The sequence below is a fragment of the Microtus oregoni genome, unplaced genomic scaffold (assembly GCF_018167655.1).
Source record: "Microtus oregoni isolate MIOR12 unplaced genomic scaffold, Mior012 000008F_ref0000371, whole genome shotgun sequence".
Taxonomy (NCBI): Eukaryota; Metazoa; Chordata; class Mammalia; order Rodentia; family Cricetidae; genus Microtus; species Microtus oregoni.
Window position 1 is genome coordinate 32,220,650 of NW_024543067.1, and position 144,179 is coordinate 32,364,828.

Genomic DNA, 144,179 nt, shown 5'->3' on the forward strand with positions numbered 1-144,179 from the left:
GGTTCTTGATCACTAATGGGGGGGGGGAGACGGGTGTGAACTCGACTGTCTTAAATTGGGCAAACCAGATGTGTAGTAGAGCTAAGTAACTGGCCCAGAGAAGAGTTCACTTCTGATCCATGCTCCCCTCCGCACCCAGCAACACAGGATTCAGTGTTTGGGTAAGCAATCTCTGTAGGTGAACATTGGTCTAGGTGCTGGGAGTTCAGGGACAAGGAACCAGCCTGCCTCGTGGGCGTCTCAGGATGGCGGGAGGGACAGGTGTCAGCATGGGAGGCTGGGTGGAGACTTGGGGGAGCTTTCTGCAGCGGATCTTAGAGCTGATGGTTTAACAGAAAGGAGGTAACAGTAAAACAGCCAAGGCTGCAAAGCCATTAAGAAATGATACATGTGGCTACTTCAGATAGGAGGGAGGGGCCCGGGCCAAAACCCCAGAGATGAGCAGGTGAGGTAGGGCTGGCTCCTGAAGGCAGCAGTTTCTCCAGCTCAGTCTCCAGAGACCACCACCTGCCATCCTGACATTGACGGCACCTGGGACCCTGAGCTGAGGACCTGGATAGACTGTCCACACTCCTGGTACAGGGAGCTGCAAGACCAGCAATGGTGCTCTGAGCTATTGAGTATCAGTTATACTCTGGGGCTACAAAAAAATGAATGCAGCACACAGATCCCTGGGGGACAGCTGGGGACCTGGAAGCTTTTATAGTGTGCTTACTACAGCTACGGACTCTGCCAAGATTGTGTGTGCCTGTGGTCTACTAAACCTGCCAAGTGTGTTTACTTCCATCGCAGAAGTGTTCTTCTCCTGAGCAGAGGTGAACAGGCACTCATATCCGCCTGCCCAAATCCAGACAGCTCAACCAGACACCAGAAACCTTGTAAACCCCAGCCAGCCTGTGGGCTTCCTTCACTTACTGCCAGCTGGATTTTACCAAGTACTGTGGAGACTCCTGAATGTCACGCAGCACCAGACAGGGAGGAGCCCCAAGGTGTTTCAAGACCCTCTTCTTGCTCCATCTTCAGTGGAGCGACTCCTAAAAAAGGTAGGTGAGGTCACATCTGTTACTTAGAAAAGTTTTATTTGGGGAAACATCAGAGCACAGAACTAAAGCACCATTTGCTACTGTCTGCAGACACAGCAGCCTTGACTGTGAGCTCTGTACCCCCTTTAGATGAACGTCAGCGTCAGCGTAGTGTGGCCAAGCACCTCCCCGGAAGCACCGCCTTCAGCAGTAGGGCGAGCGTCCCACGTGGTCTTCACAAGGCTGTTTTCTGACGCCATCATCTGGTCTCAGTTTTTGGGCTTTGTGGAACAAAATTGAAGATGAACTTAATGCCTGAAGTTGTTCTTCAAAGGCTCAGTATTTTTACCAAATGACACAGCAAAAAGAACATACATATTTTTTCTTGAAAGGCTTCAGAGAAATTTTAATCATTACAAATTTAACTTAGCCAAGCACAACGGTACACGTTTAATCCCAGCACTAGGGAGGCAGAACTAAGTGGATCTCTAAGTTTGAGGCTAGCCTGGTCTATACAGAGAGTTCCAGGACGGCCAGGGCTATACAGAGAAACAAAACAACAAACAAAACAAAAACATCCACCAAAAATTCTGCAGGCTGGCTACACAAATAAACCCTATCACAACCTCCCTCACCACCCCGAAACTTCTACACAGAATGCCACTGTAGTGAACGCCCATCACACTGCAGTTAGGGCATTTGAGAAAGGCCAGCTTGTTACAAAGTGGAGCTGACTATGTTTTCCTAGGGAACGCCTGTCACACTGCAGAATCCTACTGTTTCCTCCTGTGTTGAGCAAGGAAAAAAAAGTACCTAAGACAGAAGAAACTTTGTACCTTTCAGGAACCTACGAACAATTACTGATTGAAAACTACATGCTCCAGCGACAATGTAACCCAAAGCTAAAGAGATCCAGAAACACAATAGCTCTAATTGAATGCAGGAGGGACATGAACTACAAATTAGCATCTATTATATTCCACATTTGACACAATAGCATTTGTCAATCCCTTCAAAGAGGTGTGGTTCCTTTGAGACATAAGGCGGAAATGCCAATGATCACCCAAGGAGCCGTTCATCTCAGTGCCTGAAGACAAAACATTCATTGGTAATGGCACATTTTCAGCCACAGATCCTTTAAGAGGTTTATTCTGTACCGCTGAGACCAGCATCTTAAAACCCCCACTTCCCTAGCCACTGCAAGACAACTCTGAATTTAAATAAACTCGGAGAGTGATCATGACTCATTTCACATCAGAAGCTAAGAATCACCCATGTTTCCAGGGAAAGGCTGTCTGTCTGCCACACTGCTGCTTCAGGTCAGTGGAAAGAGCCTTTCCACTCTCCTGCAGAGGACCACACGCCCATTAAATCAGAGATGCCAAAAACTATCTTCCCTTGCTTGCTCGTTCAACAAGGGGCCTGGTGAGCTCGGCTGCTGGCTTGAGCTAGTTTTAACAGCCACGAACGCTGGACCTTTGAAGATTTGTCCTGCTCCGACACAGCAGATTAAAGCAAGCAGTGTGCGTGTCCTGAAAGGTGTAGCCATCTGTCTTTCACAGAACAAAGCCACAGGAGCTAGGTCTTGGGTGGGAATGGATACATGATAAAGGTGTTTATACATGCTAAAACACACATGCAATACAGAACCACCAAACAAGGCAGGGTTTCCAGTCCCTAACATCACCACTGTGAAGCAGGGTGATGTTATGTAAGCCGTATGTTGTGGTGTCCCATGTTCCCCGCCTGCACTCCAGAGACACACAACGGGCAAGAACTCCAGAGAAAACGAGATTAATGCTAGATACTCAGTCACTCCAGGCTGGAGGCTGCCCACCTCACTCGGATTCACTTTGAGTCTAGAAAGTGAAGGGGAATAACAAAAAGACATTCTCTCAGAGGTACGCAACCATGACTCAGTTGAGCCAACATCCAGCCCAGTCTCAGGTTGAAGGCAGCAGCTTTCTCAAGGGCAAGGCACGTTCCCTTCAGTAGGACAAGCTACAAGATCTGGGTCTGTTGTAACTTTAAACACCCCACCCAGAGCTGAAGGGCCTCTACGCTGCAGAGCTCTGTGTGCCCCCTTGGTAAAATGGCAAATGTGCCAGAACACTGTTTCCAGAAAGATCTGTGCTGCTCAGGCTGCCACGCTACTGTAAGTCTGGTTTGGAAACCTCCGTAGTCCACTAAGACTTAAAACAAGGCCAGTGGCCCACAGTGGTCATTTAGGAGCTGCTATGTCTGTAATAAAGGGACAAGTGCTGACAAAAGCAGCCCCCTCATCCCTAGAGAAGGGCTCAAAGCCAGCGAGTCAGCGGGCAGAGGGGCTGCTAACTCCAGGCCAAAGTGCACCGCTGGGCATCAGTATACCAGCTCCTTGGAGCTGTAATTCAGCAGCAGCACCACGTGCCCCAGGGCTTCTCCCCATGTCCTGGAAGGAAAGTAGAGAAGCCAGCTGCAGCTCAACTGCTTAAACCAAGTTGCTGTTCTGTCTAAACTTTCGTCTAGAGGCTTTACGGCTGAAGATGGTCACCGGCCTCCTGGAAACCACCAGCTATGGAACTTAGGGCAGGGAATAGGCAAGGGGACCGGACAATATGGCTCCTCTTAACACCACAAAGGGTCTTCTGCTTTCTGGAAGTCCTTCCTGTGGGTATTCTATCATCTCTTATACCTACCCATGTCTTCACTGTGCGTTGCTAGGCTCTGACGCCCTCCATACAGGACTGCCTGCCCGTATATGTCACAGTCAGTACCAAGTCAGATGCCTGGGATGCCGTGGGTTCTACTGTAGCTCAAGAGAGAAGGGAGGGCAAACTAAACAGAGACCAAGGACCCAAGCACACATTTGACCAAAGGACTACATGTGGCTGGGCTCGGAGAGTACCCGATCTCCTAAAATATCATTCTTTATTACCTCAAGTACACGTTATGCTACAAGATGACGCTTTTTGAAAAAAAAAAAATCCATAGCCTAGAAAAAAACACTTCAAAGGTCATTTCAAAGTAAAAAAAAAAAAAAAGAACACCCCCCCCCCCCACACACACACTGTAGAGGACTGTAAAGAAATGTCTCCAACACAGCAGTATAAACATGTACAAATCAGTCCTTAGTTACCATGGCGCCCGTCACACATAACTCAACAGGAAGAAGCACCATGGAACAGCACCATTCAAATACCCAGTGCGCTCTTGAGTTCCCAACTCAGACCCTGCCACGGAAGCATAAGCAAATCTGCTTTTCTGTACATTCCCGAAGGCAGACAGCCACTCATGCAATGTCTGACTTCATCAAAACGCAATTAGATAGGGTAGACAGCTGCCCCTAAGACTGGCCAGAGGTACCCTGGGCGATTCCTGAAGGCTTCCAACAGACAAGGTGTTAGAAATGGGAAGGTCTACAGACAAAGTGAGAACGTACAGCCTGTTCACACGGTCAGAATGAGAACGGCCTTTTCCGAATTCCAAGTCAACACGCCTGTTTATAAAGCCAGGCCCTGTGGCACAGTTGTGAGCCTGGCACTTGGGAGGCCAAGCGAGGAAGACTGTCACAATTCCAAGAGCAGGCTGAGCTACAGAGCGAGACCATGTTGCAAAGAATAAACCTGTTCACAAAGCAGTGCTTACATCCGTCCTGACGTGTGTGTAATGTATTCTGTAATTCTTAACAATGCTAGAATGTTCTTCTCAAATGATCTCAATTATATAAATTAATCTGCAAGTTTAAAAGTTGTGCTCCAATATAAACAACCTGTCTCCAACCGCATCAGCTCCGTGCACAGCTCACACTGGGCAAAGCGCCCCTCCCTGTGCTTCCGTGAAACGCTGTTCTGTCTCAGATCCCTGACGACATCTATCAGTACATCTAAATTCAGATTTCCCACTGGGCTGTCTCTGAAGCCTTCCGAGAGTCACCATAGCATGACCAATACACAATCTGCCTCCTCAGCTGGGTTCAGTCGGCACGGCCTCAGCCTGCTGTGCTTGCAGAGGGCAAACAGCAGCGAGCAGAGGTTACAGGACAACAATCAGCTGAGGCTGGCGAGTGACAGGAGAGTCTGCCAGTACAGGGGCCATGACTCCAGGTCACACCCAACTTAGGGCGCTGCCGTGCACAGGCCAAGGTTGCTGGTCGGACCAGTGAGTGCTTTCCTTCTTCAACGGTCAGTAAGAGCACACAGAGGCCATTATTAAATTATACCCTGCCATGTTTATTATCATCTCATAAAACAAGACATCTCCCAGAGTGCTTGTTCTCCGGAAGCTCCAGGTCTCGCAACATGTCAGTCCAGAACGGCGTTTCTTCAAGGCTCTAGAAGGCTCTAGAAGGCTCTATGCTCTTAGCAGCCCTTTGATGAGGACCTCGGACAGAGCCCATTACTCATTTCCATATTTCGTCTTGTGGGACAGTCCTAATCCTTTCTTCAATGGCACTCGTCTTTCACAGTGACAGATGACACTTTGGCCATTGTGTCTATCGGGGACTGGTAAGACACACACCACATCACTAACAAAGACACTTTACCGCCAACTAGCTACAGGCCCAACAACGGGGCTTTGGCCGCAGAAACCACAAACTTGAAACTCAAGAACAAAACCATCAGCAGGATGCATTCAGAAGTCTCTGTCGAGAGTTCTTCTCTCCATTATTGGTTGTAGTGTCGCTGCTCAGGTCCAAATCTGTCAAAATTAAAACCACTATTTAGAAAGGAGGACTAGCAGGGAGCATGGTGCTGTTTACTCCACTGGGAGGACTTCTCACACAATACACACATTGTTTTACCGTGTCTGCTTCCTAGTCTGAAGTCAGGTTACGTCAAGAAAGTCCCTCTTTTGAGAAAGAAAGTCAAATGGTGGCTTTTGGAGTAACTCTTGGTTTTATGAGGCCTGCTCCAGAGGAGGGAATTCACACTTGTACAGTAAACACAGTACAAAGCCCACAGCTCAGGAGGTCCTAGGTTCTAGAGAGGCCAAATGGATAAGTTATCAAACTCCCTTCTATATACTGACAGTTCTACCCATAGATCAGTGCGGCCTAGGCCGGAGAACCCTTCCTTCTGTGGTGGGCAGCAGCCAGTGCAGAGACTCACAACTGGTTTAAGCTCTGAGAGCAAGTGAAGTGGCTGCTGAGCACTCAGCCCCAAATGAGACATCTATTCTAACCCCCGAACCTCTAAATCCAAGTTCTGGGAATGCCTATGAAGAGGGAAAAAAATTAAGAGCAAGGGACAGGGGGACAAAACGCTGGCTCCTGAACACGACGTGGTTGGCACCCAGCTCACTGCAGCGATGGTGACCTATACAAGACAGCCAACATGAGCAATCAACATCCTTGCAGGCAGCACTAACTGGACTCACTGGGTCATAGAAGAAAAGGAAAGGAAAGAAAAGGATATGAAGGTGGGAAGGGGCTATACTAGGGAATATATTGTGTGAAAGCTGGATATGATATCAAGATGTACTGTAAACACATATGAACTTGTCAAAGAACAAACAATCGATACTAAAAAGAACGAAAGGCAGAAGGACAAAGAGATGGGAGGTACAGACAGGAAGACAAGACAGAGACAACAAGGATGCTAGAAACAGAGGCGGGGCAGGAGACAGAGAACACGACACAGACAGAAGAACCAGAAGGTAGGTGGAGAGGAGATGGAGGAGAAGTACAGATTGACCCTTGTTTGGAAACTCGGGGTAACAGCAATCTGTTCCCACACTCTTCCCCAGGACAACACTGGGGCGATGGTCCAAGTGACAGGCAGGTGAAGACAGCCCCGACTGACACCAAGGCGTGCCTGTCCAGAGAGCCAAGCCTACCTTTGAACTCCGTCATCCGGCTCCCCTGGTCCTGTCCCTTGATCTCTGCGGACATGGGGGTCTTTCCATCAAAGACATCCATCTTGATCATGCCTAGGTTGGTCAGGAGCAGCATGGGATCGATGCCCTGCCCGTTGCTTTTAATGTTCTCCAGCACCTTAAGACACTTGTATGATTTGAGCTCACTTATGTTCTCTTCCAGAAAGAGGTTGTAGAGGCTCAAGTCGTTGTAGCCTTCAGACTTGAAATGCAGAACATCGAAAGTAGGCAGGATCTCGTAGACCTTGAGAACATCTGTCTTCTGCCGGAACGGGACGAACAGTGTGTAGATGACCACGGGGGCCAGCAGGGCGTACACGATGAGGTTGATGAAGCTGAGCAGCTGGAAGATGCCGACGGCGATGAGCTTGCACTGGAGGCGGTCGGGAATGGTGCTGTCATTGCTCAGGATGCCCGATTTGATGTTGCACAGAAACTCGTCTGACAGTGAGGAGAGGCTGAAGTAATAGCTCAAGTAGACACACGCCAGCAGGATGACGGCCAGTGTCACCAGTCGGCAGCTAATGTACTTCACGATCAAATGACTAGAGTTCTTCTTCGTCTTCAAGTACTGCTCCACGATTGGGTACTTGAAGTGACTTTCAGAGATCTCCCACAGACTGGAAAACGAAGCAAACAACAGTAACCGAGACGCTTGCCAGTCTCATATCAAATGTCAAAGGCACGGACACGGTCAACACCGGCACACTGAAAACTTCAAACGCAATGACTATAACTTCACTCAAGCACTAACGAATAAAACCACGCTTAAACCTTCTTTTTCATTTTAATATTCTAGACTTTTCAAGAGTTTATATGAGTACTTTGTCTGCATGTGTGTAGTGCCCTCAGGAACCAGAAGAGGGTGTTAGATGCCTGAGCTGGAGTTATAGGCATTTGTAAGCCAACATGTGGACTCTGGGAACCAAACTCAGGCCCTCTGCAAGAGGAATAAGTGCCCTTAACCGCTGAGTCATCTCTCCAGGCCCCCTTTTAATAGTTTAAAGACAATTTGGTTGATTAAATGTGAGTAATACTTAATAAGTTTTAGGGAAATGCCCGGTACCCAGGGCTCAATGTCTATTAAATAAATTTATCCAATCCAGAATAACAGCCGGCTTATTGTTGTTGTTTTCAAACTACAATCTCTCTCTGTGCAAGCTAATAAAAAAATTTTAAGCCCAACTAGAACACATATGTTTCTACCAGGGAGGGTTAGGGAAACTCGGGGGACCCAAATGCCATTGTTTGGGTCCCCGGCTCTCCCAGAAAAGACTGCATGACAGTGTTTATCTATTACCTAGAAACAAAAGGGTAGAAAGAGGCAAACAAAGTAGTTAATTAATAATGTTGCACAATAAAACAGAGCCTGGAATTGGACAGCTAGTTTCTGTCACCTTGATACAAGCTAGAGCACTTTTCTAAGTGGGACCTCAACTGAGAAAAGACCCATAGCAGGGGGGCCTGTGGACAAGCTTGGGCTTCATTTACTTGACTGTTGAGTGACGTGGGAGGGCCCAGGTCACTGTGGGCAGTGCCGCCCCTGGACTGGCAGTCCTGGACGCTGTAAGGAAGCAGGCTGAGCCATCCATTGAGAGCGAGCCAGTCAGCAGCTCTCCCCCACGGCCTGTGCATCAGCTCCTGCCCTGCTTGAGTTCTTGCCCTCACTCTTTCAATAATGGAATGGAATGGTGGATGGTTAGCTAAAATAATCTCTTTCCCCTTCAAGTTGCTTTTGGTCATGGTGTCTTATCACAGCAACAGAAGCCCTACGACAGGAATACGGCAAGAAGTCTTAAACATAAGACAGCTGTTGCTACTATTGCTATTACTGGCAATGACAGAGCCAGAGGAAGAACGTGACAAGGAGGGTCTCCACCTATTGGGGCCACTTCTCTCATCCCTTCCATATGTTTGATTGCCCCAGAATCCTCTGCGCTTTTCCATTACAGACATCAAAGCAAGCAAGCTCTGTTTGAGACTTTGATCTATCATCCCTCGGAGAACTACTTTCCAAAGGATGAGACCGGCCAGGGAAAGGAACACTGACCTGAGGACAGTGGGGAGGGGTTGTCCCTTGCCAGCTGGTGGCAGACACCCTACCTACCTACCCACTCTTGGCAATCAGCACTCTGGGCTAGCCCGGCAAGAGAAAGGGCAGGGAACTCATTCTAGGATGGCTACAGGCGGCCTTCTGGCGCTGTTACCTTTGCCCCACATTCTCATTCACTCCTGGCAGTCCAGGTCCATCTCTCAGGTCCAAGTCCCGGGCGCTCTTGGCAGCCTTGATGGCACGGTTGTAGACTTTGTCGAGTTCTTCCATGATGAACTTCAGATCTGAGCAGAGGTGTGGGGCTGCCGCGAAGCGCCAGAACAGCGTGGGCAGGTACAGGAGTATGGCGAACAGCAGCAGGATGTAGGGGAAGAACTGGAAAGCAAGAGCCAGCCTTGGTCAGCAGCAAGAAGCTTGGAAGCTGTCCCGACTCTGCCAGGAGCTGATCTTGTCCCCGTTTCGGAGACTCGCGAGCATTCCCTTGTCGCTCATGGACAACAGCTTGCTGCCTGTCCATTACTGTTTGTTTCAGTATTGGACCCAGAGTTGACCCTTTTTCATTCAATAGACATTAATTTGAAGGAACTGATGACCCCACAGAGAAGAATAAAAGGAGGAGGAAGAAGAGGAAGAAGAAGCACTCCCCTGTCCCACAGAATGACCCCTCAACAGAACCACAATTAAGAAACAGGTAGAGGTCACAGTGACCTTTGCTGGGTTTTGTTGTTGTTTTTATTTTTACTTGTTCTGGTTTAAAGTTCTAGTTTTCTGTTTTGCTTTTTACTTCTTTGGAATCTGGGAAAATGCCAAAGAAACATTATGAAAAACTCTGGTTTTTTCTGTCAGTGGTCTGTAAAGCAGCAGGAATAAGCGCCTAAAACCTCCAGGGTGTGGAGGGCGAGACGGTCACTGCTGGGACCGATCTATGGTGAGGCACCAGGGTTGGGGGACACAGAGCAGGGTGTCAGGATGTCAGGAGACTGAAGGATACCCTGGAACCCCGTCTGATTAGAAGCCCGGGAAGGCGGGAGCACTGGGCTCCAGTGAAGCTCAGCCTTGTGGCTTGGGCCATGAGGTCACAGGACCTCTGACCCTCAGTTTCCCCTCTCTGAAGTAGTCACGTGATACAGGTGTCATGAAGAAGAAACTGGATCACTCCCGTAAAGATGCTAAACAAGACTGATGCCTGGCCTATCATAAGCACCAGAGATCACCAGGAAAAGCTAACAACAGGGCTTCCTCCTTTGAGCCCTTCTGATGACCCACAGGCTTGTGAGGCTAGGGGAGAGGAAGCTCAGAGTGGTTTCTGGCCCTAGGTCCCAAAGCTGGCAAGTGACCCAGTTAGAATTTGACCCCCAAGCTACAACTCTGCACCCTCTATACTGTATTAGATTGCACTGTTCCAGCCCCACGGTTCACTGTAGTGACACTAGGCTCGATCTACCTGGACGCACATCCTCTCCTGACCATCTCTAAGAGCACGCAGAACCTGTGTGAGGCCTGGGTTCGGGCAGGAGGCCCAGGCAGGAGGCCTGTGCTTGTGCCTGTGCAGGAGGTCCGGGCAGGAGGCCTGTGTGAGGCCTGCAGCAGAAGGCCTGTGCAGGAGACCTGCGCTTGTGCCCGCAGCAGGAGACTGCGGCTGCAAAGGCAGTGTGCGCGTTCCCAGAGCCCTGCCAGCTTTCCCGGGGGAACGCCTTACATGTCCACAGAACACGTCAGCTGGCACAATACGAGACAGTAAAACTCCAGGCTTTGGTTTGAACCCCACAAGAGTTTCCATGGCTGTCCCCTTTCCTGATCTAGGACTTGGCCCCAGGCACCCATTACCTCTGAAGCTGTGGGTTCATAGTTCTCTTGGTTTTGTCAAAATGCCCTGGTTTTTGCTTGTTTGTCTCATTTGTTTTTGTTTTTAAATGCATGAAACAAGACATACAGGTTCACAGAGGAAATGGGTGTGCGGATCCAGTTACCAAAACATGGAGAAGTCAATTGACGTGTGCTTCTCTATCATTACCACGACACAGGCCCAGTGGACAGCCTGTTAGTACCACAGTTCTGGAGCAGAGACGAGGGAACCGCATTAGTCCAGAGAGACTGTACCTTCATTGGGTGAGGAAGCTCTTGCTGGTTGTATCCTACAGTAATTTTCAACGCTAACTCTAGTAGAAGTTAGCGAGAAATAGGCAATCATCCACTCACAAACATCCCGAAGCTCCCATGAGTCCTTCCTAGAATCCCTGATGTAACAGAAACAGAGAAAGAAACCCAGTGAACCCAAACTCGGCAGCACCCTCCAGGAGGCTGCCCTCTGGGGTTCGCACAGGATGGGGTCCTTCAGCGTTAGCCTCAACTGCACACACCGCAGGCTGGGCACGGCTGATCTAGTTTACAGTTAGCTGTGTTCATTCCATCCTTGTCTATTCTAGTCACGGTCTACTGTACAAATTAGCCTGACAGCCATGCTGATTCCTACACTGGAACAGCTAAGCACTTCCTCTGGGAGCTTTGGGCAGCTCTATTTTAGCTTGGGCTTCTGAAATAGTTTTATAGGTCATGCTCTTTTGGGGGTTATTTGAATAACAGCATTTACCTTGGACTGTTCCCCCAAAGTAACAGTGTACATACAATCTGTGAAACACACCCAAGGAGTGTGGCATGGAGCCTCAAGGGCAAGAGAGCGCAGTGCACTGTAATTGGGAAAATGAGTGTTTAAGGATCTACATGGAGAGCACTTGCTGTTTCCCAAATGCCCGTGCAGTCTGGCTGCCCCTGCAGGAACGTATAGAAATGCCTTGCTCTCCTTGCAGCCTGGCTGCCCCTGCAGGAACGTATAGAAATGCCTTGCTCTCCTTGCAGCCTGGCTGCCCCTGCAGGAACATATAGAAATGCCTTGTTCGTTAGTTTTCCCACACCCATGAAAAACAAAGGGCCATTCTGCATGTCTTTAACATGGCATTCAAATCAACTCAACTGCAATATGAATCCAAACAGTGTTAGTTAAATTATAGACTTTACAATCCTTTTGCCAGAGTAAGAACATGGAGAATCGCCAAGGTGTCTGCATGAGGAGAAAGCTTTGTTGCCAGTGCTGCCTGCTCCACGTTAGGACTGGGGTGCACATCACTCTGCGCTCTGACTGTACCCCTTGGTACAATGTCCTGACTGGTTGGCACTGCGTTCTTCCCAAGACAGTGAGACCCTCTCGGAGAACCAAGAGGCTGCTCCACCTGCTTCTCTCAGCCTGTTGACTTTCAAATTTGTTTTTCCTGGAAGGGGCTGGGGGTCACATGACCTCTGTGTGGAAGGAGCCTGAGGTTACCCAGAACAACTACCTCCATGGTCTGACTTTTCATTTAAGGCAAAGATCCATGCAAAGGGATATGCCGCCTGTCTTACAGGGTTAAATGGACGACGGGATGTGGACTCAGAAACATTCCTAGCACCTGCCCTGTGTCAGGCAGTGACAGGGTGCACACCCCACACCTGCCCTCCAGGTTCAAGTAGCGCCATCTCACCAAAGATCATATAGCCCAACAATCAGAAATCAAAACACAGCGGAGCCGCAAAGTGTAAGTACTTAGCACAGAGAAAACAGAAAAGACCCTAGAGAAAGAGGTCAGAACCGTCACAAGAGAGCAGAGCCTACTGCTTACTGCGCTGTGAAGCACATGAGAGAGAAAGAGCAAACGAAACTAGAAGTCTGAACGCAGTTCTCCTCCTCTGTGGACCTTAGAGCGTCTGCTTCCTTCTGCCTGGAAGCTGAACACAGTTCTCCTCCTCTGCGGACCTTAGAGCATCTGCTTCCTTCTGCCTGGAAGCTTCTGTCTGGGGAGCGCTCACCTCTGCCTGGAAGCTTCAGTCTGGGGAGCGCTCACCTCTGCCTGGAAGCTTCAGTCTGGGGAGCTCTCACCTCTGCCTGGAAGCTTCAGTCTGGGGAGCTCTCACCTCTGTCTGGAAGTTTTTGTTTGGTGAGTTCTCACCCACCCAACATAAATACCATAAATAACAGAGACACGAGCGAGGGAGGACAGAAGGGTTGGAGCTGAATGATTGACAGAGGGTGAATAGGATCTCCTGAAAATCCAAGAACGAGGGCTGGAAAGATGGCTCGGTGGTTAAGAGGACCCCAGGTTGATTCTCAGCATTCACATGGTGTTGCAAAACTGGAGTTACATGTCTGTAACTCCAGTTACAGGGAATCTGACCTTTGCTGGGAACCGGGCAGGTTCATGGTGCACAGGCATACATGAAGACAAAAAGAAAAAAAACCCACATAAAATAAATAAATAGACTAAAACAAAACAAAATCAAGAACCCCTTGAGTGTGAAACTGCTCAGAACTAAGGTTGTGGCAGACTACAGACCACGGCAGATACAGACCAGAGGCGGAGGGTCTAGGGAGTGGAGACCTGTGCCTACCACCCGAGGAACAGGTATGGCAGAGTCCTCTCTCATCTCTATCAGCACTTCCCCTTAGGTCTACAGATCCAGGAGAGACCAAACCCTGCTGTGGAGTTTGCTCTGGTCTGTGGTGCTTGTCACAGAGGTTCTAGGGAACATCAAACGTCCGTAAGCTAGCAACTGAACTATGAAGGCCCCACCCCGACACCGAACACAGCGGGAGACACTGGTAGGGAGCATGATCAAAAATGCCTTGGCAAAACAACAAAGCAATTCAGAGAATGTGCAGAGGTGGCAAGGCAGGTGGCCACTGCAGCAGAAGTGATGGGACCAGAGAGAGCCGAGCAGAGCAAGGACACTTGCGTGACACAAAAGGCAGAAGCCCTGAGGACTATGGTGGCCTCTGGCCCATGAGGGGTGGGGCCCATGCAGGGGTGGGGGCGCTGGCACTGGCAGCCGACGTGTGCACAGGAGAGAAGAGGGAGGGGCGTGGGAGGCAGATCTAAACTGGGAGAAGAAGCCCCTGGGGGAGATCTGCAGTAGCCACGGAGAGCAAGGGAGGCATAGGGCTTGTGACTCAGGACTGGACAGCACACAGCCGGAGCCCAGCATACAACAGCGGAGATGACCCCAGGGAATGGGGAAACCAGAAAGAGGACCCAGCTGTGGTCCTGTAACATCTCAGAGTCAGACAAAGAATGAATAGCAGATGGGACAGGTCAGAAAGTAGGACGTAGGTAAAACAAGATCATCTTGGACTTGGGGATATGAAATACAAGGGTGTGAAGGATGCCGGCACTGGCTGTGGTATGTTCACATAAAAACTCACTTAAAGACAGTTCCAAGTACGGGGAATAAAGAAGGGAGCCATCCACCCTGAACGGTGGTACAGAATGCAGACAGTAAAGACATCAGGGCGAAGACAACCGGGTGGGTGGCATCTGAGGGTGGGTACCACTCAGAGAGTCCTGAAGAGGACAGCGAACTCAATCTACATGGAAGACGGAAAGGACCGAGCCAGGAGAATTGGAGCCACATACATGCAAGGGGTGAAGCCTGCAGGAAACCACATGCTCCCGTGTGCTCGGCCCTGTGTGAGGGCACTTTAGGATTGCAGACCAGACAAAGGGTCCCTGCGCAGTGCTAAGACTTTGGGAACCACACTGTTCCTGTGGCTGCCATTCCCTCGGCTGCAGACTGTGAAAACTGTGTGGGCTAATGCGTAAGGATGCCACCAGTTTAAAACATTATTTGAAGAGAGCCTGGGTTTGGCTTGAGAACATGTGGCGTCCCAGTTTGCCAACCTGACCAGTGCCTTCGCTATTATTCCTGGAGCGGCTAGCATCTCTTTGATCGCTAACTCTGTCAACTTGACATAGCCTAGGACAGTGGTTTTCAACTCGTGGGTCACGACCTTGCTGTGGAATAGCCTTTCTGTACACTGTGAAGATTTGTCACGGGTTGGTTTAATAAAGAAGCTGACTAGTCAGTAGCTGAACAGGATAAGGTGAGGCGGGAAAGTCAACCTGAGAATGGAGAAAGGGTGGAACAGAGGGGCGGACAGCAGACGCAGGGTGAGGTGAGATGAACATGCAACGTAAGAAAAGGTACCACCACGTGGCAAAGCACAGATAAGAAATATGGGCTAATTTAAACATAAGAGTCAGCTAGTAACAAGTCTAGCTACAGGCCGAGCATTCTCAATTAATATTAAGCCTCCATGCTAGTAATTTAGGAGCAAGCTGGTGGGACAGGAAAACTCCGCCTACACGACCCTTTCATGGGGTTGCCTATTGGATGTCCTGCACGCCAGATATTTATGACACAATTCCTAACAGTAGCAAAGTTGGTAATGAAGGAGCATGGAAATAATTTTATGGTTGGGGGTCACCACAGCATGAGAAAATGTCCCCACTGTGACGGACTATATATAACCTGGAAGTGTACACCAACATAAGCCACCTCTCCCCTAAGTTGCTTTCTGCCAAGGTATCATAGCAACAGAAATGAAACTAAAACACAGACTCGCAGGCCCTCGGGGACGACATCTGCCTGGGCACACGCTATTTAAGGAACACCAGTCTTAATTGATGGTGCCCGGTCAGGGCTCCAAGCCAGGCAGGCCAGCAGCACAGCTATATTCCTGGCCTTATCCCCCCACCCCCCCCCTTAGTGTTAAAAGTTCCACCCTAGCATGTGGGTGGGGCTCAGATCCCTTGCTTGCATATCTTCCAGGTAATGCCACAGGCTTCATGTGAATCCTCCCACTAGGTCTCTGACTCCACATTAGAAAGCTATTTTGTCTGCTTTGTTAAGTACTTTTTATTCTTATTGTTTCTTTCTTTTAAGGACTCTGTTTCAAAGCGAAACCTCACTAATCTTTGCCGACAAGCTGGACAGGAATGACTGGAGAGTTCACCAGTCTTAGAGCGCCCCCTGCTGGCCTCCTGTATGCATGCACATGGGCCACCAAAATCCCAGCTCTTAGCGCCACAGCAAGCCATCAGCAGTGAATGAAGTGAAGCCCCCCCCCCCCCCCCCCCCCCCCCCCCCGGTCCACAGTGACAGTCACTTACACATTACACTGAAGAATGTCTTTGGGGGGTGTGAATCTCCTGGTTTAGCTGGCATTGAATTGAGACATGTTTAAATAAACTCCAGGCTGTGGGCAAGCACCTGGAGACCCTAGGCAGGACACACATGCTGCCCCCCCCCCCCCACCTCTCTCCCACAGATTCGTCACCGACTGCCACAGTGAGCCCCCTAGGAAAGGGGTTTTAGAAGATGTTCTGGGCAAAGGGGTTTTATGTCCTGAAAATTTCCCCATGTTTTTGTTTAAAACTACATCAACTCATCCTATTGTACGGTTATTTAATGTGTAAGTTGTACCACTGTAAAGTATGTTTACTTTTTTAAAAAGTTTTCCAGTTTTACATTAGTTACCTACCTAGTTTGCTTGTTTCTTCTCTCTCTCCTTCCCCTCCCTCCCTCTCTCTCATTCTCACTTCACACACACCCCGCCCCCCAGACAGGGTTTCTCTGTGTAACAACCCTGGCTGTCCTGGAACTCGCTCTGTAGACCAGGCTGGTCTTCAGCTCACAGAGATCCGCCTGCTTCTGCCTCCCGAGTACTGGGATTGAGATGTGTGCTACTACTGCCCAGCTTAGGTTAACTATGTTTCTAGATTTTACTTTTAAACATTAAACATTATTTATTTACTTAGACATTATTTTATCTTTAAACGTTCAGTGTGGGGTACAGGAACTGATTACCACATCTGTGCCCAACTCAAGAAGCCACATCCTTATTCCATCTACATGGGCTATTTCCCAGTTAGAGACAATCCTGATTTCTTTTACATATTAGACTTGTTTTATTTTTAGTTATGTGTGTGAAGTGTGTATATCATGTATGTGCGGGTGCTTATAAAGGCCAAAAGATGGGATCAGATCCCCTGGAATAGAGCTACAGGCAGTCATGAGCTAGCTGGTGTGGGAACTGGGAACCAAGCTAAGGGCCTCCGAAAAGCGGTACAGGCTCTAAACCACAGTCCCATCTCTTCAGCCCCAAACCATGTTTTGTAAAGTCTGCTCTTTTCCTGGAGCATTGCAATCAAGTTCTACACCCTGACAGTCTAAGTCTTCTCTGACAGTTCTGTAAGCTAAGATGCTCCCGCCAAGGGCCCTGGGGCTGTCCTTCCTTGCCCCTCCCAGTACCCCTTGGTTACAGAACACCTTCCCCACAAGTATTCCTACATGATCTCGCATCTATGCGTGCCTATGGCCAAGTTCATTCCTTGTATGAGGACACCTGCCATAGTGGAGGCGGAGCCTACCCAACCCCAGGATGGCATCTCCTAAGTCACTGACTATATCAATAGTAGATCTGTTTCGATAAAGTCATATCTAAGGTGCACAGGGTTAGGAAAACAACATAATCTTGTAGGGGACACAATTCAACCTTGTAGGTCACCTTGGTCTCAGTCCCCAGTACACCCCTGGCAGCATGTGGCACAGGCTGCTGTGCTGACAAGCTGACACTTAGAGCACCAGCTCTTTACGCCTGCAGTATGCCTTTCTGTCTGTCTCTCCACGACACTGTCTTCTGTGGGCTCCTCTTCAGCTAGATGGCCCCCTTACTCATCAGCGTGGCACAGCCTACAGTTACCCAATGGGGGAGCCCCAAATGAGGAATGAGGAAGTGCTTAGATTAGCTCGGCCTGTGGGCACATTTTGAGGGAACTGTTGTGATTACTAGGTGATGTAGGAAGAGCCAGCCTACTGTGGGCAACACCACTGCCTGGGCAGGGGGGCATAGGTGTATAGGAAAGCTAGGCAAGAGCCTGCATAGGAGTCAGAGAGCTAGCCAGCAGTGTCCTTTCACAGTTCCTGTCTTAAGCTCCTGCCCTCAGAACCTTCAATGGCCGATTATAACCTCGAAGTGGAAGCCAAACCAATGCTTGCCCCCCATGTTGCTTTGGTCAGTGTTTATCCCAACTGAAACAGACCCCATTGCGTCTACACCCACCCTAGAGTAATCTCCTGGCTTCCATACCAAATTCCCGATAGATGCCCATGCACTGAGAACCGTCTTTCCTATCCACTAGGGGCCCAGCGGCCACAGAGCAGCTCTAGTTAATAGCCGAGCAGCCATCCCCTTCTCTTCCTCCGAGTTCCCGCATCCCGAGCCAATCCTGGGCCACACCCAGGCTCTCATCCTCCCCTGCTAAGTCTCCATGTTCCAATAGCACATCTTTCTGGCCCTAGCTCCTCAGATACGTGGAATGTCGTCTTCCTGTGTCCCCAGGCATGCTATCCCGGGAGGAGTGTGTGGGGCTGATTAACTGCTAACTAGTTACGAGCTCACTGCCTGTTGCCCTGGTGTGACTTCACCGTCCAGTTGTCCACAGTGAGTCTGCTGGCCCCGGCACAGGCTCTCAATATCCCCTTTCAGGATCTCACGGTGTCACCTTGTAGCTGGCTACATGGCAGCAAGCCCTGCTTGCTTTTGCACTTCCCCACCTCAGAAACACCCACTTGCCTCGCCTGCTCTGAGCCTGGCTCTCCCCATCCTGCCTCTCTTCCTTCCCAATCTAAACTCTCCTTTTGTGTCTGGCTAGTGGCCCTCCCTGTCTCCCCTCCTGCTGACCAGAAGTTCCTCTGTGCCTGGCTAGGTTTTCTCAGCCTCTCCTCCAACCACTGCCTAGGACCCACTGGCCCATGAAGGCTCCCTACCTGGGACGGCTGCCTTCGTGGCCCGCCATGGTCTCGTGCCTGCTGCCCACTGCCGCCACTCAGGGACCTACTCTTAGAAACCAAGCACCGCTCAGGAACATACAGTGGCCCCGCTGATGCAACACCTGTTTGGGACTCCGTCTCTGCAACCTCGCCTCCATCCTGGTCTACATCAGGACAGGCATGTCCGGGGGATGCTTCACTGCTACGCTCCCAGGCCAGTGGTCCTCAACCTTCCTAATGCTGCAACACTTTAATACAGCTCCTCGTGTTGTGGTGACACCAACCATAAAACTACTTCATTGCTACTTCATAACTGTAATTTTGCTACTGTTATGAATCATGATGTAAATATCGGATATGCAGGCTATTCTGGGGTGGCGACCCACTGGTTGAGATCCGCTGCCCCGGTCAGTGCCTCAGTGGTTGGTGGTTCAGCATCTCTGGTCTCTTCTCCAGCCTCTCATCCCCTCCTTCTCTGGACTCTCATCACAAGTGCAGTCTTTCTGGACACGAAGCTTTCGCCCTGTTCCCGCCCAATTTGTTACCTCTGCCCACAGGAAGAGCATATCCTCTAAGGAAAAGGCCACTTGCTCTTCTAAAGCATCACCCTCATTTCTTACACACACACACACACACACACACACACACGTACGCACGCACGCACGCACACACACACGCACACACACCCAGGAGCTCCAAGGATTAACAGCACACAGGCCTGGCTGCACCCCAGCAGCAGGGGGATTCAGGAGCTCATAGCTCAGTCTGCAAGCTTGTCCCTGGTTCAGGGAAAAACCACTCTTTCCCCTTTCTGTCTTGGTTTCTAATTATTCTCTTGCGTGTTCATTTCAGCACCAGTGAACTCTGAGAATCTGACATGCCATCTGTGGCCCACTGCTACTGTGAGAACCATCTGGACTTTTCTTGCTCTAACAAGCCCACAGTGGCTGTCATCCCATTATGCAATCCCAGCCACAGTCTGAGTTCAGCCAACGCCAACCCAGAGACTGTACGGCTTGTGCTTCCACAATGACATTTTAACATGGACTTAAACTACAGAAGCATGGGCTGAAATTTACAAAGGTTCTTTATTTTTAAATGATTTATTCCTTTTACTTTACTTTTTTATTTTCTGTGCATTAGCATTTTGCCTACAATGACGTCAGTGTGAGGATGTCAGATCTCCTGGAACTGGAGTTATAGACAGGTGTGAGCTGCCTTGTGGGTGCTGAGAACTGGATCTGGGTCCTCTGGAAGAACAGCCAGTGCTCTTAATCACTGAGCCATCTCTCCAGTCCCCCAAACAAAGGTTCTTATCCCCTGCAAGTGTGTCTGCTTATGCTGAAGGTCCTGACACCGTGGTAGAGTGACATACTGACCAGTAAATCATGCAACGTGGACAAGGGCCCACCCAGCACCCGGGCTGCAAATCAAAGGGAAAAGCCCAACCCAGCCACCGTGTGGTGTCCTCTGTGCCAAATGTGCAATGAACAGGTGTGGGGGAGGCAGGTCAGAGCCAGCGCGAGTCACTGTGTGCAGAAAGAGGTCTATTTAGAAGACCACGGACTGGGTGTTCAGGGAGTCAAGGCAGCGGAGGATCTACGGTCAGTTCTAGCAGTGTAGAAGCTACCACGTGCATTCTGCAGGAAATGTGAGCATCAGAGGACACAAATGTTCTACTTATTGTTATGAAGGGCAAAAGAACCAGCAGATGAAGGGCAGGCTGAAGCAGAGCCCTGCTGTTGTGTGTACAGCGAAGACCCAAGGTGTCACCATCATCACTCAGAGAAGACCCAGAGTGTCACAGAGAAGACCCAAGACATCACATTCTCTCTCACAGAGAAGACCTGAGATGTTACATCCTTACTCACAGAGAAGACCTAAGGTGTGACATCACCACTGCCAGAGAAGACTGACGGTGTCAAGCTGCCATGTAAGAGTGTTAAGAGTGTTCTTCTGCACACAGCTAGGCTCAGCTGTAGCTTCTTACTGTCCAGTTCCTGCACACTCCCACCCTACAGTGCCCTACCCCCTTGTAATGGTCTGTTCTGTCCCTTTAAGAGACGAGCCCCCCCCCCCCCCACTGTCTACCACCCAGGCAGGCAGATCTTCCTTCCACTTCCAGTCTGAGCCCTTCCTTTCTGTCTCTCTCCCAAAGAGGTAGCTGCTGCTGTGGCACCTCTCCTCTCCCCTCCCCCCCACCATTTCTCTCTCTCTCTCTCTCTGCTCTTCCCCTTCTCCCCTTCCCCTTCCATAACCCACTAAATAAATACCCAACCTCACCCTGCATGGCGTGCCTATCCATCTGCCTCTCACCTGCTGCGGCTGTGGCTCCTCATGGGACTGGCTGCTCCATCTCTGTCTCACCATGCGGCTCCTCATGGGACTGGCTGCTCCATCTCTGTCTCTCACTCACCCTGCGGCTCCCTGCCTGGGACTTGCTGCTCTCGGCCTCTCACCCCACCACACAGGTGGTGCCTAACAGGTCTCTGTATCCCACCCTCCATGGCTGCAGCTCCAAGGACTCTCACCCTCCATGCGGCTCCCTGCCTAGGACCCACTGGCCCATGAAGGCTCCCTGCCTGGGACGGCTGCCTTCGTGGCCCGCCATGGTCTCGTGCCTGCTGCCCACTGCCGCCACTCAGGGACCTACAGCATTTTATTTTTACCATAACACATGCCCCACCAGAAACCCATCAAGAGTTGTGTACCCGGGATTCATGACCAGGCTTCTAGGTGCTTCAGCAACACAGTGGCCAGAAGCAACTCAACTATGTGTTAGGCTTTACTTTTGTTACAAACAAGGCTCTGGCCAATGTTCAAACCCCAGCTCTGCTTATCTGGGTGTTCAAAAGGTAGTGAGGGCCCACCATGGGCCAGACTTTCTGCAGGGGAATTAAGGACACAAAAGAAACAAAGATGTATAAGATGCCTGAAAACCTGAAATTTGGAGAGCGCCTATCTGATGCCGTCACTGCTGTGGCTTCTCCAGTGTGCATGGCCTTGGGGGGCACAGCCCTTCCAGGCCTCCATGTCTGTATCCGGAAAGCAAGCACAGCAGGTGTGACCATATCTCCTTACCTTGTGCAGCCAAAGTGGGAGGTTTCCAGACTCGCTCTGCAGGGAACTCTTCTGCTGTACAGCCGCCCAACAGTAGGAATCCACAAAGGAAGCCTGTCGCCAGGAGAAAGAGCTTGGGGAGAAGCAGCTTATCTGGGTACCTGGGAAGCAAAGGAGAGAGTTCCAGATGAATGAAGCTCTGGACCTGCACCTCCCTGATCCCCACTGATGCCCAAGTCAATGCTTCCTGCACTGTGAGTCATAACATCACATACCAACGGAATGTGACCATCAAAAACTTTTGACAGTGAAAGGTTTCTGAACATGACCAAAAACTCAAAGTCAAAAGGGTAACAAATGCAGGGGTTTCTGGAAGTGCTCATCCATGCAGTGCCACGCAGCTTCACAGCAGCCTGGATTCTAAACACACAGCAAACACTTAGCACTATGCTACACCCTGAATGCGGCCTGAAGCACCTCAGCTCACAGCCAAGCCTACTGTATGCTATTGTAATAGTTTTTTGTTTGTTTGTTTTTTGTCTACTTGACAAGGTAGAGTCATGTAGGAAGAGGAAAGCCGGCCGAGGAATGACGTCTATCAGACTGGCTGTGGCCATGTCTGGGGGCCTTTCCTTAATGATGTGGGAAGACTCAGCCCATTGTGGGAGGTGCCAACCGTGGGCAGGCAGGTGGGCCTGGATCATATGTAAAAGGTAACTGAACAAGTCAGGAGGAGAAAGCCAGTGGGCAGCACCCTCCAAGGCCTCTGCTTCAGTTCTTGCTCCCAGGTTCCTGCCCTGACTTCCCTCAGTGATGGAATATGATACGGAAGTGTAATTCAAACGAACCCTTTGTTATGGTTTAAGTAAAACGCTGCAGGTCCCCAAGTGTTTATTGGGTTACAGATGTGTCACGGGCATCCTTGTGTCCCTTGCATCCCCCTCTTCTCTCTAGTCTACCCCTCATGAGGCAAGCTCTCCCTCACATCCCACACAGGGCGCGGGATGCTAAGTGCCTGGGCTCTGAGGCTGTATTTAAACCTCACCCGGCCACTTAATTGGTGACTCAGGGCAGGTGAATCACTCAGCCTTTTAAGCCTGGGTCTCTAATGCACACGACATTAACATCAACACTTCACAGTGCTGTTGTGGAGAGGGAAAGGGGCAGCAAAGTGGTTCCTGTAGTGCCTGGTTCTCATTGCTTGCTCCTCCGTCAAGAAGCAACAGGCTGACCTTTCCTGCACTGCTTTAAATCACTGTGCCTTCTACTGCATGGGAAGGGGCGGAGACAGTGAGCTGGACCTCCCTATGAACGCCATAGGCCTCCAAGGGTCACCACCCCCTGGAGAAGGGATGAACCAAACACTTGTATTAAGAAAAGGAAGTGAAGTCCGCAGGGTCAGGAGGGTTGACTTTGGAGGTGGTGAGGGGATGCACGGAAAAGCTCTGAGCACCCCTTCTTCTTCAGCAGGTGACTTGACACCCAAACATCAAGAAAGCGAGAGGCACAGGCCCACACTGATTCAGTGAATCTGAGCAGCCTGACTCTGGGTTCAGAGCCAGGGATAGAAAATGGCACCAGAGCCAGTGTTAGAGATACTTTGTCCCCGAACCTGGAGCCTGAAACCAGGACCAAAAGAACACACTAAGCCCCTAAATTCAGACTATACCAAAGATATTATTCACCCTGGTCCCAAAATTGAGTCAAAAAAGTAAAGAACCAAAGAAAGACTCCAGAATCAGAACCACCTCTGCCCCAACACAAAACCAGCCAATCCCTGAACAGGGAAAACAGACCAATCACTGAGTCCCTAGAGGCAGTTACTGGCAGTTGGAAATTCCCCTCGGGCCTGGAAACCCCCTTTCATCATAGAGGGCAGCCAATCCCAAGCCTGGAAGTCTGGAATTCCCCTCACCCCACTAGGTGGCAGCCAATCACAAGTTTAGAGACTTAGAATTCCTCAAATCTCTTCTATATAAATCCCCTCTTTCCGTTGCTAGGGTCTTTCCTGCACTGTTCCAGTTGTCATTGCTGCTGCTGTCACTTCAGACAGACGGAGGGGCCCCTGCAATAAAAACTCTTGGCTTTTGCATCGGATACGTGGTGATGTTCTGGCGATCCAGACTTCGGGTGTAACAAAAGCACTTCACGGCAAGTCTTGAGAGAGATCGTTTTGAAGTCACCAGCCACTGCAACGTGTCTTATCATAGAGATAGTTCTTGCCACCAAGCGAGGGTGTCAAGCATGAGTCAGAACAGGCAAGACATGTGCAGGTCCCCCTTATCCCACTAAACTCAAATCTTGCATTTTATAATGATGTGGGAGTGATTTCTTTCTAATCTGTTGTTTTCATTGGTTAATTAATAAAGAAACTGCCTAGGCCCATTTGATAGGCCAACCCTCAGGTGGGTGGAGTAAATAGAACAGAATGCTGGGAGAAAGAAGCTGAGTCAAGGAGTCGCCATGATTCTCCTACCGGACACAGACACAGGTTAAGATCTTCCCTGGTAAGACACCTCATTTTGTTACGGGGATATTAGAAATGGGTTAGATCGATATGTAAGAGCTAGCCAATAAGAGGCTGGAACTAATGGGCCAGACAGTGTTTAAAAGAATACAGTTTCCATGTAATTATTTCGGGGCATAAGCTAGCCATGTGGGCGGCCGGGTGCCAGGAACGTAGCCCGCCGCTCATATTACAACATTATAAAACAAGAGTGTCAGGGTGCATGGATCTTCTCACACTGTTGCTGTGTCAGTTGAGCTGATGCCTCTTGCATCACTACCTACCAAGGCATAAGTGTGCAGTATGAGGGACAAGCGGGGAGGGTAGCTCCAGGTTCTCCTAGATTTGCCAATAAGCTAGTTGCTAGGGAACATCTGTCCAGCTACTCATGAAAATGGACAGCGCTGTCGGTAGTTCATGGAAGCCTGCCTGGCTTCGAACATGATACCATCCCCAGAAGAAAATGCTTCAAGCTCTAGTTTGGGGTTTAGGGGCTTTCCGCATGGAGGACAAACAGAAGCGACCCTCATCAAGAGTAGAGACAGCAGGCAATGGCACTCGCTGGACAACTCCAGCTCCTTCCATTGTCACCGACTCTATGCCTCAGTCATATGGGGAGAAACAGCCAATCCTCCGTCACCCTGGAGGGAATTAGAGCTCAGAGTGGTCCAGCCATCATCCACCCATCTCTGCTCAGGCCTCTGAACAGGTTACTCCAGCAAGCCCCCTCTAGAGGAGTCCCCACCAGGGTCTGTTAGGATAGGCTGGCCTCGGCAGGTGGTTCCTCCAAGTGGTCGGAAGAGGAAAGCCTTCTGGCAAGGGTTGGGAGCATTCCAGGAAATCCAAGAGTACAGGCTAGAGTCTCTAGGGCAAGGCAGTGTGATGCCCACCACTCTGTAAATGCACGTGTCCTGATCTGCACAGACAATGTCCCCACAGGCGCAGGAGTCACACACTTGGCCCACAGTTGGTGGCACTCTTTTGGGGAGTTCTGGAAACTTGGCACTGTGCTGTGGGGTTTTGTGGAGAGACAGGTCACTGGAGTGTGCCTCTGTAGGGTGTAGCTGGTTCTCTGCAGCTTCCAGTCTCATTCTGCTTCATGCCCCATGCTCCCACAGCCAGGGGTTCTAGCCAAGCACCCCCAGACGGCACCTCCGAGAATATGAGCCCAAATACACCACCTGTTCTGAGGGAATTGGGCGGTTAGTTCTTTTGTTTGAGAAAGAATTTCTGCAGCACACACAGGGAAAGTCAGGAGTTTCCGGTCTATGTCAAAAAGAACAAGAAACACTCCTTCTGGTTGGCTGAAATGCAGAGACAGATGTGGGCTTCACACCCCTGTAGCTGGCAAAATATGGCAAGATCGTGGAGAGGAAATGTGTGCTTCCTGGGGCTTCATGAAGGACGTCTCATCCGCTAAGCAGAGAGCTTGAGCCACGGAGGTCTCCCATCACCTCGAGCCCAGAGTGTGCTCACACCTTCTGCCTGAGCCCAGTGGCCCAGTGCTGTCTAGACCCTCATCTACTGCAGCTGCAGCACTAGCCTATGAAAAAACAAAGAGCAATGCGGTCCAAGAAGCAGACCCAGGGCAGGGGTGCAGCCAAGGTTTCTCAGGGACACTAACGCCAGTTGGGATTGTCTGCATACTCTAGCTTCCGGGGCAGGGTGGGGGCAGGGCAGGGCTCTGGTCTACTTCTGCTACTGTTCCCCTCTTTCTTTACCTTGTACACAGTACTGACACAGAACATGGCAGGAGAGCAAGGGCAAGATGGAAGGGGGGGCTGCAGTGTGCCCCATCCCTTCTAACAAACGCCCACAGTTCCTCCTGTCCCCCCCTACTCCACTCCCTGCCAAGGGAAGTGAGTTTGTTGTGCTGCAGACTGGAAAGCTATAGGGAAGGGAGCATCGGGAACAGGCTCACAAGGAGCTGATGAATCTCATCAAAGCAGAGAACTTAACAAAAATAAAAACATCAGTAGAGAAATCTAGTCAGCTAACTAGATCTTCAGAGAACTTTCAAAAATGCATGGGATTCTAGGAAGTGACTCACTGAAGAAACCACGGGGGGCAGCAGAGGCTCAGGGAAGTGGTCCCTGCAGTCAGCTTTCACCCGGTCACCTATGAAGCTAGTGAGGCACAAAACCCCCTGACTACAGAGAGACAGCAACTCGGGCCTCCAGAGAAAGAGGAAAAGGAAGGAAGGCACAGGCTACTGGATAAAAGTGGGTCTGAGACAGGGGACTGGGAGAGTCTGTTGATGGGAAAGACGTGCGCTGGGTGGCTGGGTAGGGCGGCTCTTACAGGAGACATGAAGGGAAAACTATATCATTGTGATTATATTGCTGACAGCTAACTTCTGCACCACTTAAAAGTGAACAAAATATTGTCATTCCAAAAAACAAAAATAATTATAATTCATCTACTGTAAACTATACACCAACACATACATACACACACACACACACACATACACACACACACACACACACACACACACACACACACACACCCCTATCTCATATAAGGAATCCAAGCAGATCGTAAAACAACCTTCACAGCTCTGAACTTCAAAGTCCTGGCTACCTTTTAAGGATGCCAGAAAAAACCTGAAAACCATTCTTGTAAACTCCCAAGTGCAGTGAGAGAAATCATAAAGACAACCATGAATGCAGAGCAGAAAGCAGAGCTGAATCGTCAGCTCTTAGAGCGACAGGCCTCAGGACAGGACTGGCCTCCACCTGCTGCAAGCCACTGCAGACACTCCCCCTGCGTCTCTCCCAATGACACTGGGAGCTCCTGGCCACCAGAAAGCTCTGCAAAGCTCCAAGAATCTCACAGTAACTTTTCCTTCCAAGCAGGAGCCCATTTCTCTCCTCGCACCTCTCCGGCCAGCTTCTATCCAAACATCTTCAGCTTCAAACACAATTCTAGAATGGTAGAATTAGATTCTGGAAGACGCAATCTGCCCAGGACTGACTTCCCTTTCTCCGCACGAACTGACATCAAAGCATCCACATTATTTCATACTGGTGAAAATATAAGCACTTTAACAGCCTAGACTCAAAATTGGAATGGAAGTGATTTTCACTGCCATTGGGCCGGCTAACTCATGAGGACACCTCTGCACAGTGGGACCTGTGAGACCAGCTCTTGGCTAAGACAGGCGCAGGCATCACCTACAGGAGCCCCTAAACATCCCAGAGCTTGACCAGTCACTGAACCACATTAGATGCTGCTCCTTTCGAGTCCCACAAACTGGATGAGGCACCGCCAGGAGAGCGGAGAAAACATCCATGCCTACTGGTGTCAGGAACCAGGACAGGCAGCCCACGCTGGAGAGAGAAATGCCAAGTTGGCAAGTGTCATCAAGGAATATCACGTGACAACATAGTCTGAAACACAACCACACGGCCAGGAGTCCACCCAGGGAAACACAGCCACACGGCAGGAGTCCACCCAGGGAAACACAACCACACGGCCAGGAGTCCACCCAGGGAAACACAACCACACGGCAGGAGTCCACCCAGGGAAACACAACCACAGGGCCAGGAGTCCACCCAGGGAAACACAGCCACACGGCAGGAGTCCACCCAGGGAAACACAACCACACGGCAGGAGTCCACCCAGGGAAACACAACCACACGGCAGGAGTCCACCCAGGGAAACACAACCACAGGGCCAGGAGTCCACCCAGGGAAACACAACCACACGGCCAGGAGTCCACCCAGGGAAACACAGCCACAGGGCCAGGAGTCCACCCAGGGAAACACAGCCACATGGTCAGGAGTCCACCCAGGGACACACAGCCACAGGGCCAGGAGTCCACCCAGGGAAACACAGCCACACGGCAGGAGTCCACCCAGGGAAACACAGCCACACGGCAGGAGTCCACCCAGGGACACACATAAGGAGGAACTCTGTGGTGTCTGAGGTTTCTCTCCTGTGCCGGAAGTCACTCCCTGAGCACACCCACCAGGGTGTGTATCACATCACATAAAGAAAACTTGTCTAAACCTAACATAAACCTGACAACCGTCCCATGAATAAAAGTTCGTGACTGGGACAGGAGTAAAAGAAAGGTACAAAAGAGCCTAACGGCATATGAAAGATGGAAAAACCTGAATTATTTAAATATGGTTGTCATCTGCGATGAGCTACTTCAGACACTGAAAATTATTCAAAAATTTGAATCTCAGGTATACAGGGCCCCCTCTCCCCAGACAGGGTTTCTCTGTAGTTTTTGAGCCTGTGCTGGAACTAGCTCTTGTAGACCAGGTTTGCCTTGAACTCAAAGAGATCCATCTGCCTCTGCCTCCCGAGTGCTGGGATTAAAGGCGTGCAACACAACGCCCAGCCAGATGGCACGCAGGACTTTAAGGTAGAAAGGATATGTTGCTGTATTGACATCATCACTTTTTAATTCAACACTTCGTTTTGAATTTTTTTCAGAACTACAGAAAATTTACAAGAACAAGACGGTGACATCCCCACCCCGTGCTTAGACTTAAGCATCACAGAACTCAGACCTCACGCCCTCTCTCGCATCTGTGTAACACACACATCCTTCCGTGGCTGCAGACCACAGTCCCTTCTGTCAGGACTGTATACCTTCTAAGAACAAGGGCTTAGATTAGCCAGTGGGCATGTCTGTGTGGGGCTGTCTCATTAAATGACGAAGGATGATCCCGTCCACTGTGGGCAGTACCATTCCCTGGGCGTGTGATCCTGGGCTTTTTAAGGGTCCGGGAGCAAGCCAATGAACACCGTTCCTCCAAGTTTTCCTCCTTCACGATGTAACTTGAACTCCTGTCCTGATTCTCCTCAGTGACAGCTATGACCTGTGAGCTGAAAGACACCCATCCTCCCCTAAGTTGCTTAGGATCAGTGCTTTGTTTTGTTTTCACAGCAACAGAACAAAACTAAGACAGGTTAGAACTAGAAGTGTTTCAGAACACATGCATAGAGTTTACCAGCTGAGCTCCAAAAATCAGAATTCAGAAATGTTCCACAATCTAAACTTTTTGAGCATGATGTTGAAGTTCATAAAGTTTCAGATTTCAGAGCATTTTTCACTGCAGATTTTCAAATTAAAGATGGTCAACCCATTTTCATATTTACCAAATTACTGTGTACAGCAGCAACAACTTGCTTTTTCTCCAATCAGGACTCGATTCTGTACCACACACTGCATGTAGTTGTCATGGCCACCTGATCCTGGGATGGTCCATGGCCTGTATGTCATCCATTCTCCTAACATGTGTTAAACACAGGCTTCCATCCGATGCCACGCCCACCTTGATTCGAGCTTGTCTGTTTTTCCATGTTTGGACTTCTACAACTAAGGTAGAACACAGGGAAGGACCTAGCTTTTTCCTTAGGTTCCATCCCAGTTTGAGAGGCACAAGATGACAGCTTCCTGTTAAGTGGTGATGTCCCCTGTGTTATCATGCTGGCTGCTCCCCTGTGAAATGCTAAGGGATCTGAGGGAAACCATGGAGATTGGAAACAGCGCATCATATACAAACCGTACACCTCTTCAACTTGCTTCCTCCATTAATCTGATTTGGAAGCACAGACATTCACACTCTGTGGGGATCACATACAAACCAGTGTGACTCCCATATGGCACTGGGATTACCTCCCCCTCCCCAAGTCCAACTGGGATGATTTGAGTCTGAAATGGTCCCACAGATTTATTTTGAATGCTTACTCCCCAACTTGGGGTGGAAGCAGAATCTTTATGGGGTTGGGAAGGGAAGCAACTATAAGAAATATAAGTCTTGAGAGTCAGGGTTCTGGAGGTTACAGCCCAGACTTCTAGTCTAGACCAGGCCACTCTGTTTTCTGGTCTACCACAGCCTAAGCAGTCACAACCACAGGTTGCCCCCACAAAAGACTAAACCACTCTGCCACACCTCCTCTGCTCAGATGTTCTGATCCCTCAGAAACCATGAGTCAAAGCAAACATCTCAGCCTTTAAGCCATTTCTGTCAAGCAGTTTGGTCACAGCAATGTAAAAGTAGCTGATCCAAACCACAGTCAATAAAAGAAACTTATGAATTACTGCCATTATTTCCGTCTTACAGAGGCGGCTCAGGGGATTTAAATGGGCCAATTGATACTGGGTTAGGTGACAATTCAAGCCTAAGTGTGTAGTTATACATACCCTTTCCTGACACCACGGCGTCCTAAGAGTAAGTAACCTGGAGAGATGGCTCAGTGGTTAAGAGCATTGCCTGCTCTTCCAAAGGTCCTGAGTTCAATTCCCAGCAAACACATGGTGGCTCACAACCATCTGTAATGAGGTCTGGTGCCCTCTTCTGGCCTGCAGACATACACGCAGACAGAATATGTATACATAATAAATAAATTTTAAAAAACAAAAAAAAAAAAGAGTAAGTAACCAATTACTGGGGAGGAGAAAAAAAACAGACAGACCTGAGACTAGGTCATGTCTGGATAATTAGACCCACAAAATGCAGGGCTGGTCAATATAAAGGAACACAAGAAGGCCAGAATCAAGCCACAAGAAAGCCAAGCCTGAGCTAAGATCCAGGTTCATAAGAAGGTATCATTTAAACTACTAAGTTAGGTTGGGCAATGGCTCAGTGGGTTAAGAATGCTTGCTGAGCAAGCATAAGGACCTGCATTCAATGCCCAGCACCCACATAAAGCAGGGCACAGGACACAGGGCACATGTGGGCCTTTAACCCCAGGACTGTCAGGGCCAAAGAAGGAAACCACTAGGGCTTGTCTGGCTCCAGGGAAGAAGGAAGAAAGTAAGAGGGCTTGCCCCATCTCAAGAGAAGGAAGCTACAGCATGATCCCTCATATGCTGTTCTTACTGTGTGTACCCACACACGTGTGCATCCAACACACACACACTACAGAGCCATCATGACTTGTAGCTAATAGTGAGCACACACAGACCTTCCCCAAGCACCTAGCCTCTCTGTGTCGAGCCAGAAAGGTGGTAACCGTCTGCATGGAGCCTACCTGGTAGAAACAGAGACGGCCTAAATAAACAGATTCATTAAAAATATCACAACAGAAATGAGACGTAAGAGGTTCAGTAAGCAAACCCAGGCTTACCAAGCTTCCCGTAGTGGCCCTGGGTTTTGCATCTTTAGAGGGTAGTGGGAAAAGCTGGCACAGACCCATAGTAGGCACTAGAAGTGGGCACTGTGAAAGGGAGATGAAGGAGTTGACTTGAGAATAATGCTAAAGAAACGGATGATGGGAGGGCAGGGACAGGTTGTCAGGATGGCAGTCGGGAACACAAACCTTATCTACAGAAAGCAGCCTGGAAGTCCATTAAATGTTAGCACACAGGGGCAGACAGGCAACGTATTCACTGAAGGGAGATTCCAGAATCCCTTTTCATCACTGTTGTTTTATACAAACAAACAAACAAACCCACTACATTCATAGGTACTGGGTTTGCTTTTTCTTCCCATCGAGTTATACAACTTAACTCTTTTCATTTATTTATTTATTTATTTATTTATTTATTTATTTATTTATTTTTGGTTTTTCGAGACAGGGTTTCTCTGTGGCTTTGGAGCCTGTCCTGAAACTAGCTCTGTAGACCAGGCTGGTCTCGAACTCACAGAGATCCGCCTGCCTCTGCCTCCCGAGTGCTGGGATTAAAGGTGTGCACCACCATCGCCCGGCTCTCTTTTCATTTATTAAGCTTCACAGATTGTTGAGAGGCTTAAAAGGAGATGGCCATCATAGAGTTAGCCTCATAGTAGGCTCAGCCAATGGAGGGCTTACCTTACAAGCACAAGAACCTGAGTTTGGTCCCCCAAAACTCATAGAGAAAAATCCAGAGATAGCCGTCTGTGCTTGTACCCCCAGTGCCGGGGAAGCATGGACAGGAGGATCCCTGGGGCTCACCTGACAACCAGCTTAGGCTACTTATGGAGTTCTAGACCAGTGTAAGGTATCTCCCCCCTCCCCAGCAGCTGAGGTTTTTATTTCTGTCAAGCAGCATGGAACAGGATGCAGGTTTCTTGAGTCACAAGCTGTCATATTTTCTTCAGTGCACACATGATTCATTTCTCATTTATTTACTAATTTTATTTTTTTAAATTCTGCAGCAAATCCACCACCATGAAGGTGGACTTAAAAATGTCCCAGCCTGAGCAAGATTGAGCTTAACCAAGCCCCTCTTCATCATCCCTCCCTCCAAGACGCTGTCTGAAAGTTGGCTTTATAGTTCCTGACACAAAGAAGCCCTTCTAGGGAAAAGGCCTTGAATATCTCCACTCTGTGCTCAAAGTAAGATTTTGACCATGACAAAATGAAAAGAAGCTACGATAACTGTCACCATTATGAGGGCACTGTCACGAGACTTGCAAACCCAAGGACATTCTACACAGATCACATGGGTTTCACAAGGCAGAGCCTGGGGTTCACGCCTTCTTAGGGCTGCATTCCTCCTGAGAGACACCACAGCACGGTAGCTTAGTGTGCAGCACAGGTGGTTCATATGCAAAAGTGAGAATAGGAGAGAGAGAGAGAGAGAGAGAGAGAGAGAGAGAGAGGGAGGGAGGGGGAGAGGGAGAGGGAGAGGAGAGAGGGAGAGGAGAGAGGGAGAGGGAGAGGAGAGAGGGAGAGAAAGAGGAGAGAGAGGGGGGAGGGAGAGGGAGAGGAGAGAGGGAGAGAGGGAGAGAGAGAGGAGAGAGAGGGGGGGAGGGAGAGAGAGGGAGGGAGAGGGAGAGAGAGAGGGAGAGAGGGAGAGAGAGAGGAGAGAGAGGGGGGAGGGAGAGAGAGGGAGGGAGAGGGAAAGAGAGAGAGGGAGGGAGAGGGAGAGAGAGAGAGGGAGGGAGAGGGAGAGGGAGAGAGGAGAGAGGGGCGGGAGAGGGAGAGGGAGAGAGGAGAGAGGAGAGAGAGAGGAGAGAGAGAGAGAGGGAGGGAGGGAGAGAGAGGGAGGGAGACACACACACACACACACACACACACACACACAGAGAGAGAGAGAGAGAGAGAGAGAGAGAGGCAGAGAGAGAGAGAAACAATGAATAGCTGAGCACCCCAGAGCCCACATAACCATGGTTCCCGCTGGGGAGGACCAGGAGTGCCTCTCCTTGCTAACATTAATACAGTGCCCTCACAGACTGAGACTAATTTTGGGAGAGGCACCTTTGGTCAGATATCAGCCACCCCGTGGGATCTTGCAGTTGGGGATTAATACCTTAAGTGTGTTTGTTCCTTTGGTTCTTAAGAGGGGATTGACTATCTGCTCCCTTGGTCGTGCCAGTGTGTGCACTGGGAACAAAGAGTTTTCAGGAGACAGATGAAGCCTTAGTAGGGGAAGAATGTGGGGAGCAATAGTTCTTGAGCTGTCTTCCCTCAAGGCCACTGGAGGAAGGAAGACAGGCCCTTCCCAGTCCTTCGTTGCCAGCCTCATCTCAGCAGAGCCAGGGAGCCCACTCAGCAGCCTGAGCTTGAGTGGTAACCTGGAAGTGTCAGCTTGTGTCTGCTCAGATCTACCAAGTACTTCCCACTGTGCACGCCTCATGTCCCTCCCTCGGAGCCACCAAGTCAGGGCCAGGCTTCTGCCTTTGGGTCTTGGTTCTACCTTCTGGCTTGCAAATGAGCAGGCTGCAGTCAGAGAGGGAGGTTAGCCTCCCAGCCAGAGCACAGCCCAGGAGCAGCTGCTCTGGATTCCACAGGGGAGCTGCCAGCCCTGTGAGCTTTCAAGAACCCAGGGTTAGATCAAGTGCAAAGTAAACTTAGAAGCAAATGTTCAAAGCCATTTTCTAACTTCCTACTGAGCATGCAGTAGGTTTACACACAGCTGACTAAGTGTAAACAGGAAAGAGGGCTCAGAAGTGAAACAAACTCTCTCTCTCTCTTTAAAAGGGCTTTTAGCTTGAAAAAAAAAAGTTCACTAAGCAGTGGTGGCTCACGCCTTTAATCCCAACATCTGGGAGGCACAGGCAGGTAGATCTCTGAGTTAGAAGCCAGTCTGTCTACAGAATGAGTTCTAGGCCAGCCAGGGCTCCACAGAGAAGCCATGTCTCAAAAACAAGACAAAACAAAAAGTTCAGACAGGTATAGTGTCCTACCCCTGTAATTTCAGCACTTGAGAGGCAGAGGCAGGAGGACAGTGAATTCAAGACCGTCCTAGGCTATGTAAAACTATGTCTAAAAAAGGCAGGAAGAGAGGGAGGCAGGGAGGAAGCTGAGCAGAGACAGACAGCAGACAGACAGTGGAGGGGTGGGTCAGGGGAATGACTGGCTTCCAAAGGAAGAAAGAACTTTACAACGCAATGACAAGCAGAGGCCAAACAGCAATGGTGCCAGCCAGGTGAGAAGGGCCAGTCCCCTGACACTGCCCAGAGTGACAGCCACACCTTAGTGTAATGCTGTAATAGGGATTACAAACCTGGAAATGCCACTTCAACTGTACAAACAACAAACTAAAACGGAAAACAGTGGGCCAGCGGGATAGTTCAGAGGGTAAAAGTCACCAAATCAAACAACCTGAACTGGATCCCAGACCCCAGAAAAGGGAGAACTGAATCCCTAAAGTGTCCACAAATATGAACAACGGACATGCACACACACGCACACAAAGACACACACACAACGTGTGCGTGTGCCCCTCTTAAAAATGTAATCTTTTAAGTCTGAAAGGTACAAAACCAGACAGCCGTCAACCTGCTGACAGGGGACATGGGACTCTGAAGGGTTCTAGAAGTGCCCTTTGAAACCGAGTGGTTCCAGAGCGACTGCCCTGAGAGGCCTGGCAACCTTGGAAGGGACCAGGGGCCCCTCGACAGAAGGAGCCCTGACATGCATTAGCAGTGACGCCACACCGTCGCCTGCCTTTCCAGTCTATTTCTTGTGAGTTAAAGGGGTTCCCCAGAGGCTGTGACATGCGCATCAGAGGGACGAACGACTGCAGATAGAAGCATCTGGTCTTCTGCTAGGAGCTAATACCAATGGGAACCAGTGTCATTCAAGCTTTTGAAGCTGTTTTTAATAAAAATGTATGATATCACATATACTAACAGTGAAAGGTGTTGGCATTATTTAAGAAAAAATACTTTCGGGGCTGGAGAGATGGCTCACAGGTTAAGAGCATTGCCTGCTCTTCCAAAGGTTCTGAGTTCAATTCCCCGCGACCACATGGTGGCTCACAACCATCTGTAATGGGGTCTGGTGCCCTCTTCTGGCCTGCAGGCATACACACAGACAGAATATTGTATACATAATAAATAAATAAAATATTTAAAAAAATACTTTCTAAATTTCAAAATTTCTTGTAAAGTGGCAAAATCTGTAAGTCATAAACAAAAGTTTCTTTAGAGGCCTAACATTGAAGTGTGCACCAGATCAGAGACTCTGAGAACTCCAAAGTCATGCCTGCACAAGGGTGTGCATGAAGGTTGCACCGCTCCAGAGCCACACCTGCACAAGGGCACACATGAAGGTTGCACCGCTCCAGAGCCACACCTGCACCAGGGCACACATGAAGGTTGCACCGCTCCAGAGCCACACCTGCACAAGGGCACACATGAAGGTTGCACCGCTCCAGAGCCACACCTGCACAAGGGCACACATGAAGGTTGCACCGCTCCAGAGCCACACCTGCACAAGGGCACACATGAAGGTTGCCCGTGAGTAGATGCATCACGACACAACAGCTAAGTAAAGTGAGGAACAGTCCCACTAAAAAGTCCTCTCCGCTTAAATAGAATGAGGTGGGCCCAGAAGGTGGCCTGGTGCTAAAGGCACTCACTGCCCAAACCTGAGGACCTGGACTGGACATGGCAAAACTGGGGGTGAGACAGGAAAGCTGCCTGGCTTCCAGGCCAGCAGACTAGAGCCTCGACAGGAAGAGCAATAGCTCACCAGGTGAAAGGCTCGCATGCCTGCCTGCACACGCATACACACACACACATACAGACTCTTTCTCTCCCAGTCACACACACAGACACACAGACACATGTGTAGTATGAGTATGAAAACATCTCCAGGGCATTAATGTGGATAAATGAACAACCTGCAGCACAGTGCCCATGCACATTGTTTAAATCGGTAACAGTTTTGCTTTGCGTGTGTGTTTACATGTGCGTGTGCTGCTGTGTGCATGCAGAGGCCGGAGGACAACTCGAGGGGCTCAGTTCTCCCTTCCACCACGAAGGTCAAGGGGACTGAATTCAGGCTTTAGGTTGGCAGCTTCTTTACCCACTGAGCTGTCTCTCTGATCTGTTTAAATTTTATAATATAATATTGGTTTTTGTTTTGTTTTGTTTTCTGAGACAGGGTTTCTCTGTAGCTTTGGAGCTTGTTGTGGAACTAGCACTTGTAGAGTGTAGGGATAAGTGTCGCCCCTTAGGGGGCGTGTTCGCCTTGGGCCCCACGTTGGGCACCATTCTGTTGTAATAGGAGCGCCGGGGCTGCGTCCTTAGCACCCCGGCCGCCTGCTAGATTATGCCCCGAAATAACAACACACAAATTGTATTCTTTTAAACACTGCTTGGCCCATTATATCTATCCTCTTCTCGGCTAACTCTCGCACCTGGACTAGCCCATTTCTAATAATCTGTGTAGCATCAGTCTTACCGGGAAAGATTCTAGCCTACGTCCATCCTGGGTCGGAGTTTCATCGCGTGTACCTCAGAGAGCAGAGCTATTGCATCTGCCCGGGAGAGGGGAGCATGGCATCTCTGAGCTCACTTCTTCTTCCTCCCAGCATTCTGTTCTGTTTACTACTCCCACCTATGTTTTGACCTATGAGGCCAAGCAGTTTCTTTATCACTTAACCAATGACCTTCCTCCATCAGTACAGCAGGCTGTCCTTGAACTCACAGAGATCCGCCTGCCTCTGCTTCCTAAGTGCTGAGATTAAAGATATGTGCCACTATCACCTGGCAAATTTTATCATATTGTTAAAATGCTACCACAATGATATTTTTCCAACAAAAAGAAGTTTAACATATTTCACCCATATGAGAAGTTACCTCTGGCCAAGAGACTAGTATTTGAGTATATACACACGTGAAAAGGGTAAGGGTTTAGCTTTTCCCACTATGTCTGGATCTTTAACAAATACACCCTAACACATACAGACACACAGTGTTTGGCATATTACAGTTAACCGATATGGAGCGATTTCCTCTGGATTGGAAATCAGGGAGGCAAGTGGGACTCACAAACGTTCCGAGGCCCTGGCCTGGGAGTTATAAGCAGTGGACATTTGCCCTGGGAGCTACAACCTTTCCCAAACAGTTCCACCACATGGACAGGGAGCTATTCTCACGCACACCACTACGGGCCAGGAAAGAAGCGTCTGTCCCTTACACAGGGGTCAGCCCTCCCAAATTTGTCACCATCTCCCAGGACAAGCCGCACAACAGCTGGAAAGTTTCCCTAGGACTGCACAACAGTCAGTGGGACCTGCCTGCTGGGGCTGACAGCAAGGGCACAGTGGGGCAGTCACACAGCACCGCAACTGCCCACCACCAGCTCGGCACCAGGCCGCAGACTAACCGCATTCTTTCGACCAGAATCTTCACCATCTGCTAACACGAAATTGTACTTTTCTTAAAAGAACTGCTTTAGTCAGGGTTGTCTAGGAGAACAGAGCCTCTAGGAGGTGAATATATATCCGAATTTAAAATTGTAATGATGGCCAAATTACATCTGAGACGCTGAGAACATGGTGGTTGGTCCTTGAGGCTGGGAGCCTCAATAGTCAGAACAGTTCTAGAACAGGGCCGACCAGCTCCAGCCCAAGAGGGAAGGCCACAAGACAAGGGCAGGAAATAGCTTCCTCTGAAGACCTCAGCAGAGATGGGGAGAAGAAGGCACCCGAGAGGCCCCCCTCTCGCAGTAACAGAGCAAACTGTGAGGGACTCAGTGAGCCAGGTCACCTCACCCATCCACACAAATGAGAGACTCAAAGGACATCCTGAGAACCAGGAGGGACAGAAGGAAGTAAGCGTCACATCTGAACTGTGAAAGCAGCCTCCTCCGGCCAGCACAGCTAAGGGGTGTACAGTAATAAACCTGTTGATCTGTCCAAGATAATAAGGTTATTTGATAAGGTCAAAGATAAGGGCAGAAGCAGCTTTTATATCTGCCCTTAGCAGATTCTGGGGAATAAGCCTGCTAGTCTCCCAGAGGTCTGTGATCCTGACCTTTAGAGACTTCAGTCCTGCACTGCAAACAAATGGGCGCTCAAGGGCTATGACCTACAAAAGCACAGTAGAGAAGTGGGCTGAGAAGTCCTGAGCGCAAGCTAGCAAGTCACACTCCTCCATGGCCTCTGCTTCGGCTTCTACCTCCAGGTTCCTGCCTTCATTTCCTCTGATGACAGACTGATGTGGAAGTATAGGCAAAATAATCATCTGTCCCCAAGTTGCTCATGGTCATGCTTATCACAGCAACAGAAACCTGAAGGTGGCGCACGCCTTTAATCCCAGCACTCGGGAGGCAGAGGCAGGAGGATCTCTGTGGGTTCGAGGCCAGCCTGGTCTACAAGGGCTAGTTCCAGGACAGACTCCAAAGCTACAGAGAAACCCTGTCTCAAAAAACCAAATAAATAAGAAAGAAAGAGAGAGAGAGAGAGAGAGAGAGAGAAGGAGGAGGAGGAGAAAGAGGAGGAGGAGGAGGGGAAAGGAAAGGAAAGGAAAGGAAAGGAAAGGAAAGGGAGAAACCTGAACTAAGACTGACTGCTAAAAATGCAATCACAGCAGCTGGTAGTAGTCACTAACAGCTATGACCAAAGGATGCATAGTAAATGGGTAAGGGGTATACAGATCAGTGGTAAGGGCTTGCCTAGCATGCATGAGGCCTTGGGTTCAATGGAGGAAAATAACAAACAAAACCAATGAACAGGCCACTTTAATGACCCACGATGACTTCTTCCTGTGACCCATTGCCTTTCAGACACTTCGCATACTATGCAGAATGAATGCCAACAGGTGGCACGCATGCCAGGTACAGCAACCACCGAGCTTCGGTTTTCCCATTCATGCTCCTCAGATTCTGATTCTGATGCGAAATGCATTTAATTGACAAACCAGCATAACCCAGTAAGAGAACAGTCAGGTATTACTGTATAGGAATAACCGCCCCCCCCAAAAAAAAAAACAAAGCAGTGAAAAGAGTCCTAAAACAGATCCACCTACCCAAAGATAACTATAGGAAAATCACTGCCCATCAGTGGCCTAGTGTCTTAGTCAAAGTTATTACTGCTGTGATGAGACACCATGACCAAAGCACCTTGAGGAGGAAAGGATCTGTTTGGCTTACTCTCCATCATCACTGTTCATCACTGAAGGTCTGGGCAGGAATTCAAGCAGGGAAGGATACTGATGCATAGGCCACAGGAGCTGATGCATAGGCCACAGAGGGGTATGCTTGCTAGCTAGTTCCCAAGGCTTGCTAAGCTTGCTTTCTGAGAGCACCAAGGACCACCAACTCAGGGATGGCACCATCCACCATGGGCTGGGCTTTCCCACCTCAATCATTAACTTAAAAAATGCCCTACAAGCTTGTCCGCAGCCTGATTTTTACGGAAGCAGTTTCTCAATTGAGGCTCCCTCCTCTCCAATGACTCTAGCTTGTATCAAGTTAGCATAAAACTAGCCAGCACTCCTAGGCTTCCCAGCAAGTGGCAGTGAGAAGATATCAATACAAGTTTTGATATCGTATTGAAAGAACAAAACAGATCGAGTGGTAAATGTGAAATAAAATCACTGAAGATGGTCAGGAAAAAAAATAAATGGATAGTATTCTAGTAATAATGAAGTTGAAAAAAATAAAATCGGTTTTTAAAATTATTTGTACAATCATTTCTTTATCTGTGAGTGTGTACGTGTGTATGTATGCATGTGTGTGTGTGTGTGTGTGTGTGTGTGTGTGTGTCAGAGGCGGCGTGTGCTTCTGTACACATATGGAGGTCAGAGTACCTTGGTAGTCGACTTTGCAGGAGTCAAGCCTGGACAGGTCAAGGCATGCGTTCTTATGCTTGGCTGAAATACAAACTTAGGATCGCAAAGTCATTCTGGGAGATGAGTTCATCTTTCTGGAAACCGATATTGTTCTCATCTTTCGCTCAGTGAGGGGAAAAGGGAAGCATTTGCCAAGATTATTACAAGCAAATGTGTCAGAGCTGAATCTTAGTGGCTGACACAGGGGACTGTTCAGCTGATGTGTGGTTGGACTACAATATGCGACGAGGTTCATTCCGCCATGAGAAGCCAGCGAGGGTGAGATGGCTCTCTGAGCCCCAGGCCCCACATGAAGGAAGGAGAGAAACCCCTTTTGCAAGTTGTCCTCTTAGCAACACTCATGCACGTGGTGCGGCACGTATGTACCCACACAGACACAGTAAGTACATGGACGCACACAGAACAACAACAAGGTGACACTTTTGTTATGACATAAAAAGTACCCCATATGTACTAAGTAGAGGAAATAGGTTCCTGTGGCATGGGCCTGCCTAACAAGTACGATGCATACACGAGGCTGCGAAGGGAGAAGAGGGCCTATGAGGTTCCCACTTATCCTCTATAAACACAGATAAAGTCAGACACCTGTGCCAGAGGGCTTTCCTGACCTCCATACCCTCTTCCAGGTGCTTTGATGCTGAGTGTGAGCTGAGGATGTGTGAGCCCAGGATGTGAGAGCCGAGGACGTGAGAGCTGAGGGTATGCGACCAAGGGCATGTGAGCTGAGGATGTACGCTGAGGATGTGCAAAGGGAGGTCGTGTGATGTGTGAGCCAAGGACGTGTGAAACAGGGACGCGTAAGCCGAGGGTGTGCGACCTGAGAATGTTCAAGCTGAGCTGAGGGTGTGTGAGCCAAGGATGCATGAGCTGAGGATGTGCTGTTATTGGTTGGGAAGCTAAGGATCACTCTCCGCTCACACAGACAGCAGCTCTTTGCAGCTGATGGGACAGCTAAGGAACAGGATTATCTTGCCTCACAGACCCCTCCCCGTTGGGGAGGTCTGGCAGCAGTCAACTCCACAGCTGTGAGAGCTACTTGCTGTCATCTCAGCGGGCTGAAAATCGGAGCAGACAGGCAAAGCGGCCAGCAACCTCAAAGCCTTCTCTGAGACCATCCAGCACACACAAGACTGAAGGGAGGTGAGAGAGGGCACTTGGCGCCAACTCTCCATTCTCCACCCCCAGTTCACAATTCCATTCCAACTGTCTTCCACGGAGTGAAGCTTTAGAAGCAATCACAGCAGCTGCCCAACTGAGCTCTGAGTTCTTACATTCCGGGAAACTACAATCTTCAAAATGTGATCCAGGACTTGGAAGTTAAGAGCATTTCTGAGCAGCTCCTTCCAGAGGGTGTGTTTGTAATAGTCCTCACTGTAAGGTCAGTTAGGACCAGTGAGCAGTCCCAGCCCCAAGTGTCTGCAAAAGCCACCAAAGCTACCTCAATCATGACACACTCTACAGTCCTCAGGAATGGATCAATCAGACTAAGGACAGGCTATGTGACAGACACATAGACAGGCTATGTGACAGACACAAGTATTCCAGACAAGAGAGTGGGAGGGGTAAGGGCCAGGAAAGGGTTACTCAGCCGTGCTTGGAGCTGCCAAGTCCTGCCCCACACTCCCGGGGCTGTCCTTCCCAACAGTGTGGTGGGCAAACTGCCTGCTTCATTTAAACAGCTCCACCATCCTTGGTTGTTGCGATTAAGGTTTCCATTGCTGTGATAAACACTTTGACCAACAGCAACTTGGGGATACAGGGTTATTTCAGTTTACAATCTGATGTCAGCCTCTATCACTGAGGGAAGTCAGGACAGGAAATCAGGGCAGGAACCTGGAGGCCACGGAGAAGTGCTGCTTCCTGGCTTGCTCCTCGTGGCTTGATCAGCCTCCTTTTTTATACATCCCAGGACCACACACCCAGTGGCAGCGCTCTGTCCAGTGACCTGGGACCTCCCACATCAATTATCAATCTGGTGCGGGCCTTTTCTCAACCGAGGTTCCCTCTTCCATGACTCCATCTTGTGTCAAGTTTTCATAAAACTAGCCAGCACACTGGGGTTATTACAATTATTACAATATTCATTCTCATCCTTCTCTTGGTTTTTTTTTTCATTTGATGGCACACCGTTAAACTGCACAAAATTAATCCTTGATTGTGAATACTGATCTCCTAGGACTGTCTGTGGGGGTTCATTACACACCTGTCTTCCCCTCCAAAGGCTTGAGCCCTCAGAAGACATGGCCATCTGCCTGAGTGCTCGCCTAAGAGCCAGCCTGGTGCTCAGGAGTTCCCTCTGCCTTATCCTGAAATCACACGGGTGGAGGAATGTCACCTGGTAGCAGATTGGTGTCCAGTGGGATGGTAAACTACTGCTGGTAGAGAGGGTCATGCCTTGAATCCTTTCCAATCCCCCACAGGGCACAGCGGAGCACATACACAGCCTCAGCAGAGTCTTGCTGGCTGGACCCACTCCTATGTCCCCCAAGATGCCTCTCACACAGTACATCCATCTGGACCTGTATAACAGACCCCAGCTCCAGGTGCCTCAAGAGTCCTTCTAGAAGGGGGACTTCACAGAGAGTGACCAGCTCCTCCCTGTTGGCCTCTGCCCACACCAGGTGTCCAGGACTTGCATCTTTATCACAGGGACATTTATTCCCGGGATTCTGGTGCCTGGCACTTGGTTCAGTCCATAGCTGGAAGCCACAGAGACTATCATCAGCCTCCAAGCGACTCTGTGGTTTCCCTTTCGGCAGGATCATCCCTGCCCGAGAACCAGGAAAACCCACAGCTCACTCTGCACCCTTGCTTCAGCGACTTTCCACCACAGTGTCAAGGAGCTGCACCAGCCATACCCTTCCTTTTCCGCCCAAGCCCTGCCTCGACTCCAGCTTCCACCGGCACCTCAGCTCACTCAGGTGTACAGACGGCCTCGCTCTCTTCTCTCCACAGCCCATTAAGATCTAGGAACCCAGCTGTTTCCTATTGCTCCCTCATCTCTCAGAAGGGCTCCCCTTTCCTTCCTCCACGCAGCCCCCATCCATGCACAAGACTCAACTGATGCCATAGCTCAGGGCAGTCACATGTCCAGATCCTCACTCCCTTCCTACATCCAGAACCAATGTACTCTCACTATCACTTACTGAGTGCTGTTTTCGACCAGTTTGCCAATCAATGGCCTCCCAATCCCAGGTGAGTGAGCAGGTGCCTCTCTGTAGTAACCTGACCAATGCCCACATTACCCTAAGCTCCTAGAGCCTCCCCTCCCCCAGCAAGCCCCCCCCCCCCTTGGCTGTCACAGCCCCCTGACAAGCATCTCATTTGGGTCACTCCACACTCAACCCACCCTGGCACAGACACTCTGCAAGGTCATGCCCCACCTGCAAGTGCCGTTGCCCCCAGTCTCCGCACACACACTACTTACCTGCAATTCACACACTGAATGTCAGGGTAGCTGGTAAGTAAGACCACTCACTCTGGCTCATGATCCCGCCCCAAACACTAGACTTTGGATTTTGCATAACTATTAAGATGAAATGATAGTTTATATGAAGAAGATTAAGTCATTTCTTCAACTTTCATTCACAGCAAGGCCTAGGTGAAGGACCTCTTCCACCTCCAACGGTATTACTCCCCATCACACACCACCCTAAGACAGGCCCCAAGGATCACTGAAAAGCACAGTGAAACACTGTACACGGACCGCTTGTCTTTACATCCTTCCCGGAGCCACTCGGGAACTTCCTTGGTGTGAAATTTTAGGTGACTGCACAATTTCTGGGGAGAGGAGTAGGAAAAGACACTCTTGGAACGTCTAGCTGCAACAGGCTGGATGTGAACTCCAAGCCACAACCATGGGGCAGGAGACAAAGGAACTGCAGAGAGGATGCTAGCAGGGTCAACAGAGGTACCCAGATTGCACATAGGCAAAATAAGTCTTTAGTCTCAAATCCGGTATGAGCAGGATGGCTACATTAGGAGGGGCGTGAGGGGCGTGAGGGGCGTGAGGAAATGCCGGCTGTGTGCAATGAGATCTCCCCTTAGCGGGCCCTGCCAACCCCAGACAATGCCAGCCTAGCCCAGGCCGCCCCTGCGCCCCGGCCTCACCGATGGAGATCTCCTGAGCGAAGGCCAGCGAGATGAGCAGCAGAGGCAGACCCACGGCGATGCATGTGACCATCTTATCCACCGCTAGCTCCAGCCGCAGCCCCTTGAATTTGGGCTCGGTGGGCTCCTTCAACAAGAAGTCCGAGAACACGTACTCCGTGGCCAGGTGAGCGATGGCCATGGTTACGGCGCGCCGGGTGCCGCAGGACTGACAGCCGAGAACAGGCGCGGGTGCTGCCGGCAGCCGTGGAGAGGCGCAGAGTCCTCGCGGTCACCAGCCCGGCTCGCGGCTTCCGCTTTCCCTTCCCGGGCTCCCGGGCGGGCCCAGCATCGCACCGCCTAGGCAACCTCGGGGCTACCGCCTCGTAGGGACCGCACGGGAGCAGCAGCTGCGTGGGACCGCCCCTAAGCTGCGCAGGGCGCACGAGCTCCTGAGCCGTGGTTGCAGTGATCGCACTCGGTGCTCAGCCCTCGCCGCACTAGGCGCGCGCGACACCAGGACTTCGGCCTCTCTGCGCGCGCAAGGGCAACAAGGAGCTGGGAACAAAGCACTTGGCCCCAGTGGCCACAGCAGCTCGCAGCTGTACTGCACGCCCGGCTCTGGGAGCCGAGCTCTTCCGGAACCTGCGCGAGGAAACCGGGTTCCCAGGCAAGCAGTTTCCGGAAGCGCGCTTACGCGGGAGGGGTGGGCGCGGCCACACCAGGACCCTGGAGTTCGGACTGGCGAAGGATCGCCCCACCCTGTTGCCCTCAGGACAGACACGCCCCTCCCATCCCTCTGCTCCCAACTCTTTAACACATAAAAATTTTTAAAATGTGTTTTTTTTTTCTTTTCTGTCTTTTTTTTTCAGTCCTTTCTGTTGGCAGCCCCTTCCCCTGAGCACGAGCTAACCCCTTTCTACGCCTTGCCCACCCTTGTGTGGGCGTGTGATGCTGAAGATGAACCCAAGCCTAGCTCACTGCCCAGACCAGCGCTGTACCACAGCACCACACTCCAAGGTGCAATCCCGCTTCTGTAAGAGCTTCAAGGAACAGCCTTTAATAATCAGGCGATGTTGAGCGAAAGTATGCTGCAGAGACGGTCCTGGACCTTTCCAGAGTTCAGTGAGGGGGAGAGAGAGAGAATGGGGCCTGCAGTGTGTGACTGGTCTCAGGCCCAGCCCTCTCTGCTCAGTCATGGTGGTGCAAAGCAGTGGCCAAGGCCACAAAGGAGTGGTCACAAAAGGTGGGTGTGTGGTGTTGAGTACCTACAGAGAGCTGCTTCTGAAAGGAGATAATGAGACAGTCAGGAAATGCTCCAACCATTCGCTGCCTTGAAAGGTGAAGGGGCAGGCCTGGACAGCTTCTCTGGGTGTGTACATCAGCAGGATCTCAGGGGTAAATCTAAGGCCCACACACACGCACCTCCCCACCAGACTAGTCCTAAAGCCTTCAGAGACTTCACTCTTTACCTCGACCTCAGCTGCTGCTGACTTCCACATTCCCCAGGCCATTGCTGTTGGTGCTCGTCCCAAGACAGAAGCCTGGTGCTTCAATTTTAGCTTTCCCAACTCTCTTGACAACTGCCCCAAGTAAGTCTGAATTTCTGTGCTTCTCTTTGGCAGATCTGACAGCTCCCCACCTGCACAACCAGTAACAGAGCCCCAATTTACCCCACCGCCATCTAACTGCTTGCAGGAAGATGCTCTCCGAGCCAGTTGTCCAGTGTGGGGAAATAAAAGTGACATACTCATGCTTTAATTAATTTCATCCAAACAGTCAAAAACCAAATGACTGTCGCCTAGAATGTTTTTAAGTGGCCCAGTTCCCACTCCTCTGTCCATTCCTCCCAAGGGTGTGGTATGGGACAGTGATGGGCTAGGCTAGCGGGGCATAGGAGGGTGAGTCTGGGGCAGGCAGAGCGGGAATGAGTGTTTTCAAGGAACCAATAAGTCATAAATGTTCTTCTCCCTGTCAGGGTCAACGCATCCAAGAGGGGAAATGACCCCTTTTTGGGACCATCTCATGGCCCGCCCCCTAGTTGGAAATACTCCTGGTGCTTCCCTCCCAACTCTCTGGCAGCCAGTTCGCCCTGGGCAGGTGATAGTGGTTACTTGGATACCTGCTCTGTAATCACACATGAAACTTCGGAGTTTCTAGGTTGAGTCTTGGTAATTTTATAAACGACCTTCCTTGCTGGCAGGTTTTGTGCATTGGTTAGGACATCAATCAAAGACTGATGAACTTAAAACAGAGACAAGAGAAGCTACTGGGAACTGGGAAGAAGAGAATGTGATACTCGTATGGGGTCAAAGGTGAAAAGACAAGCACAGAGTCTGAACTTTTTTCAGTAGGCAGTAGATAGTGTTTGGAGGGAAGTAAACAGACAGTTCTACCTTAAACACTCCCAGCAAGATCCCAGCAAAATTCTTCACAGACCTCGATAGAACGGTACTCAACTTCATATGGAAAAACAAAACACCCAGGATAGCCAAAGCAATCCTGTACAATAAAAGAACTTCTGGAGGCATCACAATCCCTGACTTCAAACTCTACTACAGAGCTACAGTGCTGAAAACAGCCTGGTATGGATAAGAACAGACAGGAGGACCAAATGGAACTGAATAGAAGACTTGGATATCAATCCACACACCGTGATTTTTGACAAAGAAGCAAAATAAATAAAATGGAAAAAAGAAAGCATATTTAACAAATGGTACTGGCATAACTGGATATCAACATGTAGAAGAATGAAAATAGATCATATCTATCACCACGCACAAAACTCAAGTCCAAAGGGTTCAAAGCCCTCAACATAAAGACAACCACACTGAACCTCGTAGAAGAGAAAGTGGGAAGTACACTTGAACACATTGTCACAGGAGACTACTTCCTAAATGTAACCTCAGTAGCACAGACACTAAGAGAATTAATAAATGGGACTTCCTGAAACTGAGAAGCTTCTGTAAAACAAAGGACACAGTCAACAAGACAAAACAGCAGCCTACACAATGGGGAAAGTTATCTTCACTAACCCCACATCAGACAGAGGTCTGATCTTTAAATATGCAAAGAACTCAAGAAATTGGTCATCGAACAAATAATCCAATAAAAAAAAAATGGAGTACAGACCTAAACAGAATTCTCAACAGAGGAATCAAAAATGGCTGAAAGACACTTAAGTAAATGCTCAACACCCTTAGTCATCAGAAAAACGCAAATCAAAACAACTCTGAGATTCCATCTTACACCTGTAAGAATGGCCAAGATCAAAAACACTGATAGCAACTTATGCTGGAGGGGTTAAGGAGTAAAGGGAACACTTCTGGATTGCTGGTGGGAGCACAAGCTGATACAGTGTGGCAATTTCTTAGAAAATTAGGAAACAACCTTCCTCAAGACACAGCAATACCACTTTTGGGTACATATCCAAAGGATGCTCAATCGTGCCACAGGACATGTGCTCAACTATGTCCATAGCAGCTTTGTTTGCCATAGCCAGAACCTCGAAACAACCCAAATGCCCTTGATAAAGAAATGGATAAGAAAAATGTGGTACATTTACACAATGGAGTATTACACAGCAGAAAAAATAATGACATCTTGAAATTTGCAGGCAAATGGATGGATCTAGAAAACATCATATTGAGTGAGATAACCCAGACCCAGAAAGACAAATATCATATGTACCCACTCATAAGTGGCTTTTAGACATAAAGCAAAGAAAAAACAACCAATAATTCACAATCCCAGAGGACCTAGACAACAAAAAGGACCCTATGAGAGACATCCATGGATCTAATGTACATGGGAAGTAGAAAAAGACAAGATCTCCTGAGTAAATTGGGAGCATGGGGACCTTGGGAGGGGGAGGGGAGAGGAAGGGAGAGGAACAAACAAAACGTAGAGCTCAATAAAATCAATAAAAAAAAAGCGCTCACCCTTCTGAACTGTGCTGAATAGGTTGGAATGGGGGCTGCAGGGAAGACGCTTTCAATGTGTCCACGAGAAGTAAAGAAAGCCTCCGGTCGAAGGAAGAAACAAGCGGTACACAAAGGCACGATAGTTGAAGGAGTCATTTTTCTTACTCCAAAAAGTCAGATGAAAAAATATCTGGCCTAGGCCAGCATTCCTGGGCGAAAACCAGAAGGCAAAAGCCATGAGCCTAGTGCTTGGTTTGTCTCTTGCTTGCTGTGTGGCCAGGATATTTCATTAGAGGTCCTCAACTTGTCACCCAAATAAGGACAGTCCCATAGGTTCACCTCAGAGATTGTCCTTAGAATCAATGGGATACCAGAGGAGTGTAGTGACACAAACTTGCAGTCCTGGCACTTGAAGGGCAGGAGGACCAGAGTTCAAGGTCACCTGTGTCCACACAGTGAATTCTGGACAGCCTGGACTTCATGAGACCACCTGAGTGAGGGTGCCATTATTTAAAACCTCTCCTCAATTGCATGCTCTTAGCATAGCAACCTCAGGGCTTTAACTAGTCAAGTGGAAGCGTAGGCAGCATGGGTTTCCTCTTTCTCTTTTTTCTTTCTTTTCTTTTTTTTTTTGAGACAGGGTTTCTCTGTAGCTTTTTGGCTCCTGTCCTGGAACTAGCTCTTCTAAACCAGGCTGGCCTCGAACTCACAGAGATCTGTCCAGAGATCTGCCTGCCTCTGCCCCCCCCCAGTGCTGGGATTAAAGGCGTGTGCCACCACTGCTCGGCGGGTTTCCTCTTTTTTTCAAACTAGACTTTAGATTTTCATTTAAATTGTGTCTGTGTGTGGAAAGCAGAGTCTAGTCAGAGATGTTCTTCTCTCATTCCACGTCCTATTTTTTTAAGACATGTTCTCTCACTGATGCTGGAGCTCATCAGGTCAGCAAGACTAGCTGGCCAAGGAGTGCAGGGTCCTCCTGTCTGCCTCCCCAGCACGGCCGCTACAGGCACGCACCACCATGCCTGGCTCCTCTCATTGCTGCTGGGGATATAAACACGGGTCCTCATATTAGTGGGGCAATCACTTTGCCAGTTGAGCCATCTTCCCAACCCCAGATTTCAGTTTGGTTTTAGTTTATTTTCAGATTTTCAAAAGAGTGGTAAAAAGATTGGGAGTTCTTATATACCCACTCCTGTGCTCAGAGTCTCCTTGTGTTGTCAGCTTGCAATGGAATTCATTATTGGCTCCAATAATGAATCACCATAGAAAGATTGTGTGTGTGTGTGTGTGTGTGTGTGTGTGTTGGGGAGGGAGGGAGGGAGAGAGAGAGAGAGAGAGAGAGAGAGAGAGAGCTTCTCATGTCCTTTGTGTTGTGATGACGTTACCTTCTGATAACTATAAGTGGCACTTGGGAATAAATGGCATCAAGTCTGCCCTGCCCCATCCCTCCCTGGCAGCAGAGTGACCCAAGGTGGGGTGTGACCTTCCAGGCAGCCTCCCAAAATTCTGGTTTGCTTGCTTGACATCCTTGGCATCTGATTACAAGGTCTTTAGCAATGAAAACAGTTCAAGTCAAAATAGTCAAGCTCCCCAGGCTGTCTGAGCTGTGCACATATTCACGTACTCCTTGGAGAAATACTTGCTGAGCAACTGCTGTGAACTGCATGGCTGCCTGCTCTGCAGATGCAGTAACTAACTGCTGTGAACTGCATGGCTGCCTGCTCTGCAGATGCAGTAACTGCTGTGGACTGCATGGCTGCCTGCTCTGCAGATGCCGTAACTGCTGTGGACTGCATGGCTGCCTGTTCTGCAGATGCAGTAACTAACTGCTGTGGACTGCATGGCTGCCTGCTCTGCAGATGCAGTAACTGCTGTGGACTGCATGGCTGCCTGCTCTGCAGATGCAGCAACAAGCAGAACAGATTGATAGTTCTCACTTCCAGGGCCCTTCCATAACCACCAAAGATACAGACAAAACTGACACTAACAGACAAAATAATTATGTCTCACTATTAATGCTACAAAGCAGAACACCGGAGATGGGACACAGCAGAAGTTGGGACCACACTGGGGAAGGCAGTCTGGGGAGCTCGTGTCTAAAGTTACAAAAAAAAAAACAAACAAACAAACAAACAAACAAAAACCTAAGAAAGAGGAATAAGATCCTAGAGGAAGCAAAGAAAATAAAAGTCACGGAGAGGAGTGTGTGCAAAGACCCCGAGGCAAGAAATCCTAGGAGCAGCGCTGATAAAAAGCTGAGCAGAAGAGAACACAGGAAGCTGGAGAGGTGGGCGTGGGTCCCACCGTGCTGGGTCTCACAGACCTGGATAAAGAGTCTGGAACAATTAAAAGTGTGATGGGAAGATGTTAGCATACTCACCAGGGAGTGACCTGATGAGATTTGGAATGGCATAGCAGCAACAGACAACTCTGTGGAAGACAGCGCATGGAAGACATGGGAATAGCGTTGTACAGGGAGCTGTTGTAATGACCCGTGGACCTGCAATCCTCTGACCACGGCATGCATGTCATGGTGCATCCAGCCTGCGCCATCACACACAGACACACACACACACACACACACACACACACACTAATGAGGACAGTAATGTTGTCATTTAATTAATAGACAAAGGAGCACAATGGGCCCAGTGTCCAGTTCCAGGGGATTCCAACCTTTTGAGGTCAGGAGAGGAGCTAGCCAAAGAGTGAGAAGAAATAGAAATGGCAGACAAAGGAAGCCTGGGGAGTTGCATCGCAGAGCCAGGAAACTAGAAGGTCATCCTTCGTGGCTGGAGGTAAGATGAAAGTGGAGAAGCCTCTGAAAAGGGTCTTGCAGATGTCCTCTTAATGCCACCTGGTTGGGGTGCAGGGCTGGCCTTCCTACCGGTTGGATGATTTCAAGCCCTTGGTGTAGCCTAAAGAGTACTGGAGGCGGATGTGGGCGGTTCTCTCCACTCTGCGCTAAGGAGAGACACTGACTTATGAGTTAAGGAAGATTGCCCCTTGCTCTCCATTTTTAATGGTGGACATGGCTGGCAGCTTAGCTCATAGAACGATGTAGATAGAAAAAACTGATACTAGGGGAATAAAAGCCTTCGAGAAAGCAAAAAGAGGGAAGGTCAGGACCGAGTGGAGAGACCCTGGCTCTGTCAGGAGCAAGGACACCTCCACGGTGAGAGAAACGGTGATTATCTCAGGAGAGCAAGTTTGAGAGTCAGAAATGACCACATGGAAGGAGTCATATTGGATAATATATGATTTTGTTCTCTTTAATGGGTACAACTGACATAGTTATAGAGGATAAATATGTAATATAGTTCTGTTCTTCTTTTATAATTTATTTTATTTTATGTGCATTGATGTTTTGCCTGCATGTCTGTCTGTGCAAGGGCATCAGGTCTCGGAGTTACAGACAGTTGCGAGGTGGGTGTTGGGAACTCAACCCGGGTCCTCTGGAAGAGTGGCCCATGCTCTTAACCGCTGAGCCGTCTCTCCAGCTCCTATAGTTCTGTTCCGACCACCTTTCAAGTGACAGCTAATTCTGAGTGGGGAAAAAAAATGCAAATTTGCCATTTTAGAATATATGAAACTTTATTAAAAAGAGAAATAGTGCGACAAAACTACTTTGTGGTTTGTTTTCATTAAAAAAAATAAATGAAAAAGGAAAAAGGACTTTGACAATTAAACAAGTTTTTGACTTACTAAAGGAAAGCCGTAGGAGCTCACCGTACTTCTCATGTAATCGTTCAGCCTACCATGCATAAACTCCAATAAGCCACAAAATCACGCTGTCAGTGGTTAGCAGGTCAGGTTCAAAGTCGTGTGGACGCCCTGTTTGACAGGGCGTTCAAGCAGACTACAACAGAATTAGCAGTAGCATCCGGCTTATATAAGACTTTCTATCAATTTCCCCTCACCAAGAAGATTAAAATAAAGCACGAGAGATCCCTTCACCAGAGTGTTTATTAGGCCCTACTAGTTCACCTGGACACTCAAGTGACCTCCTGCTAAGGCAGGTCTAACATCATATGTCTGGCCACGGCATCCCAGGGCAGCTTGTCCTGAGCCAAGGTAGTTTCCCAGTCTAGTAATAAACAATGTTGCTTTCATCAGTCTTACATGTAACCTCTAGGGCCCCTTGGAGAGGATGCACTGTGTCCTTTCATCAATCTTACATGTAACCTCTAGGGTCCCTTGGAGAGGATGCACTGTGTCCTTTCATCAATCTTACATGTAACCTCTAGGGTCCCTTGGAGAGGATGCACTGTGTCCTTTCATCAATCTTACATGTAACCTCTAGGGTCCCTTGGAGAGGATGCACTGTGTCCTTTTCTCCATAGTCTTGTTCGTTGTTTCCTGATTGTGTGAGTCTTGGCAGCTATAATACTTATTTCAAAAACTGATCTCATGGTTTAAAAACTGCCAGGACACCCCTTTCTAGCTGCCCTCCATCCTCTCAAGGCTATGTCTTTAACAAGCATGGAATACAGGATTTTAAGAGATTTTCCCAGCCAGTCAGTCGCATTGATGTATGCCTCCTGCCGTCCCTCACATGATGAAACTGTAACTTTCACAGAAAATGGAGATGTGGAAAAATGCCCCCCAAATGAATGAAAAGTCAGACTGAGGGTTCAGGCCCTGACAGGGAGTTCTGGCTTACCGTGAAGAAGACAAACCTTCTCCATCACTGATTCTAGCCCTCCCTCATCCTGAAATAAGAACCCTCTAGTTGAGTTTTGAAAATAGACGAAGCCATGGAGACATGTGGTAAAAATGTAGCATGAAGTGAATTGTAAACGTTCAAGTATTCCTACAGGTTGGATTAAAAACAGCAGCAATGAAATAAATAACCATATAACTTTGGCTTGTATCACAGACAATGCACAGGCTCTCTGTATCAAAGGGGGAAAGGCCTGGAGAGCTACTGGAAGCCTCAGAGAGACTCATGTGGTCCAAGCTCATACTGACTTGCACATTCCCACCAACTCTTCAGAAAGTTGTTCACCCTGGAACAGCTGAGGGGATGATTTCACACGTCAGTGTGATTCCAGACAGACAGATGTCTGAGGCTCTCTCGTACCCCCTAGGAGCTTCCCATCTAGAAACCTTGGTGACTGGCTGAGGAAGCACCATTTGATTTAAAGCCATGAAAGTATTTCTCAGAGGGTACCCCCCCCCCCCCCGAGTGAGTTGTGCACAAAACAGACTGGTGGCTGGCACTTCTCAAGCCAGTGCATTCTCTTTTTTCATGTATTTTCTACCTGAGAATCATTCACAGCCGTTAAAATAAATAAATAAATAAAAGCACATTGCTTTAGATGGCATTCCAGAGGCTCAGAAGCCTGATCTAGGATACAGTGTCAAAGTTCCTTGGTGAACAATGCATCGGTCCAGTGTCCCTGTTGGCCACTGTGCGGCCAGTCACAGAGCCCGACCACTCTCTGCCGAGAAGGCCGGAGCATTCACAGAGCATCTGTGGGGAGTGCACAGGACTGGACTTCCCTGTAAGCTGTCTGCCTTCTCACAGAGCGGAGTCTGAGGGAGAGAATCACAGTAGCGACCAGAAGGAGGAGTCCCAGGATGAAAAGGATGATTAGGGCTGCCTTGGCTCCTCTTGGATGCAGATTCTTGCCGAAGAAATAGAGGTTTTCCTTGCCAGGTTGTTCTGTGAGAGAAGGAAGTGAGGCATCAGGTACTTGCCTCTCCCAAGGAGTCAAACACTGGGATACTCACATAGGGTTTGGAGAAGGTGTCCTTACCTTTGGAGGGCACTGTGATTGCATGGGATCCTGCTCCAGAAGGGGACTTGGTAGAATATGGAGTCCTGTTGTCTGGACAAAATAAATGCACACATGCATACATACATACATGCATACACACATACATATATGTGCGTGTGTGTGTATAAATGTTTATAAATAGAGATCCTTTTCATGGTATATGAAAGCCATGTCTTTGGACAAGTAAGGGCTTTGCCCCCCACCCCATTTCTGTCGTCTTTCTTGAATACCTACTGGACTGTTTAACACCAGTATCAAGTGCCGCCTTCTCTACTTTCTGAGTCTGCTCATCCACTGAGATCCCTCTTTAGATTATAGCATCTTATGCCTTGGCTCATGCCCCAGACTATCAAACATGCCCTCCTCCTCTGCTTCCTCCTCCTCCTGCCTCTGGACCCTGTACTCTGCACTCTGTTTCTGCATATCTTTCTCCATGTGATTACACATTCACCTATTTGTCTCTCTTACTTGACTCTGAGCCCCTTGGGGTCTGTACCTGTGTTTTTCCTCATGCCTCCTGTTTTCCAGATCTATGGGAGGATTGGTGCCATGAACTGGCATCACTGACAGACAGTACCTATGTTCCTGAGGACAGTGTAGGTGGTCTCCATGCCAGCATGAATGTGGTCAGATACATGGCAATGCAGCAGCCATGTCCCTGGGTGATCAGCAAACAGCTCAATGGTTTGAAATGTCCCAGGAAAGAGATCATACACATCTTCTCGGTAGAAATTATCTATCTGAAAACATCAAAAGACATGTCCTGTGGCTTCTTTTGTTCAGCATGGTAAGAAGAAAAAGAAGAGTGAAGAAACTCAGTAAGTAGAAGGAAGGAATTAAAAAATAGCAAAAGTCAAGAAAAGCAGGATCAGAGCACAATAGAGATGAAGAAAGGTAAAACTGTTTTTTTTTCTTAACAGATCAATTTGGTAAACTTGCAGCGATGACCATCCACAATGGCCCCAACACCTCAGTGTAAAACAAGGCCAGTGCAGAGCAAACTGACCCAGAAAAAAATGACACAGGCACAGCATTCAAAGCACAGGTGTAACCAGGGGCATAAGCACTCTAGTGTGTTTCCCTGGGGGAGGAAAAACTGTACCACCTCATCTAGAACAGTTGGACAGATTCTTATAAAATTAAACACACACTTATGGCGCCCAACACTGGGCCTAAATTTCAGATAGGGCCTGAGAAAACTGAAAAACACAAAAACAAATATGGCTCCTTTGAGAGGCGTTGCTGTGCAGAAGAGCACTTGAGCAGCTAGGGCACTAAATAGAAACAGCAAGCTAAGTAAAAACATGTGCCATAGTGTGATCAAAAACTTCCTAGAGCAGCTCCCAATTAAACAAGGCTCCCAGTTAAACCAAACCCATGGGCTTAAGGTTCAGCTCTCAAGGACCCAAGGAGTGGGCAAAGCCAACCACTAGAGTCACAGGGAGAAGGCTCTAGATGCTTCTTAGTAGTTTAAGGCTTGGCTCATGAGATCAGAGAATGTTACAAATATACAGTAAAACAGGTCCAGACCATCAGAACCTTCAAACGGGTTACACTGTTCATGGATGCTTAAGAAAGAAAAGAAAATGGGTACAGACAATCTTAGGAAGAAATAGTTTTAAAATAATTACTTAAAGTCTTTAAGTAAAGAATAAAGTAATATATAAAAAAGAATAAGCTATATAAAGATAGAAAATATACAGGGCCTTTGGATCTTGTATGGTGTTTTGTTGACCTTGATATTTTTGAATGCTGATCAGTGAATGACAACTTTTGAGAGACACTTGATTGTAAAATGAACTGTTGAATTAAAGCAGCTTAGATACTTCATGGATATCTTAACTTTAAAATGGAATTAAGAAAATATTTTGCAATGGGGCAGAGTTTGTGCTCTTGTTTCCATAAGAAATAAAAGGCTATGGATTTTTTTAGATTAATAGAGACCATATTTGATTGGAGGAGACCCCCTGAAAATATTGCTACAGACACTAAGAAATAAACCTAGAAAATCTACAATATAAGTGATGTATATGCTGATCTCTTGACATAGGAACAACTCTAAGACAGGCTAAGACATGGTAAGTCTTGTTGGGTACAGAATCCTCATGACTTATTATTACATATGACATAGATAGAGGTTTGGTTATATACCAAACAAACTTATAAAGTTAACATAAAACAAAAAATACCTTTGACTGTCTTTTGTACAATGCACAGTCCATATTTGTGTTAATGAAGACATTTATGTTCCCTTTGAAAGTTTGTGTGTTTTCAGAGTAAGAGGAACATGAAACTGGGTGGCTCAGGTGATCCAGCCTCTCAGAGTGTCTCTTTTGATGATTCCTCAAGGCTGCTAGCTGAGATGGTCCAGTCTCACAGACTATTCTAGTAAGGACTTCACATAAGACTTGTACTTTCCCCTTACACAAAGATTAGACAACAAATGCTATAGCTAGTTTTCTTAGGAGTTGACCATTCCCTCAATTTTCTCAGACAACATTCTCAGACAACAGGAAGCAGTCTAGAGAATGCAACACCCATATTCCCAAGAGGAGGAGTGGGTGGTATCTGGTCACTTGGTGGTTTATGGATATTTGTCATCCTTCAGTGGAGATATAGGAATATAAGATAAAAACAACTATTTATCTCAAATATTTTACATTGTTATGGATATATATATGTACAAATTTAAGGTTATTTTTGTTATACCATATGTTTCTACTCTTATTTAAGGTATTGTACCTATGCAACTCATTTAAAAATGTAATACAACGCTCTAGTTTTTAAAAGCCATTATTACAAACTGTTTAGGACAATTAAAAATGCAGGAGAGTAGTCATCTATAACATCAAACCTGTAGTCATGTTAGTCATGTTTTTGAGGTTAAATAGATATATTTTAGATAAATAGCTAAGCTTCAAATGCTTCAGAGACTTATATAATATGGCATTTAAGATGTTTAATAATCTAAGGCTTTTCGTGATAGTGAGATACATCTGCTCCTGGCAGCAACAATCTACTTCATAAAAGAATGATGAGTGTCAAAGAATCTCCAGTCAGCCAGCTGTGTCCATCATTTCTATAGTTTAAGAAATTGCTTGCTCTACATTTCTTGTATACTCAGGTAATATTATATCTTTCTGTGACTCTGATGGAGTTGAAGACTAGATAGTTATAGTTTGTCTTGTTACCAAATTCAGAAAAGAAACTTACCTAAGAGATGTAAAGCTTATTAGATTGAGAAGCATAAAAGCTTAAATTGTTTATCTAAGAAAATGTTTTAAGGTCTAAAAAGATAATATTGGGTTGGCAATACAAGTTAGGATAGGAAGTAAATTTGGTACATAACTCTGGACTCACCAAGATCGGATAGATAATGGAGTACTTTCTCAGAATTTGTTAAATGCAAATGAGCTGGATATTGTAAATGCAATTCTTATTTGATAATTGTTCTTATTGTATGTAGTTTTACTGTGTTAAAGCTAAATGATTCTTTTTGTTAGACAAAAGGGGGAAATGTTGCAGAATATTTATTTAATTATGTAAAGATGTGTTGCATTTGTTTATGTTGCAGAATAGCTATTTAATTATACAAAAATGTGTTGGATTTAACTATGAAGAGATGTGTTGCTGTTTTACCTTGACTGCCTAAGGTACCTGATTGGTCTAATAAAAAGCCAAATAGCCAATGGTGAGGGAGGAGGTATAGGCGGAACTTCTGGGCAGGGAGACTAAGTAGGAGGAGGAATTTAAGCTCCAGGAAGAAAGAAAAGGAGATACCAGGGCCCAGCCAGACATGGAGAAATCAACAAAATAGGACATACAGAATAAAACAAAAGTAAAAAGCCACAAGGCAGAACGCAGATAAAGAGAAACATGTTAAATTAAGTTAAACATGTGGGACAAACCTAAACTAGGCTGAGCATTCATAATTACTAAGTTTCCATGTCTTTATTTGGGAGCTGGTTGGTGGCTCAAAGAAAATTCCAACTCCACCTTTACTACATGGTTTAGCAACTCAGCACATTTTGTCTAGGAAATAAAGACTTGGATTCATGCATAAATGTGTGCATCTATTTACAGTGACTTTGACTCTCCTTGGAGACCCTCTCACAGTTCTCATCGGGGAAATTAATACATGGCACTGTGTCCTCATGATGGACTGCAACTCTGTGAAACAAAGTTGTCACATGTACGAGATGCATGAGACCCAGCACCTGTGCTAACAAAACAGGCAGATGTGAGATAATGCAAGTTGCTTGGCTTCTACACAAGAGATATATGTAGCATTATTAATAAAAACCCAGAGAGAAATATTGGGGTTCAACCTGAAGGTCAGAAAAACAAAACAGCCAGCCATTGGATCTTACCTCTACTTCAGGCTAATATGGTGATCCTGCCTCCAGGAATCTCAGAATGAGACTGAGAGCTGTTTCCTCCCATTTTATATTCCTCTTAGGGCTGGGATTAAAGGCCTATACCACTACCGCCCAGTTTCTATGGCAAACTAGGGTGGCTACTGGGATTAGAGGTACGTGTCACCACTGTCTGGTCTGTAAGGCTGATCAGTGCAGCTATTTTATTCTCTGAACTTCAGATAAGCTTTCTTTCCTAAAATACAAATGAAATATTACTACAGATATAGTCTGTGAAATTTATTTTAATTTCATTTTAGATTTTAACATCTGTGTTGTGTGTGCACGTGTGTTTGTGTATGTATGTGCGTGTATGTTCGTAAGAATGTCGTAGTACATGTGTGGAGGTCAGAAGACTGCCCTAGGGGCTTGCACTGTGGATCCTGTTGATCCTCGCACTGTGGATCCTGTCGATCCTCGCACTGTGGATCCTGAGGGCCAAACTCAGGTCATCAGCCTAGCAGGACAAGCACCTTTGCCTGATGGGCCATCTGGAAGGCCCAGGAAGAGGAATCTTTTGTTGCAGTTTGGGAGGCTCGGAGCCCAGGATAAAGAGATCTGACCTGGTACATGCTTCTTTGCTGCACTGTCCCGTGGCTAAAGGCACAAGGACACAATGCAGAGAGCAGCAACTCAAGTTTGCAGCCTCGGCAACATGACCGGCATCTCTCTATTCATGAGAATTCCAGCCTGAAACGGATCCCAGCCATCAGGCCCCAGCTGCCCACACAGATGGGACTTGGGATCAAGTCTCCAACATGTGATTTGGGGGGAAGCACATTCAGATCATAGCAGAGACAGAAATAGAATGGTGTTAGCCAAATGTTCACCCTGGGTGCTGAAGCAACCTACAGGGGTAGTAGGGTGGGGAAGGGTGGGTGTGATGGGGATTCTCTGCTTTAATTGCTGGCTAGATCACTGTGCTAACAACAACAACAACAACAAAAAGAATCTTACAGTAAGTGGAATTTTATGCAATATGAATCAAATCTTCGTTTAAAACATACATAATGTATAGATGAGCTTTTTATAATGTTATGATTTTTTACTTAACATTTAAAATGTGTATTGAATAATGAACTTTCTGAAAACTCTTCAACCTGTGACACTCTAATCACTGTTGGCAACACCTGACTGCTCTGAAACAGACATTTCAGTAGATTATTGCTGACTCCTGTGCACTAGCGTGGGCTGGTTCTGCTGCCTCGTGTATCAGATTTGACTATATTGCCTCTTGTCAGAAGCACCAGAACCTGAGATGTTTATAGACTTTATCCCTAAACATTGATTCATCAGGTCTGGGGTGAGGCGTGTTCTTTAAACAGCTCCAAAGGTGATTCTACCGTGCGGTCAGCATTGCTCACATGGCAGAAGGTCGCACGCGGTGAATCCCAGCTCTCGGACAAAAGTCAAGATGAAGCTGCTCAAGCTGGAGCTCGAAAGGTCTCCTTTACTAGACAGGGCTGTTTTATTAACTGGTCAAGGAGAACAAGAAGTAGAGATGGCAGGGAAGGGAAAGAAATAAGGAGGGGAGGGGTAGGGAAGAGGAGAGGAGGAGAAGGCATGGGAGAGGAGGGAAGGGAAAAGAAGAGAAGGGAAGGAACAGGAAGGGAAGGGAAGGGAAGGGAAGGGAAGGGAAGGGAAGGGAAGGGAAGGGAAGGGAAGGGAAGGGAAGGGAAGGAGCAAGGAAGCCCCAAACACATGGGAGTTCATAGACAGTGTTAAGAGCATACTCCACATTGCTCACAATTATGGCCAGACTACTGACGGCAAAACTCTCTCTGAAACTCAGAGAGGCTGGTGGTTTACAAGTAATGATATAGACATAAACATTAAGAAACACAGGGAGAAGGGAAGCCACTCTGTTCTAGTGTCTAATGAGTCCCTCTTGACCTATTGACAGCTAACCCCCTTCCTCTCAGAAATGCCCTAACTGTTCCCTCAGTCTCCCCCAACACTTTCCCAATACTTACCTTGAACAGAAAGCTCTCTGCATGGTAATGGATGGTGTGTATGTCCACTTCGCTTCCTATTCCCAGCAAATACCAGTTAGTCATTGTGTCTTCTGTCATTATGAGACCAGGAAGGTTTCCAAATATCTTGCCATTAATGGCTAAAAAGATGAAAATAAGATAGCCTCAGGTCAGTGGTAGACAGGTACCCTTCACCCCGATGGTAGAAATGGTTCAAGGTCTAGGCTATTCGTATTTTTATCTGCCAGACAGATGGGAGCAGACCTCCCTCACGTGTCAATGACCCCACCATTCTAGATCCAGAATTCAGATAACCACGCAATCTTCTCATGTAGGGATATGGGAAAGTTTCATCCCAGTTTTTCTTTCAGAATTGCATCGCAAGTAACATGGTGCTTGTCACTTATACCACAGGCCTCTTCGGGAAGCCAACTGCAAGAGTGCTAGGAGAAGCCAGATTCAGATTTCTCCCATACTATACACGAGTGAACCAAGCCACAAAGAAACTAGCACATACATGTATGTGCAAAACTTATGTGTATAAATATATATGTTATATATATTTATATAAATAAATATATATAAATAAATCACACCACACACACACATGCACGTGCTGAATCCATTTGAATCTATGTCTACTGTGCTCTTAATGATTCACTTTCTGAGAACAAGAATAAGCCCAACCGAGTCTCTTAAAAGGGCACGAGGCAGGCTGCACAGGCCTCACTGTGAGCTAAGCAGGCTGAGCTTGCAGTGCTGCCTCTGCCCACTGCTTCCTACCAGCCTTCCAGTCTGTGGACCATAACACAGCCAAGTCAGGGAGCTCTACTTGCTGCAAGCTGAGAACATGCTGAGGGGCTGCAGAGATGGGTGAGAAAGAGTGTCTGGATGGGCGATCCTGCCACGGAGTTCTACTCCACAAAAACCTGGCGCAAGGTCCATCTTTAAATGCAGATCTTGGTGAGAGAGTGAGTGTGTCCTTGCACACACGTCACTCCTGCCCAAACTATCAAAAAGCGAGCTTCTTTAAGTGGCACCCAATTCAGTAACACACTCACATGAAATAAAATTTGTGAGTGACATTTCATGTACCAAAGAATTAACCCAAATCCTTAATTTTGACCACACGGAAGCTGCGATGGATTCACATATAAACTTGTCAATAAGTGGTAACTGGATCTTTAAAAAAGTGACTTCTTCACAGCCTCAAGTCTCAGAGGCAGTTAAGACCAAAGAAAAGGCGCAGAGCCTCAGTGGTGAGGCTGGTTCACTCCTGAAAGGGCTTCAGAGGGCTCTCTGCAGGTGTCCCTGGAGGAGAGGAGGTTCAGAGGTGGGGCCCGGGTCTCAACAATGGCCTGTCTCAGCAGCAGTCTCTCTTTAAATGCTCGCGTAGCGTACCGTGCATTTTGTTGCTCTCTTCAAAATCATCAGTGCGCCTGAAATCCCGTGGATCTTTGTTGAGATACTTCTTAATATTGTCATCCAGATACCACGATTCATTCTCATCAAACACCAGGAACAAGAGAGCAAACTCATAGTCCACGTCACTTCTTCTTCCCTTCTCATTCAGTACCCCTTCTCGGCATGTGATGAGAGGCCCCATCAAGCCACTGTATGTGTCCTGGAAGGATAAAATGACCAACATTGATGAGCAATTAAATGTGACATCCTTGCCACCCGCCACCCTTGTAGTGTGGACACCACCTGCTCGCTCGCCCTGGCTCATTCATCACCGGTTGGAATTTGAATAACACAAGTACTCCATATATTTGAGATGCATAATTGAATCATCAAATAAGTTTCCCATGCTGCTCATGTATAAATACACTTTTCCAAATGACCTGTGTGCTGATCTCCTGAACTCCAAGAATTAATTCCTAATATCTAAGGTGCTGCTGAGAGAGCAGAAGGTGAAGAGAATGCCCCACTTTAACAACGATTACATTTTGCATAGGATATGACTCTGGTTTGGGCTTTGGTTTATGTCATTTGATTAAACGCTACTGCAGTTTTACATACAACAGGTTCATAACTCAAAGTCGGCATTGAATCTTTGCTTTTTATTTCTCAGACTATTTATGATCCAGAGATTCTGCAGTTTTAGTTAATCATGGAGTGTCTTCTATCCCTGAACCCCAACCTTTCTTCTAACATGAGCAGCCTGAGAAACGGCTCAGCCAGGAAAGACCTGCCACCAAGCCTAGTGACCCAAGCCTTATCCCTGGGACCCACAAAGTAGAAGTAGAGAACCTGACCTTTACGTATGTGCTGTGCCATGTGCATGTGTTTATGCCCACATGCATAAATGTAATTAAAAGGAAAAGATTTCACACCTCCCAAAATAAAAAACAAAATCTATTGTGGGACACTTGTTTCCCTCCAAACTAGCATATTCTCACATGATTCAGATTATCTTGGAGGTTCTATATTTGGAAATTAAATAGTATTTCATTTGTATATTCCTATACCAGCAATTGGAAAACTTGAAATAGTTATTAAGCATTATATACTAGTTTGGTTTTTTTTTTTTATGCTTTGTGGGTCATACTGCCTCTATTACACCCATGGGTGGTACTGATGTGTAGATGCAGCTGGATTTGGCTAGTGGACTATTGTTTGAGACCCTGTTCTATGTCATGCCCCTTTTACATGTGCCCACAGAATGGGAGTGGCTTCAACCTTGCAACCAGCCTGGTTCCTCTTTCCACCTTACCTTCACAAAGTTTGCTGTGGAATAGTATACCCATGGGATACAATTAGGATCAGAGGGTCCAGGACCTGATCTCTTGGGGACATTCCATCTGTAAGTTTTTATTTCCCCTGACATTAAATAGAAAATCGAAATTGGTTATTAGATTTACCTGAAGAATTACACACAGATCTTTATACGCTCTAGTCAGTGAAGATAATTTCTCGCTTGCCAGACATGTTCTTACTAAAGTCATTCACACCTGATTCCTACGGTCTTGAACTGGTATGGGCATCTCTGTGATTTCCCTTAGGTTTGCTATTTCTATTGTTGACTAACATCCAGGATGTAAAGATGTATTTCGCACTCCACTATTCATCCTGCTTGACTTTGGCACACTTTGTCCTCCAGGGTCCCATCTTTGCCACTGATACTGTGATGATTAACCCTGATTGCCAGCTTGAGAGGCTCTCCAGTCACCTAGGAGACAGTGTAGGCGCACCTACGGCACCTGATCTAGTTAGACCCTGTGCTCTACGATCTAGATAACAAGTTACCCAGATCAGGGTAACCGTTGAGCTTATCTGGGAGGAAAAATCTTGATTTGGTTAACTGAGGTGGCCCTGTCTCATGGGATGGGATCCTAGACAGAATAGAAAGGGGGCAAGCTGAGAACCAGCATCCATCTCTCTGTTTCCCAACCACTGATGAGAGATGACCCACCACCTCACGTCCCTGCTACCCTGACTCGACAGAAACTGTGACCCGGAACTCTTTCTTTCTTAAGTTTCTTCACCAGAGTCTTTGGAGAGTGGCAGAGTCTTGCCATATAACCCGGGATGTCTTCAAACTCACCATCCTCTTGCGTTGGCTTCTCAACTGCTTAGCATGTACTGCACATCTGACTGGAATTTTCTGTTTAACTGATATTTGACAAACTACTTAATTTCACTGATTTAAAGTTTCCTTATCAGCATACTAGGTTAGTCTCCATATTTTGAGATTTTTTTAAAGGATTAATTGAAATTATGTAATTAAATACATGGAGGCGGTGTTTCATACTCTGGGTGGTTAATAAATGTTAATTTTTTTGTTTGTGTTTTTGTTGCCTGAAACAAAGCCTCCCTGTGTGGCACCGAGGAAAGACAAAGCAGCAGGAAACAGGGGACAGAGAAGGGAACAAAGTCCCTCAGTCCCACGGTTTCATGTATGAAACAACAAACTTGTATGATCAACAAAACCCATTATGTAGGCCCGCTTGGCGGAATCCATACTCCGTTTTCTGAGAGATAGCTCAAACAAGAGGGTGACCAGCTAAAGAGCCAGGCTTAAGGATGTCTTAAACTCCATGACCTTTGAATATCCTTATCAGTACCCCTCATAAACCACACACCACCTTTCGGTTTCATCTACAAACGGAGAGGAAGTTCTCTACAGTGAGAGAACTGAGTAAGCAGGATCACTGTAAACTGAATCTTTAAACTTTGCTTAATCTTTGAACCTGGTTGTAAATTACAATGTTTGGACAACATGATATCAGAGGCTACAAAACCATGTGCTCAGCGAGGGCTAAGATACTTCAGTGTGAGCCTATCTCCTGAGAAGCCCAGCCTAACCCCTCGGCAATGTATAGATACTTCAGTGTGAGCCTACCTCCTGAGAAGCCTACCCCAACCCCTTGGGTGTGTGTGGCCCTCTTCTTAATAAACTCTAATTTTGCTTCCTGTTGATGCCTGCTACACCCACACAGAGGCTTCTGGAAAGGACTCCTCCTTGAGCTGCGTAGGCAACAGTGTCTCGTCAGGGGTAAGAGGTCAACAGGCCTCATCTCCCACTGTTGCTGACAGACTAAACTAGCCCTAGCCTTGAGAACTCTCACCTGACCCTCCTGAGTACTCATAGGCACACACCACCACACCTAGCTGACTTTTTTATGCTCTAAAAACAAGTGTACACACCCACTATGAGTAGGTACCATATCTATACATCACTGGGGCTGACCCAGGATCATACCCTGAGTCAATATATTCATATTAACTAGCATGGTAGCCACATTGCAGAAGATTCAACTGGAACCGTGTTCTAAGTCATGAGCTCCTTGGACTATCTACACCCCGATCCCATCTGATCAGAACGACGAACCGTTGCCTTAGTGTATGTATACAAAGCAAAACAGAAGTGATGCATTCATGGAACTCCCTTTTCTTCTGCTGTAACAGTGGGCAGGGATACAGCTTCAGGTGTGATGTCTACGATCTCTTTGAAGTCCTTTGCCTTGTGAAAGACTAGACAAAGAGCTGAATTTAGCGTCAGAAAGGCAAGTGGCTGCAGGTGCTCTTTAACCTGGACTAATCTGTTGTTTGCCCAGTGGCAAAGGAAAGGATTTCGGTAAATGTTTGATGCATGAATGGTTGTGGTAGTCTGAATGAGGTTAAACCTTGTTCCCTTTTGGTAAGACTGTCTGGGGAGTCATGGACCCTTCAGGAGGTAGGTCTTGCTGAGAAATACATCTCTGGGGGTGGGCTTTGAGAGGTCATAGTCTCGCCCCACTTTTAGCTTTCTCTGTTGCTTATGTTTGAAGTATGAATTCTCAACTTCCCATTCCAGATGCCTCCTCCAACATTACGGAGCTTTTCCCTCTGGAACTGCGAGCCCAAATAAGTCCTTCCTTTTCTAGTGCTAAATCGCAGCAACAAACAGCAACAAACATAATGGCTCCATTTCAAAAGAACAAAATTGAGAGGGGCTGCTTACTTTTCAGTTTAAAAACATATTTGTTATCGCTGTATGTGTGTATATGTACGTGATGATGTGCGTGAGAGTACAGGTGGTGTGTGTCATGGCACACATTGGTCAGAAGACAACTTTCAGGACTCAGCTCTTGCCTTCCCCTTTATTGAGGCTGGGGCTCTTGCTGTCTCTGCTGTGGGATATACTTGAGGCTGCCTGGCCTACAGCTTCTCACTGATTCTCTTGCATCTGCCTCTCATCTCACTGTAGGAGTGCGGGGATAGCAGGCGCACACGGAGTGAGGGGATAACAGACATACACTGAGAGCGGGGATAGCAGACGCACACTGAGAGCGGGGATAACAGACGCACACTGAGTGTGGGGATAGCAGACCCACACGGAGTGCGGGGATAGCAGACACACACTGAGAGCGGGGATAACAGACACAAACACCGCATCTAACTTTTCACATGAGTTTCAGGGACTAAGCTCAGGTCAGACTCAACAGACACCTCACCAAGGAAGGCATGCAAAGGGCAAGCGTGTAATGAAAAGATGATCAAAATCATATGCCATTGGGGCACTGCCAGCTAAGGCAGTGAGTCCATACCACCATGTGCCTGTTGGAATGACCAAAGGTTAAAACAGAAAATTCTGGTAAGGATATGGGACAAGAAGGCCCTCTCATTCAAGGTAGGAACAGTGTACAGTCACTTCTGAAGACATTTTGACAGTTTCTTTAAAACTACCATATTCTCACCACACAACTCAGTGGGCGTATTCCTTAGCATGTACTCAAAGGAGCTGAATATTTATAACCATACACTAACCTTCATGTGAATATTTCAAAAAATTCTCCACCATTTAGAACTTTTCATAATCTATGTTCCTACTGAAATGGCTCATTGTGTCTCCCTTCTCTCCCCTCAGCTCATCTTGGTCACGTCAGAGAACTGTGTGGTGAAGGGGTCAGGTCCTGGAGTCAAACAGAGTTGCCACGGTCATTCATCCAGGGCCTGGTCTAGTGATTTGCTATTCTGTGCCTTCATCATTGGTTGAATGGCCATAGCCATGCATATTTCATGAGTTGTAAAGGTAAAACGCTCCATTTTAACATACTCGGATGGGGTACATCTTCAAATTTGGAACATGTTATAGTTTAATTAAAAGTGCATTTTCTTTCCCTGTTTTAATAACAGATAAGACAACAATGGACACTATGACTAATGACTTCTGAACTGACAAAATGGTGTCTGCATTGTGGGATCACTGTTAGGATGGATTATGGGTGTTTTGTTGTTACTTTTCTGTTTCAAATGTTGAAAATGATCTCTGACCCAAGGTACCGCTCAGTGGGTTCACCATTGGTGTTCCCATTGTATGAAGAGCACATACCCTAGGGACTAGGCTGTGACTGAGACACACCTAGGACGTCATTCAAGACCCTCGGAGACCAGAAGAGGAGATCTCGGTGACCTACCTCATCAGGATGCAGCAGACCTTGCGTGTGACTTACCCGGCTGTGTAACAGGCACTTCGAGACGCTTCCCACTATCCGAGTCCTCCACACCCTGGGCTGTGATGGAGTAAGGCCGACTAGCTTTGTTCTTGAAGATGATGAGGATGGAGTCCCCCACCTCAGCATGGATCATGGGGCCTAAAGCAAAACACAGCCAGGACATCACAAATATTATGTCATGCTTAGCAGTGGGGCCAACCTGAGTCCAAATTCTCCCTCCTTCCCTTAACAGAAGACCTCGGGTGAATCATGTAATCAGAATCTCAGTTTTCTCATCTGCAGAATGGCTTCACGAGGACTACTCCCACAGGACTATTAAATGGCATTGTATAGGTTTTGTAGAGTTTATTTCTCTCAACGAAGCCAAGTACTCAGGAAATGCTTAGCTTCTTGCTGCTCAGGAGCAGCAGTGTTTCATTGTAAGCTGTGATCCTTTGGATGGGAAGTGTCCTCCGTAGTCTTGGTCTCCAGTTGGTGGCACTGTTTGGGAGGTTTAGGTGGTTTAAACTTGCTGGAGTATGTCAGTAGGGGTGAACTTTGAGATTAAAATCTCCACATCTCCAGTCTGCTCGCTCTAAAAGTTTGCCCTGTGTCTGCCCTGAAAGATGCGAGCTCTCGGCTTCCTGCTCTTGTTGCCTCCTGCTGTCTCACCTCCCTGCCATGCCAGACCCCTACCCTCTGGAAGCAGAAGCACAGAAAAGCCCATCCTTCTCCTGGCTGTCTTGGTCATGGTGTTTCCACAGGAACAGAAGACTGACGAATGCTAATGCAGTGTGAAACCTTGAGGGATCAAAATCGTTGATGGCTTAGTAAATGGGGTTGATATTAATAATGAGCTACCATGAAACAATGGGTAATAAAGGGACTTAGGGTAGCAAAGCCATGTTGCATGTCTGGTGCTGACTCTCGACACGTGGGTCACTAATGCACACCTGGTGCTAACTCTCAACACATGGATATCGTGATGGTTAGTTTAAATGTCAACTTGACCCAGCCTAGAATCAACTGAGAAGGGTCTTGGTGAGGGGTTTTCTAGATCTTACTTGTGCTCTTGTCTGTGGAGATGGTCTTGACTGCCTTGGCTGACTGAAGAAGACACAGCCTGAAAGTGCACAGCTCTGCTCCTTGGTCTGGGGCCCTGGACTGTATGCAAGTAGAAAGCTCCCTGAGCACTCGGCATGCATTCCTTCCTCTCTGCTCTTGAATGTGGAGTGTCTCAGGCTCTCCATCAGATAGACTGTAGCCTGGAGATGTGGGCTAACACAAACCCTCGTCTATCTAGGTGGCTTCTGTCAGGTTTTGGTTTCTTTGTTTGTTCTATCACAGCAACAGAAATGAAATTAGGCCAGATGCCCTGAGCACACAATGCTCTCCGGCCTCTCTTGTGGGCTTCTGTGTCCACGCAGAAGGAACTGCCCCTGCAGGAGAGATTGTGCCTGACAAGTGGTATCTTCCTCATGCCAAGTGCCTCTTGCTTTGCAGTGCTAGGGAAACACCCCAACAAGATGCAGTGAGGGGCTCACAGTCATCTTCAGACTCCCACTGCAGAAGCATCTGCCACCTGAGCCCAAAGGTTACAGCTTGGGCATTTGGTGTGTTCTACGTTCATCCAGACATATGCCCTTGGAGGGTTAACAGTGTGGCAACACCCATTCATTTGTCACTGAAGCAAGCTACGCCTTTGATCCTGAGGAACACGGATAAAGTCATTAATACATCTAAAGTTTGTTGAACTACGGTTCTCTCCAGAAGCAAAAAGGAACTGCTATTGTTTAAGCAGTAAGCAAGGATATGGATCAGACAGTTTGCACACATTAAAGTCATCACTCACTACTGGTTACCAGTCCACTGCACAAGCCTTACTGGCTAAAAAAGTGTCTTCCAGCTGGCAGTGCAATGTGAGGGGACAGAGCAGTGGTGGACAGAGGTGGACCTGCCTTGTCCCCGCTGAGTTACTGGGAGTCCAGGCCATTCTAAGCTGCAAACAGTGAAGGAGCCTCGCTCTCCACTGGACAATGGCTGTGAACTTGCCCCTGATGTATGTACCTCATTTCCCATACCAACCAAGCCAGGCTCTTGAGGAGCTCGCCCAGCCCCCTCTGCTAGCCCAACCCTTTTCTTTGAAGCTCTGAGAGCACTCGCAGCTCCAATGAGTGACTCATGGATTACTCATGTGGAAATGGCAAACAAGCTGGTGAGACAGCCAAACACGGAGGTGTGGGGGAGGGGATCACGTTATCAATGCCAGGCTGTTATCACAGCCGTCATTGTGATGTTGGAAACACCGTGTAACCCACACTCACGAAGCTACCTGTGGTGTAAAAACCAGAGAAGTCTTTCCCAAGTCCTCTAATTTAGTCTTCTGCCTTCAAAAGATTCTTTTCAAATGGGGTGGGTCTAATGTCTCCCAGGTGAGGGGAAATGGGGAAGGAAGCTGGAAGGGCATTATTGATGGCCAGTCACACAGCTGGGGCATCGGCCAGCCCAGAGTCCGTGCTTACACATGGTCCGTTCTGCGGTCCATAGGTCAGATTGAGACCTGTCACTCGTGGCACCCAACACACACTTTGTTGTCAAGGTTCTCTGGGGTTGTGAATTGTAAGCTGCTTTTTCTTTGCTTTATTTCTAAAAGCCATTTATAAGTGAGTACATATGATATTTGTCTCTCTGGGTCTGGGTTACCTCACTCAATATGATGTTTTCTAGATCCATCCATTTGCCTGCAAATTTCAAGATGTCATTTTTTCTGTTGTGTAGTACTCCATTGTATAAATGTACCACATTTTCCTTACTTATTCCTTCTTTGGTCAAGGAGCATTTAGGTTGTTTCCAGGTTCTGGCTATGACAAACAATGCTGCTATGAACATAGTTGAGCACATGTCCTTGTGACATGATTGAGCATCCTTTGGGTATATACCTAAAAGTGGTATTGCTGTGTCTTGAGGTAGGTTGTTTCCTAATTTTCTGAGAAATCACCACACTGATATCCAAAGGGGTTATATCAGTTTGCATTCCCACCAGCAATGCGGGAGTGTTCCCTTTTCCCACAACCTCTCCAGCATAAGTTGTCATCAGTGTTTTTGATCTTGGCCGTTCTTACAGGTGTAAGATGGAATCTCAGAGTTGTTTTGATTTGCATTTCTCTGATGGCTAAGGATGTTGAGAAATTCCTTAAGTGTCTTTCAGCCATTTTAGATTCCTCTGTTGAGAGTTCTCTGTTTAGGTCTGTACTCCATTTTTCTATTGGATTATTTGTTGTTTTGATGACCAATTTCTTGAGTTCTTTGTATATTTTGGAGATCAGACCTCTGTCCGATGTGGGGCTAGTGAAGATCTTTTCCCATTCTGTAGGCTGTTGTTTTGTCTTGTTGACTGTGTCCTTTGCTTTACAGAAGCTTTTCAGATTCAGGAGGTCCCATTAATTAATTGTTTCTCTCAGTGTCTGTGTTACTGGGGTTCTATTTCGGAAGTGGTCTCCTGTGCCAATGTGTACAAGTGTACTTCCCACTTTCTCTTCTAGGCTCATGCTCAGTTTCATAGAGTCAGTTTTCTATGTCACTGTGCACACTGATCCAGGACCTTGAGGAGGTCCCGCAGACACTCTGCCTAAAGTCCTGAGTCATTAAACTATTTAGATGAAAATTTCTCAGCCCAGCAGAGAGGTGGGAAAGGGGCTCAAGAGCATGAGACACCTGGTAGATTGCCCTGACGACAGGGATCCCAAGGTGTGTATGAAAGGTGGGGCTGGAATGGGGGAGGGGAGGTAGAGAGACATGCCCACCCTCGGGGCTGACAGAGCCTGGCTGAAATTGCCTTACCCAGGAGTTGTAGATGGTCCTCTCTCGGTGGCCTGGCTTTAATCTCCACAAATTCTCCATTTGTGTATTCCCTGTAAACCACCTTCTTGTACTGAGAGCCAATCCAGTTTTCAGTGTGGTTCATAAATATGTCCCCATGTCTGCAAAGAAATCAAGGTCATCAGAAGGCAGGAGTACCTCTGCTATCTGCAGGGCTCTGGGGTGGTGCTCCCCAACTCCAGCTGGTCTCCCTGGAGAGCTGGCCTTTGCAACGCCACTGAGAGCAGGGCTAGCAATGGCACCTTAGAGCTCTTCATGTCCTCAACCTAGCATGGACCCATGGCCACCCTTGGAAACCATCGTTGTCACCCACAGCATTGTTCTACACTAGGCTAACCTTAGAGAATCCTAACATGCAACAGAGGCTGTGCTTCTCTGGCTGCTACTGGTGAGCGCACACACACACACACACACACACACACACACACACACAATAAATACACACATGCACCCTCCTCACAGAAAACACACTCACACAATAAATACACACACACACCCTCCTCACAGAAAACACACACACAATAAATACACACACGCACCCTCCTCACAGAAAACACACTCACACATACACACACCGTCCTCACAGAAAACACACTCACACAATAAATACACACACACACTCACACATACACACACACACCGTCCTCACAGAAAACACACTCACACACATCCTCCTCACAGAAAACACACACACACACACACACACACACATCCTCCTCACAGAAGACACACTCACACATACACACACACACACACACACACATGTGCACACGTGTGCCCTCCTCAACTCTAAAACCCTCCAGGTCCCATGACTGCCATTCTTCCACTCTGAACCCCCCAAGCCTGCAGGGTGGGTACTGTGAATGTACAAGTGCATGGTTCTTGTTATTTTCGTGTTCTAGTCACCCATCGAACCATGGGCTTGTGTGTCCCTGTTTGAGGACACGTTATCAGATGTCAGGGTGTGCTAATACTGACCTCAGCTCACAGCGCTGCACTCAGCCTGAAGGAAGCCGCTCCGATTCTTTTATCCTCTCCACAAACAAATCCCAGCCCTGCTGTGCTTGGGGACCTGAGACAGGGCTTCCACACCCCTGCTCTTCCCAACAGTGGACCCCATAAAGCACACAAACATGCACATGTGGAACGAAACGGGCCAAGAGCATTTGTGCACAGCGGTAGGGCTGAAACAGGACTCCGAGATCCGCTTCAGGATGTGGATGTGTGCACTGAGCCTCTGATGTTTTCACAGCTCTTCAGATAGCTTCACATTTTCACGGGAACCTCAAGGGTTTATGACTGATTTGAGAATACTCTGGGGTCGCCCTCCCTTCCAACGTGTCCCCTGGGCCTTCCTGGAGAAGTGGCCTTTGACACCACTCTGGGAGCAGGGCATGCCAAACACACTTTAACAAGTAGGCACACTTGTAAATGTGAAGCTTGTGACTATTAAGGACAAGCTCAATGTGTCTGTCACTGAGATAAATCACAAAAGATGGAGAAGAAAACTCAGACACAGCTGAGTGTCATGGCACAAGTATAATCCCATCTGCTTGGGGGCAGGGCTGAGGCAGAAGGATGGCTAGTTCAAAACCAGACTGGGCTACACAGTGGGATATTGTCCCCAAGAAAACAAAAATCACTCTCTCTTTCAAACAGGGTGAGTGTAATGTCCTTCCACGTCTCCCAAATCAGCTACCTGTGTTCTAAGGCAAGAACAGTGCTGCATGGCTCTCCTTCCACCTACACAGCCTCCCTTCTACTCTCCTCTCTGCACACAGATTGCTCCCCAGCCCCAAGGCTGACCCTCTCTCTTCCTCATGGTAAACCTCTCAGTGACCCTCTCTGCAAACCCTCTCAGCTTGGCTCAGGCCCTGCACTATCTGTTTTCCCTAAGTTCTGAACCTGACTGGTTGTCCCTTCCCACCTCCAGACACTCTGTCATCCTAAGCATTGGCTCTCTTGATCGCGGTGATCCCTTGTGTATGCTGGCTGCTCTTTCAAGAACTAGTCCCCTCTTCTTGCACTGCCTTATTCCACATCTCATTTCAAAGACTGCTTCCTCCGGGAGCCTCCCCCATCATCCCTGCCTCCAGATGGGACTGTGTGTTCCACTGTGAGTTCTCACTAAAGCTCCCGTCTGTTAGAGAGTGTCCCTCCATGCTTGTTCCAGCCTTATCCTTGAGGACGGCGTATTCAGTGTGGGAAAGCCCCAGTCTTTGCTCCACACGGTTTCACCAGCATTTGCACAGCGGATATTCAATAGATACATACAATAGCACCTCTGCCCTGGCTATACTTATTGCAAGAGGAGAGAGTCTACTTTACAGTCAGCGGGGCTTAGCTGAGCTTGTGACCTGCACAGACCCTGCTTGCTATTCCCCAGCTCTCCTCTGCTGCAAAAGGCAGCAGAAATTGCTGTATGAGAGCTTTGTCAAAGCTGATGCTGGGGAGGTGCTGCCCGAATGAGTCAAGTGTGCTGCGAGGCCATCATGACGAATCGCCTATAAAAGTTTTAGCAGATGTCTGGTGTATAATTATTGTTCAGTAGATGTTCATTATGGTGACTCCTGGGATTGCTAAATTATACACACACTGGTTTTCAAGCTCAAGGGTGCTAGCACCATAACTTCACTTTCTTTAACAATTTAATCTACTTTCCCCCCCAGATTTCCTCTTTTTGCACAAATCTGATGTGAAGTTGTGCTGATGGGTGTATGTATCACCATTCTGGAATTTTTATGCCTTCCCAACACACTCTAAAGAAATCCCCAATGGGTCATGGGAAAGGGTATAAAAGGAGGGGAAAAAAGGGAGGGGAGCGAAGAAAAATGTCTAGCTAAAAGAAAAAAGAAAAGAAAAGAAAGAAACCCCTAATGAAAAAATTGAGGTACTGAGAGGGTCTGTGCTGATCAGGACAGCAGCAATAAATGTCTCTGAGATGATTTATGCCAGGAATGGGGTAAAAAATAACAGCCTTGGGGCAAAATCAGATGTGTAAGCCAGAGGTGTGCCCAGATACACCTGCGAGCTTCTGCAGAAGCTGAGACAGGGGGGTCCAGAAATTGAATTCCAACCTGGGTAACTCAGTGAGCTCTGGTCTCTAAAAAGCAGCTGCTGATCTCAGCGGTAGAGTGCTTATGTAGCATGCAGGAGCCTCAGTTTGATCCCCAGGACTAAAACAACCATAGGCAGAAAAGCTGGGATGGAGAGAACCTGGTCTCTTGGTTCCTATCACTGGAGACACTGTGGATGTACACCTCAGGGTGTGCACAGGCCATCGTGTGTGGGGTCAGAGGAGGACGACTTTTGGGAGCTGGTTGTCCCCCCCCCCCCACTGTGGGATGTGGAGACTGAACACAGGTCATCAGGCTTGGGCAGCAAGCTCCTTACCTAATGAGCCATTTTGCTGTCCCTGGGCTTCATATAAATGGATAAAACCACAGAATTTGGTATACTTTGAATGTGTGGCAGTGTCCATATTGGCTTATGGTCAATAACCAGAGAAGTGGGAAATTAATTCATATTATCCATCTTTCCCACCAGCAGTCTCTTGTTTTTCTGTGCCTTCAGCCCAGAGTCCCAGAGCCACAGAGCACGAAGCTAGACTTCCCTGCTCATTCAGATCAACTGGCGCGTCAAACATAAGTTAACGTGAAGACTGTGGTGACTAACAGCAGCCTCTTAGTGAAATGATTGCTTTAGAAACAGCCAAATTAGCTAGCTTTCATTTTCCACAGAAAATGTTCCACCAGTGTTTAACCTGGACCGGCAACACAAGCAGTCCCAAAGAAACATGTCTAGATTAGCAAATTATTTGTGAATAATTGAGTAGATTTTAAATGCTCCTGCCCTCAGGGAAAACCCTCTCCATAGTCACTTTGATTTTTTTTTTTCCCGTTACAGCTGCTCTTCCCCAAAACAACGGCTGGCAAGAAAGAAAAGAAACTTAAGTGTTGAGCTTCAGGAAAGCGATGCTAGAGGTGTTGGTGTACTGCAGATGTGAAGGGTTTGTAGGAGGTGGCAGGTAATGAGAGCCTGGGATAGATGCTAAGAGCAGGATAGACCGTGTGTTATGTTGGAGAGAAGCGATTTTCCCTGGGACATCTGCATTCAGTTCCTGCTCTGCCAAAGGTTACCTGAATGCCCGCTCTTCCCGCCGAGGCTCCCTCATCTCTGTGCCAGGGCAGCAGGAAGTGGCGGAGCAGACGTGGTAAGGTTGGGGAAGTCAGCACTCTGTGCTGGATGCCTTCCTGGTGCCCAGAGAACCCCGTGTGCACCGAGGAACTTGGTCCCGAGTTCCAGAGTAAGGACAGTAGAGAATCAAGACCTTAGTGTGGCCTGAGCACCGCCCATGCTTCAACAGTGATCCCGGCTGTGATCACTCCAACAAAGGGTCAGTCTTTCCGATTTCCTGGGTAGCTTGGAAATCTGCTCTTCCTGCCCTGACTCAGGAATCTCTCTCAAGGCAATATAGGTTTAGATCATCCTTGGATGTCCCCATCTGAATCCGTGTTTGCCAGAAGCATTTCTGCTGCTCCCCTCCCCTGTACTACTGGGTCAACAGCGGCCTTTCTTCTCGCCTGGATTCCACACACCTTGTCTCCCTCATCTGGTTAATTTTTCTTCCCTGTCCACTATTGCTGCGGCTCCCACTTTTCCTCTGAGCACACCCATCTGCATGCTCATTCAAAAGCCTATCCATCCACCCGTGCATCTATCCATCCATCCGTTCATCCATCCTCCTCAGTCATGAAGCAGACCAATCTAGGGGACTAGGAGAGGCACAGGAACCCACTATGGTGTCCTTAGGGTAACCTCTGATCTACTTTCAGGTGAGGAGACAAAAGACTCGCTAATTTTCTGCACTCATAAGGAATAGTCTCTGCCTGCAGAACTGTGCCCAGAAAGCCCGGCCGCTTGGTTTCCACGGCCCACAGAGCATGCGCATTCCCACCGAAGAGCCGTGTTTTCGCCCATGGTACCTTTCCCCTCCTGCGTCCAAGTGCTGCTTTTCGAACTCCCAGTTTTTGTTAGGGGCATAATCCCATTCTACCTCTTCAGCGGCGATGAAAAAAGTTCTTAGCATCCCGTAGGGTGGCTCAGAAGGGTCCCTGTTGCCACAGCTGCTGACCTCATAGATCTGACCCATGCCTCTCACGAAATGGTGCATGGTGGAACAGAACACTTTGAAAATACCTGGAGGAGAAAAGGCTTGGCATGGTGCCCACGACTTGATAGTTCTGGTGGTGGTGATCTTACCAAATTTATGCATCTTATCCCAACATCAGTAACCAGGAATGCGGACATTTAGAATACCAACCTCACGGTATTTTTTACGGTATACCTAATGAGGAATAAATTACTTTGACTATAATATTTTTGAGGGAAAATATTACTTAAAATTTATTTGTAGTATGGAAAAATCAGAATATTGTGGCCAAGAAAGGACTTCTCTGGACCATTCCTGTTGTACACACCTGCTTCCAGTCGCTTCTGGAAAACTACTGATTCTTACGACTCTCAGCCCAGCCCAGTTTATAGAGAACTCATTACTTATGAAATTAAAGACCTAGACAACGTTCAAATTAGGCCACGGTTAGGATTCTGCCCTGAAGGATTTCGTGAATTATAGAGCAAGTAAGCATGAAAGTCAAATGGATTACTCCATTACAGCCTTGAGCCAGGGAGGGCTCATGTATCTCATGAGGGGTGGAACAGAGGAAGGAAGGAAAAGATCACCTGTAGTTCTCAATAGAATACCAGCTATGATGTCAGGCTGAGATCTATGTAATTTAAAAACTGAAGTTCTAGACATGTTGGCATCTGAGATGTGTATGTATGTGTGTATTTAGAATATACATATATTCAAATTAAACTCACCGTACAATTATGTAAAATGAAATCATTGATGATATTAACTATCAATAAAATTGTTGGATCAATCTTCCCTTTCTCTAACAGTGTTCTTGGAGGCAACTGATTAGCTGTCTATCAATCACCTACAGCAAACAGAGAGAGCTCTGTTCTTGCTTCACAGGTAGTGTTGTCTAAATTATGACTGTCATTTCTGGATGAGCAGAGTTGGTTAGTTCAATGGGTCCAATTCATCCACTTCGAACAGAATCCCAATAAAGCATAGTTAATACAAAAGGTATTATTAGTATTATAGACACTAGGAGCATCTTTTTAAAACCATAGAGATGACACCCAGGAAAGACCTCTCTCTACACCATAAAGAAGATACCTGGGAAAGACCTCTCTCTACAACCATAGAGAAGACACCCAGGAAAGACCTCTTTCTACATGGACTTTTATCCCAACAGAACACAATCAAGAGTTCATTGTGGCTTCTCAACAATGGAGTCATTAAATCCTCCAGGAGCGAAGGAAAATAGTGTGAGCTGCTATCTAAGGTCTGCTCTACTCACACCTCTCTGTCTCTGACTGTGTGTGTGTGTGTGTGTGTGTATATATATATATAAGAGTGTATGTGCAGGCTGTAGTTTGAAAGAAAATGGCCCTATAGGAAGTGGCACTATTAGGAGGTGTGACCTTGTTAAAGGAAGTGTATCACTGTGGGGATGGGCCTTGAGGTCTCTTTTGCTCAAGCTACACCCAGTGTGGCACACAGTTTCTTCTGCTGTCTGCAGATCAAGATGCAGAACTACCAGCTCCCTCTTTACCTTATGTCTGCCATGTTTCCTGCCAAGACGATAACAGACTAAACCTCTGAAACTGTAAGCCACCCCAACTAAGTATTTTCCTTTATAAAAGTTGCCTCGGTCCTGGTGTCTCTTCATAGCAATAGGAACCCTAACTAAGACAGAGGCCAAAGGACCACCTGAACTGTCTTTTTTTGGGGAGCCATCTACCTCAGTTTTGAAGCAAAGTCTTTCATTGGCTGAAACGCAACCATTAGATGGGGCTGGCCAACCAGCGAGCCTCAGGAATGGCCCTGTTCCCACTACTGAAGCACTAGGTGTCGGTACATATGGTTTACCTGCATGGTCCGGCTGCATGAACGCCGTGGTGGCCATGTGGGGAAACAGAGCCAGGGAGTCACGATGAGTCCCTCGTAGGTGGATGGTGTTGCCTTGAAAATAAACTCCGTGCATGTCTGTGTCGGTGCCCATCCCAATCAAGTGCCAAGAAACTCTGTCCTTCTTGCACATGCTTAGTCCCGGCTGGCTGCCGTACATGTAGCCATTGATAGCTAAATGGAAGGAGGAAGACTGTGAGCGCCTATTGTGGACTATTAGGTTAACATGTCTTACATTCATTTGTGCTGTGGAATATTGTTTAATGATGCAAAGATATGTTGCATTCTTTTATGTTGCTTTTGTTTAACTCTATAAAGCTGTGTTACTTTGCCTGCCTAAGCACCTGATTGGTCTAATAGAGAGCTGAACAGCCAATAGCTAGACAGGAGAGGGGTAGGTGGGGCTACCAGGCAGAGAGAATAAATAGGAGGAGAAATCTAGACTTGAAAGAGAAGAAGGAGGAAGGAGAAAAGGAGAAGGAGGGGAGGATGCCAGGGGCCTCACAGCCACTTAGCCACAGAGTAAGAAGGGAAAAAAGATATATAGAACAAAGAAAGGTACAAATCTCGGAGGTTAAGTGTAGTTAAAGAGAAAATGGATAATTTTAAACTAGAAAAGCTAGCTAGAAACAAGGTCAGGCATTCATAAGTAAGAATAAGTCTTCATGTATTTATTTGGGAGCTGGGTGTCAGGCCCCCAACGAGTAAAACCAACACGAGGGCCCATTGTAATTTTGTAGCCATATTGAAAACAATATCTCCCAAAGCAATTATCAGTGGGTTTGAGGGAGAATTACAAGCATATGAACAGTACTTGCTACTAGAGGATGAATATTAATAGAAAAAAAACCCACATGGTGTGTAGAATTAACAATAAATCTGAAAATATACTAAATTTATAAAATTTAGCAATACATATTCTAAGACAGTAATCACTAAGGTAGAAGGTTGTTTTCTGCGGGTCTGTTTGTTCGTATGACAAAACTGCCTGATAGCATGTTGGAAAGCCTTTCAGTTAACATTCTATTTGTGTATGTTGGAAGAGCATCATCCCTATAAGGATGTCATTTGAGGGGACTGAAGAGATGGCTCAGTGGTTAAGAGTACCAGTTGCTCCTCCAGAGGACCCAGGTTCAATTCTCAGCACCCACAGGGTGATACAAACATCTATAATTCTAGTCCCAGGGAATCTGACTCCCTCTTCTGCCTTCCATAGGCCACATGGTGCATAAGCAAACATGAAGGCAAAACATCCATTTGCATAATAAAATCATTTCAAAAAAATATCAGTTGACTTCCCCATCTTCTCATATTCCTCTAGAAGGAAATCTTGATATAAAAATTATTTTCTTTGAGGTTCTTATCCTGTTATCTTTTCCAAGTGACTTCGTCCATTATTGGCATATTGGATTCAATTAATTTGAGACAGACTCTCATTTGTTGATGACTTTACATCTGCTTCTAGAATAAGTTATCAGATGTTTGTTTACAGAGTTCCTAGATCCTGAGGAACTAGAAGTGTTTCAGTAAATTGGCATTGCATTTGCAGATATGACCAGTGGGCAAACTGGGGGTGTTAGGAAGAGCTGTGTTTCTGGAAGGTTAGGACTTGAGTGAGGAACTTGTGTCTTATGGTCACTTGTCCACCCTGATGAGAGAGTGAGAGGTCTAACGGGGATGGTCTTCTCATATAATCTTGTGCATAAAATGTGTCTGTTGTTTGAACCAGCGAAGCTTACCAAGTGCGCTTAAATTTAGAATTACTAGTAAAAGAAGCCCCAGGGCTTCTAAAAGGAACATATTTTTAAAGAGACATTCATAATGCTTTCACCAGTAAACTATCTAAACCTTGTCTACAAAATTTGAAAGAGTATTACCATAAAGTTGGGTACTAAGCAATCTAGCACTTAAATGAGTTGGAAGAGAATCTTTTCTGACTCTAGACATGGATTTAATGCTTCTGTTTCTAGACCTTTCATTCATTCATCAAATACCATTTGAATACAGCTTATAAAATACACACAGCTCATGGCAGGGCACCATAAGAAGCCTTTAATCCTTAGGGGTTTTTTTTTGGGGGGGGGGTCCTTTCCAGGCCATACAAACACGATTGGAACTAGAACCCAGCATATAACTGATACGAAATTTGAGCCTAGAAACCTTGATTTCTTTGAAGTGTGCTTTTTGATAATGTGAACATGAGTGTCACATGGTCAAATTACACTGAGGCTGGATTTGATGTGGCCCATCAGCTGTGTTATATGCCGATCATCTCTTTTATTATCAACTGAAAAATATAATGACGCATGCCTGCAATCCCAGCACTTATAAGGTGGAGGCAGAGGGATCAGGTGTTCAGCGTTTGAGGCCAGGCTAGGATACAAGAGCCCCTGTCTCACAAACTAGCAGACAAACAAACAAACAAACATCAGAAACAAATTCCATGTCCAGTTATAGAAAAACTATGCTGGAAGCTGACGCTGAAGGTCACTGCTCCCTGAATTCCACAGGTCTAAGAGGTGTCTCTGTTGGATCTGAGCACCGGGCATTATGGGAGCCTGTGACTTGATTGCTGTGGGTTATTGTAACCTTGGACTTAGGGAACTCCTGAGATGTGCAGGGATCTGAGAGCCTATTCGTGCATTCTTCTCTATTGTTCTAAAAGGTAATGGAAACGTTACGCTAGGAGCTGCCCTGGGAGGCCTCACAACTGCACATACACTGAAATGTCAGTGTGCTGGTGAGCTGCTTGCTCTTATGGTTCTGCTGTCTGGCTGAGGCCGACAGAATCCTCTGTTAGTCACGGACAATCGCTGAAGGCTTGCCATCGTGATATAAAAAGAATCAAGTCATTTCTCCTGAACTGAGATGAGGTGTTTGAGGAATTTAATCCTGCAACAGTCGCTCATCGTAATTGACTACAAACCCTCAGTGCGCTCATTCTCCTGGTCTCCTGTTAAGGGCGGCATGAGGCCTTAGAAGTGTCAGACTCCCAGCAGCTCTGGGAGCTCACGAAGCTGAAGGCGTGAAATGATTTACCTCGTGACCCTGAGCAATACCAAAGACACCAAAGTTAGGCAGTGCGGTGGACTCAGTACACTTCCCAGCATGCCTCAGCCTTTCGTACCGTGCATCCTGTTGGACTTCACAAACTCCTTGTCTTCTTTGTTGACACTGAAGGGGCGCCAAGTAAACTTCTGGATGTTCTCATCGAGATACCTGCTGAGATTCTCATCAAAGACCGTGAACAGCAGGTAAAATTCCTTGTCTATTCCTTTCTAGAGAAAATGAAGAAACCAAGACATACGATGTACAGCTTGAATAGTCCTAGAATTCACACAAAGTGGGTATCCACATTAGCCATAGACCCGCCCGTCATTTCGTAAGTCAGGGCTCTGAGTGCGGTCTGTCTGTTGCTGTCCTCATGTCTAACATGTGCTGTCCAGACCATTCTCTCTCCTGCTGCTTGCCTCACAGCAATCCTTAGCAATGGTATCCGGTTGCCTCTCTCTCCATGACGTTATGTAAGCTCAATGACCCCCTTCCTACCCGCCTGCTCTTCCTGTAGTCTACAATTTCTATCATTGTGTGCTGAGGAGGAGAGAGAGTGCGTGAGGGGGAGAAAGAGTAAGAGGGAAGAAGTGGGGGAGGGAAATAGGAAAAGAGATGGGGGAGGAAGGAACTGACAGAAGGTAGAATTGGGAGTTTAATTGACTGGCTGTGTGGAGGGCAGTGACGGTCAGGATCAACCTTATGTCACCTGACCATAGTCTGTGACCCACCTTCAACTCTGGGAGAGTTCGTGACTGACAACTGGCTGGAAGGAAGCCCTCCTCTCTAAGCCCCTGGAAGGAAACCCTCCTCTCTAAGCCCCTTTCTCTCTCTGCCTGCCTAGAAGAATCGTGACCAGGTTTTAGTCTACAGAGAGACTGACATACTTTCTAAGGTACCTTTTACACTACAAATGACTGGGTAGTGGTGGCACATGCCTTTAATCCCAGGATTTGAGAGGCAGAGGCAAGTGAATCTCTGTGAGTTCAAGGCCAGCCTGGTCTATAGAGCTAGTATTAGGACAGCTAGGGCTATTACACAAAGAAACGCTGTCTCAAAAGGCAAACAAACAAGCGAAGTCATTTGTAGTGTAAAAGGTACCTTAGAAAGTATGTCAGTTTCTCTGTAGACTAGAACCTGGCCACGATTCCTCTACCACTACCCAGTGTTACAAATGATTTTATCTTGGGCCAAATGGTTTTATTTATTAACTAAACATGGGTTTTTTACTATTTTTTCTTGCTGTCTGTTTTTAATCAATCTTGACTTAGCAACATTCTTTGAAGACTATGAGGAACTGTCAAAGTTTTCATTGAGTAGATACAACAGAAAGAAAAAGAAGGAAAGAAAATCAGAACTACTTTACAAGTGGTTTCCGTCTCTTAATCTCTTTGACTCAGGACTTTCCAACGGTGATAAGCATGTTAGCCTCCTTGGGATAGGGACGGTAAGATGCTTCCAAGTCCCCAATTCTAATGACCTTCAGATTTACTAGCTGTAGTTCCTTGAGTATCGCTCAGTGTCTCTTTGGCCTCCACTTCTTCACCTTTGAAATGCAAACCACCACACACCACTGCCTTCCGTGGCTGTTGAGGCACAGGGCACACACCCACTGTGTTTCACAGCACAGCTTTCTAAAGCTGCTTCCTCAGAGAGATAACTGACAATCCAAGACAGACCAAGAGTTTTCTGTCCTGGATAAACAGTCCTTGAGCCCCTGTAAGAGGCCTGTACAATGCCAGATATTGTAAGATAACAGCACTTATGTGAATTAGCCTGCTGTTTCTTATTGGGATGTAACTGATGAAATGCGTGGTTGAGTGAGCAGATTTTCCACTTTTCATAGGTGACTTTAAATTGTGTAACTGCAACTTGGAACCCTAAGTTTGGTCCTGTCCTTCCATACATCCACCCAAACCCTGGAGTAGGGCCATACAAGAAGCTATCTATGTGCCTTCTCTTCCTTTCGGCCTCCATGATTGATTTCTAGTGACTTACAGCAACCCTCAGCTTTGACACAGTCATTATTGATTTCTTTTTTTTTTTTTGTTTTTGTTTTTCGAGACAGGGTTTCTCTGTGGTTTTGGAGCCTGTCCTGGAACTAGCTCTGTAGACCAGGCTGGTCTCGAACTCACAGAGATCCGTCTGCCTCTGCCTCCCGAGTGCTGGGATTAAAGGCGTGCGCCACCACCGCCCGGCAAGTCATTATTGATTTCTAGTGACTTATCGCAACCTTTGGCTTTGACACAGTCTAGAATCACCTGGAGATTCTGATTGGACTCTGATTGGTGTGGAGTGGTTGGATAAAGGACGCCAGAAATGCTCATGGATGTGGCCAAGTCAGAGACCTCTCTCAGCAAGAGGGATCCCAATCACACACCCTTACAGATGTTGAAGATTCAAGAATTAAGGCAACAGACAGCTAAGAATGCCAACCAAATATCAACCACACCACAAACAGAAATGCTAAGATCTTGAGTCATGGTCTCTATTTTTCAAAAATTAAGCAAACCTTCATAACCACAGAAGTCAATTTCAGAAGTCAATGCTTCGTCACCGGCCGTTGCTGCTTAACCTCCAGCTACACTGCCAATCCTTTCTATCCACCGCCCTGGGAAGAGTATGGTGACACTGGTGGCCTACCTGTGTCCCATCAGCATTGAGGGCACCTTTTTTACAGACCAGCAAAGGTCCCACGAGCCCAGCACTAGTGTCCTTGATTGGCTGGACTGCTGAGAAGTAAAGATAGGTCAGGCAGGGGGGATCTTCATCTGTCGGGCTGACACTCTCCGGCACTGTCCACCTGTAGGTGAAGGTTTCGCCTGGCTTGACATGAGCCCCTGGTTTCAGAAAGCCTGAGGATACAAATGAAACAATTTGACAAGCCAAGAACATTAAACTTGCCAGGCTGGGTCTCAGTTTTGCGTGACTCTCTCTGATGACATATTTTAAAAAAGGAAGGTTATTTTTTTTTCTTACAAATTCTACACTGAGAATCCCTGAACCTCAGACACTATTTTATAAGATAAATACTGAAATCAAAGTGTTGCTTTCTTTGCAGGCTGTGTTCTGCTTTGTTCTCACACCATGCTTAGCCAGCCAGTTTTAAACGAATGATAGTGTTCCATTCACACAAATGAACACAAGTCTGTAAGATAGCACCAAATATCTTCTATGTGAAACATATCATACTCAGTCCTACAGAAGACACCTGTGACATTCAGCAAGAAACCTATCTTTGGGGGCTGGAGAGAAGGCTCAGCAGTTAAGAGCACATACTGCTCTTGTAGAGGACCTGAGATCAGTGCCCAGCACCCATATCAGGAGGCTCACAACAGCCTGTAACTCCAGTTCCAGGAGATCTAATACCTTCTGATATCAGCAAAGACCTGCACACACACACACACGCACGCACGCACGCACGCACGCACAGATACATACACACAAGAATTTAAAAATAAATCATCAAAACAGAACACCTGGAATGCAAATGTAGCAAATAAATCAAGCAGCAAAAGCCAGAGCTCCTGAGCAAGTGTCCAGGGTTCAGGGCTGCTAAACAGGCAGCCTGGGCTGAAACTAAGATTGCAAATCTCTGCACTTAGCTCTGTCTTGGTGCTGTCAAGGGCACACTGGTCTCTCTGACGTGGACAAGGCTACACGTTAGCTCAGAAGTTCTGCGGCAGGAGGTAGGGTGGATCTGAGAGAGCACCTTCCTCCTCCGTTCTGTTTCAACCATTACCATCACCATAAAGTCTGCTCTCCACTGGCATGGCTTCATTCTAGATCTCAAACACTTATCCCAGGCGGCCATGATGCCTAGTGCAGAGATGGGAGGTGTACCAAAAACCCTGGCATATCAGCAACACAAGACTAGTTCCCAGGTCCAAATCAGGAGCAGAAGGAGACGGAGCACGAGCAAGGAACTCAGGACCACGAGGGGTGCACCCACACACTAAGACAATGGGGATGTTCTTTTGGGATCTCACCAAGGCCAGCTGGCCTAGGTCTGAAAAAGCATGGGATAAATCCGGACTAGCTGAACATAGCGGACAATGAGGAATACTAAGAATTCAAGAACAATTGCAGTGGGGTTTTGATCCTACTGCACGTACTGGCTTTGTGGGAGCCTAGGCAGTTTGGATGCTCACCTTACGATACCTGGATAGAGGTGGGCAGTCCTTGGGCTTCCCACAGGTCAGGGAACCCTGATTGCTCTTCGAGCAGATGAGGGAGGGGGACTTGATCGGGGGAGGGGGAGGGAAATGGGAAGCGGTTGCGGGGACGAGGCAGAAATCCTTAATAAATAAATAAATTTCAATAAAAAAAAAAGACTAGTTCCCGCTGCCTCTCCTGTGTGCAGAGAGCCTGTGCTCCTGCCCTTTGAGGGATGGAGGCTGTAGATGTTGGCTCACAATACTGATTTCTTATAAATATCTGCTCGTGGATTCGACAGAGACCATGTGTGGAATGACCAACAAAACGGTGAGGCCAGATTCTTCCCCTCAGCTCTCACAGCAGAATTTTCTGAAATGTGTAGTAGATGCACTCTCCATGTGGGGAACTGGAGGAGACTGTGGCTCAGTCTCTGTCACTGAGGGAAAGGGAAGAAATAAACATTTTCTAGGAGGTGACTGGGCTGAACTGAGCCCCAAATGCTCTCGGTCCTCTCAAAGCCTTGTGAGGTTGATGTTAGGATGTGCAATTGATCAGCAAGAGGAACAACATCCATTCTTGGAATTGGGAAAAGAAGTGACTAGGAACATGAACCAAACCTGTTTCCTTTTTTGTGTAGATGGTAGGCGTACTCGTTCATGTGGGGGGATGTAATGTGGGTACATTCATTGGGAGGTCAGAGGTCAACTTTGCACACCTTCCTCAATCACTCTTCATCTTACTCTTTGAGATAGGTCTCTCACTGAACACATAGCTCACTGACTTCTACACTGGTCATCCACAAGTTTCAGGGAGCTTTACACACACACACACACACACACACACGTGCGCATGCACACACGAAACACATGCACACATGAAACACGCGCGCACACACACACACACACACACCAATGCTGGGGTTGCAGAATGTTCCATACTGCTCCCAGCTTTGGCATGGGTGCTTGGGATCCAAACTCAGGCCTTCATGCTTGCACGGTAAGCGCTCTGCCTGCTGAGTCACCCCCAGAACCTCTGTCTCCTTCCTAACCCTTCCCTCACTCATCCTGTGTCCTGGGTAGGTGGGTGGAGACTTACCATCTATATTCGGGGCTGCGTCCGACCCCTTGTCATAGAACACACCGTGGGGTAAAATGCTGTAGACCTTGTCAGCTTTGTTGGCAAAGGTCACTAGCAGGGTGTCCCCTACCTCTGCCTTGATGACTGGACCTGGGAAGCCAGAGAAGAGGATGAAAAGAGACAGGAGAAACAAATCAGAGTATTCTGACGTGATGTCCACTCCCAGGTGACTATACCCCTAACATCAGAACACATATCCTGTACCTAGGATTCCAAGATGATTCTGGGTCTCAGAGGGCATCTTTCTTTGACTGAAGGTGGCATCAACATATTCTGTGTACCGAGCCTTCCAATATCGTCCTCCTATTCTGTTTTCAGCTTGTGTGAAGTACGCTGCAGAGTCACTGTGAAAAGACGTGGGAGTCTGAGAATCTATCTGGATGCATCTCACAGATGCACTCATCCTGGAACCTCATTTTGCATCTGTTCCAGGGGATCAAACACCCTCTTCTGGCCTCCACAGGCACCAGACTTGCACATGGTGCATAATCATGCATATAGACAAAATTCTTATATACATAAAATACAATTATTTTTTATCAACTTGAAAAAGACTATGTCATATGGAAGCCCAGAGACTTAAGAGGCAACACTAGACTTGGGTTTCGAAGGAAAAGTGTCATTTAACTGGACAGGGAGGGAAAGGACAGAGAAGCTGTGCGGCTTGCACAGCTTCCCCATTAGATCTCACAGCTTATCTCAGTAGAGATTTCCTTATCCCCTGATACTGCCCCACATGGGCAATGGCCATCCATTCTGTGGTGCAGTTTCTCAGATGGCCCTGACCGCCATTGTTTGCACTTAAGGCGTTCTCAGGAAATGCCTGGTACACAAAGGAGAGAGTGGATGAGTGAGCATGTTAGTGAATGAGTGGATGACAGAGTGAACGAGTGAATGAATGAGCGTGTTAGTGAACGAGTGAGTGAACGAGTGAGCGTGTTAATGAACGAGTGGGTGAACGAGTGAGCCTGTTAATGAATGAGCGAACGAGTGAGCGTCTTAATGAATGAACGAGTGAACGGGTGAGTGTGTTAATGAATGAATGAGTGAACGGGTGAGCGTGTTAATGAACGGGCAAATGATGAATGGATAAGTGAATGAATTGTGAGTGAATGAATGACTGATAAATGAATATCACTTCAGATAAATGAATCCGTGAGTCAGTGAATCTGTGAGTGAGTGAATGAATGAGTAATTGAACGAGGGAGCGAATGGGTGTTTCTAGAGTTTTGATCTAACCAACAATGACAAATCACTACTTTCCCACTGCTCTGAGCCTTTCCGAACAGAAGCAGAGCAGGAGTGGGTGGGGGGGGAAGCGTAGGTAATTAATTCATTTTAAAAATAAATTAATTTTAAAAAATGAGGATTCTACAAGCTATGACATCATAATGTCTGCCATCGGAAACACAGTGAGATAGACCACAGAGAAAAATCTATTGCACACCTCTCTGGAGAGGAATTAGAAACACCAGCAGAGTTCTTACCTGCCAGATGCATTCAGAGGAAACCCGGTGAACTTATCATAGCCTTGGGGAGCATAATCCCAAAGGACCTTTTCGGCGGCTATGAAGTAGTGTCTCTGCTGACCCTGCATCTTCGAGTGAGGGACATTACTTCTGCAGTTACCCACGTCGTACTGGCCCAGCATACCAGCTGTGGACGGAGGAAACACAGGCCTAGGCATGGATAAGATGCTCAGGAGAAACTCACAGAACTGACTTCATCAGCATTTGAAACTTTTATACAGAAAACTGGATGGCAAACAACGTTAACAAGACAGGATAAATGGTGTGTGTGTGGTGGGGGGTTAATACATTTAAATGCAACAAATATTAACAAATTAAAGTTAATTAATCTAAAAAAGAAAAAAGTAAGTCCCCAGTAGATAATGGGCGGGGTACAGAGTTGGGTTCTTCGGGAAAGAAGTAACAGCAGTCAGTAAACAAATGGAAAAGCTTCTGTCGTAACCGTCCTTATGCAGCACCAGTGTTTGTGGCTAGAACTGATAGCATCTAAGACTCACAATTCCCAGGGTTGTCAGATGGGTGGAGGGCAGGCATGCTCGCATGCTGTGGGTGGGTGAGTAACAGTGTCTGGCAGGGAATTAAGCAGTGTGTCTGAAGCTTTAAAAAAAAAATCCAATTCAGACCCAAGAATCCCAAATCCAGGATAAGAAGACAAATCTGTAACTCGTTTCAGCAAAAAGGAGAGAAAGCAGAAGTGTTGAGCGGCAGAGCAGCGGTGAGGCCAGCTGTGGACCTGTGACGCTGGAGGCATCAACACTGATGAAGTCACTCTGCTCACTCACACGGAAACACAGCCCAGAATGCTGATGAGTAGGAAAGTAGCTGCAGGGAAGTGGAAATAGAGTGGCTTTATCTCACCAAGTACAGACCTATCTCTAGATGGGGTCATTGGTTACAAAACTCAAATTACAGGAGCTGGAGAGAGGGTTCGGTGCTTGAGAACACTTGCTGCTCTTGCAGAAGACCCAGATCTGGCTCCCAGCACCCATCTGTGGCTCACAGCTGCCGATAACCCCAGTTGCAAAGGGGTCCAACTCCCTTTTCTGACCTCCGTGAGCATTCTGTGCACATGGTTCACATGCATACATGCAGGCAAAACACATACACATAAAACAGGAGTAAATTTTTTAAAAAAGATAATCACATAAATTTATGCTTCATGATAATATTTTCTGATGGAATGGGCAATTCAATAAATATTTTATATTGGTCACTGTATAAATACCCATTTGTGGCTACAACTGCCAGCTAGACCAAGCTGCCATATTAGTTTTACATGGCGATTGTTGTCTTGGTTTAGATCTAAATTTGGAATTCATACATCAGAAAGTTTCTTCCCAAATTTAAGATCATGTGTAACATTAAGAGTAGGAACCTGGGGACTGGAGAGATGGCTCAGCAGTTAAGTGTACTAACTGCTCTTGCAGAGGACCCAGGTTCAATTCCCAGCACCAACGTGATGGCTCACAGCCATCTTTAACTCTCATTCCAGAGGATATGACCACCCCTTCTGACCTCTGTTGGCACCAGATACACACATGGTACATAGACATGCATGCAAGCAAACTCTCATATACATAAAAATAAAATAAAATCAATCTAAAACTAATTTTTAAAAGAAGAATAGGAACCTGTCTTGTCCATCTGGTCTTTCCATACTATTGTCCAGAACTTATTAACTGGGCTGAGTTTAGCTGGAATAACCCAGATGACTGACACCAGGACCAGCTGCAGAAGGGGAATAGGAACAAGGAAGTGTTACCAGTATCACCCAAATGTTAGGACTCTCGCTATTAGCATCTGCGTGTGGTAGTAGCATCCACATTCAACCAGACTTTATTCATCTGGGTCTATGCCACTGGCATCTATTTTTCTTCCTGTTTTCACCATCTAAGATCAGGCCCTTTGTGTGGTGTAACTCTGCTACTGGTCCCTGGTTGGTGCAGGGGCCTACATTTCCCCCCTGGGGTACGTTCTGCATGTGTACAGTGATCACCCCAAGCCATTGTACTGAGCACAGCAAAGCCCCAGAGTGCCTGGGGGTGTGGATGTCACACCTGGTGTAGACACCTGTCAGCTTCTCAGCCTGGCCTTTTAAGTCCCTCCCTGCAGGGTCATCTGCCTTCCTAGTCTCTCTTACCATCCTTCGTCAAAAACTCCACAGGAAGTGAGACACACTGTGGGTTGTCTCGAGGAACCAAGACCAGGACATCCAGCAAGCACATAGGTCAACTTTTTTTTTTCTTTTTAGAATCTGCCTGCGCTGAGCACAGAATGGTATCTGCCAATGGACTTTTGTCTCAATATAAAGAATGTTCTGCCAGAGCCGTGCAGAGCTGAGCTGAGCTGACACAGCACTTATGATGATCAGGAGGAAACTCAAGAATTGGGTGGGGAAGACGCCTGAGCACACCAGGACTTTCATTTTCAGTTGCTGTGGCCTTTCCTCCCTCCATCCATTCATTCCCTTCCCACACATCTAGGCTCAGCTTAGGAGTTCGCTCCCCAGGAGCCCCACAGACTGCTCTACAGGAGCGAGCAGCACACCCACTGGGAGTTCATGTTGTCCACTCTGTGCACTCTGTAAGTACCTAAGTTCCTGTAAAGTTTCAGATTCTTCTTAGGGACATTATTAATAAACACCTGTAGGGGGCGCTAAACAAATGCACACTGTGTGTTTGAAGATACTCAATAGTCAGGTAGATGCAATGAATGTGGGAATCTACTCAAGAGCACAGTGACGAGGTGAACTGCCCCATGCCAAGCCTCTCCACACAGTCTCCATCCATTTCTTACCTTGCAGATGGTCACTGACTTGGCAGGTTATCATCCATTTCCCTGGATTCTCCACTATCATCTCCGCGGTGAGGAAGGTGGCTGGGAACAGGTTGACAACATCTGCCCGGTGCCCTCTGGTGATGAAGGTGTTACCATAAAAATAGATGGAATGGATGTCTATCTCATTCCCCATCCCAAACAGGTGCCAGGACACAGATTCACCAACACACATCTCGGGCTCGGGGAAGTTTCCAAAAAGGAATCCATTGAGGGCTGCAAACACAAACACATAGGTGGAAGACACTCCCCTGCAGACGTGATCAGGACCGAAGCCTTGGCAACATACTCACCAGCAAGGCTGGACAGTCAGCGTGGGTCATTGCTACAATGTTTCCCTGCAGCAATCTCCGACCTGGAAAAGTCTCACTACTCATGGTGTGAGAATCAGTGACTGGGCACTCAGCCCCATATGGGGCATCTGCATCAACCCTGCCCTGAAAAGTCTCAGGAAACATTGTGACGAGGGGGTTGGAAAGAGCTTAAGAGTAGCGGGATAGGGAAGGCTGCTGTGGAGTGCTGGCTTCTTCATGTGGTGTGGCTGCTGCCCTCATGACCTTATAGCATCTGTGGTTACCTGGACAAGATGAAGCCAGTTAAAAATCCCAGCAGAGAGAAGGGAGGGACTTGAGAGTGTCTGAGGTATAACTGGCAACTGGTGGGTTCTGAGGGGCGGAAAGTCACTTTTCTTTGGAAGTATAGTCATTGATGGGTTCGCCATGGCCCACTGGGTGGCCATGGCATGCTCAGGCACATATGGGCAGTATCAATTGGACTCAGTAGGTTAAAAAAAAAAACAAAAACAAAACAAAACAAAAAAACAAAATTTAAAATGAAGTTTAAGAAGCCAGGACAGAGGTGTGACAGAGGCCCTTGGAACAGCAAGTAGGGGAGGTACAATCAAGATGCATTGTATACATGTATGAAAATTTCAAAGAATAAAGTATTATTTGGGGGGCTAGAGAAATGGTTCAGCATTTAGGAGCACTTCTGGCCTCCCTGGGCACCAGGCACAGACATGCATGCGGGCAAAATACATACACATTAAAAAAAAACAAAAACTATTGTTCCTAACATGGTAAAGGCTCAGACAACATCATTTATCCTAAGTCATTTTGGAGAACTTAAATTAATTGATCGATAAACTTTGTATTGATTTAACACCTTTTTAGATCATTTTCTCTTCCAGTTATTTCTTCTGTACTTGGCGTGTCTCCTTTGCTAGGATTAACTATTTGCAGACTCCTTCTTCACACAGTTGCTCTAGAGTCTAAAAGTAAGTTAGTTTTGCTTACACAATTCATTTCTTTGTGGGGTGGATTTCACTACAGAAGAATAAGTCCTGAATGGTGGGGGAAGGGCTGCATAGGTAGCTGAGTCTTGAATTTTTTGATTTTCTGCAGTGTTTAGGGTCTCATCCCCAAGTTCTGAAGAACAGAGATAAAACTTGTCCCAGCAATGATTTCCACTCAAGTACTGTTTTCGTGGCTTCCTGTCCTTTTCTTCTCCTCCCTTTCCTTCCCTCCTAAAACATTTGCCAAGCACCACTGCATACAAGATTGATGAAGTCACCACAGAGAAGATGGATGGCATGTTATACAAGAGAGAACGTGTGTACTGACATGGTCCTGCTTGACTGTGTTAGAAGCAGAGGCAGTTAAACAGAAATGCATTGACTGTGGACCTTCTTGTCCAGGCTCTCTCGGGCAGATCTCTGGTACAGATCCCCTGGCCTCAGTCTTGATGCAGACTCTGACCCCATTACATACTGCAGCTCCTTTCTTTTACAACTGAGTGTACACAGGTCTGGTGTACAGTGAGTGTTTACTAAGTCTAGATGATTTAAAGAAGGCCCAGGAAACAACAAATTCACAAGTATGCACTTAAACTCCATGCACAGCATAGTTCTGAGAATTTCACAAAGGCTTGGAAGATAGTTGCTGGATAATCATAGAGTTGTTATGTGGTGAGATTTTATTCTCCCTTCTGACAGCCCAAATCCACCTATCCTCTGGGCTTACCTCAGTGTCCAGTCCCTTCCTGATTATAAGGCTCCCTTCTGTTTTCTGTACTCTGGTCAGTACAATGTAGCACTTGCCTACTTAGTGTAGCTGGTGTATCTGGCCTTGTCCTGCCTCAGATTGTTGGGATTCAAGGTGTGTTGTATCTTACATCACTTTCAAACTACTGTCTTCCCAATCTACACCATCTCGCAGAATGAGGTCCAGGTTCCCATCTGTCTTGCTTCCCTCAAGTGCCTGATCATGCAGAGGCCCCGCTGTGCATCTGAGCTCATGGCAAACACTCACCATGCATCTTATTGCTCCTCTGGAAAACAGCATCAGTCTTATCGACGGAATTCGGGTCAGTGCAGAAATGCCTGATGTTTTCATCCAGGTACCAGCTCTGGTTCTCATCCACAAGAGTGAACATGATAACAAACTCTCGGTCCACGTCAGTCCTCGTCCCTGAGTATCTGTTCAGCACACCTTCCAGGAACGCCAGAAGAGTGAAGGAAGAGCAATTAGACATCAACTAAGCCCAAGTGAGGCGTCTCTCCTGCCAACTGTGTCCAGTAAGCTCGATAGGGGTAAATCTGAATAACCCACATCCTACAGCATGCAAGCAGAAGCCAGCTCTAGCAAATGACAAAACTGTAGAAGAGTCCCAAGGCTTGAGCAATGTGGACTTGGAGGCCTGGCTGCTCCCCAAGGAACAACTATAGACAGCGCAGACACTCGTGGAATCAACAAGAGCAAACTGAAGGTATCGCTGGTCACTGGCTATATTATTCGCTCTCCGACATGTAGCTGACGGGATTTTATTTTTATTAAACAGAACTCTGCCATGATTTGCAACAAGTGTCTGAACTGTCTGCTCTGCTATAGTGTCAGCATGACCTTCCACGTGGCCTAAAGAAAGAATAGAGGAAGACACACATCCTATTTGAAGCAAGAAAGGTAGCAAAGTGAGACCTGAATCTTATGCACACTTTCAACATCCCCCCCCCATTTCCAGGGAAGAAGCTTTTGGGGGTTCAGAGACTGCCTACCTTCCTTGCACACCAGCAGGGGTCCAATTAGCCCAGAGCAGATATCCTTAGGGGCATCGATGTGTGAGTGGTACACCCAGGTCAGGCAGTTGGCATCTGCTGGGGCAGGTGCGTACTCTTCTCTCACTGGCCAGACATAGGTGTAGTTCTGGCCAGGGGGGACCATGTCATCATCCTTGTTTTTTCCAGATGTCCCATCTGGGTATAAGGCTCCTTTCAACCAAAAGAAAAGACGCTATTAAAACCCAGAGAGTTGACGCTGCAGCAGAGAGGGCAGAACTTTCAAGTTGAATGTAAATAAGTTTCAGTGTATTTGCTGTGAAACTTGAGGAAGCCTGCCATGTTCTTAGTGCCCTGGTTTCCGCTGGCCAAGCCAGAATGCTGAGGTCTGCACCCATAAAGACAGGAAAGCTCAGCGAGGAAATGCGTACAGATCGCTTCTCCCAGAAACACAAACTTCCGAATAAAGATGACCCTGCTGCAAGGTCTGAAGGGGTTCAGGTCTCCTCACTCGCCATTGTCTTGAGATGAGATAGACAAGCAGAGAATGGAATAATGAGCACCACTTGGGGACTTATTACAGATTCATCCCCCGTGTGCATGACACAAGAGATGAGAAAGAGGGGTTAGGGTTCTCCTGGCTTCCAAAGATATTACCATCTTGTGGGACAGAGTGGGTTTGTATGATGAACACATGCTCAGCTAGAGAATAAAGCAAAGTACTGCGAAGAATGTTATTTTGGATGATTTTGAAGGCTGTGTCTTTGAAGCTGAACATATCAAAGTCCAAGAAAACAAAACATTCTATACACATGTAGACATACAAATTGTTAGCAAAGCATCAGCAGACCAATATTTAGACATTTACTATTTCATGGACAAATAAGATTTATCCTCATGATATCAAAGTTGCAAATCAATTAATGAAACATATAAATGGATTCAAGGGCAAGTATCCAGAACTCCCTTGAAAAACTCCCAGCCACCTGTGAGCAGAAGACTTCTTCCTCAACTCAGTAGAGGCAACTAAGAAAACTCCACAGCCGACATCAAGCTTAAGGAAAAGCAATCGCTTTCTTTCAAAAACTGAGAACAAGATGAGAATGTCCATTCTTGACACTACTACTATTAAATATTATCCCTAAGTTTTCTAGAATAATAAGGAAAAGAAAATTCAATCCATATAGGTCGTCAAGAAAAGGGTTAAATTGTCTTTATTTATGATGATGCTGCATTTTCAAGCTACAGGGAACAAGTTAACCCAGAGAAGGAAGACCCACGCCCAATACACAGCATCAACTCTTTTTCTAGATACAACCAAGAAACCATCCAAAAGAAAAAAAAAGAAAAAAAGAAAAGAAAAAGATAGATGAAAGGAAGGAAGGAAGGAAGGGGAAGGGAAGGGAAGGGAAGGGAAGGGAAGAGAAGAGAAGAGAAGAGAAGAGAAGAGAAGAGAAGAGAAGAGAAGAGAAAAGACATATCCAAGTCAACTGTTTCCCTAAAGCCCTGTCAGCAAACAGTATGCTTAGCAAGAGGCCCTCTCAGTGTGGAAGCAGAACTGAAGACCCTGCTGGGAGTCAAAGGAACTCCCAACTCCTGCTCATTTCTGTGTACCATCAAGACATCATGTCACTATTTCCCTTTCATATGGGACTTTTTATTTATGTATTTAGGCTGTTTCTGGGTCTTAAATTTTGTGTAATTCTTTTTAAAGGAAAGGTGGTGATTTCTCCTTCATTGATCAATAAGTTTATGTAATCTCCATAAAACAATTACCCTAGCTGCCTCGCTTAAATAAAATGTATACACAATAACCAAAAACTCTTTAAAAGAAGAATAAAGCTGAGGGAGTCATAATAGTATTCATTTTTAAATTTTACTGTAAATACTCAATAAGCAAGAAAGTATATCTGGGTGGTGGAGGAACACACCTTCAATCCCAGAACCTGGGAGGTAGAAGCAGCTGGAGGCCAACTCTGAGTTGGAGGCCAACCTGGTCCACAGAGCTAGTTCCAGGACAGTCAGGACTACACAGAGAAACCCTGACTCAAAAAACCAACAAAAAAGGAAGGAAGGAAAAAAGGAAGGAAGGAAGGAAGGAAAGAAGGAAGGAAGGAAGGAAAAAAAGGAAGGAAGGACAGTATTGGTGCAAAGATAAATATAGATCAATAGAGCATATTGAGACCCTCAATTGAACCCCTTTCTCTTAAGCTCACTGATGTCTGGAAACAGTCTGTGACTCATTCATCTCTTCTCCCCAGGTCAGTCTCTTGGTCCTACTGGAGACTTGATCAGACATCTGTAATAAGCTATCTACTGCTGTGAGCAAAACTGAACGGAGCCAGGTCGTAAAATTGTGTGTGCCTGTAATCCCTACACTCGTGATGCTAAGGCAGGAGGATCCCTGCCAGTTCAGATTGGCCTGGACTACCAAACAGCACAATTTAATAAAAGAGAGAGTGTGTGTGTCAATCAAGGGCCCATAATCTCATGGAGAGAGTGCCTGGTCATTGCACTGAGTTTTAACAGAGCCCTAGCTAAGACTTGCCACATTGGTGTACAGGAAGGGCAAGGCAAGAGACTAGTGTACAGTGGTGGGGGGTGGATGGGGACAGGCGGCCTGTGTCAAGCACAACTCGACGGTTGCTATCTCCACACATTTCTTGTGGATCTTGATTCCTCCGGAGAAGGCTTCCTGAAGAAGAGCCCTATGGAGGATTTCAGTGGTTTCTAGCAATCCCTTGAACTCAGTTCAAACCAATCTGAGTCAGGAGCTCATGGTCTTCAGAGATGCTCTGAAGGGTTTGTGATATAAATATAAATATATTTTTATTGCACACACACACACACACATTGCACATGTAGCCCAGGCTAGCCTCAAATTCCCCATTTTTCTAAGCTAGCCTTGAACTCCTGGTCCTCCTACCTCTACCTCCAAGGGGAAGCATTACACAGGTACACCACCTTTATGAGGTACTAAGAGACCAGAGAGTGCGTTATGTGTGCTAGGCAAGTACTCTGTCAGCTGAGCTACGTACCTGCTCATGTGGTATTGTATATGCTATGGCCCGTGATCATTATCGACTTGACAGAATTTTGGGAGACACACCTGTGAACATGCCTGTGAGAAGTTATTTTAACTGAGTTAATTGAGATATCTAAAAGTGGGTGGCACCATTGCATGGTGGACCTGAAATGCCCCTAATGTCGAAGTCTTGTTCTCCTGAGGGAAGGTCATGTTCCTTTGGTGGAGCTGAGCAGAGCCTAGTGGAAGGTCTTGAGGTCACAGTGGATTAGGAGGGTACAGTCACAGAGCACTGGAGGGAACAGTGGATTCAATTCTTTCCTCCTGTCTTTCCCGGTCTCACCCATGAGGAACTGGTTTTAGCAGGCCACATGCTTCCTACAGGGATGTGTAGCCTCCCCCGGGAGCCCAACAACTGGGATCAGTAAATCATGACTGAACCTCCCCGACTGTGAGACCAGATCTTTCTCTTTAGGAGTTGGTTGTCTTAGGTATTTGCCACAGTGATGAAAACCTAACACAGTTACAAATATATGTACGTCTGACGGCTGGAAAGTCTTTGTATCTCAGAAGTCCAGCCCAACAGGGCTTCAGTTTTTAGATTACCAGGGAATCAGGAAACTTGAGTGCCAAGGAGAACAGGAGTGCTGCACAGGGGAACCCCGAAGGCAGTGGCTCTGAGACAGTCACCCCACAGCCACCGCTGTGACTGCAGACAGGAGAGGCTGTCTTCAGCCAGTGCTTCCCAGACACTACTGACAGGCATGGAGGAAAGCTGGTCAGCTTTAGGGCTATGCTGGGCTCAGAACCCTGTTCAGAATATATATATATATATATATATATATATATATATATATATATATATATTTAGAGAGAGAGACAGAAAGAGAGAGAGAGAGAGAGAGAGAGAGAGAGAGAGAGAGAGAGAGAAGGGGGGCTGGGGAAGTAGCTCAGTTAGTTGGCATTTGTGAAGCCTGGCATTCAGTCTTCAGCACCACATAAACCAGATGTGATGTTGCACACTCGTAGAGGCAGTAGGACTAGAAGTCCACAGTCAGCCCCAGCTATGTGAGACCCTGGAATACGAAAGAGAAGTAGGAAGGAAACGTGAGAGGGTGGAGAAAACAGAGGGAGACAGTGAGCATTAGAATCAGGGCGCTCTTTGTAATCCTGCAGTGTCCGATGAGTGAAACAGAAACAAAATCACCTTCCGAATCCTTGTTGTAGAAAACACCATGTGGATGCAAAGAGTAAGGTCTGGAAGCGAAGTTCTTCAGGTGGATAACGATCACGTCGCCCACTTCCGCCCTCAGGATGGGACCGAGGAAGCCCAGCCAGGGGGGCTTGGGGATCTCCATGGAGTAGCTCCCATCTGTGTAGTGTCTATAAACCGCCTTCTTGTAGATGCCGCCTATCCTGTTGGGCCCTCGTTCAAGAAACAAGGTTGCAAGTCTGAAAACGAGAAGGCAAATGTTTCACTTGCAGCTCAAGGAGAACCTGCCATTTGTCCTTAAAGGGTCCTCAGAGGCCACACTATGTATCAGTAACCTCTGTAGACTTGGCAAGATTACTTTTACTTTGCCAGTGTGGAAACAAGGTACGGCTGGCTAACTGACAAACCAAAAGACATAAACAGTGCCCACAGCCAAACTGGAAAAAAACAAGTGTTCTGAAGCCACACTCTCCACTTGCCCCTTCCAGGCCACAGGTTCCCCCACTTTTTATTTGCTTGTTCATCGTGTGTGTGTCTATAGTGTGCTCAGGTGTATGTGTGTGTGCGCTGGTCCATGTATACATACGTGCACATTTGCACAGAGGCTGGAGTCAAGCCTCAGCTATCTTCCTCAGTACTGTCGACATTGTTTTTTCAGACAGGGTCTCTTGCTTTCACGTAAGATGTGGTGATTCAAATAGGCTGGCTGGCAGTGAGCCCCGGGGATCTGCCAGTCCCTACCTCTCACGCACAGCCCCCCAGTGTGGTAAGAACCTCCTGACTGGGTCATTACCCCCTCTGCTGTTCATTCAGCTCACACTTCCTGTGCCCTGCATGTGTGCCCAGTGCTTTGTAAGTGAAAGGGACTCTAACGGAGGGAAAGTGAAGTAGTACACAATGCAGCGGGAGGCCGGGGTAACAGAGGGAAATGAGCAGTGCACAAGGCAGTGGAAAGCCCGTGGAATGCAGTGGGAACCCCGTGGAATGCAGTGGGGGGCCCGTGGAATGCAGTGGGAGCCCTGTGGAATGCAGCGGGAGCCCCGTGGAATGCAGCGGGAGCCCCGTGGTAATGGAGGGAAATGAGCAGTGCACAACGCAGTGGAAAGCCCGTGGAATGCAGTGGGAACCCCGTGGAATGCAGTAGGGGGCCCGTGGAATGCAGTGGGGGGCCCATGGAACGCAGTGGGAGCCCCGTGGAATGCAGCGGGAGGCCGGGGTAACAGAGGGAAATGAGCAGTGCATAAGGCAGTAGGGGGCCCGTGGAATGCAGTGGGGGGCCGTGGAATGCCGTGAGAGGCCAGTGGAACGCAGCGGGAGCCCCGTGGAATGCAGCGGGAGCCCCGTGGTAACGGAGGGAAATGAGCAGTGCACAACGCAGTGGAAAGCCCGTGGAATGCAGTGGGAGCCCCGTGGAATGCAGTAGGGGGCCCGTGGAATGCAGTGGGAGCCCCGTGGAATGCAGTGGGAGCCCCGTGGAATGCAGCGGGAGGCCCGTGGAATGCAGTGGGGGCCCAGTGGTAAGAGAGGGGAAATGAGCAGTGCACAGTGCAGTGAGAGGCCCGTGGTAACCGAGTGGCTGATAAAACAAACACAGGCACAGTGTTTCTTTTTTAAAAATGTAATTCTTTTGCTAATTCTTTGAGAACTTCCTGTGTGCATTCAATGTATCTTATCATAGTCACCCCCATTCTTCCTGCCTCCTTCCGGATCCAGCCCTACCCCCCCATTCCACTTCCTAAATTCATGTCCTCTTAAAAATGTTATAACTTACCAGAGGCATTTTGTGCTGCCTATATCTCCTGGGTGTGGGACCATCCACTGAGCATGGTTGACTACCCGAGGCCACATCCCTTAAAGAAAAGCTGTTCCTCCCTCTCTCTTTCCCTCCCATTAACCCACTAGTGCCTCCATTGCACGAGAGGGCTCATGAGCCTTTCCTGCTCCGTGCCAGAGTGTTAACTGGCTTGATTTTGTGTGAGTCTTCTGCAGGCAACCACAGCTGCTGTGAGTTCCTGAGTAGACACTTCTGTCATACGCCTGTACCAGTTGCAAGCCTTGGACTCAACACTCAGGATTCAGAGGGGACACAGCCCCTGCCTTGAAGGAGCTCCATTTTGGGAGGGAGACTTGTGAGAACGAAGATTATGTACTGAGTGGGAGAGGTGAGGAGAGGCTTTCTGCACAAAGCGCTGCCTAAAGTAAGCTCCCACTGAACTTTCTAGGACGTTTAGGAAAGAGGAATCACAGAGACCGAGGAGGAGAAGGGCCCGTCTGGAGGTCGACGGTTCCGCCTGTGTAGCCCCACTAGCCATTCTCTGGTCTGAGAACACCAGAGAATCTGGATGAGAATGCCTGTGCTCTTTCTGGGTGTTCTGAATGGGGTGCCAGTGACAGAGCAGGTGACTCAGCTTTCCCTGCGAGCACATCACACTCCCCTGTACATCACATCAGATGGGACTTGTGGCCTAGAACCTGGACCACCCTGACCACAGAGTTCAGAGACAGTGTGGCCAGTTGGTTTAGTCTGAGAATCTGTGAAGAATCTCCTTGATGAATATGGCCTTGTCACCTACAAAGCTCTCTCTTGAGAATAGTGCGACCAAGTTAGCAAAATACTGAAAACGTTGTAAGTGAGTTTATGCTTTTGTGTAAGGTCACGTTTATAGCTGTATTGTCATATTTATAGCTGTACTGGCCACAGGCTGGACCACTTGGTGGAGTTCCTGGTACCAGATAATTGACTCCAGAAGAGTCCACCTGAATGTTCTCTGTTCTCTCTCTTTTAACTTTTACTATAAAATCTATGTGCCCCTTAGCCAGACTTCCCCACGTTCCTCTTCTGCTCAACAACAGAGCCAAGGCCCATGCTTCTTCTGAGATCGAGGCAGATTTCTTTAGACAAGATGAAGTCCATAGCCATGTGTAATTGGGTCCACATAGTCGGGCAAGCCCCTGAAGAGACAAGATCACTTTGTATGAGGACCAGTGAAAGCCTCCGCCTTGTCTCACGTCAGCACGCCCCACGTGTGTCTCTATGTTAGTCCTGGGTGATCTTGAAGATCATTGTGTTGGCTTCCAAGAACAGACTGAGGACATAGTGCATACAGAGTGCTGGCCTGGTGTCTGATGCTGAGGATACTGAAATGAGCGTGGGCCCTGGATGTGGGCACTGATGGACACAGGAAGGGACAGAAGCTCTGATGTTTGTATAAAGACAAGGCAAACAGGAGGTCCTGATGGGCATGCCAAGTAGAAGAGGCAGTTTAAGCCAGGTGTCAAAGGCAGGCTTCAGTTTAGGGAAGCAAAAGCAGATTTATATGACCAGGAATCATGGTAGGAGGGCAACTGTGGGGAGACATGGGCACTGGGAGAAAGCAAGCAGGCACATCTGTGAATACGTGTCACTAAGGTTCTCACACGGACGTTTGGTTTGTCTAACTAATATTTCAAGCATCTTTCAAGGTCAGTTCAAATTTTTTCTTTTTAAAAAATTAGGTTTATGTGTTTTATTTTATGTGAGAGTGTTTTGTCTGCATGTGTATGTAGATCAAGTACCTATTTGGTACCTACAGAGGTCAGAAGATAGTATCAGATACCCAGAACTGGAGCTATGGATGGTTGTGAACCACCATGTGGGTGCTTGGAATCCAACCCAGGTCCTCTGCAAGAGCAACAGCTGCTCTTAACCACTGAGTCATTGCTCCAGCCCCTAATTCTTCCTTTTCTCATTTCTCTTTATATTCAGTGCTCTGTTCAGAACACTAGACCAGTAACGGCATTTTCTAAAACGTGCTATGTCTGTCCTTGGCTGGTGATCTAATCAAAGGCAGATAGCTTTTCTATCCGAAACTTGCACTAATTTCCTAATGTCCTGAAAGAATCGCTGCTTGCTTGGGACCTAAGACAAAGTAGCAAATGAAATCTCCATGAATTTGTCACTGATGGGCAAGTCAGAGGCAGGACAGTGTTGCCAGCTGCGTTTGCAGAAGAGCTGGGGTGGACATGCTTGAGCTTAAATATCCTCTTGACATTTAAGAGTGGCAGGCATATTTTTGTCTTCTGCTTCACATCTGAGCAGCTGGTAGTGGCTGCTTAGAAAAGGGGGGGCCAAGGTGCATCATGTGGGAAAATTAGGGAGTCACGAAGGCGTCTGCTGTGGAGTGGTACTTCTCCTGTGCTCCGGCCAGACAGGAGGCAACATGACGCTTCAGGATCTTTGAGTGTGACCTGTTTGCACTCGGATGACATCATGCCTGAGTGTGACCTGTCTGCACATGGATGACATCATGCCTGAGTGTGACCTGTCTGCACACGGATGACATCATGCCTATGTGTGACCTGTCTGCACACAGATGACATCATGCCTGAGTGTGACCTGTCTGCACACAGATGACATCATGCCTGAGTGTGACCTGCTGCACATGGATGACATCATGCCTGAGTGTGACCTGCTGCACATGGATGACATCATGCCTGAGTGTGACCTGCTGCACATGGATGACATCATGCCTGAGTGTGACCTGTCTGCACACGGATGACATAATGCCTGAGTGTGACCTGTCTGCACACAGATGACATAATGCCTGAGTGTGACCTATCTGCACACAGATAACATAATTCCTGAGTGTGACCTGTCTGCACACAGATGACATCATGCCTGAGTGTGACCTGTCTGCACACAGATGACATCATGCCTGAGTGTGACCTGTCTGCACACAGATGACATCATGCCTGAGTGTGACCTGCTGCACATGGATGACATCATGCCTGAGTGTGACCTGCTGCACATGGATGACATCATGCCTGAGTGTGACCTGCTGCACATGGATGACATCATGCCTGAGTGTGACCTGCTGCACATGGATGACATAATGCCTGAGTGTGACCTGTCTGCACACGGATGACATAATTCCTGAGTGTGACCTGTCTGCACACAGATGACATCATGCCTGAGTGTGACCTGTCTGCACACAGATGACATCATGCCTGAGTGTGACCTGCTGCACATGGATGACATCATGCCTGAGTGTGACCTGCTGCACATGGATGACATAATGCCTGAGTGTGACCTGTCTGCACACGGATGTCATAATGCCTGACACACCCTTGAGCCGTTTTCCTTGAGTGGTATGTCTAGGGAAGACCCCTTCCATGCTCACTTACTAAGTGCCCCTGCTAATCAAATGGTACAGACCTTATCCCAGGATGCCTGACTCCAGGACACAGTTTGTGGCTATCATATCTCAGAAAGCCAGCGTGCTGCCATTGACTATAGTTTGCTGGGTCTACCTGTCAGAGCCTGCTGGCCTCTTACAGGCACCTTGCCTTTCTACAGTTACAAAAAAAAAAGAGCAAAATTAAAAAGAAAATCATTTAAACAGAGTATAACAAGACATTCAGAGCAAGTTAAATCAATGGGGCCAGTAACAGGATTATCAAGAAAAGGTGCTAGCAAGCCTGAGGACTGGGGCTCGACCCCTGAACCCACCCACGTGGTGGAAATAGAGACCTGACTCTCACAAGTTGCCCTCTGACCTTCACCTGAGTACTGTGACACACACACACACACACACACACACACACACACACACATTCATTTTAAAACATGACTATTCCTTTATCTTTCTAGCCTGTCCTAAACCGTCTAATGTGACCACGTGCTCAGACCAAACACACCAGCACTAAGCCTGATATAAAGACGCTAGCCTCAGTCTCAAGGTAGAAAAACTTCCAGGGGATTGAGTCAAGTTTCACCTCAAGGAGCCTAGGACGCCACTGCGGAGCTAAAGTAACGTGGGGCAGAAGGAAATAGCTTTGAAGAAAGAGAGTTCCTACGCCCGAAAGTTCTCTGGACTGAAGACTGTTTTAGGGCTTAGAAAAAGGCTTTGCTTATGATGAAATTAGGGGACAGATCTTGGTGACCCCAAGGATTGTGTTCACTAAAACCTACTCCACAGAGGACTAGTCTGGATGTCAGGATGAGCTCCTCTCGGCACAGTGTTAAGGGAGGTCAGGGGCTTCCACATCATGCAGCCTCCTCTCCTCAGTGATCAGTCTCTTCTCCACACAAGAGCTGAACACACGCCCTTGCAGATGTCACTCAGCTGAGCCCCAAACCACCTGCCTGCCCCAGCCCTGCCTCACTGTTCTTCCCAGGACACTAGAATATGCCAACCCTGTCTGCCCTTGATTCTAAGTCAGTCAAGAGAACCTCGATGAGAAAGGCAGAAGCAATTGGTTCAGGATCTCCCTGGAGAAAGCAGAGCCTTCCCAGAGAAAAGTATATTTCCCTGGATCCACAGTGTGTGTGTGAATACACAGCAGACAGCTGTGCACACAGTATATTGTGAAGTCACAGCAAATAGCTGTGCACACAGTGTGTGTGTATGTGTTAATACACAGCAGACAGCTGTACACACGATGTATTGTGAAGTCACAGCAAACAGCTGTACACACAGTGTGTATGTGTGTGTGTTAATGCACAGCAGACAGCTGTGTACACAGTGTGTGTGTGAAGTCACAGAGACAGCTGTGTACACGGTGTATTGTGAAGTCACAGCAAACAGCTGTACACATAGTGTGTATGTGTGTGTGTTAATACACAGCAGACACCTGTGCACACAGTGTGTGTGTGAAGTCACAGCAGACAGCTGTGTACACGGTGGGTGTACGGTGAAGGTGAGTCAGAAACTCATGGCAGCAGTACAGGTGACCAGAGCAGATGTGGGGCTCTTAGAGTCACATAGGACTCAGCGTCATCTATGCCTGGAAAGGATACCACTCACGAAAAAAAAAAAAAAAAAACAGGACCATATCAGGACACCCAACACTGGGCAAAGAGGGTGGAGGCAGATTCCACATGAGAACCGAGAAACCACGCCTTCCCTAATTAGATGGGTAATTTTTAAAAGCTATCTGGGTTATGTACTCCCATATAATTCTTTTATTATGATTCCTGCAGTGCCACCTAAAGCATGGGTCCTGCTTTGGCTCACTTGCTTTTCCCAAAATCCCCTCAGAATACACAGAACTTGTGTTGAAAGAGAGAAAGAAAGAAAGAAAGAAAGAAAGAAAGAAAGAAACCCCAGAGCTTTGTGAAAAGTGTGTCTGGGAGGACAGAGTTCACCCAGTGTGAGCTTCATCACCTCCAGCACAGCTTTCCTCAGATCAAAAGGGCCTGGAGCCACTCGAGTCTCTCTTTCCTAATCTCTAGAAGTCCTTCAGATAAAGCAATGACCATTCCTTGTGAAAATGGAGGTCTAGATTGGTCACACGCTAAGGGAGGTAAGATTCCTTCAGAAACTTCAAGGAATGCTCTCAGCCTTAGCTCCTGTAAGGAGTGTGATTTTTATTTTGGACTTGTGGCCTCCAGAACCAGGAAAGAGTAAATCACTGGTGTCTGAATCCACCTAGTTTGTAACCATTTGGTCACAGGCATGAGAAACCAACACACATCCAAGCATTGTGCCTATTTTTCTGAAGACCAACATGAAGCAATGCTGGGGAAGTTCCCTGTATTTCCTAGTCCCCTGACAAGGACCGCTGTGTCTGTGTGACATGTGCAGGAAGGCGTCTTAGACCCTTAACTGTCATACTTTATGTTTTTCAGATGCCCTGGATGAAGAAAGAGGAAGAGGGGACCCCAAGAAGATGCCCCTGACTGCGGGGAAATAGAGGAGACAGGGGCTTCCATATCTTCTCAGTGCCCACACTTCCCCGTTTTGCCTCATAGCAGAATTGAATTCTATCTTAGAAATCACATAATAATTGACCTTATTTTCCAGTCTCCTCTGTGTGAGTGTCCAGTGTGGTGCAGCTGGTTGGGGTTTCTGCTTCCTTTCTTTGTACTGGGGATTCAACTTGGGGTCTCATGTATACTTGGCAAGCGCCCCTACCATTGAGCTCCACTCCACATGGATGGTTTGAGGTGTCCATGGTAGTTGTCTAAAGACTGGTGAAGCATGAATATCCCTGAAGAAGGAAGCTTCATGCTAAGGATGGTTGACCCAAAAATACAGAGAGGCCCTAAATCTCCATCATTCAAGCTTTTTAGCAACTTTCGGCTGTTCACATCTGGACTGCGTTTTAGCAAACATAAAATTTTAATTTGTTCAACGTGCTCTTTTCTGGGATCTGTAGCCAAGCACTTATCTGTATGGAGGGAAGGGGAGGATGCCACAGTGTTTATATGGAAGACAACCATAATGAGCTTCCACCACATCTGAGGTAAGATCTTCCTTTTGCTTGCATGGCATAAGTGCTTCCAAGCATTTTCTTGTCTCCACTTCCCATCTCACAGCAGGAGTGCTGGGATTTTGGGTGCACACTATCATAATGACATCTGGCTTTCTGTGGGTTCAGGTCTTCTTACTTACACACCAACTGCTGCACCCACAGAACCATTTTTCTAGCTCAAGTTCGCAAATGATGCCAACTGGAAAAAACTGAAAACTTGAAAGCTGCAGTCAATCTAAGACCAAGCAATGATAAAATGAAAGCCTTGACTGAAAGACACGTAAGGAAATGATCAACAACCTGAGTCATCAGAAAAACGCAAATCAAAACAACTCTGAGATTCCATCTTACACCTGTAAGAATGGCCAAGATCAAAAACACTGATGACAATTTATGCTAGAGAGGTTGTGGGCTAAAGGGAACACTCCTGCATTGCTGGTGGAAATGCAAGCTGGTACAGCCCCTTTGGATGTCAGTGTGGTGATTTCTCCAGAAAATTAGGAAACAACTTTCCTCAAGACCCAGCAACTTCACTTTGGGGTATATAACCAAAGGATGCTAATAGTGCCACAAGGACATGTGCTCAACTATGCTCATAGCAGCTTTGTTTGTCATAGCCAGAACCTGGAAACAACCTAAATGCCTCTTGACTGGAGAATGGATAAAGAAAATGTGGTACATTTACACAATGGAGTACTAAACAACAGAAAAAAAAATGACATTTTGAAATTTGCAGGCAAATGGATGGAGCTAGAAAACATCATATTGAATGAGGTAACCCAGACCCAGAAAGACAAATATCATATGTACTCACTCATAAGTGGCTGGCTTTTAAACATAAAACAAAGAAGACCAGCCTACAAATCACAATCCCAGAGAACCTAGACAACAAAGAGAACCCTAAGAGAGACATACATGGATCTAATCTACATGGAAAGTAGAAAAAGACAAGATCTCCTGAGTAAGTTGGGAACATGAGGACCATGGGAGAGGGAAGAAGGGGAAGGGAGAGGAAGGGAGGGGAACAGAGAAAAATGTAGAGCTCAATAAAAATCAGTAAAAAATAAAGCCTTGAAAGTTGCTGTCTGTCTAAGACCAAACACTGATAAGATGAAGACTTCGTGCTAGATCTTATAGAAGCCTCTCTGCCTCCATCCTGTTCCTTCTATCAGCTTTCTTTCGGGTAGATGAAGAAGTCTCTCTCTCATCCCCATCAAAGACCCTCCTTCTAGAGGTGACTCAGACCCTGTCCTCCCAATGGGCTGCTGCAGTGATGGTCAGGCGACCTTTCTCTAGGAGTCCCTCCAATATGGGAGCTTTGACAGAAACCAGCCACAGTCCTGATCAAGGGCATCTCACGTCCATAGGCAGCCTTGTATCCCACTGGGAAGAAGCTATATGCATAGCGCTTGCCTAATAAGGTCTGTGATTTAAAAAAAAAACCCTCTGGCTTTAACTAAGATGACCCACTCAGCTGCATTAAAGAGCAGGGTTTACCACTGAAGCACAGTCACACCTTAATTAAGTTTTTTATGAGCCCCAGCAGCCCTGGCATGAAGGGATCAAAATGCTGACACAAATCCCAGGCAAATCAAAGGAGCCTGGTGTCCCCATTCCACCCAGTGAAGAAGGAGAGGAGCATACGGAGAATGTGTTTCTAAATAGAACACACTTCTGAAAGCCTCTACTTTCTAGGATACATTATTGCTTGACACTCCCAGATATGTTTTTGGACACTATGGCCAAGCAAAGGCATCACACTGGCAAGTTCAATTGCACTGTCCAGTTGTTAGAATCTCAGCATAAGAATTTCCACTTATTTCTCTTCTCTTCTGCAGGACCTCAAGCATCTCCATCCTGTTGAGTTTTGGGTTCCAAAAGTCTTGGCATTGCTGAAACTTTGATAGCCACTCCTTTCTCCTATTATCTTTTCCTTTTCAATTTCTCTTATCCAAAGTGAAAGCAACCAGAACAGCTCATAGCATTTTGGCTTCAGAGATTCAGAGTGTAGGCTTTCTGGTCTGCTCCAGATGCAATATGGCTTCTGACAAGGCTCTGTGTAGTGGAAGGGGGTTGACATGTGGGGCCTTTCCCTCTGTCTTCCTGGAGCTCTAACTCTGGCTGTAGAGGTAAGTGTGGGCTTACAAGCACAGAATAACACAGAGGGAAGAAAAACAGCCCATCTGTGTGTATGAGGACCCCAGTCAGGTTAGAAGGGAAAAAGCTGGATCCACCTGGAGCTGTAGGAGAGAACTTCATTAACGTGGACTGAGAAGTTGACAGTCTTAAAGGTTGGAGGAAGACCTGAGGAATGTCTCAGCAGTTAAGAATGTATGCTTCTCTTGCAGAGGAGCTGAGTTTGGTTCCCAGCACCCATGTGGACAGCTCACGTCTGCCTGAAACTCCAGCTCCAGGGAACACAATGCCTCTGGCCTCTGAGGGCACCTTACATGCACACACCCACCACAGACACACATTGTCTTTCATCTATTTTTTAATACTGGGGGACTTGATAAAATAAAATAGAGAAACTCCTAAAACAATCACATAAGCACACTTCCATTCCTAGGTCTTCTGGGACTTCGATTTCAAGAGCAGACATTTGAAAACCACTCCTCTGTTTCACTAATCTCTGTGGGAACCTCTCTAAAACTAGAAAACCAGGTGGGATTTTTTTTTTCACTTAGTGACAAAAATAAAATCCGATGCTCAAGTGACATTAGGGATGATTTAAACTGCCCCCCTTGGCCACATTTAGAAACACAGTAGATGGTGTGGCAAGTTCAACACCACACAGCAAAAACTAGAAGTCTAGATTGTCATTCAAGATTGCTCCATTCTGGTGAAACATTGGCACTTGAATCCCTGGGTCTTCTGAATGCTGAACATTTGTCTGAGTACCCAAGCAATGCCCTGCCAGGATGGAGTCTGTCCATCCCAATAATGTGACTTCCTTTTGCTTTAAAGATCCAGATGACTGACTTTTCGTTCTGTCTCCCATGGATATTGGGATATTGGCGCTGACAAGGTTCTTTGGAAGAAAGGCCATTCAGTGTATCAGGACCTTCTCCTCTCTTCATGGAGCTTGAGTGACTCCAGAGTGTGCATGGTGCTCATCTATGTCCCTCCATCATGGCTTCTTCACATGCATCTGGGTGTGTACTAGAGGCCACAATCAAATCTGTCAACTCGCCCCGAGTCACCTGCCACAGCCTGCAACTATCCAGTAAGCACCTGGGCTAAACTGCCTTCTGTCAAAAGATAGCCACAGATCTAGACAAAAATGTCCCCTGCAAAAGGAGGTACTCGTAATCCAACTATCATCAATGTGACATAATCTTGTGCCAGCAACTTCCAAAGCCAGGCACCCAGTTACAAGGAGCCAAAACTGGTGTAAGGGTGCCTCCCTCAGACTTGGTCCACAGAAATGGCTTCGACGAGTCTAGTTCCTTTTTCACCTCAGAATTCTCATCCATGCTGCTGCCCTTCATTCAAAGCCCCTTCTTCTAGTTGAGGGGATCCAGAGAAAGACCCCCTTTTCTTCACGTTCCTGGCTTTGTCTAAATAGCATTTGAGTCTTGAGTATTTAAGTTATTTGGAGGTTTTTAAACAAATTCAGTGTGGCTACTGACCATTTAGGACCATTTTTAACTTCTCTCTGAGAAGAAAGGAGATGAGATTAAATGCACCCTTGGTAAGAATTGAGACTTTCCTAGAAAGTTCACACACTGAGATTACTTCCTTCTTTCAAGGCTGGATTCAGCTCAGTAGGAAATGGTCAACTTTTCCAAGAAGTAGGTGACAGGGAAGGAGGACACATGGGCCCTGGGGCCCAGACCATGTGTTTGATGAGGCCATTTGCCTGGTAAACTACAAGTGTTCAGCCTCAGAGTCTCCATCCTGGCTGGAAAAATGAAAATAATAACATCTGTAGGCACAAGTGGGTTAAGAGCCCCATAATACAAGTCTTGAGTAAAAAATAAGAAGAAGAAGAATCACAGCTTGTTGGCCATGTACCGTTCCATGCACATATTCTGAACATTCTAATGTCCTATGGATATTCACACTGGCCATTTTCCAGTGACCCCTTTCTCTGGCAGGAAAGCTCTGATTTCAATGATGGCTCTGGCAGTTCGGGTACTTTTTAATGCCTTGTTCATGTGTTAAAGACTGCCTCCGTGAGGGGCAGAAGTTGGCGACTGGAATGTATCAAGTCCTTTCTTTGGAAATAACCCTATTTAATTAAAAAAAACTATTCAATACAAAGCTCAATGAACAATCTTTGGTCACCAAGTTGGCAGGATCCTCATTATTTTTTTTTAAATAACAGGACATGACTGTCGTGATTGTGTTGTTACAAGAAGTTGACTAGCAAAGCAAACTGGATCTTAGGTCTTTCCTCTAGGTGTAGAGCTGGCTCTAGAAGATTTGCTGGCAGACCCCACACCATTCCTAAGTTTGAGCAAATAGACTCATGTTTGGGAAATGGAATGTGGGTGTTGAATACAGGGAACTCTATCAATCAAGAAAGGAATATGAATTCAGGTACCCAACAGTTGCCAGATCCAAAATGCTCTGAGAACCATGAAGCTGAAAACACACTATTTCAGCTTCCTGAACCAGTGGTGGCTTCAGAGGCAGACCATGAAGCAAGAAAGAGACCTGAGGTGCTGAGATGCTGGGCCCTGGAGTGGAGGGTACTCTCTACTCAATCAAAAGCCAGAGACGCTCCAGCACCATCGTTCCCAACTGTGTCATGAGCCCTGTGGGATGAAGGGGTCAAGGCTGAACAAGCTCCTCAGCAGAGGAAGACCCATTTCTAAGTAGACTCAAGGAAACTCTTCAGATACAACCAGTTCTATTGTAACCCCCCCCCCCCGCTTCACATCTTACACCACGAAAGAAAAGCAAGACCATGTACAGCATGGGTAACATGCCACATTCCACAAACAGAACTAAGAAAATGGCTTTGACATTTCATTCTTGGAAATTTTCAATTTTCCACAAGTTTGCCTTTGTTTTTCTTTTTAACAAAGTCCAAGGATCTTCTAGAGTCTAGAAATTGCCAAAGAAAACCTACTATTCAAAACACCTTGTTGTGGATGTCTCCTCACAGTCAAGGGTAGCAGATGGCTCAGTGGACACACACAGAGGAGAATTTCTCTCACAAGTTACAGATCCACCTCAGTTAGGGATTCTTTGGCAGAAAACAAACCTGCCTTTCCACTTCAGTCAGTTCACCTCCAACATAGTCACCTAACAATCACAACCTCCCTGGCACAGAGCTGAAAATAGGTCAAACCGAGAGACTGTGAGGGACCCCACTTTCACTCACTTGTCTTCTGAGAAGCTCTTCCCAGTAATGACATCCTTCCCTTGAGGCACATAGTTCCAGTACTCTTCCACAACCCCGATGTAGTATGTCCTGGTGACGGCGCCAACTAGCCCAAGCAGACCCAGGAGCGTGAGAAGGATGCAGCCAGCCGGCTGTGGCTGAGACATTTGGGGATGTGACTCCGGCAGGCAGCCTGCTAGGGAGTCAACCTGTGATCCCTCCCCCTCACTCAGAGCGAGTTATAAATAAGGAATGGACTGGACTGGCTCCTCCTCCTCAGGTAGCTTGGGGTTGGGACAGAGGCTGACAACTTGTGCAAGCAGACCTCCCTCAGTGGGAGAGTTGCCATGACAACAAACTTGCCAGCCACTCAAAAGATGCATAACTGGCTTATTCATTTACTGCCCAAGCTAAACGGGCCTGTTTCTGAGAGTTTTTGGTACTCTGCTCTGATGTGAGTCATTTGTCTTCCCCAGAAGCAACAGGGAAACAACCTGAGCTGATGGATTTTCCCTGCTTCGTCTTTTCTCCACACGTATCACAGAGCTTTGTGAACTGGAAAAGTGGGCTGGTCATCGTGGACCATCAGGAAATATTCCAAGCACGGAAAAAGGTTTAGTCTCTGTTGGGAAGGCATAGGGGATGATGTAATGCCTTCTAGTTTGTTTTATGAGGCTACAGGAAACACTCAGGTCAAAGCATAAAGCTCCCAACCACACCATAAAACCCACCACTGACCCATCACCTCCCATCAGCTCACTCCTCTCCCCCAAATACTCTCAGACCCCACCAGCAAAACTGAGGGGCTTGGCTACCCTGGTCAACCCAGAGTTTAGACCTTTCTGCTCCTAAATCAATCATCTTTCCTCAAGATGAATGACCATGTCAGAGGGGGAGGTAACCTCCAGACCACGGAGATAAGCTTCAGAAGCAGATCTTTGAATAAAAAGGAGACCAGAATGCTTCCCCATATGCTTTGAGCTGTGACCTAGAATCTCAGTGTTGAAAGAGACCTTGTCCAACCTTGGAGGAGAGCCAGTCTGAGCGTCACCCAGAGATGTTCCTGAGCCAGCTAGCTGCCTTGGTGTGAAGTGAACAGCCTCCAGGGCTCTGAAGCTGGACAGACTTCGGTTTGAACCCAAGCCCCACTGCTTGCCAACTTCATAGCATTGAGGAATCATTTGACTCTGTCTGTGAAACAAGACCGAGGGACTTTCCGGCAGATTAAAGAGGACAATGTCTGCAAGGTGCCTGGCTCCGTCCCCAGCACCTCAGCCTCTACCTCACTGGCACAGCTCAGGAAGTCCTCGACCTCAGAGCACCAAGAGACTAGACCAGTACCACCCTAGCTATCACTTTCCTTGTGTTTCTCTCCTTTTCTTCCCAGGAAACCCTACCTACCATGCCTTCTGTAAGTGGAGCATGCATCATAGAGATTCCGCGGCACAGGTTTCGTATATAAATATATTATCTCTCCTGATAAAATGCACACTACTTATCTTGTTTCACAGCAAGATGGCTCCCAGCTTGAAACTACTGATGGCCATCCCCCACAGGATGATGCCCACGGCACATTTTCCTTTCACTCAGATCTACTTCTGAACCTTCTGTGGGGTTGAGACAGTTCCAGCTACTCTTTTTTTTTTTTTTTTTTTTTTTTGGTTTTTCGAGACAGGGTTTCTCTGTGGCTTTGGAGCCTGTCCTGGAACTAGCTCTTGTAGACCAGGCTGGCCTCGAACTCACAGAGATCCGCCTGCCTCTGCCTCCCGAGTGCTGGGATTAAAGGCGTGCGCCACCACCGCCCGGCCCAGCTACTCTTGAGAACCCATAGGATAGCCCATGAACACCACCTCTGACAAGAGTTGGAAGACCTTGGAACATAGAAATGTCACAGCCAAACAAATTCTTCTTTACAATCCAGGAAATCAGGCTGCTCTGAGCCTACCAAAAACCTTCTCCAAACAAATCCCATTGAGATAAATTCTTTCAAACAACAGAAACAAGAAATACAAATGATACATATCAAAAAGAGAAGAGCTACCCTCTGACTCAGCGTTCTGCTTGCCATGACTTGCTGGAATGCTGTCTCTAATTCAAAGCCGGGTCTGTGGAAGGGGGGTGGGTCATGCCTGCAATTCCAGCATCCAAGAGGCAGGAGGATCCAGGGTGTAAGGCCAGCTTTGACTACACAGATAATTTGAGGCCAGCCTGATTACATGGGAAAAAAACAAATAAATGGGCTCTATGAGAACAGACTAGAATTGCCATAGCAAATACAGTTGACGCACCAAGACCTCTGTAGAACAGAACTTAGTTACTGAAGGGCGAGCAGTAGGGAAAGAGTGTTTTGAGTGACAAACTTCCTAAAAAATACTTCTTTACCACAGGCGGTAAATGTTCTGGTCAAATGGTATCTGACTTGCCCCAAAGAAAGGACACTGGCCTCAGAGGAGTCCCTGCTACCACAGCACAGAAGAAAACATGCAATGTGATTGACAAGGCAAGACAAGATGTGGTTGCAATGGATGTCAAAAGTTCAACTAGCAAGCCTGCAAGTAATGTTCACTTTCAATTCTATCGGGCACAACTTGGTACAAGCAAAGCAGGAACCTTGCCGTCTGTCCTTGAATGGATGGAGTAACCCCATTACTCTCCTCCAGACACTCTCTGGGGTGGAGCTACGGTGATATGATACCATACCTCTCTCCAAAATATAGCACAGGTATTTTTTATCTATTTATTGACATTTTCCACAGGTATAGAATGGATTTTGATCTTGTTCACCCTTATTGCCCTCTTGTTGCACCCAGTCCCACTGAACCCTGTCTTCTTCCAGACACGTCCTCCTCTCCTCCCCTTCTGAGCCTAACTCCTCAGTGGGAGCCCAGGATTTAATTAGGGTTGCTTCCATGCGCATGGATAGTAGGTCATTTCCTGGAGCATGGGCAATTAGCCAGTGGCTACACCATTGAAGAAAATGACTTCCCCTCCCAGGAGCCATTAACTGGCAGTGGCTACTTAAGAAGGGGTGGAGCCTTCCCTTCCCCCATCCATGCTGACAGTTGACTGACAGGTACAATCCCAAAGCTCTGGGTGTTTAAATAACACATTTGGCTCAAGAGAAACCAAATCAGACCAGTGTGTTCTAGGTAGCCTCGGCCAAGGATCCTTTCTCTTAATGTAGTCTTGGGTGGCCTGGAACTTGCTATGCAGATCAGACTGATTTCTCACTTATAGAGATCCACCTGCTGTTGCCTCCCACATGCCCAGTGTGATGGAGCATTTTAAAACAATAATTACAACAGCCTGTCTTGAGACTAGCTGCAACTTTTTACGAAATAGATCCTTTTTCCTTCAGAGATTCCTACCATCCCGAATTCCAGCCATGATCTTCTGTCAGCCCAGCCCTGTCAATGAAGTGCTTCGGTAGACCATGGCTGTCCAGCCTCATCAGGACCCTAACGTTCTTGACGGAGCCTCTTTATCTCTCAGGTGGAGCCCCCACTTCCTTCTTTCATTGGTGCCAGAGTCAGCTTCCCAAAGGACACAGCCTGGTGCCTCCACCACCTGAGGGTTTCAGTGGGCCTTTGCGGCCTTCAGGACAAAGGCTACAGGCCCTGACTTGAGTCTGCAGCTGATCCTGACATGGTTCCCAGAGACAAGGGATTTCTTTTCACTTTATGCTACTGCAAAGGCAACCACGGTGCCCTTCATCTGTGCTCTCGTCAGAGTAGAGCCTGCTGGGGACAAATGTATTCCAGGGTGCAGAAATCACTTATTTACCCATCTGCTTTCCCACACACTAGCACTGACTTCTTATGAGCAGAAACAGGGCTTTGATCATCCCTGTGTCTGTGGTACCTGCCCCTGTAGACACGAGTAACATGGTAAAACATGGTAAAAGCCACCATGTGTGAATGAACAAACATTGGGTACTTACGGAAATGCAACCGCATGTTATATAGCAATCTATGTGCTAAGCCTTTTCTAATAGTCAGCCTGGAAAACAAATAGCAAACAGGAACACTCGAAGTGGATTTAACAGGGAACATCCATGGGCCTGTGGGTGTCGTGACAGGCCACAGCAACTCCTGCATGAGGCTGAGGTTGAGGTAGAATCATGGATACTCACCTGTCCCTTCCTCCTCCCCGCTCCTCTTTCCGCCCTTTCTGTTTATGCCTGGCGGCGCTGGGGATGGAACCTTATGCATGTGCTTTCTAGGTATCTAAGGGGATTGATCCCTTTAAATAATAAAGCTGAGGAGTCTCAAGATGTGTGAAATGGAGTTACCTCTATCAGCCCTAGGAAAACTAAGTCTGTGGACTTCAGGGACAGCCACACACAGTCAGCCTGATAACAGGATCAGAAGGCAGGGGACTGCCAGGCCCGCAACCTAGCAGGAAGAGTACTTCTACGCAGACACCTGCCTGGTACTGGGCTCCTCTCCCTCAGGCTGACACCACCTGTTGTGATGGTACTGTTTCTTCCTAAGACAGGGTACCCTGGCCATGGCTTTCTGTTCAGTCCAGTTCCTCTACTACATACTGAGTGTGGTTGTCTGGGGTATGGACTCATATTTGAATCCTGACACAGCATTTTTTTGCATCTGTGACCTTAAACAATTACTTACCTTCCACAGATTTAGTGTGCAGTATCTCCCTCACAGGGTATTAAATTTGCACAGTATCTTACTTACTCTTCTGTTGCCATGACAGCACACTGTGACAAAGCCAACTTGTAAAAGAGCACATTTAATCTGGGGGCTCACGGTTCCAGAAGATTAGAATCCATGACCATCGTGGTGGGAGCACGGCAGCAAGAAGGAGCAGTAACGGAGAACTTACATCTGATCCACAATCACAAAGCAGAGGGGGGGGGGGAGTGGAGAGAGAGAGAGAGAACTGGGAATGCTGTGGACTTTAAAACCTCAAAGCCCACGCTCCTGTGACATATCTCCTCTAAGAAGGCCACACAGTTTCAAATATTCAAATAGAAGAACCTATGGGGAGCTTCTCATTCAAGCTACCATAGACAGGATAAAAGGGAGAAGGCAAGTCAGATGGAACTACCTCTCTCCTTCAGTACCCTACAAGAAGCACGGCTCAGTCAGATGGAACTATCTCTTTCCTTCAGTACCATACAAGAAGCACGGCTCAGTCAGATGGAACTATCTCTTTCCTTCAGTACCATACAAGAAGCACGGCTCAGATGAGACCAGGCCCTTGCTGAGCTGATGTCCCAACAGAGTCCTCCTCAAGATGGGTTATGGTTCTTGTTTTCAGGCAAATATTCATGAACCTCACTTCATAATCTGCAGCCTTTATCTATTTCTCTAGAGTGATGTAAGTAACTCTATTTTGAGTCTGGCAATGCTCATACATGTTATCTCATTATTATTATCCCACCCTCTGAGTGCGAACCATTTTGGTCCTTGTCTGATAACTGGAGGTGCTGAGGCTTGGAACGGTCAGGTGATTTTCTTACTTCCTTTAATTTCCAAAATCAGCCTTCCCACAAAGTAAAGAGAAGAATGGGGTGCTGGTATCTACAGCGCCTGTTTCAAATCACTGGTGGAAATCCACTCTCTATAAAGAAAACTGGGCCCAGGCTATTCACACACCTATGTGCTGTAGAAGGAAGGACCCCAAAACTGCCTCTTGAGTGCAGCCCCTCCACTCCTGACAGTGCAGATAAAACCCTAAGGGTCACAGAAACCCATAAATCCTCAAACATACCATTCTGTTCCATTCCTCCATTTTCCTCCCAGTCCTCCACCCACCCCACCCTCCACCCCCAGGAAATTCCTTCCTATCCTCTCCAATCCTCCTAGGTGCTTCAACTTCCTGCCACACCCAGCACCCCAGCCTCCTCCCCCAGCTTTAATCACTCCTTCCTCTGGCTTCCCGTGCAGTGGCGGGCTGGCCTGCTCACCCTGTCTATCCTCTTGATGGCTTAAGCATCTCTCCTGGACACGCAGGCATCTCCTTGGAAATGGCATCTCACCAGCCTTCTGGCACTGCCCTCCTACATAAGAGGTCTTGGGGCCACCCAGCTCCACCTGCCAGCCCCTGGTCCCAGTGGCTGGACTCTTGTTCTTAACTAGACTCTTACTTCCCTAGGCTTCCCCCCCCACCCCAGGGATAGGGTGAGGAGCTGACTTCCCCACCCTGACCACGTGATGCTGCCTTTCTCCAGGCTGAGGATGGAGAGGCAGCTGTGCCTCATCTTCACACCCAGAACTGGTGCTGTCTTACCAGGATGAGGAGAACAAACAGCCATCTCTCAACGGAGCCAGGTGTGCAGCTAACCCCAGGGAAAGAACATTATTGGCAAAGTGGTGCCTTTAGTGAGTAAGGCAGGGTGTCAACTTTCTCAGGCCTCATCTCTTAGCCTCTGAAAATGTAACAGCCTGTGAGGAAGATACTACACATCAAACCCCAAGGAGGGGAAGCTTATGTAAGTTTCACACACAGTGAAATAGCTGAGTCAGGATTCAAATCCGGAGCCCACATCCCAGATCATGGCTCCTTACAGAGTAGTTCTGGGTGGTACTGAAAGCCAGGGCCAGGCTGGCCTCTCACGGAAGGAAACAACAACATTGTATGAGGCTTCTCCATGCTAAGCAAGAACCGTGAAATTTAAAGGAACAAAACTGCAAACCACATGGGCAAACTGCCCACCACATGGAGTCCTGTAACAAAGACATTCAGCACCCAGTGGGCCACTCTTCTCTCCACAGTCCCTGTTGGCAGAGACCATAAACAGCGAAGAGTTAAGTGAAGTTCAAGTTGATCCCAAGGTGTGCACATTTAAGGAGAACTTTGGGCTGTCCTGGGGAGTGCCTGAGCTTGGGGAGGTGGCCCAGCTGCTTGCTCTGTAGCCCACTTAACATTTTATAGGGTGAAATAAAACATTTCTCTCTCCTGGAAACCACAACCTATTAACACCATTTTTAAAAAACCCATGCCTTTAATCCCAGCACTTAGAAGGCAGAAGATGGTGGCTTTCTGTGAGTTGAGTAGATGAGTCCCAGGACAGCCAGGGCTACGTATAAATATTCTGTCTCAACAAACAAACAAACAAGACATAATAGATAAATAAACAGGACACAAATGTAGAGATACAAAGAGGAAGATAAACATCTGTACAGTATGCGCGATTGTGCCCTTGAGTAAAGAAGAGGGGCCATGCTGTTCACGGTTAAAAAGTTGTTTCCAGAGCTAGAGCCGTGGCTCAGCAATGACCAGCACTTGCTGCTCTAGCGGTCGACCTGGATTTGGTTCCCAGTACCCACACTGGGCTGCTCGCATCCACCTGTAACTCCAGTTCTAGGGAAACTGATGCCCTTTTCCGGCTCCTGGAGCAGCGCCGCTCATGTAGTACACAGTCAAGTGGGAGCACAGATACATAAAATACAGTAAGCAAATCGTCAATCAATTGTTCTCTGTGCTCAACCATGGAGCTCACCTTCTGGACTGACACTTGATCTTGTGACTTTGCAAAATCAGGTGCTCCAACATCAATATATAGAGTCATCAGTGCTTTTATTATGAAGTGAGGATCTTTGTTTCTCATGCTGGGGAAGGACCTGGAGGGACCTCACCTTCTACCAGATTGAAGCAAACCTCCCCAGCAAGAGACAAAAGAACAGCAGGTTTCCAGAAGGAAGGGCAGAGGAGCTTCCTGGTCTCCTCTCCACAGGAGGCATTGCCAACTGGGGAGTGCCCAAGGCCCTAGAGCTCTATGACACTTGGTCTTGAAGAATTCAGCAGAGAAACCCTCAGGTGTGTGGGTCCAAGCAAGCTTACATAAGCTGTGAAATATCAGCACTGCTCGGGGTTACTGACACAGTAAACCAATCTCACGGTCTCACAAAAGAAGCATCCCCCATCAGAAGGGACAAGGGGTCCTCGAGAACACCTGCTGGAGCTGGAGTTTGCTGGAAGGCTCTGGAACAAGCCTGTAACTTTGGCCCTGAGTGCCTGGCCGATCTGCCAACCCTGGGGCACAAGCACCCAAGAGAGGAAATGAGAGGGGGAGACTCCCCAGAGCCCAAGGCCACGTACATGTTAGGAATTGTCCTAACACGAGCTCTCTGCTGATGCAAAAATCCCAATCAAGGCAAATCACAACAAGCCAATTTAAAAAAATATCCAGGTTTAATGGGATTCCTGCACTCTCAGGTGACCCCAAGGGGAACCAGGAAGCCACAACCGCGACCACCATTGGGTGGGGGTGGGGACCACACGGGAACTTTCCGGGCAAGTAATTTAAATAGACTGGGGAGGGGGGTCAAGATTTTGGTGGGCTGTCTTGACCCTCCTCCAGGGAGGGGTCAAGGCTTGGCGGGCACAGGGACAGGGCCTCCAAAGATGGAGGCCAGAGACCAGGACTTGGGACTTACAGTACATCCCATTTGGACTTAGAGCGGCTTGCTTAGATGGCACAGCCAGGTCCAGAAAGCAGAGGGGAGCTATCTTAGAGGAAGTACTCAGAAGAAGTAGAAGGAATTCCCGGACTTCAGCTTAGCACAGACCCTCATCGTCTGAGTCTAAGGATGCTCCTGGGCTCAGGCTTCGAACTCCCCTCTTGAATCCAGGGTTTAGGTTTTCTTATTGAAGGGAGAGAAGCAGAGAAGGGAGGATCCCTGCAGTTTGACAGTCAGCCAATTTAGCCAAATTTATGAGCCTTGGGAACAGTTCAGTCTCTGACCTACGTGCGTACACTCACACATGCACATGCAAATGAACACACATATGTTATTATTTAACAGTGAGGGCTCTAGCAGCGAGTGGAAGCTGTCTGGGCTGAGATATCCCAGGGACACGGATTCCCAGGAGAGCTATTTCTGGCCATCAAAGCACCAGCCGTTGGGGGAGAAAGGCTTTATTGTATAGCTTTCTGTCCCAGCTCCCAAGTGTGGGCAGGTAGATACATGCAGCGTGGATCCTGGAACACAGCCAAGCCTCTGCCTGGCCTCATCACTGAGGCCTGAATCCCACCATCAGAACACTCTGTCTTCGCAATAAGAAGAACCCCGTAAAACGTTTAAGTATCTCATGGTATTGATCTCAGTGGTGTGTCTGCAGCGAATGGATGGATTTATTAGGTCTTTTCCCAGGAATAGGGTTAGATGGAGAGGAGGAACTGAGAGAGGCACCCATTAAGGCTGTGTCAAATCAGAGGGAACCCACGACAATGTTGAGTTCAGAAGACCAACCGTCAGCTCACAGGCTGACTCCACCGCATTCAGCTTGTCTAAAACAGTGTCCCGTAAAGAACGTGAACTTGACTTCATCAAAGACATGCTTCTCCTAGCTCCTAACAGACCTCACAACGCCTGTCTTGTATTAGTCTGCGTCACCAGCGCAGGATGCCTGGCCTGCAGGTATGTATATTTGTGAGTCTGAATTCTAGTAAGTTCTCCACTCAAGGAAAAATTGTTTCAACACCGTGAATCCTTCGCTTACTCCTTCATTCACTCATAGGTTCATCAAGAATTGCCTACTGACACTTGGCCAGAGAAGAGTTGGGCTAATTGCGGATTTCACCTTTTTCTCCTCTCCCCCAAATCCAATCCTTAATCTCATCCCACTTTGCAGTAGATCACCCCTGCCACCTTCCCTCCTGCAGTGGGTCACACAGATCTTCCCCTCCAAACTCCACACCCCACCCCCATTCATCACTGTATCCCAGCAGGCTTCCCTGGGAACCTGCAGGCCACTCCAGACAGGGAAGCAACTAGCCTAAGGTTTTGATTTTGTTTGTTTGTTTGTTTTTGTTGTTGCTGTCATTGTTTATTTGGTTAGTTATTTTTTTCTTTTGGTAATTTGGATTTTCGAGACACTGTTTCTGTTTAGCCTTGGCCATCCTGGAACTCACTCTGTATACCAGGCTGGCCTCAAACTCAGAGTTTTGCCTGCCTCTGCCTCCCGAGTACTGGCATTAAAAATGTGTGCACCTCCACTGCCCAGCCTAACTATTTAGTTAGCTCTCCCTCCTCTCCTACCCCATTGTTTATCCCCAGCTCTGTGGCAGATCACCTGTCTGACTTCCCTCACTCTCTGCCTTCATTCCCAGAGGTGGGGGGGATAAGCAGATTCTGATGGGAAACCCTGTTTTCCTCCCTCCTGTGTACCCCACCACCATTATCCCCCCTCTCTTGCCCAATCCCATTTCTGAGAGTCAGCTCCCAATATCCAGAAACACATTTTACCAGAACTCCCAGTGACCACACCTAACAGGATCCCAGAGGAATTCCCTACCATGCAACACATGGCCACCTCACCCCACTAAGAACCAGAAAGGGCAACAGAAACCCAAGAACAAAACACTCACCTAATAAAGACAAGACCATAAATCAGTACCTAGAATTTCAATCTTCCCTACCCAGATGTCTAGACACCAACATAAAATACAGCCAATAACAGCCAGGACCATATGTCTCCACCAGAGCCAGCAACACAACTACAGCAGGCCCTGGGAAATGCAACACAGCTGAAGGGCAAGACAAGACCTTCAAATAGTCTCTAGAGAGGTCCTTGGAGATGGAAGGACTAAATCCCCTCTTTAGGATCCTGTGAGCACAGGGGAAGGAATGAAAAAACAGTTCAAGACCTGAACGTGGAAATAGAATCAACAAAGAGAGCCCAGACTGAGGGAAATCTGGAGCTGAAATGTAGGAACTCAGACAGGAAGCTCAGAGGCAAGCCTCACCAAGAGATGGAAGAGAGAATATCAGGCATTGAGGACAGTATAGAAGAAATGGATACATAGACCCCCCCCCCAAAATAAAAGTTAACTCTACAAAGCCCCCAGCCCCTTAAAATTCAGGAAATCTGGGACACTATAAAATGACTAAATCTAAGAGTAACAGTAATAGAGAAAGGAGAAGAATCCCAGGTCAAAGGCAGAGAGAATGTTTTCAACAAAACGAAAGAAAAAAGTTTCTCTAACCTAAAAAAGGAGATGCCTATGAGGGTACAAGAAGCATTTATTGGGGTACAGAACACAAACAGACTGGATCAGAATAGAAACTCTCCTCAGCATATGATAATCAAAACATTAATAGTACAGAATTAAGAAAGAATATGAAAGGCTGCAAGGGAAAAAGACCAAGTAACATATAAAGGCAAATCTATTAGAATAATTCCTGACTTCTCTAAAAGCCAGAAGGGCCTAGACAGACTTTCTACAGACTCTAAGAAACCACAGATGTTAACACAGACCACTACACCCAACAAAAGTTTCAGTCACAACAGATTGAGAAAATAAGATAGTCCATGATAAAACCAAATTTAAGGAGTCTCTATTTACAAATCCAGCCCTATGGTAGATACTAGAAGGAAAATTCTGATAGGGGAGAGTCTTCTGTTTTGTGTTGATTTCATTGGTTAAATAAAGAGACTGCCTTAGCCCTTTAATAGGACAGAAAATTAGGTAAGCGGAGTAGACTGAACAGAATTCTGGGAGAAAGAAGCTGAGTCAGGAGTCGCCATGATTCTCCCACCGGACACAGACGCATTTTAAGATCTTCCCTGGTAAGACACCTCGTATTGTTACAGGGATATTAGAAATGGGTTAGATCAGTATGTAAGAGCTAGCCAATAAGAGGCTGGAACTAATGGGCCAGGCAGTGTTTAAAAGAATACAGTTTCCGTGTAATTATTTTGAGGCATAAGCTAGCCATATGGGCGGCCGGGTGCTGGGGACGCAGCCCCGCCACTCTTATTACAACAAAATTCTAACCTAAAGAGGTTAACCATGGGGACTAGACAAATGGTTCAGCAGTTAAGAGGACTAACTACTTTTCCAGAGATCCTGAGTTCAACTCCCAGCAGCCACATAGTGGTTCACAACCATCTCTAGTGAGATCTGATGCCCTCTTCTGTCGTGCAGGAATGCAAGCAAAATAGGACATTCATATACTTAAAAATATATAAGTAAATAAATCCTTAAAGAGGTGAACCACACCCAAAGAAAACACAAGGAATAAACTATCTCAAACCAGCAAATCGAAAGATAGGAAACACACACACACACACACACACACACACACACACACACACACCAAAATAACAGAATCAACAAACAAGGCTCCTTGATATCTCTCAACATCAATGGGCTCAGTTCCTCATTAAAACGATATAAACTAACAGACGGATGTGAAAGTGTTCAAGAAACATGCCTTAACATCCAGGAAAAAGGACACCTCGGAGAAAAAGGATGGAAAACGGTATTCCATGCAAATGGACCTAAGAAACAAGTTTATGTAGCCACTTTAATGTCTGATAAAATAGACTTCAAACCAAAACATATCAGAATAGTACCACGTACTCACAAATGAAAAAATCCACAAGGTGGGCATTGCAATTCTTTTTTTTTTCTAGCAGGAAATGAAATATGCTTTGTTTTACAATCCCACGGGGAAAAACATTTTGGCAGTTAGATGAGAGTCCAGGAGACTGAGGAGTCACACCAACACCAGTCAGAATTGCTCTTATGGAATTACCTTCATCCCAAGCACAGGATGTACTTAATACATTGTTATTCAATATACTTTTAATTATTACTTTCATCAACTTTTCCTAATTGTTTCTAAGTATCATTTGCCTTTGGTGGAATAATCTTATTTTTATGACCTCAGAGAAAGCAGATAGTGGGATAATTACTCCAGGTATAAGCTGGCTCTGTGGGTGGTCATTTCCCAACAGACATGGAACCTTGGGAGGGTCTGGTTAACAAAGACTAGTTTGTGTAGAAACATCAGGGAAATATTTGTTAGTATTTCTTTCAATGTTGCCATTCAATCCTAAATGTCTTTTAAGTCGCTTTTTATTATTAATTTTTTTCATTTATTTTACATACTAACAATAATTTTCCTTCCCTCCTCTTCTCCCATTTCCTCCTCCCCTCCTCTCCCCCCCCCCGTCTCCTACCTACTCCTCCTCCTACCTGCATCCACTCATCCTCCATTCATAAAGAGGGCAGCTCTCCCATGGGAGTCAACAAAGCATGGCATATCAAGTTGAGGCAAGATCAACCAAGCTCCTTCCCCTGCATCAAGACTGGGCAAAACATCCCAGCATGGGGAAGAGGTTCCAAAAAACCAACTCTTGCCTGGGACAGGTCCTGATCCCACTGCTAGGGGACCCACAAATCGAACAAGCTGCACAACTGTTACCCACATGCAGAGAGTCAGTCCCATGTAGGCTCCCTAAGTCCAGCGTCCATGAGCTCCTATGAACTCAGGTGAGCAGTCTCTGTGAGTTCCCCTGTCACAATCTTGACCCCCTGGCTCATCTAATCCCTCCTCCCTCTCTTTAGCTGGACTCCTGGAGTTTGGCCTAGTGCTTGGCTGTGGATCAATGCTGATCCTCATACACTGATAGTGGGAGATTTCAGTACCACACTCTAACCAATAAACTAGACATCCAGACCAAAAAAAAAAAAAAAAACCTAAACAAATAAATGCTGATGCTAACTGCCATTATAAACCAAACGGACCCAACAGGCATCTACAGAACATTTCACCCAAACACAAAGAATATACCTTTTTCTTAGTACCTAAGGAACTTTCTCCAAAAGTGACCACATGTGCAGACAAAAAAACAAGTCTCAATAGACTCAAGAGCATCGAGATTAACACTCTGCATCCCACCACACCACCACAGTGTAAAGTTGATATCAAAATGACAGAAGTCTTACAAACTGAACAACTCACCAACAAAGGAGTGGCCAAGAGAGAAATTAAAATTGAATGAAAATGAATACACAATATACCTGAACTTATGGAACACAATGAAGGCAGTTTTTAGAGGCAAGTTCATAGCAATAAGTACTTACGTTAAAAAAAATTAAGAGATCTCATAAAGTAACGTACAGAATACCTGAAAGATATAGAATGAAAAGAAGAAATCATACTGGAAAAAAAAGATGTCAAGAAATAACCAAACTCAAGGCTGAAATCAATAAAATAGAAAGAAACAAACAAAAGCAAAACAAAGAATCGATGAAACAAAGGATTGATTCTTTGAGAAAAACAGTAAGATTGACAAGCTCTTAGCTAGACTAACAAAAAGGTGAAAAAAAATCCAAATTAACAAAATCAGAGATGAAAAGGGGACACAACAGACACAGAGGAAATCCAGAGAATCATAAGGGTATACTTTAAAAACCTGTACTCCACCAAACTGGAAAATCTAAAAGAAATGGATAGTTTTCTGGGTATGTACCCACTTAACAAAGTTAAATCGAGATCAGATAAACAATTTAGACAGACATATAACCCCTAGTGAAATAAAAAGTCATTAAAATTCTATTAACCAAAAAAGCTCGGGGCCAGATGGTTTTAGTGCACAATTCTAACAGAATTTCAAAGACTACTTAATGTGAATATTCCTCAAATAGAACAGAAGAAATATTATCCATTCATTTTATGAGACCGCAGCTTGATACCAAAATCATATAAAACTCAACAAAGAGAATTACATATCAATTTCCCAAATTCTCAATAAAGTATTTGCAAACTGACTCCAAAAACACAACTATTATCCGACATGATGAAGTAGGCTTCATCCCAGAGATTCAAGGATGGTTCAACATATGAAAATCTGTCAATATAATCTACCATATAAATAAACATAAAGAAAAAACATATGATCAGATGCAGAAAAGACCTTTGGCAAAAATCTAACACCCTTCATAATAAAAATCTTGGAAAGGTTAGAGATATAAGGAACATAACTTGCATGTATAATAAATGCAATTAACAACAAGCATATAGCCAACATTAACTTAAATGGAGAGGAACTCAAAGCAATTGAAAGAAACTAAAATCAGGAACAAGCTAAGGTGGTCTACTCTCTCCATAACTATTCAATATAGTACTTAAAGTCCTAGCTAAGGCAATATGACAACCAAAGGGGATGAACGGGATACAAATGGGAAAAGAAGTCAAAATATATTTATTTTCAGATGATACATATGCACATAGTGTACATAAGTGATCCCAAAAATTCTACAGGAAACACCTACAGCTAATAAACACTTTCAGCAAATTATCAGGATACAAACTTAACTCACAAAAATCAGTGGCCCTCCTTTACATAAATGACAAATGGGCTGGGAAAGAAATCAGGGAAACAACACCTTTCACAATAGCCTCAAATAATGTAAAATATCTCGAAGTAGCTCTAACCAAGTCAATGAAAGACTTGTATGACAAAAACTCAAAGAAATTGAAGAAGACATCAGAAGACGGAAAGATCTCCCATGCTCACAAATCTTTAGGATTAACATAGTAAAAACAGCCATCCTACCTGGAGCATTCTACAGATGGAATGCAATCCCCATCAAAGTAGAGACACAGTTCTTCACAGATCTTAAAAGTACAATTTCCAGCTTCATGTGGACACACAAAATACCCAAGATGGCTAAAAAAAATCCTGAACAATAAAGGAACTGCTGGAGGTATCACCATCCCCAACCTCCAACTATACTACAGAGCTATAATAATAAAACCAGCATGGCACTGGCACAAAAGCAGACATGTTAATCTGTGCAATTGAATTAAACCTAAGACATAAATCCACATACCTGTGGACACCCAATTTTGGATAAAACCAGAAATAGACCTTGGGGCGGGGGGGGGGATAGCATCTTCAGCAAACAGTGTTGTTCAGACTGAATGACTACATTTAGAAGAATGTGAGCAGTTCCATGCTTATGTGTTCTGAAAAGAACACCATTAACACAAGCACTATGACAAACAATTACAATAAATGTAAACTCAAGAAACTCAAAGGCTTCTGGATTCCAAAGGACACCACTATTTGGACAAAGGAGCAGTCAACAGAATGGAAAAAGATTTTCACCAACAACATACCCTATAGAGGACTAATATCCAAAATATATAAAGAACTCAAAAAACTATCATCAATAAAACAAATAATCCAATTAAGAAATGGGTACATTCGCCAGCTGCAATATTCAGGAAAGCAGGCCCTGCACCTTGCCTGGGCCGCATAGTAGAGCCAGCCCCTTTGGTGGAAGCGTGGGTGAGCCAGCCCTGAAGAGGTGAGCATGGGAGAGCTGTCCCCACTACTTGTCTGTCATGTGGCAGCATGGGCAGGGGAGAGATGTCCCCCACTTACCCCTCGCCCCTCCCCCCTAGCAGCTACAGCGCTCAGGAAAACAGCCCTGCTCCTCTGGGCAGCACAGTAGAGCTGATGCTGTTGGAGGTGGAGCAGGTGGGTTGGTCCTGAGGGTGGGAAAGTGGGAGAGTGGGTTACACCCCCCCCCCCTTGTTTGCCTTGTGACAAGGGCAATGAAAAGATACGCTCTCCTCCTTGACCCTGATGCCTATGGTGGGCAAAGGAGCTGACCTTAGCTGGGGCGATGCTGAAGAGCTCACCCTAGTGGTGAGGAGGAGGAAAAACTGGCTGACCTACAAACCTGCAACTACCCAGGCCCAGAACCAGAGTTATGAGCTGGCCCACCCCAATATCCACCCCATCTGAGAGAGCACATGAAGGAACCGGTCCTTCAGAATGTGGTAGCTTGAATATAATTGGACCCCATAATCCCATAATCTTATAATCTCATATGGAATGACACTATTAGGAGGTATGGCTTTGTTGAAATGGGTATGGTCTTGGAGGAATTGTGTCATGTGGATGTAGTTTTTGAGGTTTCATATACTCAGGATATTGCCCAATGTATCAGTTGACTTCCTGTTACCTGCAAGATACAGCAGTCTCAACTCCAGCACCACCTCTGCGTGCATGCCGACATGCTCCCTGCCATGATGGATTGAACCTCTGAACTGTAAGTGAGCCACGACAATTAAATGTCTTCTTTGTAAGAGTTGCTGTGGTCATGGTGTCTCTTCACAGCAATAGTAACCCTAAGACATGGATCCAAAGCTGCATGATCTGCATGACACAGTACAACAATAGCATGTCCCAGAGGAGCTCAGTGACGGGCCAACACTGATCATGTAACGAAAACCAGAGGCCTCAAACCAGACCAATGACTCTTAGCAGTGAACATTTGCAAGTGAAGCTAGATGGATGAAAGGGTTTGCTGTGTGACTCACTGTGTCACACTACAGCTCCATGATGACATTTTCCCTTTTTTCTTTTCTTTTTTATTTTTCCTTTATATTTTATTTTACTTTGGTACAGGGTTACAAAGGCAAAGGATGGATACAAATGGACAGGGAAATGAATGAGATCAAGAGCAAGTTGTGAAAGACACAAAAAATAAATACAAAGATATTTTAAAATAGAAATAGGGTACAGCTCTAAACACTGAATTCTCAATAAAGGAAACTCAAATGGATGAGAAACACTCAAAGAAAATTTCACTATCCTTAGCCATCAGGGAAATTCAGATAAAAAGTACTTTGAGATTCGATCTTACAACTGTCAGAATGGCTATGATCAATAACACAAATGACAGCTCATGCTGGAGAGGATGTGGAGCAAGGGGAACACTCCTCTATTGCTGGTGGGAGTGCAAACCTGTACTGCAGCTTTGGAAATCAATATGGAGTTTTCTCAGAAAGATGGGAATCGATCTACCTCAAGATCCAGCTATACTTCTCTTGGGCACATAAGCAAAGAACACTTCTTCCTACCATAAGGACACTTGCTCAACCGTGTTTATTGCTGCTTTACTCATAATAACCAGAAATTTGAAACAACTTAGATGTTCCTCAACAGAAGATGGATAAAGAAAATGTGGTACATTTACACAATGGAGTACTACTTAGCTGTTTAAAAAAATATCATGAAATTTGCAGGCAAATAGATGGAACTAGAAAAAAAAATCACCCTGAGTGAGGTAACCCAGACCCAAAAAGATAAATACAGTATGTATTCACTTATATGTGGATGTTAACCATTAATGAAATGATAACAAGGTACAACCTTTAGACCCAGAGAAGTTAGGTATAGAGAAGGGGACTGGGGGGGGGGGCAATGGATCTTCATGGGAGGGGAAATGGAGTAGATTTTATGGGTAGCCTAGGGATAGAAGACAGTAAGAATGGGAAGTTCAGTGGGGAGGAGAGATGGGGTCGAGGAAGGGAATATGAGGAGAAACAGCTAGAATTGAGGGGCATTTGATGGGTGGTATTGAAACCTTGTACAGTGGAAACCTCCTAAAATATATAAAGGCAATCCTAAGGAAATCTCTAAATAATGGGAGAGACAGGACCCCAACTGGCCATCTCTTGTCACTAAATGAAGTACTAGACTAGGTTACATTCAATTGAGCTGTTGCCCAGAAGATTCCCACAGAAATTCCCAAACTACCCAGGTTGCTCTCCCTAAACTGACAGCAAGGCCCCACTGATGAAGACAACAACCAACTCACTGAACACAGAGAGGTTGGGCTGGTGCCTACATAGAGCCTTCACTCCTATCTTTAAGTGTCCTTGGTACAGGAAGGTACTCTTCAGGTTACCAAAAGGGAAATATAAACACCAACCCAGACACACACCCTGTGATCTACAACACTCCTCCCACCAAAATATGCTAGGGCAAGAGCGGCACAAAGCTTGTGGAAGTAACCAACGTCTGATTTGACTTAAGGCCACTCCGTGAGTTGAAACCCATACCCAGCACTGCTTGGGTAACCAAGAACCAGACATTGGATAGCCCAGAGATCCAGGGTAAAACCAAATATGACTGGTCTTAAGAAAGAAAATATAACAATAAAATGAACCTTAATGATATTCTTCTACATTCATAGATTAGTGCCTAATTCAGTCATGACCAGAGAAACTCCCTCCTGTGGCAGATGGGAGCAAACATAGAGACACACCGCCGGATATTATGCAGAGAAAGAGAGAAATCTTAAAACACTCCTCTAAATGGGATGTCTCCATCAAATCCCTCCCCTCAAAATCCAGGAACCCTGTGGAAAAGGAGGCAGGAAGAATGTAAGATCTGAAGGGGTGAAGGACACCAGGAAAACAAAGCCTTCTGAGGCACCTGAGTGAAGTTCATGTGAACCCTGAGTCTGAAGCGGCAAGCACAGGGCCTGTATGGGTCTCACCAGGTCCTCTGTATATACGTTACAGCTTTCAGGTTAGCATTTTTGTGGGAATCCTGAGTGTATGAATGAGTGGGTCTCTTATTCCTTTTTTTAACATATCAATCCCAGTTCCCCTCCCTCCTCTCCTCCTGCTCCCCACACGTTTCCCCATCCCACCCCCCACCCACTCCTCAGAGGTGGTAAAGCTTCCCCTGGGAAGTCAACTAAGTCTGTCCCCTCACTTCACTGAGGCAGGACCAAGGCCCTCCAGCCTAGGCTGAGCAAGGCATCTCTCCAGAGAGAGTGGGGTCTCTTACTCTTGTGCATTCTCTTACACTTTCCATTCTGTTGGTTTGACTTGTCCAACCTCATTGTGATGGTTCTTGTTTTATCTTATTATACTTTGTTCTGTTGTTATCTCTTGGAACCCTATTCTTTTCTAAGGAGAGACAGAGAGGAGGAAGTGTATCCAGAAGGAAGGGGAGGGGGGACTTGGAGAAGTATCGGGAGGAGAGACTTTAAAAAAGAGAGAGAAAGTTTAAAAATGTATCCCAAGAAGAATTTTAAATGTAAGAATTTTGCAACTTGCGAGTATATCTCAGTAAAGCTGGTAAGTATCTTGTCAGATGTAGAGAGCGTGAGGGCCTGTGCCCACAGAGAAGCAACAACAAAACGAGGGATGTTAAACATGCAGAATTGTCTCTTCAGTGGAGGAGATGTAGACCTGTTTTTCACCCAGAAAGCTGGGAATGGATGTTGTCGGTCGCCTGGTGACCTGTGCTATCAGGTCACACCTGAATCCCAGGGACTATTGTGTTTAGCTTTAGCCTTGTTTCTCAGCTAATAGAACCCATTCTTACGGAGGAAACCACATGTGGTTGTCAAAAGCATTGTAATCACGCCTAAAGCTTATTGGGGTAATTGTCACCAGGAAACTTTTCCTCCAAAGTTGTACAGTACTGAAATATGTTCAAAATAAACTGCCCAGTGTTGGACTCCAGAAGTTTAAACCAACACCAGCTGACCTTATAAGTCACATTGAACCAGATAGCCCTCTTGATTCACGGGGACCACCACTATACCAACCCTGGTGTCTGCAGAGACCCCCAAATCAGTTAAGCAATGACTTTTATAGTAGTAAATAAAGCTGGTATAGGAGACATACCTTGAGGTCAGAAATTAACTTGGTTATTGAACCTGTATTTAATATACATAAACTGGATATTTAGTGGCCACTAGGATTCTTTCCTATGTTGAGGATATAAGATTTTATGAAAGTTAGAGGCAAAAACAAAACAAAACAAAAAAACACAGAGGTCAGCTTTTCTGGGCTACTTGAGGTTGACCTCAGTTGTGAAGGAAAATGAGAAGCCAAGGCTCTGGGATGAGTAACTGAATCCTACCCATGATGCTCGAGTTGGTCTGGTCCAGGAGACCAGGTGACTGTCAAAGCATCTGGTACAGCCCAAGCTGCCCTGCCTGCCCCATCCCTCACCTCACTCGTGTCTCAAAAGGAACGCCTGTCTTCAGAGAGAATTCTAGAGAACTCTCACACTGACTAGCTGCAGTGTGAACATGGAGGCCAGTGAGGAGGAACCGCTACAGATTGTGCCTCCAAGTAGTCACCGTACCCCCGACCTGCAGTTTAGCAGGCCCCGTCAGTCATGTTAAAGAAAAAAAACTTACAAAGACAAACATTTACCGACTAATCTTGATTGTTACCTTGATGGGATTTAGAATCGCCATGGAGACAGATTTCTGCACGTGTCTAAGGGATCATCTAAATTAGGTTAATGAGATCAAACGACTCACGCTAAATGTGGGTGGTACCATTCTATGGTCTTGGGTCCTAGTTAAATAAAAAGGAGGAAGCAAACTAAACGTAAGTATTCATTGCTCTGTTTCCTGACTGAGTGCAACATGACCGGTCTCCGGCTCTTACATTGTTCCTTCCTTGCCGTGATAGACCATATCTCCTGGAACTATAACCCACAATAACCCATCGTCAAGTTGCTTTCATTGGGTATTTTGCTGCAATGAGGCAAGTAATTGATATAAACCAATGTGTTAGTGAGCCGCGAGATGAAACCTCACGCCATCCTGCTCATTTCTTCATCCAGAACATTCGTAGTGTATACGAACCCACCCTTTGGTCTACACCATCTCAGCTGTCAGATAAGAAAAGCAAAGTAGCCACAGTTCTGGAGAATGCAGCTTACATCGATAATCTCACAGTGTCACATGGAAGGGAGAGAATGGTTCAGTAAGGTTATCTCTTTCATGTGGGAATGATAGGTTCTCACTCTGCAGCTCTGGCTGCCCTGGAACTCACAAAGATCTGCCTGTCTCTGCCTCCTGAGTGCCGGGAATGATAACTTGAGAGATGACGTTTTAGAAGATGTCCCCTGTAAACAAGGGGACATAGCTTTAAGTATATGTTCTAATAAATACAATTGTCTGAAAATGCAATGGATGCTCTAGTAACATCAGTAGTGTGTCCAGGAAAGAGTGAACATGCAGAGACACATCTGAACTTCGGTGGAACAATTGCTCTGAGGAAAAGCCTGAGGACCTTGTTAAAACACAAAGCACTGTAGCCTGCAGTTTTGATTTAGTAGGTAGTGTGCAGGAGACCCAGATCATCTGCACTAATCTAGGTGTTCAAGTGCCCAGGAATGACTGGCATTGCTGACCCCAGGACCACACACTGAGAAGCACTGCCAGAGAGGGTCTCCTGATGTGAGGCTAAAAGTCATGATTTAGCAAACAACAACAAAACAAAAACAACAAAAACCTTCAAAGTCCAAAGACCCACACAAGACATTCGTGTCCCAGGGAGTTATTTGCCCCTGGATGATACAGAATTCCCTTCAATGCAAACAGTCAAGTATGGAACACCCTAAGCATTCTTGCCAGTGTGTGTAGGTATATGAACCACTGCAGAAAATAGCAGCAATGACCCCCATTCTTAGAGACCTCACAGCATAACTGGGAAGGCAAACCTTGACATTCCTCTCGGCTGCTGTGTGACTCACCTGTTTCACACACTGCTTGTTTTGTTCTGGTCCTTAGCGAGCTGAATGTGGGAGGACATTGGTTTAAAGCTTCGACTCACGAAGTACTTAAGTTGCCAAAACGAGTTTATAGCTATCATACCTCCACAGAACAGATGTTTTTGTAAGCATGCTTCAGCAAGATCTTGTTCCCATAGCTGCCATGCTTTCCCCTCTCTATGCCAAGACAGCAGAACCTGACTCCAGAAGGGACAAAATGAGTTCCGGGTCCCACGGTAACCCCAGAATCCAGAACCGCCACTTGATCCTGGAGAAGCATCAGCTCTGGCACTGATCCCACCAAGACTAAAGAATTTCACTCTGTGGCTGGTGGGTATTTAGCAGAGTCCTTGCCTCTGTTCACTGTGTGTTAGTGTCGCCTCTACCCACACAAAACATTTAAAGACACTTGCAGGCATTTCTAGATGCCCTTGTGGTACAAATCTGATGGATAACCAATGGCATAGAAGGACCCAGCCACACTGGGAGGCAGATTTAACAAACAAAATGGTATGACCTCCGAACAACTCACAGATTGGAGGTGATATTGTAAGTCATACATTGAAAAGAGATTGATTTTTCAGAGCACACAAAGATCTCCTATAAAATTATTAAAGCAACTGAGTTTAAAACTGGGTAAAGGGTTTGGATAGGTCTTTCTCCAGAGATGTACAGATGCCCGGGGAGCCCATAAAAATATCCTCACCACTAAAGCATTGTGGAAATGCAAACCAAGCCTGCAATGAGATACTACTTTCCACCCATTAAGACTCTGCTATTTATTAAAGGGAACCATGAGGCAAATTGGTGAGGACTCAGAAAAATCAGAACAGCCATGACTTGGGCCACTACTGCAGAAAGTAATTTGACAGGGCCGCTTAGAGTCAAAGGCAAAGCAGCCATGTGCCCTGATTGTCCCTCAAAGACTGAACACAAGGTTGGAATAGATCTGTGTGTCTTGATGTTCACAGCAGCAGTCCTAGGGGGATAGTTGCAACATGGAGGTATCCCGACATCTGGAATAATCCAGTGGAGAACAGAATAGCAGCCAGCCACCGAAAAGGAACACAACTCTGGTATGTGTTACAACATAGACCTTGAGATCATTTTGGAAACAACAGTCCATGCACTGTATGAGCTGATTTCTGCCAACTCACTTAGAATAAAGGGGAACTCAGTAGACTTGCTTGAGGGACTCAGGCATGGAGAGGATCCCACACACACTGGAGGGTCAGAATTAATAGTGACCACACAGAAGACACCCAACTGCAGAAAGAGGAGGTGAGAACCATGCCACTGTGACAGCTCATTCTTTATTCGCCTCCCCTGGAGCCTTTCCTCACACCGCAGGGGCTGAGGTCCCAGGACACAGCGTGGCAGTGAAGTGAGGCCCCTCATTGGAATGCCAAACCCTCACAGCTCGTGAGACTGTGCAGCAGAGACAGCCGAGGCTAGCCTGACTTCCTTAGCTACTGCCTGGGTTGGCCCCGCAGCCTGTGAGGATTGTATTCTTGCCTGTGATGACCAATGTCCACCTAAGGAGCAGAGCCCCCGGGAACCTGTGGTCAGCAATCTCAGGGACAGGCTTGCCGACTGGAAGGACTGCTATCTGTCTGTCCTATTGCCTTCCTTCAAAAAGACAAAATGTATTTTCAGGGTCCTTCATAAGCCCAGAGTGTTGGAGTAAGACCTAAGGACAGACAGAGCCTAAATCAGACTAATGCCTTGGTTTGCTTCCAGGATCCCCACGCTGGCCCCTGCTGCTGCCTCATATACCCTGCGCATCCATAAATTATCACTTCATAGATGCACAGTCACACACTAAACCCATCCACAAAGTGCTCCATTAAAGGACTCTGGTTCACCCAGGAGGGATGAGTCACAAACATGAAAGAAAAGTCCGTTTTTAAAACCCGACATTTCCTGGGAAATTCCCTAAGGCAACCAAGCCAGGCACTCACTTGCTCTGTCTGCGGCCTGATTTCTTGTAACTCTAGATCTAGAGACACGGCCCCTTTCCATGGGGTAGGCAGGATCTCTTTCGTATAGTGGAGATTGCAGGTTATCTGGGTGGTAGACTGGACAAGATCCTTGAGGGCGGCATGGTAACCTAAATTCCACCCCATCACTGTAGCCTAGTGAACGTGACTTTACCTTAGTGCTGCATGGACTCAGGAGGCAGGGGTGGGGACCAGACCAGCAAGATGTGATTGTGGTGGCTCCTGGAGGGAGCAACAGCAGAGCTGCCACCCAGTGCAGCTGCCCCACTCCTGGCTGTGGGCCCAGAGGAAGTGTAGCCAGCACGGGAGCAAACGCCCACGCACCCAGGTTAACTGTGGCTCTAGTGGGAGAATCCAAGATGGAGCCAGCTCGGAGTCTGTCAGCAGTTGAGCAGATGAAGAACACAGGTGCAGACACAGCACGGAAACTTATTAATTTACAAATGACAAAGTCATGTGCTTTTCAGGAAAATGGATAGAACTGAAGGTCACCATGTTTAGGGAGATAATCGAGATTGTGAAAGATAATCATCAGGGTGTATAAGATGTGAGATCCAGACTTAGGCTATATCTGCACATAGAAGATGGTCAAGGGAGTGAGACTATTTGGGAGAGGAGAGGGGCCATCAGGAGGGAAGAGGGAAGTAAGAGGATGACCGGGGGGCTACACCACAGAGCCACACATAAGAGAAAATGTCAGGACAAACCCATTATTTCAGATGAGAATTTTAAAATTAAAGGAACCCAAAAAGAGAGGTGCTAGAAGACAGTTTCTGGAGACTGAAGCACCTGGAGCCCCTCCAGCGGTGGGTGCTCCTGCAGCGGTGGGTGCTCTGTGTGTCCAGTAGGATGGGACACAGGAACCCTGTGACCCCTGGGCTGGAGGGAGCCACAATGACTCACTGTTTGCAATAAAGGCAGCGCACAACTCAAGGCACCACCAAGTTCAGACAGCTCGCCACCAGACAGCTCTAACTAGACCAACTTCACACACACACACACACACACACACACACACACACACACACTCACAGGGTCTGAAGGTGGGGGGAGAGCTAGGGGGAAAAGATGGAAGAGATAATGAGAGGTGGGTAGGTTTGAAATTCATTGTCAATGAAAATACAATTGCCTAAGAGTAAGTAAAAGATATTCCTTCTAAAAGAATGGGGAGAGCAGCAGAAAGTCGGAGTCTCCTCTGCTTATCCACTGACCATGCACTTTGTTTTTAATTTAAAAATAAAAAGGAAGGGGATTCAGAGTCTCCCTAGGGTGGGAGTAGGGAAGAGGCAGGGTAGGCAAGAGCGGAACAAACTTGCAAATTCCTGAGGGGAAGCAAGTAAGGACAGCTTATTAACCTCTGAGTGTGTGCAGCACATCACCGTCGCTTAGCTGCATGACTGAGTGAAAGAGAGAGAAACATAAGAGAAACTGATGGAGTTAAAGTTAAGACAGTCAACATACAGATGGGCTAGAAGAAACAGAGAACATTTGCAAAAATGTGTGAGCTCACTGGTCTTTCCACCCCAGACCCTAAGACTTAGTACACACACACACACACACAATACATAGACCTGTGTGCACATGTCTGCATGTGTGTGAACACACATATAGCTGCACTCGTGAATCCCCTGGGTTGAGAGCTGAAGTGGGCAGCAGAGCACACATTCACAAAGGACTTAGGAGAGGTTCTTCCACTCATGGGTGGAGTATGCAAAAGGATGTCTTCAGAATTGCCCATCTGTTAATGTCCACTTCCTGCTTCCAATTTCTCTGATCTCATAAGGCATTTTCTGGCCACCCTAGTTAGTTCAGAAGATATTCCTATATACACCACCTCTCCCCCTCAAAAAGCAGGTACCACCTAGTACTAGATCAGTTAGCGTCTTTCAGTTGAGTTGTGTATGAACAAGGCAAGGTAAGACGGGCACGTGGGAGAGCTGGATGGAGAGGAATCTACACACATAGGCCAACTTGATCGGATTCTCAGGTGTCTTGATGTACACACAGTAGACTTATGTTGTTTGAGAGAGACCCAAGCCATCATGAAATTAATTTTGTTTGTAGCAAAAGCCAAAGCGCAGAGACCATGGCCACCAGCAGCACAAGAATGAGATCCTGCGCCCCTGTCCCCTAATACCTCTACCTGAGCAGAACTTTTGCCATAAGGTTCTTCCTGGACTCATCAGAACCCAGGGACCTCAGATGTTAGCCCCTGAACATATTCAAGATCCCCATAGCATCCACATCTGTGAAGAAAATAGAGGGTGTGAGGCCAACCCAGGTTATAAAACGGTGCAGAGGAGGCAGGCTGTGGAAGAGCTGAAGAGCGCCTGGCCCTCGGGGTAGTCCAGACAGACCCTGAGCCTGGGTGAGCTCTGGATTCAGGAACAAGCATTTGAAGGACTGGGGCTGAAGCTTAGGGGCAGAGTGCTTTCCTGGCATGCATGAGGCCCTAGTTTCAATCCCTGTTAGTGCCACCCACTAAAAAAAGAGAAGAATTCCTCTTTGAGGCAAAAGGGAATCGGTGTATAGGCATAGAGATGAGATGCAATTAAAATCAGTATTTGGTCATTTCAGACACTGACAATGATTAATATCTTAATCGTATTCCAAATGTGAATGCTAAGACAGCAATCTGCTATGCAGAGCAGAGAACACTCTGACTTTGGGGGAACATTTCCCTCCGACACCGAACAGGGCTGGTGACCCCTGTCTGGGAACAGTCCGGGAAGCTCTAGGAATGAAGGAGGCTGATCTTCCTCTTCCTTCTCTCCCTTCTTTCTCCTCCACCCCCCTCCCCATTTCCCCTTCCCAGCTTCCTTCCTCTCTCCCACTGTAATTAGAAATACCAAGGTTGCAATCCAGCTGTCCAATTTCTGGATTTATTTAAGAAGTCAAGAGAGGGGCTAAAAAGATGGTTCCATGGTTAAGAGCATGTATTGCTCTTGCAGGGGACTCAAATCGACTCCCAGCAGGCACACTGGGAGGCTCACAACTGCCTCTAATTCCAGCTGTGGTGTATCAGTCACCTCTGGCCTCCATAAGTACCTGTACCCATGCGCACATACCTACACGCAGATGAGGCATGACTCATACACAGAAGTTACAGGCAGAAGCTTGACTCCGGCTGCACAAGGTCTTAACTCTGGGAAGTGCATTCCTGCTTCCCGAACTTCGGTGTGCATGCAAATCACCTGGGATCTTGTTAAACTTCTGATTCAGTGCAGCCAGGCTGAAGCCTGAAATTCTGCATTTCTAAGACGGGTCCAAGTATTACTAGGTTGATTGACAGGCTCTTGACTAAGTAGCAAGTATACATTCCTCCAGTGGATGAGGGCAATTCTTCCCTTTGTGGGCGCAGTATGTGAAAGAAAGTTTTAGGGGTCATCAGACTGCTCATATCATTTCTTGGTACCAATTTTTCTGGCCTCAGGAGGCATGTCCTGGGCACCATGGTTGGTCCAGAATGTACTACTACATGCCTCCCCACAGAGAGCAGATGCCACCCTACATAAGATCAGTGCCTTTCAATCAATGTGCCAAGGCTAGAGGAGACAGGCAGATGAGAGGGACAAAAAGTGAAGAACAGTCCACACAAGGTCAACTTGACTAGGTGGATACTCTAGTATCCAAGAGCCTTGGCACTCTAGTACAGGTGGATTAACCCATCATGAACCCTTTATCTCTCCCTCCTCCCCCTCAGCCCGCAGCAAGACTGCATGCCTGTGTGCAAGCTCTGACGAATGGAGTGTGGGCAGAAGCGCTATGCAGCACTCCCAGGGTTAAATCATAAAGCCCTCCCACAGAAGAGTCTCACAGTCTCGCTGCTCAGCTTCCCCAGGAGGGCAGCAAGATAGATGCAGACCCAAAGGGAGCCTAGAGAACACCCAGACTTTAAGACCACAAGAAACAAATCTCTTGTGATGGGTCAGCTTGCCTGAGAACTGACGTGGATGTTGATTATGGTGGCATATCCTAAGGTATGCTGAAGAGGCAGAAGCAGGAAATCACAAGATCAAGGCCACTTTGGGCTCCTGATGCCCTTGAGTCAACAAAGCTAACAAAGGAGTAACTATCAATAAGCCTGATTTCTCACAATAGAGGTGAGAAAGATCTGGATTGTAGAAGATCCTCCAAGGCCTCTCTTGGAATTACTGTATCCATGATTAAAGTAAAGTCGAAGTTATAACAACCCAATCCATGCAGATAATAGATGGCCCAGAACCTTCAGGAATTCAAGTATTGGTCACTCCTTATTAGGAACAGGACACGAGGCCAGTTTGGATTTAGACAACATAGCATTGATATGGATACCCAATATGAAGTGAGGTTTACCTGGACATCCTGGCTATAAGTGAGCACAAAGTGTCTGACACCAGATGTTCAGAGAACCCCAAATTTTTCCTGCAGAACTGCATAGTAAATGTTTTTAGTTTGACAGACCAAAGAGTCCCCATGGTAATACTCCATTCTTCTGTGGAATGAAAGCAGCCATAGACAAGAGGCAGACAAGGGGGTGACCAGGCCCCAGTAAATGGGTACCACTGTAATTTGAAATGTGCATAGTTTCCATGCATTGTGAAATACCAGTGCCCTTTGACTTCTTAAGCTGAAGGAGTACAGCTACTCCTCATCAGACCATGGAGGGGTCCCATTGTCCTTTGATTTTTTTTTGGACTAACTTAAACTCAAAGGATGGAGAGTGGTTCAGCTCTCATAAGATTATGGTAGGCAGCCATCCCACATAGACTTACAAACCCACAGGGTTACTCAACACAGAGTGAACCCAACACACACTATGGACTTCAGCAAATAGAGATGTATTAATATTGGATCATCAGTTTTAACAAATGGGTCACATAAAGGCAAAATGTTAACAGAGAAGATGCTAGGTGAGGAGCAGAAGAGGTAGGCACACAAAACTCTGTGTCCTTCCTGTCCAACTATCCTGTAAATCCAAAGCTGTGCTTTGAAAAATAAGTCTTTAGAAAGTGTAAAAGCCAGATTGGTAGTCTGATGTGGGATGTCCTTTGTATGTTATGAATATGTGTTGCTTTTATTGGTTGATGAATAAAGCTATTTCAACAAATAGCATAGCAGAGTAAAGCCAGACAGGAAATCCAGGTGTGGGGCGGAGGGGGGGGGGGAGGTTGGGGAAAGAGATAGTAGGTGGAGTCAAGGGGATGCCACGTAGCTGCCCAAGAAGCAAGATGTGGGGTAACAAGCCTGGAGCCTCATCGTAAAACATAAACTAATAAAAATGGGTTAATTTATAATTAGAGTTAGCTAGTAAGAATCCTAAGCCAAATAACTGTAACTGATATTAAACCTCAGAGTGGTTGTTCGGGAACAGGCAGGTAGAGGAAACTGATCCAGTGGGCCTGGGTGAGATGGAGAAAAGTCTCCATTCTGGTACATCTGATGGGGTTAACCTAACAGCCACAGCCAGCTCCCATAGCCTGCCACCACTTCAGGTCCACCCCCAGCAGGCTTGTACGCATGCTCAGGGTCCAGAAGAACCTGATCGGGTCTGTGAGGCATAGGAAAACATGGTGCATTCCCACCACAGTACACAGAGATGTTTCCATGCTGCACATCATGCTACATGGCAGAGTAAGCTTTTACTCAGACAAAAAAGGTTTTTGTGCTGCATGCTGTTTCCCAGAGTCAAAGTGGTGAGCACAGCTCCCACCTGGAGGTCCCAGAGCTGGTTACCTCCTTCATGTTGAAAGATCGAGAGAGACAGAGTTAGCATTCAGGACCTCTACGACCAAACTGCTTGCCATTTTTAAAACACTCCTGGTCAAAAAAGGATTATAGATACACAATAGGACAGATTTCTGACAAATACGACCTCTAAACAGGCCACAGTCTGCTTAATAAATGTGCATGAGCTTCAGAGAGAATGGATAAAAGATAAATATAGATCAAAAGAGTAATTTAAGGATATAAACTAAGGTTCTTACAGGAAAAATAAAATTAAAAAATCACAATGGGTCGTGTAAAATAAAATACACAAAGAATCTAGATTATGAATATTATTGTGTTTTCTTTGAATTTTTGACTACAGAGAGACATTTAATTCTGGGGGCTGCTAAGCTAAGCCAACACAAATATTATAAAGATATCCTGACTTCAAATAATCTTCGTTCTTCAATAGTTCATGCCTGTGGCCCAGGCTGAGACAGGAGGATCACACGTTTGAACTCCTGCAGTTGTGTAATGAGACTCTGTCTCAAAACAAATACAAAAATGTGGACCAGAGAGATGGCTCAGTGATTAAGATGGCTTGATGCTCTTACAAAGGACCTGGATTCCATTCCTAGCACTCACACGGTAGCTCACAATCACTTGTAACTCCAGGGGCTCTGATGCCCTCTTCTGACCTCTTCCAGCACCAGATACAAAAATGATGCACAGACATATGTACAGGTAAAGCACTCATGCACACAAAATAAAATAATCTTGAAAAACAGTAAGTGTAAAACCCAACCCTGAAGCTCGCTTTGAAAACCAGTTATATGACAGTAGGATCCAGGTAATGTGGTCAGGTGATTAATGCTAATGGTGTTTAGAATGGCTTGAAGGGTAGAAGGGAGACACCTAGACACACTGTGTAGTCACTGAGAAGGGTGGAGGGACTTCCCAAAGGTTGTGGATTCACCCCTGTCTTCTCCACAGACCAGTGGCCATGGCTATCTGTAGATGGGCTTTTCTTTCCTGGCTACCAATCCCAAGTAACCACACAGATGCTTGTATTAATTACAAATGCTTGGTCAATAGCTCAGGCTTATTACTAGCCAACTCTTACATTTAAATTAAACCATATTTCTTATCTATACTTTGCCAAAATGCTTGGTACCTTTTCTCTGTACAACATGTCCATCTTGCTTCTCTCTGCAGTTGCTACACCTGAGACTCTGCCCTTCTTTAACCCAGCATTCTCAGGTTGGCTCTCCTGCCCAACCTTATCTTGCACAGCTATTGTCCAGTCATCTTCTTTATTAAACCAATCATAGTGACATATATTCACACAGTGTAAAAGAATGTTCCACAGTTGTCTGCAGAAGTAATGGCTGAGCCAGACCCTATTTGTTTTTTTTTAATTAATTAATTTTACGTTCTGACCACAGTCTCCCTTCCCCCTTCTCCTCCCACTTCCTCCCACTCTCTCCCACCCTCCCCCATCTGCCTCTCTTCTGTATTTGCTCAGAAAGAGGCAGGCTTCCCCTGGGCATCAGCAAAACATAGCCTGTCAAGCTGCCAAAGATCAAGCACCTCCCTCTGTATTCAGGCTTGGCAAGGCAATCCAGCATGAGGAACAGGTTCCCCAAAACAAGTCAAAGCACCAGGGGCACCCCTGCTACCAATGCCAGGATTCCCACAAATAGACCAAGCTACACAACTGTCACATATATGCAGAGGGTCTGGGTCAGTCCCATGCAGGCTCCCTGGTTGTTGGTTCAAACTCTGTGAGTTCCCATGAGGCAGGTTAGTGATTTCTGTGTATTTTAATTCAGTGTTCCTAACACCACCCTCTTACCATGCCCCCACACTTCCCTGGTTTTCTATAATTTCTCCTCCTTCTCCTTATCAGGAAATCCAGAGCACAGCCCAGTGTTCGGACTTGGGTTTCTGAATCTGCCTCCATCAGTCACTGGATGAAGACTCTCAATGACAACCAGGGTAGTCACAAATCCAGGTACAGGGGGTGACCATCCCCAGGCACAGGGTATGACTGCTGCCAGGAGTCTTAGCTGGGGCCATTCATGTAGGCTTGGTGGGAGTTTCCCTTGCATCATGCGTCTACCAAACCCCATAAAGGCCTCCTTTCCAATTATCTCTCAGCACTCCCTCCTCTGCCCACCTCCCAACCCGATCCCTCAAGTTCCCATTCCCACCCATCCCCAGTCCACCCAGGAGATCTTCTGTATTTCCCCTTCCCAAGGAGATTCATGCGTACCCCCTTTGGGTCCTCCTTGTTACCTAGCCTCTTTGGGTCTGTGAATTGTACAATTGTTGTCCTTTACTTTACAGTGAATATCCACTTATGAGTGAGTACATACCGTATTGGTTTTTCCAGGTCTGGGCTACCTCACTCAGGATAATTTTTTCTAGTTCTATTCTTTTGCCTTCAAATTTTCTGATACCATTGTTTTTGACAGCTGAATAATACTTCATTGTGTAAATTATACCACATTTTCTTCATCCATTCTTCAGTTGAGGGTGTCTAGCTTGTTTCCAGGTTCTGGATATTACAAACAAAGTTGCTATGAACAAGTCTTTGTGGTACGATTAAGCATCCTTTCGGTATATGCCCAAGAGTGGTATCGTTGGGTTCTCTAAACTTATGGGATACAGTGAAAGTAGTGCT

The 144,179-nt window shown here is 46.8% G+C and overlaps 2 protein-coding genes across 3 annotated transcripts; both read right to left on the reverse strand.

The window, feature by feature from the left end:
* Positions 1–1,068: 1,068 nt before the first annotated feature.
* On the reverse strand, positions 1,069–44,855 carry Panx1 (pannexin 1). 2 transcript variants are annotated; one of them, XR_005974751.1, is made up of 6 exons: positions 44,224–44,855; positions 21,652–21,791; positions 9,086–9,306; positions 6,840–7,498; positions 4,444–5,702; positions 1,069–1,303 (listed from the first exon to the last, which is right to left on the reverse strand). XR_005974751.1 is itself a non-coding variant. In XM_041657379.1 (5 exons), the coding sequence occupies exons 1-5, from the start codon at positions 44,402–44,404 to the stop codon at positions 5,623–5,625; spliced, it is 1,281 nt and encodes a 426-aa protein (XP_041513313.1). In that variant the 5' UTR covers positions 44,405–44,855; the 3' UTR covers positions 1,069–5,622. The 2 variants fall into 2 exon arrangements, 1 of the variants encoding a protein (XP_041513313.1); XM_041657379.1 differs by having other exon boundaries at positions 1,069–5,702.
* Positions 44,856–53,590: 8,735 nt separating this feature from the next.
* Positions 53,591–111,874, reverse strand: Hephl1 (hephaestin like 1). The gene is made up of 20 exons (XM_041657597.1): positions 111,708–111,874; positions 98,132–98,376; positions 93,900–94,112; positions 93,157–93,336; positions 90,809–91,063; positions 87,971–88,139; positions 86,688–86,827; positions 86,442–86,573; positions 83,832–84,043; positions 81,265–81,415; positions 78,099–78,311; positions 76,081–76,294; positions 71,057–71,196; positions 67,235–67,375; positions 63,013–63,119; positions 61,698–61,920; positions 60,297–60,436; positions 54,486–54,648; positions 53,888–53,959; positions 53,591–53,793 (listed from the first exon to the last, which is right to left on the reverse strand). The coding sequence occupies exons 1-20, from the start codon at positions 111,872–111,874 to the stop codon at positions 53,591–53,593; spliced, it is 3,480 nt and encodes a 1,159-aa protein (XP_041513531.1).
* Between the last annotated feature and the right edge of the window lie 32,305 nt (positions 111,875–144,179).

What these genes read in the sequence shown, in the direction of transcription:
- Hephl1 (XM_041657597.1), bottom strand. Translation starts at nt 111,874, where the DNA reads ATGTCTCAGCCACAGCCGGCTGGCTGCATCCTTCTCACGCTCCTGGGT. An exon ending in GAATCATCTTGGAATCCTAG is followed by an intron (nt 86,574 to 86,687) that starts GTACAGGATATG and finishes CTGGCTTCCCAG; the next exon opens with GTCCAGTCATCAAGGCAGAG. An exon ending in AGTGCCTGTTACACAGCCGG is followed by an intron (nt 63,120 to 67,234) that starts GTAAGTCACACG and finishes ATTTAATGTCAG; the next exon opens with GGGAAATAAAAACTTACAGA.
- Panx1 (XM_041657379.1), bottom strand. Translation starts at nt 44,404, where the DNA reads ATGGCCATCGCTCACCTGGCCACGGAGTACGTGTTCTCGGACTTCTTG. An exon ending in CGCTCAGGAGATCTCCATCG is followed by an intron (nt 21,792 to 44,223) that starts GTGAGGCCGGGG and finishes TTTGCTTCCCAG; the next exon opens with GTACCCAGATAAGCTGCTTC. An exon ending in TCCCACTTTGGCTGCACAAG is followed by an intron (nt 9,307 to 21,651) that starts GTAAGGAGATAT and finishes CTTGCTTTCCAG; the next exon opens with TTCTTCCCCTACATCCTGCT.